The sequence below is a fragment of the Vanacampus margaritifer genome, chromosome 2, assembly GCF_051991255.1.
Source record: "Vanacampus margaritifer isolate UIUO_Vmar chromosome 2, RoL_Vmar_1.0, whole genome shotgun sequence".
Classification (NCBI taxonomy): Eukaryota; Metazoa; Chordata; class Actinopteri; order Syngnathiformes; family Syngnathidae; genus Vanacampus; species Vanacampus margaritifer.
Window position 1 is genome coordinate 384,403 of NC_135433.1, and position 139,257 is coordinate 523,659.

At 45.8% G+C, this 139,257-nt stretch overlaps 10 protein-coding genes and 3 long non-coding RNA genes across 29 annotated transcripts in view; 5 read left to right on the plus strand and 8 right to left on the minus strand.

Moving 5' to 3' along the window:
• smg7 (SMG7 nonsense mediated mRNA decay factor) overlaps positions 1–8,657 on the minus strand; it is a 19,343-nt gene extending 10,686 nt beyond the window's left edge. For both annotated transcript variants that reach the window (XM_077555483.1, XM_077555481.1), the window contains exons 1-11: positions 8,498–8,657; positions 7,904–7,935; positions 6,770–6,887; positions 6,549–6,681; positions 5,545–5,752; positions 5,393–5,464; positions 4,216–4,366; positions 3,460–3,595; positions 3,231–3,372; positions 161–326; positions 10–80 (exon numbers count right to left, since the gene is read on the minus strand). In XM_077555483.1, the coding sequence (XP_077411609.1) occupies positions 10–80; positions 161–326; positions 3,231–3,372; positions 3,460–3,595; positions 4,216–4,366; positions 5,393–5,464; positions 5,545–5,752; positions 6,549–6,681; positions 6,770–6,887; positions 7,904–7,935; positions 8,498–8,523 (1,255 nt within the window). In that variant the 5' untranslated portion in view covers positions 8,524–8,657. The remainder of the gene's footprint in view (positions 1–9; positions 81–160; positions 327–3,230; positions 3,373–3,459; positions 3,596–4,215; positions 4,367–5,392; positions 5,465–5,544; positions 5,753–6,548; positions 6,682–6,769; positions 6,888–7,903; positions 7,936–8,497) is intronic.
• Positions 8,658–11,778: 3,121 nt separating this feature from the next.
• On the plus strand, positions 11,779–24,178 carry nmnat2 (nicotinamide nucleotide adenylyltransferase 2). The gene is made up of 11 exons (XM_077555893.1): positions 11,779–11,984; positions 13,653–13,741; positions 15,192–15,259; positions 15,365–15,443; positions 16,767–16,893; positions 16,966–17,046; positions 17,113–17,157; positions 17,291–17,367; positions 19,858–19,959; positions 20,031–20,098; positions 20,989–24,178. Exons 1-11 carry the CDS (start codon positions 11,792–11,794, stop codon positions 21,089–21,091), a joined length of 1,032 nt encoding a protein of 343 aa, XP_077412019.1. The 5' UTR covers positions 11,779–11,791; the 3' UTR covers positions 21,092–24,178.
• A 299-nt stretch (positions 24,179–24,477) lies between these two features.
• Positions 24,478–42,986, minus strand: lamc2 (laminin, gamma 2). The gene is made up of 21 exons (XM_077555892.1): positions 42,859–42,986; positions 40,759–40,932; positions 39,424–39,541; positions 38,708–38,823; positions 38,520–38,651; positions 38,244–38,433; positions 35,843–35,955; positions 35,379–35,759; positions 34,355–34,588; positions 34,089–34,228; positions 33,858–34,014; positions 33,588–33,793; positions 32,132–32,211; positions 31,929–32,066; positions 31,704–31,848; positions 31,049–31,198; positions 30,462–30,576; positions 30,182–30,378; positions 29,526–29,675; positions 29,367–29,466; positions 24,478–27,481 (listed from the first exon to the last, which is right to left on the minus strand). Exons 1-21 carry the CDS (start codon positions 42,914–42,916, stop codon positions 27,228–27,230), a joined length of 3,348 nt encoding a protein of 1,115 aa, XP_077412018.1. The 5' UTR covers positions 42,917–42,986; the 3' UTR covers positions 24,478–27,227.
• LOC144042860 (uncharacterized) lies at positions 27,383–39,673 on the plus strand. Its single transcript, XR_013290995.1, has 3 exons — positions 27,383–27,527; positions 27,632–27,732; positions 31,076–39,673. It is a non-coding gene; the product is annotated as an uncharacterized LOC144042860 (long non-coding RNA).
• A 3,308-nt stretch (positions 42,987–46,294) lies between the features above and the next one.
• On the minus strand, positions 46,295–48,464 carry LOC144043909 (uncharacterized). Its single transcript, XR_013291174.1, has 3 exons — positions 47,969–48,464; positions 46,797–46,850; positions 46,295–46,554 (listed from the first exon to the last, which is right to left on the minus strand). It is a non-coding gene; the product is annotated as an uncharacterized LOC144043909 (long non-coding RNA).
• Positions 48,465–50,595: 2,131 nt separating this feature from the next.
• Positions 50,596–71,003, plus strand: LOC144044306 (dynein axonemal heavy chain 17-like). Of its 3 annotated transcripts, none has more exons than XM_077558634.1 (21): positions 50,596–51,571; positions 51,646–51,821; positions 53,428–53,614; positions 54,323–54,422; positions 54,482–54,567; positions 54,663–54,788; positions 55,586–55,786; positions 56,606–56,692; positions 58,289–58,453; positions 60,050–60,414; positions 61,787–61,973; positions 62,362–62,508; positions 62,577–62,682; positions 63,419–63,522; positions 63,589–63,708; positions 63,860–64,006; positions 64,838–65,011; positions 65,115–65,351; positions 66,454–66,623; positions 67,313–67,451; positions 69,557–71,003. In XM_077558634.1, exons 1-21 carry the CDS (start codon positions 51,230–51,232, stop codon positions 69,560–69,562), a joined length of 3,372 nt encoding a protein of 1,123 aa, XP_077414760.1. In that variant the 5' UTR covers positions 50,596–51,229; the 3' UTR covers positions 69,563–71,003. The 3 variants fall into 3 exon arrangements, with proteins under 3 accessions (XP_077414760.1, XP_077414759.1, XP_077414761.1); XM_077558633.1 differs by having other exon boundaries at positions 69,815–71,003; XM_077558635.1 differs by having other exon boundaries at positions 55,586–55,732; positions 69,815–71,003.
• On the minus strand, positions 69,767–74,258 carry tmub1 (transmembrane and ubiquitin-like domain containing 1). 2 transcript variants are annotated; one of them, XM_077558636.1, is made up of 3 exons: positions 74,128–74,258; positions 72,393–72,740; positions 69,767–70,264 (listed from the first exon to the last, which is right to left on the minus strand). In XM_077558636.1, the coding sequence occupies exons 2-3, from the start codon at positions 72,701–72,703 to the stop codon at positions 69,907–69,909; spliced, it is 669 nt and encodes a 222-aa protein (XP_077414762.1). In that variant the 5' UTR covers positions 72,704–72,740; positions 74,128–74,258; the 3' UTR covers positions 69,767–69,906. The 2 variants fall into 2 exon arrangements, with proteins under 2 accessions (XP_077414762.1, XP_077414763.1); XM_077558637.1 differs by lacking the exon at positions 74,128–74,258 and adding an exon at positions 73,823–74,072.
• A 755-nt stretch (positions 74,259–75,013) lies between these two features.
• Positions 75,014–84,566, minus strand: LOC144044752 (CYFIP-related Rac1 interactor B-like). The gene is made up of 11 exons (XM_077559352.1): positions 84,403–84,566; positions 79,959–80,048; positions 79,770–79,891; positions 77,979–78,084; positions 76,993–77,129; positions 76,826–76,903; positions 76,644–76,760; positions 76,022–76,101; positions 75,803–75,929; positions 75,662–75,732; positions 75,014–75,586 (listed from the first exon to the last, which is right to left on the minus strand). Exons 2-11 carry the CDS (start codon positions 80,029–80,031, stop codon positions 75,517–75,519), a joined length of 981 nt encoding a protein of 326 aa, XP_077415478.1. The 5' UTR covers positions 80,032–80,048; positions 84,403–84,566; the 3' UTR covers positions 75,014–75,516.
• LOC144044753 (uncharacterized) lies at positions 84,179–85,071 on the plus strand. Its single transcript, XR_013291346.1, has 2 exons — positions 84,179–84,690; positions 84,786–85,071. It is a non-coding gene; the product is annotated as an uncharacterized LOC144044753 (long non-coding RNA).
• Positions 85,072–87,528: 2,457 nt separating this feature from the next.
• adhfe1 (alcohol dehydrogenase iron containing 1) lies at positions 87,529–95,111 on the minus strand. Of its 7 annotated transcripts, XM_077558176.1 has the most exons (14): positions 94,673–95,100; positions 94,315–94,352; positions 93,535–93,575; positions 93,406–93,459; positions 91,948–92,102; positions 91,689–91,885; positions 91,542–91,619; positions 90,578–90,683; positions 90,358–90,510; positions 90,175–90,273; positions 90,033–90,111; positions 89,249–89,345; positions 87,898–88,055; positions 87,529–87,827 (listed from the first exon to the last, which is right to left on the minus strand). In XM_077558176.1, the coding sequence occupies exons 1-14, from the start codon at positions 94,726–94,728 to the stop codon at positions 87,744–87,746; spliced, it is 1,395 nt and encodes a 464-aa protein (XP_077414302.1). In that variant the 5' UTR covers positions 94,729–95,100; the 3' UTR covers positions 87,529–87,743. The 7 variants fall into 7 exon arrangements, with proteins under 7 accessions (XP_077414302.1, XP_077414308.1, XP_077414306.1 ...); XM_077558182.1 differs by lacking the exon at positions 94,315–94,352; XM_077558180.1 differs by lacking the exon at positions 94,315–94,352 and having other exon boundaries at positions 93,535–93,696; positions 94,673–95,099.
• A 1,526-nt stretch (positions 95,112–96,637) lies between these two features.
• Positions 96,638–110,051, minus strand: LOC144044035 (uncharacterized). The gene is made up of 4 exons (XM_077558216.1): positions 109,928–110,051; positions 101,291–104,571; positions 99,461–99,565; positions 96,638–98,632 (listed from the first exon to the last, which is right to left on the minus strand). Exons 2-4 carry the CDS (start codon positions 104,535–104,537, stop codon positions 98,622–98,624), a joined length of 3,363 nt encoding a protein of 1,120 aa, XP_077414342.1. The 5' UTR covers positions 104,538–104,571; positions 109,928–110,051; the 3' UTR covers positions 96,638–98,621.
• Positions 110,052–115,395: 5,344 nt separating this feature from the next.
• Positions 115,396–139,257, plus strand: part of LOC144043451 (uncharacterized) — a 24,794-nt gene continuing 932 nt past the window's right edge. The window contains exons 1-9 of one of the 7 annotated variants that reach the window (XR_013291108.1): positions 115,415–115,547; positions 118,028–118,134; positions 120,216–120,449; positions 125,104–125,325; positions 125,401–125,482; positions 125,588–126,600; positions 130,151–130,284; positions 135,770–136,044; positions 136,163–139,257. The exon at positions 136,163–139,257 is cut by the window's right edge and continues 932 nt beyond it. Coding sequence is in view for 4 of the 7 variants with exons in the window: in XM_077557102.1 (XP_077413228.1) it covers positions 118,035–118,134; positions 120,216–120,449; positions 130,151–130,284; positions 135,770–136,040; positions 136,163–136,350 (927 nt within the window). In the remaining 3 variants the exon portion in view is untranslated. Of the gene's footprint in view, positions 115,548–118,027; positions 118,135–120,215; positions 120,450–125,103; positions 125,326–125,400; positions 125,483–125,587; positions 126,601–130,150; positions 132,410–135,769; positions 136,045–136,162 lie in introns of all 7 variants that reach the window. The other 6 variants (XR_013291109.1, XM_077557102.1, XR_013291110.1 and 3 more) reach the window with 6 other exon arrangements.
• Positions 130,045–139,257, minus strand: part of basp1 (brain abundant, membrane attached signal protein 1) — a 14,770-nt gene continuing 5,557 nt past the window's right edge. The window contains exon 2 of the mRNA XM_077557106.1: positions 130,045–132,374. Coding sequence (XP_077413232.1) covers positions 131,842–132,342 — 501 coding nt within the window. The 5' untranslated portion in view covers positions 132,343–132,374 and the 3' untranslated portion in view covers positions 130,045–131,841. The remainder of the gene's footprint in view (positions 132,375–139,257) is intronic.

A 139,257-nucleotide genomic window follows, 5' to 3' on the forward strand; every position in this document is an offset into this window, starting at 1 on the left:
AACGGGTACCTGAGGATGTGGACACGTGCTGGTCTTTGGGCTGGAAGCTGTTGAGGATGGACACCAGCCAGGGCCAGACGCTGACGGGCAGAACCACATGTGACGGCAAGTGAGAGCCGGTGGTCGGCGTGGAAGGCAAAAGGCGCCAGCGGGGACTTACTGCTGCCGCTGGTCCACGGCGGCCTCGTGGAACACGCCGGGCTTCAGACGGAGCCAGTCCAGAGAAACTTTGATGGCCGGCAGGGGACACTCTCCCGCCGCCGTCTCCTCCTCGTCACGGTTCTTGTTGAGTAGAACCTGGCTGCACATGAGGCCCAGGAAGGACACTGGCAAGACAAGACAAAGCCACGAAGCAGTGACACGCGGAACCAACAATGAAATGTTTCCACTCCGTGGAAGAAGATTCATCATTGAGCCACATGTTGCAGCAGCCAGTACGGCGGGGTTGGCATTTACAAGCTTCTGCTTCAGGCTCGTCCTTTTTGGCCTCTCATACAGAACATTGGGTGTAAATCCGGAATGTCCAAATGAGCTAAAACAGACGTAGTGAGTGCATTTGTGAGCATTTTGGGACAAGATCAATATCACGCTATATGTACTTTACTTTCAAGGCCATTTGGAGTTTCTTAAGCATCTTGTGTTGCTTTTCAAAGCAGGAAGTCAAAACAAGTTTTGCAAATATAGGGACTGTGTGGTAAACATGATATTCTGATGAATAAGAATGGAGAAGACTAATCCAACCGTTTTCAGTACTGTAAGGAGGCCACTGAAATAAATTCATGTCAAAGTGCCTTGCGAACGTCACATGACGCAAACCCAGATTAGAGGCCAGTTATTTTAATCTTGTTTTTTTATTTTATATATATATAGAAAGGAAATGATAACTGGTTCAATAGAGTTTATGAAATCTCAAAATTAACATTTCTGTGCAAACTATACATTTTTGTGTCTAACGCGGTAAACCACACACACACACACAAACAGACAGAGAGAGTGAGAGCGCTTTTTAATTTTCAGTTATATTTATTTTTTGTATTTAATTTTTGAGAGAGAGAGAGGTTTTTATTTTCATTTTATATTTATTTTTTGTATTAAAATTTTTAATTCGATTTTTTATTTCCAATTTCCCCCTACTTTTAGTCATTTATTTAATTCAAATTTTGTCCGTTTTGGTCCTCCGTATCCACCGATATGTGGACACCATATATATATATATATATATATATATATATATATATATATATATATATATATATATATATATATATATATATATATATATATATATATATATATATATATATATATAGTAATTTTTTCAGGAAACACAAAAAAAATGACTTATTTGCATAATGAGGAGATGATTTAGTCCAAAAAATTTTGGGCAAAAAAGGGGCGCAGAATGGAACTTTTTTTGCTTACATGGTCGACATCCACGTCAAGCCAAGTGACATGACGAAGCCGGTCAGTCTGGCTTTTTTTAAATTTTTTGAAGTTACTGTGATTCAAGGCGGGAACCCATCCGATATGATCAAGCACCTTGCTAACGGGTGTTATGCCAAAGTCCCCAGCGGGAGCACGCACGCATTGAGTAGAAGCCACGGGACAGCACAAAAGGTTTTGTAACAAGAGAAAAATGTTTACTGCCGTTCCTCGCATTCTGCAGTGGACTCGCGGGACACAGTAGGAAATCTCAGACGCATAGAAAAAGATGAGACAACTGACAGAGCGACAGGGTGAGACACTTCCCTTAAAAATAAGTCGACTGCAAATTATTTGCTTCCCAGTTTGTAGTATTTGATTACGCATGCGACTCGTTGGGAGTACGACCCGACCGATAAGCATTTTTTTGAGTCCGATACTGATTTTTGGCAGGGAAAACCCCCCCACAGATTACCGATTAATCAGCCGATTATTTAACAAATATATATATATAATGCATAAAAGTGACTCTTTTAAACATCCATAAGAAGTATTTTTAACTAATGGGTGCTCTTATTATTTATTTCTTAAATGTTGTGTTTGTGTAAGCTTTCAATGTCGGTTTTAAAGATGAAGCACTTTATTGGAGCGGTCTTCCAATTTTGTCGTATTTATTTATTGTTTACAATGACAAAGTTGTTGCTAACTTCCGGTTAGCATTTGAATGGGATCCTCCCTTCACGTTTAGCATTAGCGCAAGGCTAGCAGTGTTTTAAAAACGAAGCATGTTTTGTATTTGATGAATTTTTAACGTTGTGTGTTTAGTTTTACAGTGAATTCAAACTCAGATGTCATTAAACAGCTTAAAGCACGCTTGGTGGGCAACAGAATATCCAGAATAACATACGCTACACACTTGCTAGTTGCTAATGCTACCCGAGCAAAATGGTGGATTCAGGGTCACAGCATCGGAAACTTTGGTTTTCTTCGATAACGTTTAGGTTTTAATGGCAGATTAATGGGTTATTTGGCCCAATTGGCCGATTGTTTTGGCAGATTAATCGGCAGCCGATTAATCAGTTGGGCCCTAGTTGGGAGCGAAAGGGAGAAGAGCGACGAGCACACAAGCAACGTTATGTTGCGTGATGGGAGTGCCACTGTATTGCCAATATTTAAAACGGATGACATCAAATGCAGTCAAATGCACGACTTCAAGAATATGCCGTGCAATATGAAACCTCATACTGTATATACTTACATAAACATGTATACATCCTAATATTTTGAATTAATAAAATGTATTTTTTTGGGGGGGGTTGCTGCTTTTGCTAATGTTTTGGATTTTTGTCAAGGACGAGGTACCGTTTCAGTACCGGTGTCGAGCTATTTTATGCAGGTATAGTAGCGAAGTCAAAATGTTGCTATCGTGACAACACTGGTTTGGCGGCAGCTTCAGTTGGCCGTCGGGGGGTGTTGCTACATGTCAGCTGAATTCTTAAATGTTATTCCACAAACACAGTAGTCACCAGAGTGCCACGGTTAGACAAGTCGGGGCACAAGAAAATGTTTGATTTGACTTTGGCTTTAAAAATGACAGCTGTCATATAAATACAGGATTCTATTGTGGTAAATCTTGACTCAGTAAAGTTGTGGAAAATGCATGTCAGCAAGATTTTATCAATGGACACCAATAGCCAAGCCCATTTGTACAAAAAAAAACAAAAACAAAACCTCCAGACTCCTGACAAAGTGGAATCAATGTCCAAATGGCCAAAAGGGCCAGCCCCCGGCGCGGGTTGGGTTCTTACTGAAAAGTCCGAGTAGCTGGAACCAGCTGACCGCCTGCTGGCCATCGGCCGCCATCTCTCGCAGGTGATGCAGCTCGAACAGGTTGATGACCGTCAGGTGGACCAGCTGCTGCGAGCTGAAGGCCTTCTGCATGATCAGCCTCTGCACGCACACACGTCGGCATCCGCGCTAGCATCAAGGCGGACGGCGGAGGTGTTGGGGGCGGGTTAGGGCGGACCGGGCGCCTACCTGGAATTGCTCCTCCAGACGTTCCCTCAGAGCATCCAGCTGCTCCACACTCTTGCTCAGGTACACGTGTCCGTGGAACTTGATGAAGGCCTTGATGAAGTCCGGCACGCTCCACTTGCCTCTCGACTCCTCGCGGCTGCGCAGACATGTCCTGGCTTTTATGGAGCAGCATTTGCCTCCCAAGTAAAAAAAAAAATCCTGAGCCTGAACTTTTTGGGGGGAGCGGTGGTGCAGTGTCCAGCGTGCCGATTGGTTGTTGGACTGACATCAAGCCATTAATTACTATTGGATTTGTGGCCGTGGCTGGACTGGCCATTTGGGAAACTCCTGACATTCCCGATGGCCAGTCCGCCCCAAATGTCAGCTCTTCTCTTTCATGATCCATTTCCATCTGTTGTGTGTTTATCTGTAGAGCTCAGTTCATTGGGTAATTTTACCGATTTTGAGCACTTTTTATTTCAAACAAATCTCAAAGTGCTAATAAAATAATCGCATATGACATCGCAATTTTTTTGGGGGGGAAATCGCAATTAGATCATTTTCCATAATCGATCATCCCTAGTCAGGACTAACCTATGCTAAAGCTGGTCTAAAGGTTGCCTCCCATTCTTAGAATCGGAACAAGCTTTCCTCCAATTATTTTGGCTCAATTTTCTTGATTAGGAAAAGGGAAGTCGATTTATTAAAAATAAACCTACAAAAAACAGAACGCGAAGTGGCCCAAAGTGATTTCCGAGCTCTGAAAGTGGCGCTTACCTCTCCAGCGCCTTGGACAGCGCCTTCTGCAGGTTGGTGGAGGCTGCGGGGAAGGGGAACTTGACGGCAATGCTGCGGCAGTAGTAGAAGATGGTGGTCAAGTGGTCTCCTTTGGAGGACGCCAGGATAGCCAGCTGGTTGTACGGCTGACCTGAATTACACAACAATCAACAGCATAATAATACCTTGGATCTCTTATCATTGGATGCTACCACTGGAAGCTAATGCTGGTCTTCCTTAGCTCTGATGTAGTGGCAATATTGGAAACTATCAACTGAAATTGTGTTGGAAGTTAACTTAAGCAGCTCACGATGGCCAACTTTGGCTTTGGAATGACATGCAACAGTAAAGGTAATGTTGAAGCTAAATCATGGGTTAAAAAAAAATATAGATTTATTTGACTGAAACGTTTTGATTCTTAAAATGACTGAGGTCAAATTTGGCAGTGCAATGAGGCGCACACCGATTCTTTTGAAATAATATAGTACATGACAAATATATATATAGCTTGTCCAATTGGGGAGATTTTTAAACACAAAATATAAAGGCATTAAAGTAATCAGTGGGTGTCAAAAACAAGGGGGTGATTAAAAAAATATATATATTATGCAGTATTTAATATTTAAATGCATCAATTTGATGCATTTTGATTTAAAAAAAACTCGAGCAAAATTAAAAGAAAGTATCAATGAATAATAAAGTATCAATCAATAAATGGTCATATTATGCTATGGGTTGGGAGGGTTACTTTTAAAATGTATCCTGAGTTTCTAGTTTAAAAAAATAAATAAAGTCGTTTCTATAATAGTATACCATAATAGTAAAGTAACGCAAGTAATATTTATGACTTTTGGATTAGTCTAATTCCAAATATGCTTACGAGGACAAACTAAAACTAAGCAGCACAACAATACAGTGGACCGCTGCTATTTGCATTACGCCTCATGCACCGCACACTGTGTGAATTGCAGTATGTTCGGACATCGCTCTGTGTCCGTACCGCAGTCGGTGTGAACATCAACATTGCATAATAAAGTGCTGCCGGAAAGCCTGCATTGGTATTTTTATGCTTTGCTTTGTATGTAGCAATGTTTTTTAAATGAAGCGAGGCAGCAAAATACACAGCAATGTTGCAAACGGAGACAAGATGGCCGCTACGATGAAGCATCGGACTCACCATTGGATGGGACCAGCTGGGCGGCGTGCCGGTAGTAGGACTCGGCCTGGCTAGTCTGGTTGCGGTAGCGCGCTGAAAGCAGCAAAAGATGAGAGAACGTCAGACGTCATCTCCATCTGCACCGTTAGCCCCGTGTGGCTCCTCCTCCTCACCGATGTCGCCCAGGTGCACCAGGCAGTGCTGGCAGATGTACGAGCACGAGCTGGGCTGCGGTGTCACAATGCCGCCGCCGCCGCCGCCGCCGCCGCCGCCGCCGCCGCCGCCGCCGCCACTCTTTCTGTTGCTGATGATGCCCAGCCGCGAAGATTTGACGCGACACGGCAGGTCAACGTTAAAGACGCTGCACAGCTCCTGTAACAGCTACACATGGCCGGCATGTCATGTGACACACCAAAGCACACGCCTACCGGACGCAGTTCAACATTGCAATCAAACTGTTTACATGACACTTGTGCAGATTGACAAAAGGGAAAACCCACCACTGTTAATCCTATTCAGATTTTTTTTTCTGACTGAGGTATTTATATGGAGCATTTTCATTCCGTTTGGATTCATTGTAATCAGATTACATTCAGCTCCAAATGTCAAATATGTCCATTTACAATGCAGAAACACAACTGTGCAACATGAAACGGAATTGTACAGCTGTGTTCCTAAAATCTTAATGGCCATATTTGACATTTTGAGTAGAATGTTCTAATTTAATAGGCAGACGTGTTTTGTAAAGAATATGAAGATGTTCTAATTCTTTTTTTAAAGAATGAAAGAAATATCAATGTGCAATTTAAGGCACATAGTCTTCCTTTAAACATGAAGAGTGAATGACAAACGTTAACAATAAGCTAACCCAAAACGAGCTAAAAACGAAGAAGAAAGAAATCAAAGCCACAGCTGTTGGACAACTTTAAAAGTACCCGGCTGGGCACTCACCGCTAGCAACTAGCTGCTAGCAACTAGCTGCTAGCAACTAGCTGCTAACGCAGGAGGCTAGTGCTGAATCACACTGCTTGATAAAAAATGGCAAATGCATTTGTTTCTTTAGTGTTGCTGTTGACAAGCAGACTCGCAGCAACAAGTGGAGATGTGGCTTTAAGTGTAAAAAAGTTGCCGATTGTTTGAACATGTTGAGCCATCGCGACACTTGGCCACAGCTCACCTGAGTGTAGAAGCCACTGGCCGCCTCCAGGAACAAGGACAGGTTGGCCTGAACCTCGCTGCGGTTGGGGTTGGCCCGATTCTTGGCCTGGCTCTGCAAGGTAGTGATCTGGTTCTTGAAGGCGTGGTTCCAGCTGCAAGGGGGACGACAGACGACACGCCAGTTGCGGTCACAAGCGTCCGAGGAACGTCATGAGCCGGAGGGGAGCGGACGCCACTTACAGGTCCTGCTCCACCTTCTTGTCCAAGGCGTACTCCAGGTCCGTGACCAGCATCTTCTGGTACAAGTCCTGCAGGGCCTGGCGGGACGTCCACACCTCAGCCGCCGCCAGCTTGGAGTCTGCGCCGTGCAAACACACGCATGGCAATTAAAGTGCGACGCTGCAGTTACCATGGCAATAAGCAAGATGAGGAACTTTGACATCACTTCATTTTTTTTTTTTTAACACATTATCATTCCTCTTCTGATCATTTTATTTCAACATGAAATAGTGATCCCAGACCTGCGCGTTGTTTTTCTGTACGCTAGCCCAGTGGTTGTCAACCGCGGTCCTCGAGTACCCCTATCCAGCCTGTTTTCCATGTCTCCCACAGCCAACACAGGTGTCAAACGATCAGCTAATCAGCAAGCTCTGCATGAAGCCTGATAACGATCCTCAGGTGTGTTGGCTGAGGGAGACTGGATAGGGGTACTCAAGGACCGGGGTTGAGAACCAGTGCACTAGGCCATGTGCATGATAAATGAAAGTAGAACTTCCACCATTTTAAATTCTCACTTTTATTTAAAGTTATTCACTGTGACCACAAGTGCACTTCACAATGAAAGGCCACTATTCGGCCGAGGATCTTCTGACCGCTTGATTCCAAGCGTGATGATGCGGAACATTTTAACATCGCATCTTCTTAGAAGACCTTCCACCAAATCATCACATTCATAAGGTTTTGTTGCATTAAAAATGGAAATACAATCATTCATCCAAGAACAGTGTGTTCCGTCGCCATGGCAACGGGTTGCGGTTTCACACCAAGTCACTACGAGCGTGATTATGTGGAACTTTTCATCATTTGGTCAATCACATCTTATTTACGCGTGACATATCTTTGTGATTATAATGGCCCTTATTTGTCCTCTGTGTTCCGTTACCGCAGTAACCACACGTTTTAGCAAATCATGAACATGATGACCGCGTGCCACTTTATCATATCATAATTGCATAGCTATCATTAGAAAACACACTACAATACACGCCTTCTTTGCCCTCGAGCAATGCATCCTGTTGCCATGGAAACGGAACTTTTCATCAGTTCATGGAGCAGCTGTCGGTCAAAGAATGAAGTTTTGTTGTAGATGCTCACCTGTCATGTCCGCCTTCAGGGCCTCTGCCTGTCTGCTCGTCAACACAACAGAGAGCAACTGGTTAGTCAACAACACGTTTCATCCTCCGCACTGACGTCAGCAGCTAAACGTCATTAGAATATCGTCGTGACGCAAAAGTCTCCGGCAGCGACCGTACTGCCTGAAGTTGCCGCACAACAACCACCCTCTGTGTTAACAATATCAAAAGCGCACACTCGTGACGTCACACAACCTTGTCCAACAACGCCAGTGTTAGCGAGAGAAAAAAAGAAGAAGCTAAAGCTACGTAGCAACATGGAAAAGTGACGACTACGTGTGGCAGGGGGGAAAACGAGTTCTATTTCGCTGATAAACATTCTCAAGTTAAAGTCAAGGTGACGTCTGAAGGCACGATGCTAGTATATTCGCAAAAGTGGCTTTGTCCGCGTAGTCTGGCGACATCGACTGTTTGTTGATGTTCGAAGCTAGCTCGCCGCCGCTAGCTTTAGCCTTAGCACGCCACGAAAACAGCAGCGAGCGTCGCCTTCACGGGTCGCTTCTTGCCGCTGGTCGTGTCGTGTGTGACGGCGTGGGAGGCCGCGGGCACAACCTACCGTAGAAAGTGAGCGCAGAGGCTCATCGTGACGGCTCGCCCGCGTTCACGCTACGACGAGCTCACGGCGGGCTAACTGCGAGAAAGCCGCCACCGCCGCCATATTGTTGCTTCCTGTCGGCCTGCCTGCACGCGGGTCAGGGCGGGGTGGGTATTAGCGTGGCAGCTTCGGCCATTTTCGGAAGTATTCGGCTCAGCACGAAAGAACGATCAGACCCCAAACGACAACGTTTGATACTTTGATCGTTTCGCTTGGATTGCTACATAATATTAATATTTTTTATTTGTAATGCACGTTATATTTAAACAATCTCAAAGTGCTTAAGACAGTGGTTGTTTTTTATTGAACATATAAACATAAAGAAAACACAAAACACATTACAAGTTTAAAACATAAGTTGAAATAAAAAGAACAAACAATAAGAAGAAGAAAGAAGAGTTTATGTGTTCAAAAAGGGTAGGAAGATGTTAAAAACGTATCTAGTCCTACCCCTTATTTGTTTTATGTTGATAAAATGACAAGGTTAATGTATTTCAACAAGAGGAAATGTATAAACCTAGTCATATATACAAGTGCACTTTAACATATGCACATTTGCCAGCAACATATGTACATGAAATTCATATAGCATAATACATTTGTAAATCATATCCTCATACTCACAATTTCCATTACACTCATGCTGATACATCCGAATAAATGACAGCATGTATACAATTGAACAGCTCGTGACTGATTAAGTCGCTTTGGAATTTTGCTTTAAAACTATATTTTAAATTCACCAAGTGACTGACATCTTTTCAGGTCAGTTCCAAAATCATTTCACAAATGAGCACCTTTGCTTAATATTTGTTCTTGTTTTCATTTTTTTGTAGACACCGCTTTTGTTTTAAGGACTCTCTCTCATTTCAAACAGCTTCTGAGGACTGCGGCAGAGGAGATTGTCGTGTACTTGATACATTATTTGTGCTATTTTAAACTCAACTAAGTCAGAGGTGGGCATCGAGGGCCGGAGTCCTGCAGGTTTTGCATGTTGCCCTTCTCCAACACAGCTGATATATGATCAGCTCATCAGCAAGCTCTGCATAAGCCTGATAACGATCCTGTTGATTGGAATCAGCTTGTGTTGGAAGTGAGAAACCTACAAAACCTGCAGGACTCCAGCCCTCGAGGACCGAGATTGCCCACCTCTGAACTAAGTGGTCAAACGTCATTTTATTGGATTGAAAGTCCGGTCCTCGAGGGTGCGGGTCCTGCATGTTTTAGAGGTTTCCCATGTTCAACACAGCTGATTCATGTTTAAGCTCATCAGCAGGACCTGCTCATTATCCTGATCATTGAATCAGGTGCGTTAGAGTAGAGAAACCTGGAAAACCTCCAGGACCGGATCTTGACACGTGTCTTAAGCTTGTTTGAAAACGTCAATAGGCTGTCGGGGAGAGCATTTCCCAGCCTGGGGGCCACCGAGGAGAAGTTCCGATCGCCCGCAGTGCGCAGATTGCTTCACTTTTGGGGGCTTGAAGGAGGTTTGAGGATGTAGAGCGGAGGGTTTGTGAGGAGGTCTTAGGTATGAGGAGTTCTTTGAGGGATTGTGGGGCATGAACTGAAGGGCGAAGAAGAGGGAAAGCTCGTATTCAATTCCGAGGGACACCGGGAGCCGATGCCGTGATTTCGGGGTGGGGGTGATGTGGTCAACTGTGCGCATCCCCATCAGGATCCTGACAGCCAAGTTCTGGACAGGGCTGGAATGGTACAAAAAAAAATCAGCCCTGGCATGTTGACCCTGCCCTCGTGCCTAACATGTAGTTCTGCCACTGATGTTTATTGATGATGTTTATTTTCTATCTATATTCAAAATGGATTAACAGACTCGTCTCTCTAAATTGTGGGCCAGTCTCTTGGAGTAAAATGTAGGAAAATAACAATGAAAAAGTATTGCATGGGCCCAAAAGAGGGCGGCCCACCGGGCATCTGCCCTGCATGCCAGACGGCCAGTCCAGCCCTGGTTCTGGATGTGTTGCAGTTTCTGGATGTTCTTACCAGGAGTCCCGATGAGGAGTGCCTTGCAATAGTCTGGCCTCGAGGAGACGAAGGCGAGGACGAGCTTCTCTGCACCTGCTGGCCCGGGTGCGACCGAGTTTGGCAATGTTTCTGAGATGGTAAAATGAAGTTTTACACAGCTGTTGAATATGTGTGTCAAATGTGAGCTGAGGGTCCTTTTTCAACTCCTACACCCTAAAAACAGATTGGTCCAATTTACCGAAGGGAAAAAAAAGGTTCCATTTGACCAATCTAGCTGCTAGTTACAGTATGTGTCCGACAAGATCTTTTGGTTAAAACAACCACTCTAGAATGGTCGGTGTTTTCAACCGATCTATTTTGGTGATTGGGCCAAGCCATACAAATTGGATCTTGGTCCATCTGTGTTAGAGGCTGACAAAAAGTACCACCCTAACCCTAACCCTACTTTTATACTGTCTTGCCCGCCAACACCCCCGCGGGGGTGGCTCAGCCTCGCCCGTGTGAAAATGTTTGACCCGATGGTCTTAACTCCTTTCAACTGGTCAATTGCGCCAGAGTGCAGATAGGAAGGAAGACGCCGAGCCAGGACAGGTCACAGCGACACAACCATCTTTTCCATAAGAGGCCTAATCCAACACTTTCAATGATTATCATTTGTACAACATTCCAATAAAGTCACAATCATCCTATCATTGTTGAACTACTTTTCAAAGAGCAGGCTGAGGGCACCACGTTGGTGACCCTCATGAGATTCAATTCCGCCCTTCAACAGTTTTGACTCAGCATCAAACCGTTCCAAAAATTGCCACAATTGCAAAATTTCACTGAAAAGGAAATTTCCCACGTGATTGGCTGGCAACCCGTTCAGGGTGTACCCGCCGACTGCCCAAAGCCAGCTTGAAGAGGCTCCAGTGACCCCCCGCGACCCTTGTGAGGACAAGCGTTTAAAAAAAACGGATGGAAACCTCTTCATTGGTTGACACATGGGGGCTGCATTTGTCGCATTTTGCGCTCTTGTCAATAAGTCGCCACCCACTTGGGTTTGTTCTGTTCTGAACCTCTGCAAATTTTGACGACGTGTAAAAAAAAAAAAAGTAGCTGCGTGAGTCGTGACCCACTTGAAATAAAAATACAAATCCACTTTCACACGTAGCCTAATTCAGCCTAGGAATTATTTTAAAAATCCAATTTTTTGTTTGGAATGAATAAAGCAAAGCAAATCTTAAGCATTCACGCACGTGACCGCCGTACGTGCGTGTGTGTGTCGAAGGCATGACGTCACTTCCCCCAGCATCCTGCCGCAGACTGGGCGACCTCGCCTTTCGCTCCTCGTCGTCTTGCTCTAGAAACGGAACCGCGCACCAGAACCGGGTCGGAGCCATGCCAGAAACCAGCAAGAGTCACGTGATCCTGCTGTCGTGCGGCAGCTTCAATCCCATCACCAAGGGACACATCCATATGTTCGGTAAGGGCTTGCGAGGTGCGTGGGAATGGCACGTGTGGTGACGTCATGGCGATGGCCTTCGCCTCGCGTTCTGTTGGGCTCAGCCGCGCGCGATCGTCGCTGTCCAGCAGTCTGGTGCTGAATTCTCGGGGTTTGCTCGCGTCGTTCGTGCAGGCCTTTAACAACAACAACAACAACAACAACAACAGCAGCCCCCCCCCCCCCCCACGTCCCCGTCCCCACCCCTCCCCAAACCAACCCAACCCCACCTGCGATGTGACGCAGCCCGCAAAATCATCTTCACATTTTGACAACACGATCGCCATCTCAAGTCGGCAAGTTTTGATTGAATTGAACTATAGCAGTTTTTGGCTAACTTGAAAACACAAATTAGCTGACGTTTCATCACTTATTTGACTTCTTTTCTTTGAGCCCTAGAGTTGACATTGTAAATGATCATTTGTTCTCAGTTTCCCATCTGCTTGAAATAAATGAATACTAATTGATGTTGGATTCTAAACCTATGTCGGCAAGCTGACCAAGCGGTTAACGTGTCTGCCTCCGAGTCCAGAGGTTGTGAGATGGAATCCGGCCCTGTGGTCTTCCTGGCTGGAGGTTGCAGGTTCTCTACCTTCCTGCGTGGCTTTTCTCCGGGTACTCCAGTTTCCTCCCACATTGCCAAAAATATGCATGTTGTGTTCATTGAACACTGAATTGTCCCGACATTGTCTGTGTGTGGCCTGCGATTGGCCGGCAACCGAGAAAACCAGCTTTATTTGGAAGTGTTACCGCCACCAATATGGTGTGCGCTAAATAAGTGGATACCCGAGGCATAAAAAATGCATGGGTTGTTTTTTTAATTTGCGATGTAGTAATCATCTTCATATTCCGATGCTGCCTTCATGTGGTGTCGAAATGATGGTAAATACCACAAGTCGAGTAGAAAATGGCACTTGAACGCCCCCTCGTGTGGTATTTTCTACCGGACAACTCAGAAAGGATTTGGTTACCCGAGTTGAGAGAACTTTTCAAGTTTCAACATGGCGGAGAGCGCCGGAGGATTTGTGAATGGCAAGAAATATTCAAACTTTTAAGGGCGTTAACGTCCGCTAGCACGGCAGGTTGTTTTAGAATCCACAGAAATGACGTAGCATCCACCCTTTTGCTACAAAATGAACAGAACTCGGTCGTAATTCGGAGTTTGCGAGTGCGAAGGTCCATCGTTCCCACGGCACGCGGAGGCGGGGTCAGTCCCTGTCGCTCTTCTTGCCACTCGAGTTCCTCCAGTCTGGTCACATGACATAAACGATACTTACATGTTGTGCTAGGCTAATACCTAGCTCAACTAGCAGTTGGAAAAGCTCAAAGGAAGCAGCATGTGACTCGTTATTTGTTACCGCCCACCGCTGTGATTGGCAGGCCGGCACGTGCGCCACAAAGGGGTCGTGCGAGCGACCCACGAGAAACCAAATCAAATCGATAAATACGCGTTAAATAGAGCGCTCCGGTATCGATCCGATACTCACCTTAGTATCAATTCTATTGCTACTTGGACAGTCCTGAACGAAGGCGCCCCCTGGAGTTTTGTTGAGTCACTGCGATGGAGACGCAGCATGTCAGAGAGCGGTTCAAGTCCACGCCATTTGCTCCCGCGTGCAACTTTCTTCCTCTGTTTGTGTGTGCGTGCAGAAAAGGCAAGGGAGCACCTGCACAAGAGCGGCCGCTTCATCGTGATCGGCGGGATCATTTCGCCCGTGCACGACTCCTACGGCAAAGCTGTGAGTTGGATTCTACGCTCTCGGGGACAAAAAGGGGGACTGACTGCGAGGGTCCATTTTTTTTCTCCATTTTTTTGCCTTGCACCCTGCAGCCTTCACAATTAAAGCCCTCACTCGCGCCTGCAACCTGCGGCTCTGGAGGCTCGTGTGCTTCTTTTTGTCAGTCCCTCTTGAGTGGGGACATTTTTTTCTTTAACAGAAACCAATATTTTTGGGGCAAATATTTCTTCTTGTTTTTTAGATAAACTATTCTTCAAATGAATGATTGATTTAGATTTAAAAAACCAATCACTAAAGTAGTACTAAGAAACTTTTCATACCTCTTCTGATGAAACATTGACTTTCAGCTCGCTTCATAAAAGCGTTGCCACTAAACATTTTTCAGGAGGTTGGACAGAACACACAAAAAAGGACAAATGTGCTGACTGCTTGATGGCAAACGTCACTTGCGCTTTTCCGCATCCGTCTCAAAGGCGGAAGTCAGTTTGGATGTCGATGCACGATTACTGCTTTCCTGGCAGGAGCTGCAAAACAATTGAAAAGGTTTTGTCTGAGGAGACAAACAAGAAAAAGGGAGGCTACCCGGATAAAAGGACAATCAAGGATCAACATTGGCCCGCCTTACATTCGCTGGCGTGAGCGCCAAAAAATACGCAATGCGCTTGTCCTCGTAGGAAATGTGGTCTTCCTTCACACATAACATTAACGTTCCTTAGTGTTGCTTTAAATACAGAAAAAAATGTCCAAACTTTTGAGCGGTCAGAAAGAAAGACACAAAAGGTAAATGAAAAAGTTTGAAAGTGTCTAAAAAGTGACCATAAAATGTCCCAAAAAGCAGAAAATGACCATCAAAAATGTCAGAATTGGATGAAAAAGGCAGAAATGAAAATGTCATAAAAATGGCCACAAAAGGGCCCAGTGTCAGAAAATTGCTAGCACCCCCCAAAAGGCGCAACAAATGTCAAGAAATAGACATAAAATGACCATACAAGGAAGAAGAGAGGCAGAAAATGGCCATAATATGTCCATAAAAGTGCTAAAAAGGTCAGAAATTTGACAAAAAAGCACAAGAATGTAAAAATTGCAAGGTGCTGTAAGTAACTGTTTATGCATAGAAAAGGTAGCATTTTGTTTGTTTTGCGTGTAAGGGGACAAACAAGTTGTCGGCTTGGTTTGAAAAGAGAGCACTGTTGTTTGGAGGCTTTTTTTTTTTTCTTCCAACCAGCTGAAAAATGTTTTTTGTTTTTTTAAACAACAAAATTGTTGTTTGAGTACTTCTGTATTTTTTGACCACTCTTCCGTGCATGACATCAGGCAATTCTGAACTTTTTCCATCCCAAGGTTGTCTACTGTCATCAAATGTCTTTTTGTTAGGACGGATGACCGTCTACCGTTGACCAAAAAAAAAAAAAATGAGCACATCGCATTGTTGTAAATCTGCCTCCGCCAGGGCTTGGTGTCCAGCAGGCATCGTCTGACCATGTGTCAGCTGGCCGTGCAGTCGTCCGATTGGATCAGGTGAGTCACGCGTCGTCGCCGTCGTCGCCGTCGCCGCCATCGTCGCCGTCGTCGCCGTCGCCGCCATCGTCGCCGCCTGCTCTCAAGTCTTTGCTGTGGTCGCAGGGTGGACCCCTGGGAATGTTACCAGGACACCTGGCAGACCACCTGCAGCGTCCTGGAGCACCACCGAGACCTGATGAAGGTGACGTGGAATTTGCTGCACTTTCACATTCCGGGCAAGCGGGCACGGACGAGGGTCTCGGACCGATACTCGGACCGATACTCGGACCGATACTCGGCCCTATTTGTGGTTTTTCAACCCATCGGTAGTTTGGTGATGCGAAGCAAGTTCCAAATGATTTCAGTCTGGATTTCAGCACTTTGTCAAGTCGTCAGGCACATTCATGTGAATAACGACGCCTGCGAGATCTCACGGCTGCTTTTGGTCATCATAAAGAAGTCGTCATCGTTCCAAAATAAAACTGAAATCAAATAGGAATCAACTTCTGCTCCACAGATTGGAACCGTGGGCGGGACTTACTGGCATTGTGGTCAATCGGTTACTACTTTGGTCAAGTTGTTTGCTTTGCCATATTGACCCTTGTCTTATTTTGAAAGCAATGCTTTTCATTTGAAGGACGGCGCCGTATTTCCGCTTCCTGTTTCCCATCCTCCGTTCATCATTCCGCTCGCAGCGTTCAGACATCCCAAACGCTTGACTTCAACTAAGACTTGCATTCTCTCTCAATCCTAAATAACCAGTTGAGAGTTTGAATCCTCAACACGACTACTTTGTCTCAATTGGTCGTCATGAGTGAACACGTGCGGAGTTCCACAAGGCTCCGTCCTTGCGCCACTTTTGTTGCTCAGATTCTGGAGCAGCATAACATCTGGTATCGATATTGATGCAGATGACTCGCAACGTTTCAGGGCCTGTTTAGATGTTTAAAAAAAAATATATAATAATCAAAATATTCTATCAAAAAAACCTTATGTTTAGACGGTGATGATATTTTTTGTCGGCTTGATTATTATTACTATTATTATAATGAAATATCTTTCGTCAGGAAAAAAAAGTATATTTCTATCTGTTTTCGTTTTGCAGCAATTAGCATTCGAATAGAACAAAGTTTGATCAATATTAACATTCCTGGTGAAAACACGGACAAAAAGAGCTTGTTTTGCAACATGACTCTGGCTGATCTCTTATACTCTACTGCCACCGGCTGGCAAGCACGGACTCTTTGGCGCGTGACCGGCGGCTCTCGGTTAATGGCCCCTCCCCCGCACAGACCTCGTTAGCGCTTGACTTCCTCCAGATAGGAAGTCTGATGGTCTTCTCGTACCCATCGCCGGATCTCAAGAATGCAATTGGCGGTAGCGATGATGGCCGCAATGACGTCAAGACACCGCCTGGCATTTAGTGCTCACGGTCCTCGCTCACCTGCGGATGAATCCAATCGTGAATGCAATGAATTGTTGTCGATGATTTGATTTGTCTTGGAATGCGTTTTTGTGCCGGCAGAGAGTGACGGGCTGCATTTTGTCCAACGTCAACACGCCGTCGTCCACTCCCGTCCTCGGTCAGCCGCAGACACAGGCTCCGCCCATTTACCACAACCACAACAACCTCAACCACAAGCCCACTTCCGGTAAGCTTGATGTGAGGATGATGATGATGATGATGACGACGATGATGACGATGATGAGTTTGTGGGCTGCAGTGAAACTTTGGGGGAAGCTGAGTGAGAGTTTGGGCAAAGTTTGCTGCGTGCGTCCTCACATGGAACGTTTCGCCTTCATCGGTGAGTCCAGACGCAGCATCGCCATCTCACGCATGCGTTCCAAAACTTTGATCTTCCTCCCGTTAGATGAAAACGCCAACTTGGGGCCCGCCATGACGTACGAGGAGATCGGTGAGTGGCAAGCGCGTCCGTCCGCTTCCTGTGTGTGTGTGTGTGTGTGTGTGTGTGTGTGCGCGCATCCGCTAAAAGATGCGCTTTACTGAAGATGTCTCTTTCCTCCCTCCTCACCGTCTGTGTTGTGTAGAGTTGCGCATCTTGCTCCTGTGTGGAAGTGACCTCCTGGAGTCCTTCTGCATCCCTGGCCTGTGGAAGGACAGTGATGTAAGCCTCACCCGGAACCGCCCCTTCCCACCTCACCCGTCCTGTCCGTCTTGTCCTCCTTGGCCCAGCAAGCGCCGGCCGCCAAATGAGTCCCAAACAGTCTAAGGCAGGGGTGTTGAAGTCGGGTCAAGCTCCTACCTATCCAGCCTGTTTTCCATCTTTCCCTCCACTGACACACCTGATTCATGATCAGGCTTCTGCAAAGCTTGCTGACCAGCCGCTCATTAGATTCAGCTGTGCTGCAGGAGGGAAACATGGAAAACGGGCTGGATAGGGGCTCTCCAGGACCCGACTTGGCCACCCCTGGTCCAAACACACAGCAAGCGGCTCACAAATGATGAAAACAAACACACAAAGAAAAAACATTCATAGAACAATTGTCAGAAATGTCTCACAAAGGACTGGAAAAGACTCCAAATGGAATTGAATAAATGAGGACAAAATGTACGAAAGCGTGGAACTGCCGAGGTAAGCATTTTGACTGGCCACGACCTTCAAATGTACGACGGCGTATTAGGGCCTCATATCATTTTTGTTTTTATCTTAGGAGGCGGGGGGGGTCATATTCAGGAGGAAAAAAACTCTTAACTCTTTGACTGCCAACCGTTTTCAGAAAAGGGATGCCGTGGGTGCCAGCCGATTTAAGCATTTTTGACTGATCTTTCAAGGTCCACAGAAAATTATGTGTTTGGACTATGGAAACACACATACTACCAAATGAAAGATTGGACTCTCATCTTTCATCAGAAAAAAAGTTTGTTTCTACCTTATTCCGTTTTTCAGTAATCAACAATAGAAAATGGTTAGTTTCACCTCTGTTTTGAAAAAAAACGTCTTTTAACGTCTTTGGCACTCCTCCATAGGATTTTACTAAACGTTATTTAACGTTTTTGGCAGTCAAAGAGTTAAAGTTACGAGAAAAAAAACTTCTAAAGTGGCAAATTTGCAATTAAAAAACTCACAAATTTAGGAGAAAAAAAAAGACAAATTTGCAATATTATAAAGTGGAAAATTTACGCGAAAAAAAAAATGCTTATGAAATAAGATAAAAACAATAAATGAAGCAAAATTGCCATTTCGCTTCCAGGTCGGAACTGGGAAAAACCAACTCGGATTTATCCGACTTCCGACCATCCTCGAATGCAGCTTAATTGTCGGGTAGCAAATGACGACGACAACAATCAGACGCGAGCATACTTGAGGGAAATGCAAGCGAATGACGGAGAAGAGCAGACTCGACATATCGCCAACGTGAGCGTTTGGCAAAACGAGGCATCGCCGTCGCTGGCCGTACTCGACGCTTCGCAGTGCGAATGCTTAACATCGGAGAACGTCACCATCTCCTTCTTTAAAAAAACGAAAAGTATCGGCACAAACATCCGAGTGTGTTACGTGCATTTCTCGCCAGAGTTTTTTTCTTGCAAATTTGCCACTTTCTAATGTGACAAATTTGCGAGTCTATTTCTCGTAAATTTGTGACTTTTTTCCCCCCTCTGAATATTACCCTTGCTTGTAAAAATATGGATATATTTATAGGCAGCTCTAATACGCCATCGTATGAATGTACTTGTAGGCTAAATGCTAGAAACATATTGATTTAGACCGTTGCATTATGAAAAAAATGCCAAACCGCAGACATAATGAATCATAAGTTATGAACAAACAAACACATTTTTGGAATATATTACTATAATGTGTTCCAAATGTTTTTAAAAAATTGTTTTTTGTTGTTCTGTTTTGTTTTTGTTGCCCTCACTTGCGCAAGTGAGACCCCGCGGCATGTGGCTAACATGTGCTATATTTGTAGCATTTAGCCAAACGTATTTGTGAGTACGTTTGAAAACGTTTAAATATGCTTCAATGTATTTGTGAGTCAAACATTGGCACTTCCATGAAAAACAAGACAAAACTGGTTTGAAAATTGAGTTCAAGAGCTTACACCAAAAAGAAGAAGAAAAAAGCAACTCAAAAGCATTTGAAATGAATTGCAATTGATGTAAAATGTCTTAAAATAAACAAACAAGCCAAAATAGCTCCTGGTGAGAACAAAATCGACTGAAAAGCAATTGGGTCAAACTTTGGGAGTGATTGAAAGTCGTCATGAATGACTGAAAACGAAGTCGAATTTCAAAAACTTGAAAAGGCCTGAAAGGCCGCAAAAGAACTTTTGAAAAGGACGGAGGCGGGCCCGCGATTGAACTTGAACGCGGGCCCGCGATTGAACTTGAACGCGGACCCCCAAGGCCGTCGTCGTCATCAGTCGGACCCGTCACGTGGTTTGAAGTCGTGCTTCCGTCATCACTGCATTCAATTTGGGCTCCAATCAGGAACGACTCACCGTTGGATTCATTTACAAAGAAAATACAAAAAGTATTCAAGCGGAAACGGGAGGCCATCAGTAAGCGGACTCTCGGGCCTCCCTTTGGTACTGACGGACCGGAAACTCACAGCAGCTCTCGAACCTTCCTGTGGAATTTGTCTTCTTTGCAGATGGAGGTGATCGTGGGCGACTTCGGCATGGTGGTGGTCCCTCGCGACGGCGCCGACACGGAACGGATCATGAAGCAGTCGTCGGTGCTGCGCAAACACAAGGTTGTGGCCGTCTTTCTTTTGGGGAAGTTTTTTTCCCACCCGCGGCCTTACTTTCCTCCGCTTGCTCTCAGGACAACATTGTGGTGGTCAAGGACGACGGCAAACATCCGATGGCGCAGGTCAGCTCCACCAAGAGCAGGTGAGACGCCCGCGCGGACGGACGCAAAGATTGGCAAACGTGGTCACCGAACCGAGTTTGTCCGCTTTTCAAAAGTTGAGCCAAGTCAGCCGTAACGCTGAACAACAGCAACAAGTGTTGTGTCGCTCATGTTAGTAAATTGTAAAGCCAACTAGTTATGTTCTTCCTTTGCCAGTAGATGTCACCCTTGCCATAGTTACATGTGTGTTGACATATTTGATTTTGTCAAACAGCGCTGCCTGCTGGCGAAGCAATGTAAGCAGCAGCTCGATTATCCAAAGCCTGTTTAGTAAACGCAGTCGCAGCACGGGAAGTCCAAAGACCAGCGATTTCCTCTCTCAACATTGGTTTTCATTTCGGAGCCTTGGCAGAGCAAAATCAGGAAGTCAGAATGCTGTGACATATTTGTCTTGGTGATTATTTGTCGTTTCTAAATGGCCAACTTTCTTTAAAACGGTAGCGCGTTGCAATTAGCCGTTAGCTGCTAACTTATGCTAAAGTCAGAGTTAGCCTACATGTGCTACGCATATGTTAAATACTGTAATGTTATTTTTTTATGCTAGGAGCACTTTTGTTTTATTTTGATCTGTAAGTTGCAGTTTCACCCCAAAAATATGAAAGAAAAAGTAAAGACCAAAGACTACAACAAGCACGTGTCTTTTATTGCTGGAACTCTTTCAAATGTTTAGCTCGCTGCCTAGATTACGTCCTCGACACGAACCGAGGGCGGAACAACAACAAATGGAATACAAAAAAGAAAGAGAGAAAAAAAAAAAAGATTTTTTGATGTACTGTCATCCAAATCTGAAACGTGAGATGAATTGCCGACATTGAAATGTGAGGAGGAGGAAGTGACGTGTCCTTGTGGTGTTTTTTTTGCTTGTTTTCAGACTGGCGCTGCAGCACGGCGACGGCCACGTTGTGGACTACCTGAGCCAGCCCGTCATCGACTACGTCCTCAACACGCAGCTCTACATCAACGCCTCGGGATAGACGTCAGCCGCCTCCACGATACGCACGCGCCGCAGCCAAAAAACAGCGCTGGCAAAAAGAAAACATTTGTTGGTGCCATTTCGACACGCTGGAATTGGTGATGACATACTTCAACTTTTTTTCTGGATTCCTTCATGCCAGCTTTCCGATGGCTTTTGTTTTCTGTCACAAATGCAAGAAATAAGAAATAGCAAAGTTGAAGCAAAGTTCACCAGCTTAATGCTAACATAAAATGCAAAAGGCACTAGTAGAAATTAGCATTGACGTTATGGCCATGCCAAAGCTTCAAAACAAGGGCCACTTTAAGTCCGGGCGGGTCATCCGGGTCGGGTCATCGCAATCCGCAAAAGTTGAAGTAGAACTTTCGTGTTCAAGATGTTTCACCTTCAGTTAGAAATGTTTTGCTGCGACTACGCTAGGCCCGTTAGCGCTTTCACACGAAAAGTGGTCAAGATATGTGAATTGAAGGCAATGAACTTGAAAGCGGCGGCTGGGGCCTCTTTCAAGTTCATTGCCCTCAATTCACTTTTTGTTCTTTCTCTTCTCGGCACCTAAAGGAGCAAGACGAGCAATGCAAACTCGCGCATTGTCCAAAAGAAAGGTGCTTACGGGTCATAGTTAGCCCCAAGGACAACATGACAACACTAAAACTACTGATGGGACTCTGAAACAATACAAACACATTTATCACATTTATTTATTGAATTCAACGTAACCCTCCTGTTATGTTGTGGGTCAAAATGACCCACATTCAAGTTAAAGACCAGTTATTTGCTATGAAACTTGGCACCAACAGAGAGTAAGAAATGTTTTTGCCATTTTGCCATATTTGCGATGAATCCCGTGAATGGACTGGAACAATGTTTCCCGCCATGCTTTTGGAACCGTGAGCATAGCCAGAATCAAATGGACCCAGTGGAAAGTTGAAAAACTACAAATTAGTATTAGCTTTTGTAACATTAAATATAGCCTGGTCAAACTGAACCCACAGAAAGTTAAATAACTGCAAATGGAATATTTCACGATGAAACTTCATTTGAAATATTTGTAACGAAAGCGATTCATAATGTTGGTCAGGATGTGTTTTTTGACATCAAACATAGCGTGAGTCAAATGAACCCGGCCGGGACCGTCATTGCTGTTCCTGAGAAAAACAACCTAACAGGAGGGGTCACAAGATACACATTTTGAATGCCGTTTTTTTGGTGTCCAAAATGTCAAAAAAGGTCATTTTAATAGGGTGGTATTTTTGCTGATATTTGTCACAGCATCCAAATTTCATGTGGGCCCTGCACGCCGACGTTGCACGCCGACGTTGCGCGCCGACGTTGCGCGCCGACGTTGCGCGCCGACGTTGCGCGCCGACGTTGCGCGCCGACGTTGCGCGCCGACGTTGCGCGCCGACGTTGCACGCCGACGTTGCACTTATGCAAAACGGAGCAGCAAGCAAAACGTTCGACAAAACTCGCATTCATCTTGGCGTCCACACTGAATCTGAATATAGGACCGGAAAGCCCATACGCGGCCGTGCAAGCCGTTGAAGCGACACGGCGGCCATCTTGCTCCTCCCATCTCCTGAGCAGACAGACTACTGTATAAAATATACAGTACAGTAGATATATATACATATATATATATATATATATACACATCTTGAGGCAGTTAGTATAAGGGCGGGGTGGTCACTATTTTTTAACAAGTAAAAAAAAAAATGATGTGCTGCTTTAAAGACCCCCTTTTTCTTTTGTCGCTCAATTCCTAAATTAGACCCCAATCTTAGATTTGGCAGAGGCATCTTTTGTTGAGTTAGTTATAATTCTTTAATAAATTTAAAAAAAAATACAAGTTTCCTCCTGTAAACATCATTAAGCATACATTTTATACATGTATTTAAGGCAAGTTGTCTAAAATCATCTTGTTTATGTTTAACAAATTTAAAAGATGATAAATCATGCTGTTTCTACTAAGTACAGTCTCAAATGTTCTCCAATTTGGATACTGTCAATGTATCGGATGGTATGCCAAGAAAGGTTTCTTGGGAGGAGCAATATGGCGGCCTCGCAACTTCAAAAGTCTTCTATCCACTCAAACGCTGTACTGAGATCAGTGGGCATCTGCTTTTTTTTGCTCAGCTCAGTGCTGGCTGCCATGTGGCACAAGGCGGTACTGCATTGAGCACAAGCTGGCTGGACATGACATGATCTTGCCCGTTGACTGTAAAGAAGCCATGAAAATGTCTAACATAGGGGGGGGCCGCCCGCCAAGATTGCACGGCGACTTCACGCGTGTGTGATGAGGGGGTTGGGTCACTTTGGCTTCACTTCCTGTTTTTCATCCAGTCAGTCGTTGCATGCAACCACAGCTGCTTCGGAACTGCAGTGTGGACCCACGTTAGCCACCGCTAGCCGCTAGCCGCTAGCCGCTAGCATGAGACGATGTGCGCTAACAGCTCCCCCCGCTGGACGACAGCAGAAATCGTTCCAGTTGATCCTTACTGGAGACGTGTCGTGCTTCTACTTTAGTTTGACAACAATCAGTTGACAGCGTATTTCTTGTCAAATGCTTTTGCTTTCTATCCGCGTCCCGCCCCACATACTGCTCCACCAATTGGAAGCCCCGTTTTCATTGCCATGGCAACCTGGACGGGTAACAACATCGGGTGAGCTAACCTGCCGTCTAACCCAGGGGTGCCCAAGTCCGGTCCTCGAGCAGCCCTCGGTGTTTCCCTCCTCCAACACGCCCCAATCAAATGATCAGCTCGTTGCCAAAGCTTGCTGACGAGCTGATCATTTGATTGGGGCGTGTTGGAGGAGGGGAAACATGGAAACGAAGCTGGACTGGAGGAGCGGACTTGGGCACCCCTGGTTTAGCACATGAAAACATCTGCTCCACTGTCCATAATCAACCAACCTGGAGGAATTTGGAACCCACTAGCAGCGAATTAACGGATGTTTTTTCCCCCGATTGTGAATTGTGTGACTGCTTGTCGGTGTCGGTGTTGACGGGTCAGCATGTTGACTCGTGCTCTGCTTGTGCTCGTGATGCGCATGAATCCGATGGATTGATTAAAATTCTGCACAAAACAAACCTCTGCCGCCTTTTATTCAATTCCACACAATTGATGAGAAGAGGAAGGAGAAAAATGGGAAACGTGCGTGTGGCATCCCTTGAAAACTTTGGGGTTAACAAACTGTTGCTCATTTGTTTATTTTGCTTTCGATGGTTTTCTGGTCGGCTGCCGTCAATTTGCTTACTAGCGGCAGACATGCAAAGTAACAAAGTACTCCTGTACTTGAGTAGTTTTTTCCAGTACTTTGTGCTTCATCCTTTATTTTATCAGTCTGAACTTTTGACTTTATTTTCAAAACGGGGCCATCCTTGAAATGTTTGAAGTACAAATTTATTGAACAACTTTTTTTGCGTTTTTGGCACCAACAGAGATTTAAAAAAAACAACAACGAAACACTTGAGATATTTGCAAGGAGCAGCATTCAAGCAAACTGACCCAGCATTCACATCAATAGACTATAGAAGAAGAAAAAGGTTATTTAACATATGTGAATGAAAAGGGTTAATATTAGGACAATGTTGATTGTGTTGGTTTTGCAATGTTAAACATACCGCACGAATGCTATTTTTAGACCGCAAGGTCACATGACTTCAGCAGCTTGAACCGGAAGGAGGTCAAAAGTGAAGCCGGCTCGTTGACGAGCAATGCGAAAGTAGTGCTTGTTTTCTTCTGGTTGATCTTCGGGGGGCTAAAACGGAGTAAACGCAGCTTCCAGAGTCCCGACGAGCGTCCGCAGATGAAGGACGGATTCTGATGGATTCTGATGGATTCTGATGGGTTCTGATGGGTTCTGATGGATTCTGATGGATTCTGATGGGTTCTGATGGATTCTGATGGATTCTGATGGATTCTGATGGATTCTTGATTCCTTTCCCGGGATCAACTTGTGCGGACGTCCAAAAAGATTTTGTTGAACGGCGGCCAAGTGAAGACGTTGCTTGGCCTTCACGTGGAGTCAACGTTTTGCTGGGGGTTCGCCACGCACGCTCCTGTCACAATCCCAATCCCGGACCAGCGGCCACCGGCGTCACCAAGAGAGGTAAGGAAGCCATTTTTGACCCTTTTTGTTAGTTTGGCCCGACCGCGACTGCCGGACGATAATGAATGAGGAGGGAAAAGCTCAAATGGCAACATTTGTGCCTTTGGTGCAGCTGTGACATGTTTGAAAATGTATCTGTAGCCTTTTGTGAATTAAAACAGCTTTATAAGCGACAAGGATGTCATCATTAAAAGAATTCAGGAATAGCGAGTGTTGTTGTTTGTGGCCAAGAATTTCCCAGTAGAATTGCGATCGCTACACACACAAGAAAAAAACAATCAAAATGTCCCCTTAACGACTGTCAAAGACGCAAGACAAGCAAATATGGCAGAAGGTGCGAAAGGAAGGATGGAAAGTGGAGAACGTCCGTGTCAGTTGCGGACGACGACGTTTTGAGGGGGAGGAAGAAAAAAAACAACTTGACTTCTGGATCAAGTGGTCGACTTTTCACGTCTTTTTCAGCCCTCAACACTCTGAACATGAGTATATTCTTCGACGTCTGCCGGTGGATTTGGCACCAGAGACATCTTTGCTAGACTGTTTACATCCGTTTAGCCGGAGTTTAGCGTTTGAGCCCCTCGCTAGACTCATGAATATTCATGAAGTGTGGTGACGTCATATCTTGCGGTAGCCCATAGTAAGCTACAACAATGCATTATAGTTTTGTTCTTTTTTAGCTATGAAACATCTCATCGACATACGATTAAAATGGTTCACTTGGACATCTTCTAAATATTAAATGCGTTTTATGCTTTTGGAACACTAAACATAGTCCGGATCAAATGAACCCATTTGAAAAGGAGTCCTTTTTTACTTTATCAAAAGACAATTAAAATGGTTCATTTTGATATATTTGCATGGAAAAGCGTTCATCGTGAGCTGTACTTAATTATCAGGGCGCTTTTGGCAGGTCAAAGTTTAAAAGAAAGATGACACATTTCATGACAAAAATGCTTCATTTGAAATATTTGCAATGAAAGCAGTTCATAATAATTATTGGGATGCGTTTTTATCATTCAATATAGTCAGGGTGCAATTGGCACATGATTGCTCTTCCTGAGAATCCAACCCAACGGGAGGGTTCAAGTGCCCTCACCCCGTTTGGCAATTGGGGCAGCCGGCTCACTCCCGCTACTTGCTCCTCGGCGCATTTCACGCCGCCAACGTTCGTGTCGTGACGCACTCGCACCGCCTACCATCTTTGACTACTTCTATTTCCTTTCTTGTGCGTATTTTCAATGAAAACGAATGAACGCTCGCCACTTTTTGTTTCCCTGCTCGCAAGGAATTGAGGGCAGCCATCTTACGTTGCCACTTTTCCTGACAACTTTTATTCTTTTTTTCTGAAAGCACTGTTATCAGGTACGTGTTTGACGTTTGGATCCCCGTATGGAGTCATGACAGCCTGGCAAAGAACCAAATTGACTGTTTGGAGCCAACGTTCAGACTCGATGACCTCAATATGGGGAATTGTGAATGACAGAGTTTAGGTTTAGCTTCTTCCTTTTTCCAGACGGGCTTTTTGCTTTGATTTCGTTGTTGATGACTCAGACAACATGATGCAGACTAATCTCAGGGATAAAATATGAGTAGTCTTTTCTTACTTTGAAACTTCTGGCAGACTTATTGCGACAACCGTATGTCCGACACGGTGGAATTTTGGCCCTAAAGGCAGAAAACAACATGAAAACGTCAATGTATGCAATTTCGTGGCAACGTAAGATGGCCGCCGGTGAAGGGCGAGAAAAAGTCTGTTTTTAAGCCTTTAATGAAAGCAACCCATGATCTGCTATTGGCGAGCTTTCCTTTTTTTTTGGCTAGCTTTCCAATAAGGTCAGCTTTTTATTTTTGCTAGTTTTGCCGCTTAAATTGGCAAACAATTCAAATCAGTCCCAAAGCTCAAATGGCTGCCAATGAATGAGAATAACAGCAACAACAAATATCATTGAGCATGTATTTGACAGCGACGATGCATGTGCGTGCGTGTGCGTGTGCGTGCGTGTGAGTGAGGAACGTCATGTGGCGTGTCAAGCCTTCTCGATGGCGGGACTGTTGAAGCATCCGCCGGGCACCGTCTTCAAGATGTCCTCCAGGTTGGCAATATCCCACAAGATGGCGTCGATGTCCCCGTCCAAGACGCTCAGCCGGCGGCGTTGCGCCGCCTCGCGCTCAGCCGCGTCCCTCAGCTGAGGCGCCAGACGTGCCTCCACGTCCCGGCGGGCCTCCGCCACCGAGTCCTCCAGCTCCTGAAGGCGGCGCGGGTCAAACGCGCCCGGTTGGCCTGCGGGGAACGACAACAAGGTCAAGAGGACGCGGCTCTTCTCAAAGTGGGTTCGCCGCACCCCCGGCCGGGGAAACCCTGGCTTGTAGACATTGTCGTCCCGCAGAGACACGGACGCTAACGCCTTTTCTCGATGTCTCCCTCCACCAGCGCATCATTTGTTGACGATGATCGTTATCGGACCTTGCCGATGAGCCGATTGGCAGGACGCTGGCTCTGGAGGAGACGTCATCTTCATGAACACTTTTCAGGTTTTTCCCGCAACGTCGATATAAGTCATTCACTGTTTCTCTTCGGCTAGCAGCCATGTTGGATTTTTACTCCGTCTCGGCAAAAATAAAAAAAAAGACTTCAATGGGTTGCTTTTCAGAAGTCATGTCCGCCCTTCGCTCATTGGTTGATTCCACTGTCTGTTAGCTCAGGTTTGCCCCGCCCAAAGAAATGCGACTGATCGGACGCTTGACCAGACCGGCTCTAAAGCGAAGCCGGCAGCGAGTCCGGATTTCCAGGCTAAGCGCGGACCGGCCGCCTGGGAACGCGACCGCCTGGGAACGCGACCGCCTGGGAACGCGACCGCCTGGGAACGCGAGCGCCTGGGAACGCGAGCGCCTGGGAACGCGAGCGCCTGGGAACGCGACCGCCTGGGAACGCGAGCGCCTGGGAACGCGAGCGCCTGGGAACGCGAGCGCCTGGGAACGCGAGCGCCTGGGAACGCGAGCGCCTGGGAACGCGAGCGCCTGGGAACGCGAGCGCCTGGGAACGCGAGCGCCTGGGAACGCGAGCGCCTGGGAACGCGAGCGCCTGGGAACGCGACCGCCTGGGAACGCGACCGCCTGGGAACGCGACCGCCTGGGAACGCGAGCGCCTGGGAACGCGAGCGCCTGGGAACGCGAGCGCCTGGGAACGCGACCGCCTGGGAACGCGACCCTCAGCCGACGGGGTGCGCAAATCGGGGACGTTGAAAGCGGAGCCGTGTTGTTGTGCGCCCGCTAAATGGGCCGTGTGGAAATAAAAGAGCTGTGAACGATGCTGCATTTTGCACCGTACCCGAGCGGAAATAAGCGCTGTTGTTGAACGGCTGCGATGATTTAAAAACCACGGTTAATCGTAAAACTGCTTCCATGTTGCAGCCCTAACCCAGACTAGAGACTTTCGAGGCCGAGACAAAACCAAAGAAAAACGCCTTTGACTCTGAGACGAGAGCCTTAAAAAGTTGTCTTGAGACCGGTCTCTCGGTCCACATTCCTGCTAAAACCGGACGGAAGAAGCAAACTGCACAACTGTGACGTGAGGCGCCACATATGGACTGACTCCTCCCTCAACCAACTCTGGGCCAATTAAAAGCTCTGATGTTTGTGATTCTTCCAACCAAGTGGAGAAAAATCGAACAAAAGGTCGATAAAACGCATCATATTATGAGAAGTGACAAAATCCATTTCTCTTCTGCAGTGTTTTCACTCTGTTAATACTTGGGCGGGCCAACCAAGTCAGCTGGCTGCCACCCAAGAATTTTTTGTAAGAAAATTGAATGCAAATATATACATATATATATATATAAATATATATATATCCATTTTCCTAACCGCTTGTCCTCACAAGGGTCGCGGGGGTTGCTGGAGCCTATCCCAGCTGGCTTCGGGCAGTAGGCGGGGTACACCCTCAACTGGTTATATATAAAAAAAGAGAACAAAAAACGTCGATTTCAAATCTGTGGGAAACATTGGTCCTTGTTCTCTTTCTTAGTTTTTACTTTCAAAAAGATTTCCCTTGAAAACGGGCAACTTTCGAATCGCTAATTCAGATTCATTTGCATGAGTGGATTAAGAGGGGCCGCCTGGAAAACAAGTTTGAGAAGCAGTTGAGGTTGATTGCGCGCGTTCCTTACCGATGTTCGCTAGCCCGTCGGCGACGTCTCGCAGCATCCGTCCCACAGCGTCTCTAGCCTGTTGGGCGTTCCTCAGGGCGGCGGCGGCGGCGGCACCGGTCTGCGGGTCAAAGGCGTCGTCACTTTGCTGCGGTCACCTTCCCGCCGGTTGCGGCTCACCTGCGCGGCATCCGCTTCCAGGTTCCTGGCGTCGTCCAGCTGGCGGACCACGTCCGCGCCGACGTCGCCCGCCAGCTCCTGCAGTTCCTTGGCAGCGTCGTTAAATTTGCTGACATCGGTTCCGAGAGGCGGCGTGGACCCGATCGCTCCCTGGCAAGCAAAACGTTTTTGGTCACTCGGTGCGACGTTTGTGGCTCTCTTTTCGTGATCGTCATTTGGCAGACGAGCGCAGGACACGGGATCCGACTGCGGGTCTTCAATCGCAGCCAATGAAAAGGGCTCCTTTCAATGGTGTGTGTGAAATGCGAGTCCTGACGTGCTGCCATGTGGCCACTTTGGGCCGCACCGGCGGTCCACGTGCAGTGAGCAGGTTTTGCGCATCTGCAAAATATCTGAAGTGTCTGCTGACCTGCTTAGCTTAGTTTGGCTTAGTTGATCTTAACTTAGCTGAAAGTGGTCTTAGCTGAAAGGTGCAGTGAGCCGGCATTAGCGCCGCTGCACATTTGCACCGTCGACATAAATAGAAGCTGAGGACCGAACACTTTTTTGTTAGAAATTAGAGACAACTTCCTGGAAGCACAGGTGAAATCTTCAACCTTAGATCAGCACCCTTGCTAGTCATCAATCAAGGCTAGCACTTGATGCTATGTTGGCACCTCCAGTTCCGGGATCAGGCTCTCCAGCTGGTTGATGGACGCCATGGCCCCGTCCGAGTCGGCCGAAACGGCGTCCAGCAGGGCCCGTGTGTCCGCGTTCTTGTTGGCGGCCTGCTGAATGGTCACGTTGATGACAGGAAGTCGCTTGATGGCGGCATCCGCCTGCGCTTGGCTGTTCATGATCTGCTGGTCGAAGCCTGAGGACGGTGAGGACAGGTAAGACGGGCAGGACGGGCAGGACGGAGGCGGCTTGTTGCCATTTGCTTGACTTCCTGTTGACCTCTCAAAGTAGTGAGGGCGGAGTCCAGCTTGTTGGTGTTGCTGTTGATGCGCTGCAGCGCCCCCTTGGTGTCGGCATGGGCGGCGTCCACTCGGCCTGTCAGCATGTCTATGTCCTGCGGGAGTCGCATCACACTCACAATTAGTTGATCAGTCAGAGGGCAGGACAGGACAAGCGTTGCATCCAGGAAGTGCTGCACTCTGTGAGGAAGAAACGCAACCAGTAGCAAATAGGACGGGACAGAACAGGACAGTTGTTCAAGATGGGCAGTGCTGTAAGAAAAGGAAGCAACAAATAGCCTAAAGACAGGATGGGACAGCAGAGAACAGGACAAGGATTCTGTGCCTCCCGTGGGGAAGCGATGCAATGAGTAGTTAATAGGACAGGACAGAAATGAATGAAACAGGACTGGTGAGTGTCAACCAGGACAGGGTTTGTAGCCCCCCCTATGAGAAAGAGACGCAATGAGGGTTACAGGACGGCACAGGACAGACTTGATGGAAAATGAACCTGATGAAATTGAGGCCCGTCAGCTGATGTTGCCAAAATTCAGAGGACAACATCAATTCCCACAATGCTTCCCTAACCTGCATGTGATTCCTGCCTTGCTCCAGCAGGTCCCGGGCAGCCACCATGTCCCGTCCTACATCGTCCCGCAACGCCGTGAAGCCCGCCACGTTCCCGTCCACCGTCTTCCTCAGGAGGTCCAGTTTGGCCGTCATGGCGTCCTTGTCCCCCTGAGTGCAATTGGGAGGCCAAAGACGCGTTAGGATGCGCAGGAGACGTTTCATCCGAGCACCAAACATTTTGGAACACCCGCCTCAGAACCCGACCCACACGGGTCCCCGCGCGGCGTTCAAAGCTGAGCCCTGTCTTGTTGTGCGCTCGCTAAATGGGCCGTGTGGAAACCGAAGTGCTACGAACTATGCCGCATTTTGCGCCGCATTTTGCGCCACATTTTGCGCCGCATTTTGCGCCGCATTTTGCGCCGCATTTTGCGCCGCATTTTGCGCCGCATTTTGCGCCGCATGTGAGTTTAAGCGGACGGACTGTTGTGAGCGGAAATAACTTGATTTGTTGTTGACCGGCTGCGGTAATTCAATTCCTGATGTTTAATCGTAAAACCGGTTAATAGCTGCACCCCTAATGGCGGGACGGCGTATTAGCGTCATATCTTCCAAGCCGCGCGTCCTCGGTCGGGGAAAGGACAAACTGGTGCTGAAAAGCATCGGACCGACTGACCGTCAGGGCGGGCAGGACGTCTTTGTCCATCCTGTTGATGTCGTCCAGCATGCCGTTGGCCTTGTTGCTCTCTTCCTTGGCCTCGTCGGCCACGCGGACGGCCTGGTTCTCCAAAGCCTTGACCTGCGGCGCCATCCTGTCGTACCTGAGGAGGGAGCGCACGCGCACACAGTCAAAACCAGAGCGGGACGTTGCCAACTGCTCAAGAATGAAAAAGTAACTTACGCCGTTTTCACTCCTCCGATCAGATCTTTGACATTGTTCCCGTTGCTGAGAAGATTCCGGACCAGTGCCAGACTTTTCTCCGAGTCGCTCAGAGCCTCGTTGGCGCTCCGCTCCACCGCCACCGCCTTGGTCTGATGTCTGACAGATCCAGACTTGAATATCGGAGCAGTTTTTTGGACTGGATGAGTGTCTGGTGAACGCACTTATCAGCCAAGTTTGTCGCAGCCTGCGCCATCGAGGAGAGAAGGTTCGGAACCGCAGGCGCATCTCCCGCCGGAAACTCCTGACGGCAACAACAAAACTACGTAAGATTGGCATAACGTGAAAACCGTCAAGCCAGAATTGTCACGCCGTGCCTGCATCCAGTCACGTGACACCTGAAGCCAGTCACCCCAAACTCGAATCCAGTCCGGTACATGAGAAGCCAGTCCCCTAATGTGCACCCCAAAAGCTTTTGTCGTACCATCAAATGATGTCATTTCATTTCCTTGATTTGAAGTGTGTATACTTAAGCATTAAACAAATTAAACATAATAAATATTTGGACTTGAAAATAAGTCATCAAGCAAGCAGGCAAAATGAGTTTCCTCCACAGGCTCTCGCTTCGAGATGCTCGCTCATCCGGGAGGCACTCGGAGTCAAGCCGCTGCTCCTCCACGTTGAGAGGAGCCGGCTGAGGTGGCTCGGGCATCTGCTTCAGATACTTCCTGGATGCCCTGGAGAGGTTTCATGTCCCTCCGACCCAGGACCCACTGGAGAGACTATGCCTCCCGGCTGGCCTGGGAACGAACGCCTGGGGATGCCGCCGGAGGAGCTGGACGAAGTAGCTGGGGAGAGGGAGGAGCTGGACGAAGTAGCTGGGGAGAGGGAGGTCTGGGCGATGAAGTATCTAGAGAGAGGGAGGTCTGGGCGACGAAGTAGCTGGGGAGAGGGAGGTCTGGGTGACGAAGTAGCTGGGGAGAGGGAGGTCTGGGCGACGAAGTAGCTGGGGAGAGGGAGGTCTGGGCGACGAAGTATCTAGAGAGAGGGAGGTCTGGGCGACGAAGTAGCTGGGGAGAAGGAGGTCTGGGTGACGAAGTAGCTGGGGAGAGGGAGGTCTGGGTGACGAAGCAGCTGGGGAGAGGGAGGTCTGGGCGACGAAGTATCTAGAGAGAGGGAGGTCTGGGCGACGAAGTAGCTGGGGAGAGGGAGGTCTGGGTGACGAAGTAGCTGGGGAGAGGGAGGTCTGGGCGACGAAGTATCTAGAGAGAGGGAGGTCTGGGCGACGAAGTAGCTGGGGAGAGGGAGGTCTGGGCTTCCCTGCTCAAACTAAAGCGGCAGCGAATGGATGGATGGGAAATATGTCAAATGAATGAAAAAAAGATGATATCAAAATAAATAAAGCCGCCTTTGTTATATATCTTACTTATCTCTTATCTTAACCCTTAACCTCTTCCCACCAAAAACAAACTGAAGGTCCTTTCATTTAATAATTCCCCTTTAAATGGGAATTTAACTTGAAATATGAGGAAGAAAAGAGTCAACACAAATAATATTCAGACCCAACACCCGTAAAGGTGCACGTGTGGTCCTGGTTGGGAAACGCGGCCCTTCACACTTCACCGAGTCATTTTGAGCATGTGTGTCAGTGGAAATGTGACAACGAGCGCAAGGTCTTACCGCTGACCGGAGACCCGTCTTGGCCTCGTCCAGTTTGCGTTTCATGTCCTCCATTAAAGTCTGAAGCTGCTCGGCTTTGCTCACGTAGGTCCGTTGCCGTCGTTTGATGTCACCGGTGGCGTCGGCCACGTTCTGGACGTCCTGTTCCTGGGCCAGATGAGTACGGCTCATGGATTTCAGACTGTCCTGCAGACGCTTGTCCAGGTCTGTAGGACATCGCAGGCGGTTTTAGACCAGAACAACTTTTGCAGAGAAGTGAGGACGTCGCACCTGCCAGCTGTCCGACGTCGCTCTCCAGGTCGCCCGCCAGCACCTCGACGGCGCTCAGCGCAGCCTTCATGTTGCCCTCGTTGCCGGTGTTGAGTCCGCCACCCATCTGAGAGTTCTGCACTTCCAACTGCTGAAATTTGACAGCCAACTCCTCCATCTGCAAGTCACACGTTGAGAAAAGGATGACAAAGATGGCCGGCAGGACGCGATTGCTCCGAGGCCACCTCTCACCTTGGCTTTGGCGCCGTTGAAACAGGCGGGACACTCGCGCGACATCTGACACTTGAGACCCTCGGAGCCCGGTCTGCAGCGGCAGCGACCGTTGTCGTCACACTGCGCCGACTCGGAGCCCCGAAGATCGCAGTCACACGCTGCGCCGCCCAAAAGCAGTAAACGGTCACATCGGCGCACGTATGCCACGAAGGTGTCATGCGTACGTCACCAACATGCCGTCAACGCGTTACCGCCGGCATGCCGGCTGCGTTCAGGTGACTTACGTCTGCAGGCGTCGTCCGGACTGCGGTGATGAAAGTTGGGCAAGCATACGTCACAGTGGCGACCCATCGTGTTGTTGGCACACTTGAGACATTCGCCGCTGCGTTGATCGCAGCTTCCCGCCACGCTGACGTCGATGTGGCCGTTGCACTGGCACGGACGGCACGGCTGCCACCCTCCAGCGCCCCCTCCTGGTGAGCCATAAAAACCTTCCTGGCATTCGTCACAGCGAAGGCCTGAGGGTGCGACGACGACAAACACACGTTCAGTACAGGCCAAAAGTTTGAAAAGTCTCCCAAAGACGTACTTATGTTTTTTTTTTTTTTTTTTTTTTTTTATGCTAGCACATACAGAAGGCTTTGATGCAGCCTCTCAACTGTAAAGAACGGTTGAAAAAAATGGTCGTTATTACAAAAACGGCGGGTGGCAGCAGAGCAAAAGAGATCAACCAGGGCCATGTTGAAAAAAAGCTCATTACTCACAGTTCTGAGCAGATTTGTGAATGATGGTAAAACTTAGCTATATTATTCTAATGGTACAAAACGGAAACAGATGATGAAAGAAGAGACTGAAATCTTTCTTTTGGTAGGTTCCATGTTTTGATAGCAATATTCTGTGGGCCTTGCAAAATGAGTCAAAATCCAGTAAAACAGCCAGCAGTGAACGGGATTGCTTCCGTGAAAATGGCTGCCAGTGAATGAGTTAAAAAAGGTGAAACAATTGAAAACATGTTTTATACTTCTTGAAAATAGTCACTCTTTGCTCTGATGATTTTTTTGGGCATTCCCTGGATGTCACCTGACACGCTTTCCCAGCAGTATCGAGGGCGTTCCCACCCAGAGGTGAGAATGCCAAGAGTGTGCAAATGGTGGTTGTTTTCAAGAAACTGCAATCTCAAACACCTTTTCAGGTATTTCCTTTTTTCCGCGGACGAAATCATCACTGGGGAAGTCAGGAGACCATCGCATCACATCCCGTAATGTCTCCATCGTGTCCCATAAACGATTATGTTTGGTTGCGACCCACCTGTGGTTCCAGGTGGGCAGATGCGACACTGCGGCCGCGTCGACCCTGAAACCAGCGCGCACGGCACTCCCTCGGGGCAGGGACACGGGACGCAACGCCGATTCCAGAAGTCCCAGTAGGATCCGTCCGAGCAGGTCTGCGTCTCGTCCGCGGGGTAGCAGTCGCCCGTCTGCGGGTCGCAGTCGCCCCCCCTGCAGCTGCAGGGCTCGCATGGGCTGAACGCACCTTCTGTGGCTCTCCGCCGTCTGAAACCCGCTGAGCATCGCTGGCAGAAGTTGCCCTCGTACCCGGGTGGACAGACGCAGGTCCGCACCCAGGAGGCCGGGGCGCCGTCCCCTCGCCTCGCCGACACCAAATTGACGTTGTCCAGGTATCCTCGTCCTGGAGACAAGCCAGAGTTGAAAGGTGGACCGCCCCATCCAGGACGCGGGGCTCGGGGCTCGGGGCTCGGGCTCGGGGCTCACCTCTGTCTCCGAAGGTGGCTCGTATCTTGATGGTGCTCAGGTTCTGGAGGAGAGTCTGGAACTGGAAAGGGGTGAGCTGAGGGCGCCACCTGCTGCCGGGCTGCTCGTCCAGTCTGTTGTCACGCGAGAGAGACCAGAACACAACATCACGCCATCGCCCGAGGACCAGTTCTTCAGGATGACACTTTTGCCTTTCAGCACATTTGATGTCACACTCAAGACATTTGATGTCACACTCAAGACATTTGATGCCAAATGGATTTTCTGGTCTTGCCCAAAGACCCCTCAAGAGTTGGAGCTGGGATTCGAACCGCTGACCGTTCCGTCATTGGGCAACCAACTGAGCTACCTGTCGGAACTCCAAATTGTTGGATCTTGGGGTGCCTGCCCATAAATGAAGTTGGAAATCAACATCAATTCTTTCTGAAAAAAGTCAAGAGCGAGACAAACTCGTCCGCAGCTGGCGGACTGAAAGTCTCGGCTTCCTTGCTAACGCTGCACCCCCGTTTTGCCAAAATGCTGTCCATTCATTGTATTAGCTTCCTTGACCCCAAAAACTGTACACTTTGACGCCAGATGTGTCATTATTGCTATGACACAAGCAAAGATAACAGTCGGCAACCTTCTTTTTTTTCTTTTTTTTTTTGTACAAAGTGTGATCTCAATTTTGGCATAACTTGATTTCTATGAATCGAAGTTACTCGTGGGCCAAAGAGGGCGTGAATTCAAGTCCAAATGCAACTTTTGGCAACTCTTATGTGAATGCATGAGTTGTCATTTCAAAGCCGCCAACGTCGAGGAGTGCCGCCAGTCATGATCTAACCACGCCAGCGCCGCACATTCCGGCTTTGTTTCTACTTGTTGGACCGCCTGGAATGCTCCTGCTTTCTCCCTGAACAGGCTTTTACCTGCTACGGAGGACCAAAAATGCAAAAAAAAAGTTTTTATTAATATAGAAAAGAGAAAAAATCTTTCAAAAATTAAATACAAAAAATATATTAGATGGAAATAAAAACAACAAAGTGTATATAAATATGGCCCGGTCAAAACGTTCTAAATCGATTTTATGTTGCTGGGACAATTGCTGAAAACCGGGTACGCGCTCCCTGTTCGCCACCTCGCCAGTGACAAGGAAGGAAAAAACATGGTGGCCATATGCAATTTGCATGCAGTAATCCCAGCACTCTCGAATCGAAGAAGCTTTTTCCAAACCGACGTGTTTCTGGCTCATTAAGTTGCAATTTTTCCCATCTTTAGCTCGGTGTCAACATTTGTTTCTAAGGAATGTAAGCTCTCCTTCCTGTGCGGGTTCAAAAAGAGTGAACGAAATGGAGAAAAACGTCTTTTAACGTTGACGTGTGTTGCGTCTGCGGCAGCAATCGACGTCAGAGTGCGGAAAGAACAAAAATTCTTTTGAAAAATCTCACTTCAACTCGTCACCGTGGCCACAATCTTTGCTCACTAAACATCAAATTCTCACATTTTGTAGTCGCGAGGGTTTTCTTTCCGACAAACCCGCTATTGTTTAGCAAAGGTGTCATTTAGTACCTTTGATTTCACTTCAAGCGAGGAGAAGTCGCACTTTTCCGGCCATTCAACCCCATGTTATTTTGGCCGCCTTTTTCTCTTTTCTTTTTTTTAAGTCACAAGTTTTCAACCTGCTCTAATCCGGTCATTTTTCATCCGATATAAAAAATGAGAACATGCTGGCGTTCCCCAAACCCTTGCCGTTCTAATTACTGCAATCTACAGTATATCTTGAACCGTTACGTCGTGAGAGCCTTTTGTTCGAGGTGTGCGCTTTCTCATACAACTCAGTTGAAGCACAAAGTGTGTGCGTGAATGTTGATGTTTGTTAAAGCGACACTAAAGAGCAATACACGCTGACTGCGCAACGGCCGGGTCATACCAAATACTATCAAAATGGGACCCATTGCCGCCCTGCTTGACACTCATTATCAAGCATTACCGGTTGGAATTGGGGGGTTACATCACCAAATGATTCCTGAGCGCGGCTCCTGCTGCTGCTCACCGCTCCCTCAGGGAATGGGTCAAATGCAGAGAACCAATTTGGCCCCACTTAGGTGGGTGTGACAATCGGTGGTACTTTCAAGCTGGACCCGATACACGACTTCCCCCACTCTCTCCAGGGTCTTGCAGGGACCCACCCAATCGCTGTCCAGCTTCGAGCAATGTGGCGCCCCTAGAGGTTGCTGAGGAAATTACAACTCTACATTTCTCGTTTGCCATTAAGGCAACCTAAATAAACGCTAGTTTTTTTTAATTATATTTTTATAAATCCTTTTTTGTTTTCCCTTACAAAATTTTTCTGTCCATTTTTACTTTCTCTTCTCTTTCTTTCTTTTGGCATCTCCATACCTGCGACAGCCGCAATTCTGACCTGAAGGTGTAGTTGATTTTCTCTCCGCAGCGAACGATCGAGCGCAGGTCGCCGAGCGAGGCCGAGACCCGATGACCGGCACCTTCCAGAATGACGTCGTTGACGGACGGGTGCCGAATGCCGCGGTCCAGACGCAGCGAGAAGGACAAGTTGTGGCCGTAACTCAGCACCTTGTTGCCCAGGTAAGGAGCTGCAAGAAAGACAAACTTGCTGCAGGGACAGGAAGTGGCAGGAAGTGCAAGGGGCGGGTCCGAGAAGGTGGGGTTCTGTCGGCACCTGGCGCATGCAGGTAAACCGGCAGACTGTTTGTGGAGATGACCTCTATGTCCTCATACTTGGGGGACCAGCGGGCGTGGACGTCCGGCGAGGCGAGGCCGTGAGAGGTCGCCGCCTTCCAACCGTCGGGACCTGCCGAGCAGACGCGTCAGTGGCCTTTTGGGCGGGTTCAAACTCGCAACGCCTACCGTGCTGGAAGGCGGACGAGATGTTGTGGACGCTGTACTCCGACTGAGGAGAACATTGGCTGCTGTGACCGTAACAGAAACACAACGCGTTCCCAGAATCCTGTCGGGGTCGCCGCCTGCAAAGAAGCAAGAAGACGGCAAAAAAACGACACCAGTTTTTTTAAATGAGTTTTCAGGGGGGTTCGGTTACTTTCGATTTGTTTCAGTTCTTTGGGGAAAAAATGCTTAGTTTTTAGGTCCAGAAAGTCCAAACCCTGCCACAGTTTGACTTTAGCCATTGATGCTAAGGCTAGCTCTCTAGCAGGTAAACGAGCGCCAGGGAGCTAGCTACCTAGCTAGCACCTGGGGTTGAAAAAAGAAAAGTTCGAAGAATGTTTGCCTTGAAGTGTTGCTTACAATTGTCATTTTCAGCTTCTTCTAAGCAACACTAAAAGCCGTTTACTCTTTAATGTGAGTGTTTTGGGCTAATTTTAAGATTTAAATTCCTTGATTTTATTATTATTTTAAGATTATTATAGATCTACATATATGTCTTATTTCAAGAAATCCAAGTCAGTAAAATGATCATAATTTCACTTGTTTCTAGTAAATTGACACTAAAGACAAGTTTATTTGATGAAATATGAAGGAGAGTTTTTTTTTTTTTTTTGCCGTGAATTCTGAACGACGGCGGTCTTTGTTGGATTTTGGTCCCGATGTCATGTTTTGGTCTTCACCTCGGTGGACATCCTTGCGGTCCGATTGGTCCGTGGGGGCAGAGGTCACACTTTGCTCCTCCCACTCCTTCTCTGCAGGCGCAGTGCCCCCTGCTGTCACACTTGCTGCTCACAGAACCTGGAGGAGCACCAGGGGGCTCATTTATCATCATCATCATCATCATCATCATCATCATCATCATCATCTGATTGAGAGTGTGTCTAAGTACAAAAACGAAATAAAAAGTTGTGCGTTGCTCACTGGCACGCTCGCGCACGTCCAGCCTCATTTGCGCCTCCTACTGACCATCTCTAGTAACAGCAATCCTTTTTTAAAGCTCACATTCCACCAGGGGGCGCACATTTGCGAGTGCTTTGTTCATGTTCACAAACGTTCGTCAGACGTTTGTTAGGCCTTCTCATGTTTGTTTGTTTTGTCGCAAGGACATTTTTAATACTTGAACGAACCTCCAAGAGAAATCAACATTCACTACCTTGGCAAACGTTCCCAAATCATGGCAAGGAGTTGCGGAGAAAGTCGGAGAAAGTCTCAGGACCGACGCGGAGATGAAAGGTTTGACCACACGGCCAAAAAATAAAGTCTCCAGTTTTACATTCATTGGGGAAAATTGCGTTTATTTAAAGGTGTCATTGATTCAAAAATAATTCCTGTGCAAAATGTTCACACAGCAATAACGTGTACTGATTTGAAATTTTAATTTAAATTTAAATCAACTTAATATTCATAATTAGCGAAATGACAACGTTTACATGCAGTCAATATTCGGGTTAAGGTCAGAATTCCGCTTTGTGAAACAATCGAGGCAACACGTTTACATGCGTGGCGGAAAGTGTTGCTCCCGTTCACATGCTCCTTTTGTGCCGGCTCGGAATAACCCGTTCGGACCGCCACTTACTATACTATGACTTACTATACGTTCAATAAAAGCCATATTTATGTCACTCACGACGCTAAATCAAGTCGTCTGATTTCCTCCAGAAGTGCGCTTCAGAAGTGGCTACAACTTAACAGTGTGTCAGAACGCTTGCAACCACACTGCCCCCAAGTGGCTGAATCGTGTACAACAAGAACAGCGCTCCCAATAAAGGCAGACACAAACAAAGGCAAGACAGTGTCAAATAATTGAAATAAAATCCATTTTGTGACATTCAAAATGGATTCTGAATCGTACTAAATGAGAATCACGATTGTCATGAGAATGGATTTTTGGGCCCACCCCTAGTGGAGCGCTTAGTTTGACTTTTGGACCGACGCGATGAATGGAAGACTCCCGAATCTCTCGCCGCGTGGTGGATAGGGAAGGATTCCCACCGGAGCGCCAATGTTGCCCTCACCTGCGAGGTGGCAGCCGCACGGCACGCAACCCAGAGTCGCCCCCCGCTGGTAGAATCCATTTTTGCAGCGCTCGCACTGCCGACCTTCGCTGTTTCCCGAGCAGTCGGCGCAGCGAAGACCCCGCGCGTCGCGCACGCACACGCTCGAGCGACCGTTGCACTCGCAGCGCAGCTCTGCAAAAGACAACAAAACAAACACATCGTTGGCAAACACGACATTGTCTGGCGACCGCTCCATTTCTTGCTTGTCAATCAATTTGTCAGTCGATTGGCAACAGCCACTGCCTGCCTAAACATACCAAGGTTATTATATTTAGGCAATTTTCATTTGACGTACTTTTTATTTGGCTTTGAGATTTTGCTTTTTCAATCGAGTTAGTTGGAATTCGTTTTTAGGGCGGTTCTGTTCGTTTTTTTTAGCTTTATTTGTTTAAAAAAAAAATTGTTTCAGTTTGTTTCAGTACTTTTTCATTTTTTTTCATGTGTATTACTTGTGCCAGAGGTCAAAAGCCTTCCACAGTTTGGCTTTAGCCATTGATGCTAGCTAGCTAGCTCCTTAGCATGTAAACGAGCACCATGTGACTGAGCCAGGGAGCTAGCCGGCTAGCCAGCTAGCGCCTGGGGTTCAAGCCAAATTGTGTCTTTCTGGACCTGGATTTGCCACATCTGCTTGTGCGCAATATTTGAAAAGTTACTCCTTTCTTAGCTAGCGTTGCATTTTGTTGTGGTCTCGGCGCGACGTCGTCTGAAGGTGCTTTTCTATTGGCTGCTGCTCGATGACGTCACTTGCGTGTGACGCTTTCCAACGTCCTTTTTCCGGTCAAATAAACCGACTTCAAAACACTTTTCAAATCCTCCGCAAAGGCTCACGCATGAAATGAATGACCAAAGACCAAAACAAAGGACTTTTTTTGCTCTTATAGTTAGTTTTAGTTGACTTTGTAAACATCAAATGTAGTTTCAGTTAGTTTTCGTTTTTTTTAAAAGCGTTTAAGTTTTATTTTGTTAACAAAATTGCTTTTTGAATGTTGCTTTTCGTTAATTAAAAGAACCTTGCCGGCAACTCGTCCATTCTTTGCGGCTCTGCGCCCAATCCTTGCAGAGCAGCCCCTCGTTTGTCCGCAGGTGCGTTGACATTAACTGGCTATTTTCCACACTTTCGATTGGTCAGTAAAACTTGCACACAGGTGAGGACCGAGCAAATGACATGGCCAAGGTGTCAGAGGTCAGATGTCATCATGACACGCCGATGGCGTTGACCTGCGGACGGCCGTGTTGTAATCCCTTCAATGACCACACGGTTTGATCTGAAAACGCCTTTTGCGGCTCCTCCCGCTTTTTGTGTGACTTCTTTGCTGACATCAACGCGACTTTTCTTCTTCAACTTGGATTTCCCGCGCTGGCTTGTGCTGCCTTGTTGACCTCCTTCGGTTATTTTCAACATTTTAACGCCACGCTTATTTTCAATGACTTTTTCCCGTTTTTCCCATCAATAGCTTCCAGGTCATGTGACCTATCGATCCCAAATCAAGAGTGGCAGACTTTTTTGTCACACGGTCGCTAGTTTGACTTTTCTTGTGCTCTTCCGACCGGGACCAGACGGACTCCGCCCACTTCCACTTTCTTCTCCTCTGCATCCTTCGACATTCCTCCTCAACGATGCTTGTATTTTTGTACTTTTGCGTTTTCTTTGTCCTTCCTGTAGCGCTCGGGTTCGACCTTTTCTGCCGCCAACTTTGGACTTCTTTCCACACTCTCAACTACTCGAGTACTTCAACCGCGATTGGTCGCGTAGCGCCAGGCTACTTGATGTACTTTCACGCCACTTTCAATTTGTCCTCCAACTTTTGTACTTTGTCCTTCAACGTACTCAACTACTTTTCTACCTTTGCTCTTTGAGTGACGTTTTCGACTCGTCCACTTCTTCTTTTCAACACTCAACTACTCGTCTACTTTTGGAATGTCTTTTCCAAAATGCACACACCAAAGTGAAGTCAACAACAAAGACGTCGCCTTGGAGAAAACAAGCCCAGTGAGTCCAAAGGTCAAAGGTAAAGTTGTAATCGGTGTCACGCGAACAGGAGCCCTAAAGCGACTTACCGATGGTCGCCGTGACGACGCCAAGCACAAAGAACGGAACGCAGAACCAAGTCCTCATGTCGACTTCTTCGCACCGCTGCTCCTTCCGATCTTCTTCCAACTCGCGCACACTCTGCTTTTAAATGCTGTGTGTGTGTGTGTGTGTGTGCGTGTGTGCGTGTCTACACTGCGGCGTGTCAGGACTCGCCGACCATACTGACACACACACACGTACGCGTGCGCTGGCATGAGTGTGTGCTGGGTGTTGTTCTAGAGTTTTACAACAACTCACCAACATGATGAGCACAAGATGTGACCATCGGCAACACTCGAACCTTCCAAGTGTTCCCGTGCTGGCGTTCACAAGGAAAAATGTCTCTGGTTTGTCAAGAACAATTGGATCCAACTGCTTGTTTTAAAAGCAGCTTGTAAAAGGTCGCGGGACGTCTCATTTGGATATGCCATTGAAGCTCATGCACGCAGGCAGATTTGCCTGCAGGGGGCGATGGCGCGAGCTCAACTCTTATTGGCTCCCTCGAGCAGGACCTGCCAGAGACAATATGGCCGACTGCAAGGCACGTGGACGTCCGAATAGCAAACGGACGAGCGCAACTTTTGTGTGCCGAAACCTGTTAATCCGCAACGAGAATTGATGGCGGGACGAGTGGCTTCAGAACTCGGGTGTCGAACGTTCCCGTTTGGACGCAACTCGGGGGTTTGCGAGAACCAGAAATCCTGTTGTGAGGAGAGCTCGCAAGCGGCGCTTTTGGGAGAAGAAGAAGAAGAAGCTGAAATGTGATGCAGGCCCAACAATATTTAGCAAGCGCGGCGAGTGACCGCGGACATCGTTGGAGTCGCCGGATAAGAAAAAGGTATGGAAAAAGCAGTGGTTATTTTTCTGAGACTGCTAACAGGTTATTTTGCCGTATGGGGAGTGAAAAAAGATGTTGTTGCGTCCGTGCCGTGTGACGGGACATACGGTATGTCTGTGTTTATCCAACATTGAACTGGCCTTGTGTCCATGCTAGGTGTACATGCTAGCTGTATGTGCTACGTGCATATGCTACGTGTCGATGCTAGTTGTATGCTAAGTGGCAAGGAGTCGAGGACGGCGTGCCACGCTAGCGCCAATCCACAAAGTACGTTACGCCACATTAACGTTCTTGAACGTAACGTACTTTGTGGATCGGAGCCGCTGTAGGACACCGTCCTCGGCCAACGGAGCTCTTCCAGCCCATCTGGAAGCCAAAGGGCCAACGCCGAGTAAAGCGCGGCGTGACGTCGTTTGTTCAGGATGGCTTCGTTTACACGTTCATCTCGCCAGGCTGGGAAACGCATCTGGATTCAGCAACGCACAGCGCGCTTCGTTAGCCAGCTCCTAATTGTTGTGTGAATAAACAAGTGAAGGGAACCCGAGGAGCTTTTATTTTGCAACTTTGCGCACGGCAAACCGGATAAATGTGATTTCCTGAAAAGCGGGATCACCGGGACAAGCAGGACTAACGCGAAGAACGGGACAAGCAGCGCAAATGCCGGCAAGTTGATCAACAGGATCGATATGAAGAAAGATCAGGACAAGCAAGACAAACGGGAGAATTTCTTCAGATGAGCTGACAGGAAGTGACACGCGCAACTCATCAAAGTCAACTTGACGTTCTCAGCGCAACACTGTGTGTGCGTGTGTGTGTGAGTGCGTGTGTGTGTGTGCGTGTGTGTGTGTGCGCGTGTGCGTGTACTTGTACATAGGACATTGTGAGGACCAAAATACGTCTTTAAGCAACAGATTGAGGACATTTTTGTGCAGTGAGGACATTTTGGCCGGTCCTCACAACTCAAGACCTCTTTTTGAGGGTCAAGACTTGGTTATAGAGTTTGGGTTTGAATTGGGTTACGGTTGAGATTAGGGAAAGGAATGGGGGTCGGCAATCATTTTTCATGGTTGGGGTTAGGAAATGCATTATGTCGATGGGTGTCCTCACAATGATAGAAGTACAAATATGTGTGTGCGTGAGTGAAGGGTCTGACACACACACACACACACGCCCTGATACACACACAGACACTTACTCACGTTTAGTCATGCTTACACGCACACAAATTGTGCGTTCCTGCAAGTCTTAACAACTCGCTCACACCCAATCTTGTTGTCATGGCAACGCCCCACCCCGAGCACGCATGGAGCTCACAAGTTGGATTGCGAATATCGATCGTCATTGTTACAAAGAGACAACAAAAGGTTGTTGCGAGCTTCCATACAGCAGAGTTGCTCAAGTGCAAAATCACACAAAATAAAGACATAAAATAAGACAGGGTCAAGATTGGACACAGTTTAGGACAGAAGGTGGCTTTCCAGACACCTATTTTTATTCAAATTCGAAAAGAATTGCGAAAAAGAAACGAAATGGAAACGGCAGAAATGTGAAAAAAGGCCCAAAATTCACGTCAAAGTTTTGACGCTTGGAGGGGCTGGTTTTGGAAGCGTATGGAAAAAAAGAACATTTGGGGTTTTGCCCATAAGCGACTACAAGACCGGATATATGTGGCACGTTTGAATTGTTTAAAAAAAACAACTTTTTATTGGGACAGAAGTTTTGGAGAGGCAGGCAGGCAGGCAGCTACTCTTGAGCGCTTTTATTCCACTGAAGGCGACTCACGGTACTGCAGCTGCGAATTGTGCACAAACGAGGAGTTGGCTTTCTTCTTGAGCAGCAGGGCCGGAGTGCCATGCCCGGGTCGGGGGGGAGATCCTGCCCCAAGTGGAGGACTTCAAGTATCTTGGGGTCTCGTTGACGAGCGAGGACGGGACGGACGGAGCGGGAGATGGACAGACGGATCGCTGCGGCGTCTGCAGTCACGCCCACTCGGCATCGCTCCGTCGTAGTGAAGGCGGAGCAAAGCGCTCCATTTCCCGTTGAGGTGGCTCGGGCATCTGGTTCGGACGCCTCCCCGGAGAGTGGCTGGGCGCGGGGAAGTCTGGGCTTCCCTGCTAAAGCTGCTGCCCCCGCGACCCCACCCCGGATAAGCGCTAGATGACGGATGGACTCATTTTGCCACTTGCTGTCGACTAAAGATGACATCACACGTGCTCACAAAGTAGCAAGCAATCATGGCTCACCTGTTTTCTGGGTTTGGTCCGGAAAGAAAATAAATATGATGAAAATGATAGCAAGATTGACAACGATATTAGAAATGATCTTGTGAGGTGTGAATTTCTTGGATGAGACGACAGCTCCAGGTTCGAGGTCATGAAAATGAACGCACTCACAACCGCTTTTTTCTTTTCTATTTTTTGATGTGAAGATGTAAGTTGGATTTCGACTGATATTTGCATTATTCATCTACATTGAAGATTCCAAAAAAGGTCAACGTCCAAAATTCGATCTGTACGTGCTTGTGTTGTCACAATTGATTAGGCAGCAAATGTTTATGTTTGACACTCCAAAGAAAAGACTCAAAGTGCTTCACAGACAAATTTTAATCCATAAGACTAAACTAAACAAAAGCTAAAAAGCGGATGCGTCCAAGCATATGTTGACAATCATCCACTTTTTCATTTGTGAAGTTTGCTAGGTAGAAGGAAAACTTTGCAATTATTATGAGTGTACACATTGAACCGTGAGCTTTATTTTCAAGGTGAGAGGACGCAAGTTGAGCGCGTGGATCGCAGGCCGCTGGAAGGAGGACACGCCCTCGGCGACCGCCGTCCACCAGGAAGCGCTGCAAAACAAGACAAAGGTTCAGCCGGCTGGCCACGCCCCCGCTGACATCACACAAGCTTCCAGCCAAACGACGACGTGATGCGGATCAGACAAACGCTTCGGTCGGGTTTTTGTCATCGCTTTTGTTCCCGCCCTGAGAACAAACTGCTGCGGGCGGGAGTCGGCAGCTACAATTCGGCCTTTTGTTCGCATCATCTCCGCTTGTCGCCATTGACCCCGCCCCTTGGCCGGCTCACCCACCGTCATGTCGGATCCCGCCACGATGGCGCCCCTTCGCCAGGCTTGCGTTCGTGCCTGCGGGACAACACGTCAAAGTCAGTCGGAAGCTCAGGGCGGGATTTTTTCTCTCTCACCGCAAATGTGACGTGTTGGCGGATCAGAGCACGCTTCAGACCGGTGACGTCACGCAGCCTCCCCCACATGTGAACAGACTGCTGGGGGCGGGGCTTCAGACGGCCTTTTGCTTCATCACTTCCGCAAACAACTTCAGGATGCGTTCAACGCAAATGACTGATTGTTCTCCAAAGAATATTGGATCCAAGTAGGCCACGGGTCGGTGTTGTGATGTCATCAATTATTAACAACTGGTCTGTCACTTATTTTTCTTTACTGTCGATGACGCCATCAAATATTCCAGTGACTCCTCTGGTAATTGCCTCTGCGACAACGCAGAATTGGACTCTGGTAGTTTGAGTCACACGAGTGCATTCAACATCATTTCAGCAAATGTGTTTTTTTTTTCTCCCCAGGAGTTGACATCAAACTGGTAGTAGCACTAATCACTAGCCAAGAGTTGCTGAGGCCTGCCTGGTCCATTAGAAATCCCTCATCACCATCTGAGGTTTTGACACTTTTCAAACACTACGCATGCCTTATATCAAATGTTCTCATTTCCATCACTTTAATCAGCACAACGTGTGTAGAAGTGAAGTGCGGTACCAAAAAAGTGCGGAGGGCGCAGAAGGGAGCAGAACGTTCTTCTTTTTTCCCTTCCTGGAGAACCTGACAACTTCTTATATCTTGACGCCACCTACAGGCCGCTTGAGGAACAGCAGGCGGCCCACGGTAGAATCAGGAACGTTGATTCATTTTGCAAAAAGCCGTTATTTTGTTATGGAACCGCCCTTATTCGGTTGCTTTTAATAAAAGCTAAATTGACAAGCGGTTTATCCTACTTTTCAAGACGCATTGTAACGAAAATGCCTCATCGCTATAATGTGCTTCCCAACACAGCGCTTCTTCTTACATTGGCTAACATTTTTTTGTATTCTTTAATAATGATGCATTCATTTGCGACTCGGCATTAACAAAAAGTTCGTGTGGCAATAACCACGAAGCGATTTGATGATGGTGAAAGTTCCCGATAGTCTTGAAGGCAGCACAAGGCCACAAAGAGCAAAGCAAACTTTTACCTGCTTATCGTCAAACAAGCAACGAGCGAGGGATCGAACGCTGGAGCTTCTTCGCTTGAAGGAAAGTCCAACCAACTGCTGCTTCTTCTTCTTCTTCTTCTTCTTCTTCTTCCTCCCAAAACGTGTTCACTTGAACCACTTCTTGTCTCATTTGGCCAAACTCGACGACGTTTGCTGCAATCTAGCTAGCAAGCAGCTAGCTAGCCCGGTTAGCTTCCGTTCCGGTCACGAACAATCAAGCCTCATCATCAACTCAACCGAAGCCATCGAACATCAAATTGAAAGTGAAACGCAGCGGGCGGACGTACGCGCGCTCACGCACCAGGTTGGTTCTTCTTCGTCTTTGAGCGTTCCACAACTGAAGCAACATCACCGCCGTCAAAAGTGCTTGTCTGTGAGCAAGTCATGCTTCGCGCCAGTAGCCCACGTGACAACATCCTTCTTCTCGTCCTTGCTGGACGTTTGTGAAGGTGACAACGTGATCGCCAGCGCCCCCTCTGGACGAGGCCTGCTTGCAACAGGACTTGGGATGAGTAAAGCCCCGGATGCAGAGCGCATTCCGAGACGTGGCTCATCAGAATCCCGCCAATACTCGAAACCTCGTAATAAAGGTTTGAATCTGCGATTTTTTTTTTGTATGACTGACACATTTTTTTTGAGTCTCCCAAAATATTTTTGAATGACTGAAAAAATCTTTGATAAAACTTTTAAAATAAAATGAAAAAGCTTAAAAAAAAAACTACACACATTTTTAAAGTATGACTTTACAGTGTTTCACCTAAAAATGATCAGAGGTTCAAAACGGTCACATGCTGAATTTCAAAAAAGGCATTTGGCATTGTTCTCCCTGAGCAACAATTTGTTTCCCGTTTTTGAAACCTCTAAACAATTAACGTTCTCAAAACTTTGAAAACAATATTTGCAAAGCTGAAAACTGGGTTCGAATCTTCAAACAACATTAAATCATTCAAACAGCCAATATTTTTTCCTCATTGTTTCACCCACAAACTTTCAGAGCTTCAAAACGGTCACAAGCTGAGTTTCAAAAAAGGCATTTGGCATTGTTCTCCCTCGGCAACAATTTGTTGAAACCTGTAAATGGTGATCATTTTTAAAACTTGAAGTCTGAAAATGTTTTCCAATGTTATTTTGAAACTGCAATTCATAGTCCCATTCAATTACACAAGAGCGGTCGGTGCTCATATGGAGATACATTTGTGTCTTTATTTTCAATCAAACAAAAAAGGCATTTGCAATAAAATAAAATAAAAACATTTCAATCAAACAAAAAAGTGATTTAAAAAATATATATATATATATTTGCAAACAAAAAACAAATTGCAAACAAAATTCATGGACTTGTATTTCAAAAAAAACCTTTCACAAGCAAGTTTTTAGGTTTTGTTTGCAACTCCTGACTTTTGTTTGCGAATCTCTCCCACCCTTGCTGTACAAGAAGCTTGTATTGGTGGCAAAAGTGTCCACAAGCAGAGGTCATTTGCATGCGAGCGTCAGAGCATTATATAGCTGATTGTCTGTACAAAAAAAATCGAAAATCGTTTTAGCCATATTTGAGATTGTTCCAGATGTTGTATAGTATATGCATGTCAATGATTGTAACCTTAAAAAAATGTCTCTAACATCCTCTTGCTTCTTTTAAATGTAGTGTGGAAGCGCTATGAAGAGACCTTGTGGGCGGAGCCTGTCAGTACTCAAGTGTCCTCCATGGATCGGAGGAACATGGCTTGGTCAAAAGCACGTTGACATTTCAAGTACTTTAAAACAAGTTCTCCCATCGCAAACAAGCTCTGGTAGGACGCCGCCATTTTGTCGACATCTCGACGTAGCAGGCACACATTGGACGTGGCCTGGCGATTCCGATACCGGAACTTTTTACACCACGCTTGTTTGAATGTGCAAAAGGTGTATTCCACCCCAGTGGATCCAAATCAATTGCATTCACATTTTGTGGTTTTATTCTGAAGGTGTTCATGTGAAACATTTTCATTCCGTTTGGGCGTTCAGTTTCATTTTAGTCGGCGGAATACGTGGCGCCGTGATATCCTGGCTAATGAAGTCATTTACAGAAAGGTTTAGATGAAGAATTCCATTATTCCTATAAATATATATAAATATATATTTATATATATATATAATATCTAAATATATATATATAAATTAGATATTATATATATAAATATATTATATATATATATATATATAAAAAATATATATATATATATATATATACAAAATATTATATATATATATATATATATACAAAATATTATATATATATATATAAAAAATATATATAAATAAATAATCAAGACGTACATATATGTATATGTACGTCTTGTTTATTTATTTATATATATTTGCATTTATATATATATATTTTTTAAAATATATTTACGAAGAAAACCAGTAACAATCCAACAACAATGAATTTGCCATAATATTAAATATTGTTTTGTTTTTCTTGCTATCACACTGTTGAACAGTGTGGAATTGTTTTGAAGTGTAATTAAAATTCCATTAAACCCAAGTTTCAATTAAGGTCAAAATTGAAACAGACTAATCTTCCATTTTGAGTTAATATTTTTTATATCTGACTGTCTGTCAGTGTCTTACTAGTCATGCACGTGAATGGTCGCTTGGTGTGCCCATTTGGGGCGTCACCAGCACTCCTTTTTTTTGTCTCAATAAGCCAGTGGCACATTTGAACAACGCTGGACGTGAAGCCACGAATATTTGCAGCCCAGAGGGCATCAAGAGGGCATCAAGAGGGCATCAAGAGGTCATCAAGAGGGCATCAAGAGGGCATCAAGAGGTCATCAAGAGGGCATCAAGAGGGCATCAAGAGGGCATCAAGTGAATCCCGACACAGCTTTATGTTGTCGCTCTTTTGTGTTTGATACTTGTATTGATACAGAGGCATCCGTAATTATTGGCACACAAATAAATATAAATACAATTGTATAGATAAAAATGCCCGCACCAATAAATACGACGGCCTACGAGCAAATTGCAAAGCCAAAAATTGGACAAGATGAAGAAAATGATTTTGCGTTCCTGTTGAATTTCAAGCAAAGGAAACGACAAACAAGCGTGATGATGACATCACAGCCGTGAGTCGATGACGGCGCTCTGTGTGACAAAGAAGTTGAATGAGACGATGCCGGCGTTGTCACGTCCTCCCTCCGCCGTCCGAGGACGGCGACGGAGAAGCCAGCCGAGGTGAGCCAGCGAGCGTGAAAAATGGAAGCCAGCGACGATCGCTTGGAGTCGCTGAAGCCTCTGCTGACGCAAAGTCTGCTCCTGGACGAGGACAAGTGGCACGACTTTGTCAACGCCAAGAAGCACCTGAGCCACCTGAACAGCTTCTTCAACACCAGGGACATGGTCAACCTGTACGTGTGGCTCAACGCCGACGGCAGCGCCGGCAGCAGCCTGAACTTCCTGGACGGCTGCCGCAAGGTGGTGTGCTTGGCCAAAACGCACAAAGACATGGTGAGCACCGACAACATGGCCGCCCTGCTGCTGATGGAGGAGGTCCACGCCGACAACCTGTTCACCTTCATCTCGGCGCTCACGCAAGAGGTCAGCGAGCCCGCCGGCGCCGTTCTCGCCCGCTCGCTCGAACGCCCGCTCGAACGCCGTCTTTGTCCCCGCAGGTCATCTGCCCGTTGCTTAGCAACCCGGCCAACGAGGGCGGCTGGGCTCCGGGCGCGGCCGAGGAGATGCTCAACTTGATGGAGAGGCTGAAGAACCAAGCGCTCGCCATGAAGGCCCTGAAGGAAGGCTGGACTTTCCTGCCGCTCCCCAAACGTCTCCAGGACGACCAGGACAGGTCAGGACGACTCGTGCACCTCCAAACAATCTCAATCATCTTGATTGGCCAAGTGTACCAAACGGAATTTCTCTCCGTCCGTTTGAGCCACACTCGGATTTAGGGGCATCGATTCGGCGATATGTCGCGATATTGCAGTGCACAATTCTGCTATCAATTGGATTTGTGGCCAATCCAGGTCCAAACCTCCATTTTTCTGTTCAAAATGTCAGGTTGATTTCCATTTGTGCAGTTCTAGCACCCTCTGGTGGATAGTTTTTTAGTGCAGGTTTATTTTCACAAGGCATGTTTTGGCCCTTTTAGCTTTAAAATCCACACTAATGGTCAGATGAAGGGGAACGTAATATTTATAATATTTTGATGATAGTTTTCATTGCTATCATTTTCACAAAAGCACAATATTGTGTGTTTGTGTTTTTATTTTTATTTTTTTTTAGCTCTTTTTTTTTTTACACTATTGTGAAACTTTTTCTGTATCGCCAACCTCCCCACAATATCATGATATTGTATCGTGATGCTTGGATATCATTACATCGCTACTGATGAGTATTTTCTAAATTTGAGTAAAAAATTCATTAAAAAAAATCACAATAAGTGACTTATAGATTTGTATGGCGATTAATTGGTATTGTTATGGAATCGCCAGGCACTCGGCAATTCGCACCTCTGCTCGGATTACAGGAACAAGCAAAAAGCAACATTTAGGGCCAAGTATATAAGGGCCGGGGGGGGGGGGGGGGTCGCTATCTGGAATGCTGAGCGAGGAAGTTGAGGAAGTGGAATTGAACTGCAACCAAGCTTGCATTTAAGTTGCCACATTCGTTGGCTTTCCGTCCACACGTTTATTCCAATTGTCAAGAAATGTGAAAATAACGCTAGAAATTCCAAAAAGGGCCCAAAATTCGCCCCCCAAAAGTTTTTGGGCTTGGTGGATTTTGAAGCATATAAAAAAAAAAGGAAAATGCGAATTTTGGCGATGGAAAGAGCTTTTGCGAATAAACGCTGGCGAGAGCGGAAACACGCATCGCATGTTTTGACGTCGTACGTTTGTAGTCACGAAGCAATGCCGGACGATAAAGTAAGGAATGTCGCAAAAGAACAACAAATGCAAACGGGAATTAGTCGCATGTCCCGTTTGCGCAGTTTTAGTCCATTTGCTTAATACATTTGAAACAATTGGATGGAAACCCGACTAGCGGCTGGCGACGCTCAAAGCCGACGGAGAAGCCCCTCCTCTTCGACGCTCAAAGACATCCAACAAACAAACACGAGACGCGCCTGATATTTCACATTCAGGCTAACCTAGCGTTAGCGTCAGTCATCAACAAAACGTGCGTCCGGCAGCGTCAGACCGGGAAAGTCCACCTGTGGCAAAAAAACACCAAAAAAGCCGGCGTGTCGAAATGACACGACATCATTTGTGAAAAGGCCAGCAGAGGCGTGTGCGCCTCCGTCATCAAACGGAATGAATCTGAAACGCTCCTTCCATATTTTTGGGGCGGAGAAAATTCTCGCAAGATGGCGGCCGTTTGTCACGTGGCCACTGAATCCCGCCTGGTGTCACGCGATCTCCTCTCAAGATGAGCCGTTGTCGTTTGCGGGACAGGAAGTCGTGCGACGTGAAGCTGCTGCACGCCTGCGAGACGGTCATCATCGAGTGGGCGGAGCTGGTGTCGGAATTCCTGCAGCAGAACCCGGCCCAGCCGCTGCTGGAAGGACTCAAGCCGCCGCCTTCCGAAGAGTTTGACTTCTGGAGCAACAGACTCCGAAACCTGCAGCTCGTCCTACAGCAGGTGACCGACCGACCGACCGACCGACCGACCGGTGATGTCATGACACCCACGTCATACATTGCATGCTAACGCTACATCATCACGCTAACATGCTAGCATTACACGTCACAAAAAGTTGAGGGAGCTGCCATGAGTCAGGTTTCCATCCAATTGTTTTGAATTTATTGAGCCAATTTACTTCAAATGCACAAAACGGGCTTGCGACCCGTTTCCATTTGTGGTCCTTTTGCGAATATTGAGAGGGAACTCCGCCGCTGTAGGTGGCGCTACACACCATAAAGATGTGATCCAGCAGTAATTTCAAAGAAGACCAGGAAGCGACGGCGCCGTGCGATGACGTCGTATGAGTTTGCTTTTGTCATATTTGATCAACCGGAGCCTTTCTTTGATGTTTCCCATCCGATGAAGCATTTATATTCGCTTCATTCCCAAAAGATTTATGTTTGGCCCAAACATAGCTTACTTTCCAAACGACCTTCTTTTAACTTCCTATTTCAAGTTAACGGGCAATTTCCATTCTGCCGCCGGCGTGTCCATACTTGTATTGTAATGAATTTTGTGAGTCATCACGTCCAGCTTCTTCCTGTTGACGACGATCGTTGACGTAAGACCGCCGGATGTTTGTGTTGATGCTTTATGATCGGCGTGTGCACGTCCGTTGCCATGACGCGGTCCTGACGCGCTAACGCGACGCTTCACCCGCTTCAGATGACGAGCGACAGCACCCAGCAGGTGTCGTCGCTGCTGGAGTCGGCCCAGGGTGCGTACCGCGCCACCTTGAAAGACATCCACGCACACGCCGTGAAAGGTAAGACGTACGCAGCGGCGAAGGAGAAGGCGTGGAGCTAGTAACCTTTGACCTCTCAGGACTGGCGGAGGCCCAGGACGCCAACAACAACCTTGCGCCTCTGCAGCACGAAGTGGAGGAACTGGAGCGGCTGGATTACCCGCAGGTGAGACCCGGCGACGACGACGACGATGATGATGATGATGATGATGATGATGATGATGATGATGATGATGACGCCGGAGCGCCTGTGACGGGCAGCTGAGGGACAACATGGCCGCCGTGATGGAGAAGGTGCATCAGGTGTGGATCGGCTCGCACTTCCACTGCAAGCCGTGCTGGATCGTGGTCCTCCTGCAGGAGATCTGCAACCTCTTCATCGAGCGGGTACGAGCCCACGACGAACCGCGCCCCGCCCTCAGCGGCTCCCATCATGCATTGCGGTGACAGAATAAAAAAACAAAAACTTACTTTTAGCACACAAGCAATCAGACGAGTTATTGTACAAGGAGAGATTTTGCGAGCGCGACCTTTGACCCCGTTGCAGTTGAACACCTGCCGGTTTGCACGCTGACTTTTCTCAGCTGAAATATCCGCAAGTGGACGTTCCGCCGATGTGGGTGAGATGCCGCCGACTTCAGCGCCGTTTCTGGCCGCGTTCCAACACTTCCTCAGCTATCTGAAACGCTCGGGACACTGAGACAGACGCACGACACACTGGCAGCCTCGCACCCGCGGACGGGAACGCGCGAGCAAAGGGCACAAAAGCGCAAGTCCTGGGACGCGGCCCAAACGTCGCAAACCGCAAACGCAAACAAAGCTGAGCGGTGAAAAGACACAAGTCGGAAGTCCCGCCTCCTGTGGCATGTCGTCCATTGGCTTAAGGTCGGTCAATGACGGACGTCCATTTTGTTGCGCAATCGACAAATGATGGGTTGATGGTTTGCCTTGAAATGTTGACGACTGACGATGACGGACGCTCAAAATTCATTGACACGCCCACCTCGGGAAATAACTGGACATTGATGGATTGATTAAACATGAGATATATCTATCTATATATATATATATATATATATATACACACACACACACACATATATATATGTTGTTGTATATATATGTTTGCGTTTGTGCGTGCTGAAGCGCTGACAGCGTTCTTGTTGTGTTTGCCGGCCTTGCAGAGCCGGACCTTCCTGCACAGACAGGAAGTGATGCGCGGCCTGCTTTCGGATCCTGCTCAGGTCCTGGATGACGTCCGAGTGGTGACCTTGACCTTGCAGACTCTCAAGGACAAATACATCCATCACAGGATGCTGCTGGAACAGGAGGTGCGCACGCCCACGAGATTCACTGACCTTGAAGGTCATGCCAGAGATGCCCTGGTACGTGGGCAAGGAGAGCCACAATTGCCGTTTGTTGGATGGACAAAGCGACCAAATGAAGCACGATCACAAAAAACGAGCACAATAATATACAGGAACAAAATGAAAAATTCATTACAAATTGATACGTTTCTATAACTAACGATAATTACTGCAAAAATGTGCTTGGTTGGCATTTTTAGCCATGAGTTGAATCCAAAATTTTCAAAGGTTTTGATTGTTTTTGTTATTAGCGCACGGCCGCTAGCCACAAGCTCAAAGGAAGGCCCCGCCCACCCAACGGTGGTCTCGGAGTTGTGCTGGCGTGGAAGCCACGACTGGCGCCAGCCAATTAAAAGGCGCCACTAGATGGCGTCTTGCGTGTTTGGAGTCGCGCGCAGCCACAAACGACTGTTGGGGTGGCGTGAAAGATTTTCAATATTTTCAACAATGAAAGTTGTTGTGTTTAATGGTCATCACTTGATTAATATGTTTTGCTTGTTAAATACATTTTCATTTTGCACCATCAATTTGTTTGAATTTCAAATCGACTTGCTGCAATTCCAATTGCAATTCAGCTTCCTGTTTGTCAATTCCAATGAAGGTGTTGAAATCGAAGTTAGGGCTCATTCTCAATTCAATTCTGATTTTTGAAGCTGACAAAAAAACAAAGTGGGCGCCTGCAAATGAGGCCTTTTTGCTTCTTTTGCTGTTCGGAGTGAGTTTTGTCCCCAAATGTTATTTTCTTGTCCAAGCAAAAGAGAAAAAGGTGGTTGTTGCGGGTGGTTGTTGCGGGTTGCCGTGGCGACGCCAGCGCTGACGCGTGCTTTTTGTGTGCAGGATGGTGGCGTGCACAGGTGGGAGTTCCCGTCTCATCTGGTCTTCTCTCGCTTGGACGACTTCCTCATTCGCCTGCAAAGCATCCAGGCAAGCGTACAATCAACTTTGGCAACAAATAGCGAGCACGACACTAAACGTCAGGGCCCGACCGATTAATTGGCCGCCCATTATAATCGGCCGATTATTGGCCTTCAAACATCCACCAAAACAATCGGCCAATTGACCCATTATTTTCAACATAAAACGTTATCATCGAAGAAAACCAAAGTTTCCAACGCTATGAAAGTACCCTGAATGCACCATTTTTCTTGCGTAGCATTAGCGACTAGCAAGTGTGTAGCGTATGTCATTCTTCTTATTCTGTTGTCCCAAAGTGTCCTTTCAGCTGTTTAATGACGTCCCAGTTGGAGTTAACTGTAAAACTAAACACACGACGGTAAGAATGACAGCCGCTGTCTATATAAATACAAAACATGCTGGGTTTTTAAAACATTGCTAGGCTAGAGCTAATGCTAAAAGTGAAGGGAAGGTCCCATTGAAATGCTAATCGTAAGTTAGCATCAACTTCGGGAGTGTTTTTCCTACAAATAACCAATATTCACATTTCACACAAATGCACACAATTTTATGCATTAAATACATTTTTTTTTTTTAAATCTGCAGATTAATCGGCAATGGGTATTTTCTTCTGCCCAAAATCAGTATTAGCATCGGCCTCAAAAAATGCATATCAGTCGGGCCCTACAAAACGCGCATGCTTACAACAAAATGAAAACTTAAAAAGTAGCAAAGCCGCCGCGAAAGCTCACTTGAAACACTCAACTTGAAAAAGTCCAAAGTAGAGATGTCAAAATGAGTGCGGTGATTTTAGGGCTGCCACAAAAGATTATTTTGCTAGTCGACTAATCACCAACAGTAGTCGTGATTAGATATCATCGCTGTTCTGTGAAAAACATCGATGTCCGTTTTTTTCTCACGTTTTTGGGACGTCTGCATTCATTTTCATCTCATAAACATCAAAATGTCAAAACAGACAAAAACAGACGTATTTTCCAGAGGACGGCGACGATATGTAAAGAGCAGCCAGCATTTTGCACCAACAAGCAGCTGCTCTTTTTTTCATTTTTTTCCAACCATCATAAGTTTACATTTCAAATTCTTCAAAAAGTACATGCGAGTGAATAATGAAGACAATTAAGATGATAGTACATTCAACTTTGAATATGATGATGACACTCTGGCTTTAGATATTTTTTGCTATAGAGTATTTTAAAATGCAATCAAAAAGTATGCAAAGTAGAACTCCTCTTCTGAAACTATAATATTTCACTCATCTTGGGAACGGAGCCTTTTTTTTAAATGTAGGTCTCGAAGGTAGTGAAATCCGATGAGTAAAATACGCTGTGCTTAACAACTCAAAGCAATACTTTGAAAAAGATTCCGTTTTACTTCCCCTTAAATGACTTTATCAATGACTAAAAGATGCAGCCATATTTCTGTTTGTTTTTTCCACTTTTACAATATAACAACTTAGTAAAAATTGTATTGTATATTTAGAACAGATCAAAATTTTGCAATGAATCTTCAGTCATGTGATGAATTCCGATGAAATATCGTAACGGCCTGCGAGACGCCCGAAAAGGAATGTTGAAATTAAGCGTGGCGCGACTTGTCCCCGATCAGGAAGTGTACCGCGTGCGTCTTCAGTTCCAGCTGGAACAGGTGGTGGTGGCCGGCGGGCGCGGTCGGATGTGGACGGGCGCCGTGCAGGGCGTGTGCCAAGACTTCCTGAGCCAGCTGCAAATCCTCGCCGACTGCAAGAGCGATGCCAGCGAGCCCGCAGATCAGGTGAGCGCCGATCAGGTGAGCGCCAGGCCGGACGGACGGACGGACGGACGGGCGGGCGGACGGCCGCGCCCGTCGCTGACCGGGGTTATTATAGTTTGGGAATTTTCATTTGACTTGGTTTTAATTTCGTATTGAGTTTTTGTTTTTTCAATTTAGTTCGTTTTAATTCGTTTACAGGGCGGTTCTGTTCATTTTTATGAGTTTTATTTAAACAATGCTTAGTTTAAATTAGTTTCAGTATTCGTTTTTGTTTAAAACAAAAAAAACTCGATGTGCGCAGAGGTGGCAAATCCGGTCCAGAAAGTCAAAAGCCTGCCACAGTTTGGCTTTAGCCCCTGATGCTAGCTAGCTAGCTAGCTAGCTCCCTAGCAGGTCACCGAGCGCCACGGGATTCAGGAGGAGCATCGTGGTTTTCGTCCCGGCCGTGCAACAGTGGACCAGCTCGACACCCTCGACAGGGTCCTCCAGGGTGCGTGGGAGTCCGCCCAAACAGTTTACATGTGTTTGGTGGATTTGGAGAAGGCGTTTGACCGTGTCCCTCGCGGAGTCCTGTGGGGGGTGCTTCGGGAGTACGGGGTACCGGGCCCCCTGATACGGGCTGTTCGGTCCCTGTACGACCGCTGTCAGTTTGGTCCGCATTGCCGGCAGTTAAGTCGGATTCGTTCCCAGTAAGGGTTGGACTCCGCCAAGGCTACTCTTAGTCACCGATTCTGTTCCTAACTTTGATGGACAGAATTTCTAGGCGCAGGCAAAGCGTTGAGGGGGTCCGGTTTGGTGGCCTCAAGATTGCATCTCTGCTTTTTGCAGATGATGCGGTCCTGTCGGCTTCATCAAGTCGTGATCTTTAACTCTCACTATAGCGCTTCGCAGCCGAGTGTGAAGCGGTTGGGATGAAACTCCGCCCCTCCAAATCCGAGACCATGGTCCTCAGTCGGAAAAGGGTGGAGTGCCCTCTCCGGGTCGGGGACGAGATCTTGCCCCAAGTGGAGGAGTATGTTGGGGTCTCGTTCACGAGTGAGGGCAGGATGGAGCGGGAGATCGACAGGCGGATCGCTGCAGCGTCTGCAGTGATGCGGACGCTGCAGCGATCCGTTGTGGCGGAGAAGGAGCCGAGCCGGAAGGCAAAGCTCTCGATTTACCGCTCGATCTACGTTCGTACCCTCACCTACGGTCACGAGCTGCGGGTCGTGACCGAAAGAACAAGATCCCGGATACAAGCGGCCGAAATGCGTTTCCTCCGCAGGGTGTCCGGGCTCTCCCTGAGAGAGAGGGTGAGAAGCTCGGTCATCCGGGAGGGACTCAGCATCGAGGTGCTACTCCTCCGCGTTGAGAGGAACCAGTTGAGGTGGCTCGGGCAGCTGCTTGGGACGCCTCCCTGGAGAGGTCTTCCGGGCATGTCCCACCGGCGGGAGGCCCCGGGCACCACCCAGGAGAGATGTCTGTCTCTCGGCTGGCCTGGGAACGCCTGGTTGAAGTGGCTGGGGAGAGGCGAGTCTGGGCTTCCCTGCTGAAGCTGCCGCCCCCGCGACCCGAGCCCGGATAAGCGCTAGATGACGGATGGAAGCTTGGCGCTGACTCCGCCCCCTCTTTTGTCAGAGCTTCGCGCAGCAGGCGTCTTGCTTCCAGGAGCACGTGTCGCACCTGGAGGCCCGGCTGGTGTCCATCCTGCGAGGGACGCTGGACGAGTGCCACCTGCCGTCGGCCGCCGTCAAGGTGGTGAGCATGTTCGGACCGGTGCTGCAGCGGCCCGCCATCCGCGACCAGCTGCGTCCTCAGCTGTCCAAGCTGGTGGCCATGGTCCTGCGGGAACTGGACCAGGTGCAGGCGCTGGTCAAGAGCAAGGGCAAGAAGGACGTGGCGTCCAAGTTCACCGTCTCGCCCGCCGCCACCCTCAGGTGGACCAAGCAACTCGTCCTCAGGGCTCACAACGTCCTGCACAACTTCCAGACCGTCCAGCATCTGTAAGCGCGCGCACGCACGCACGCACGCGCACGCACACACGCACACGCACGCACACACTGTTCCCAAAAGGGAGTTTGGCGTTTGAGTCGCTCGCATCTTCTGCTTCTGGTCCTTCGTCCTTTGCTTAGAGGGACCGTGTGTAGAATTTAATGCCATCTAGCGGTGAACTAATAGAATGCAACAAAGCGAAGTTCAAATTTCAAATGTGGGGATTTCCCGGGGCTGTATCTCCGGATCCCTAAGTCGTACCGGGGACATTCTGGCAACCCTGGATTGGTCTCAACGAGACCAATCCGACGGCGTCCGGCCCGTCATTGTTTGGCCGATGTCATGCCTCCGGCTTGGCCTGCTCCAGGTCTTTTTCTTCAAGTATGTTCCGCGAAGTCCGGGTATACTTTTTCGATTTTTACTGGGCTGCCAGCGAATGAGTTATTGAATAAACATTTTAAAAAAAAAATCTCAAATTCCACACACTGTCCCTTTAAGCCATGAAGGCCGGCCGGGAGCGCATGACCGCCTTTTTGCCCCGAGATCCGGGAGCGCTCGAACCCTCGTCGTCTCTCTTTAAAGCCGGGAGAGCGGATACCTCGTTTTGTTTTGTTTTGTTTGCTCGTTTTTGACATTTTTAAATAACTCATAAATTGTATTTCTTCCAAAAGGAACTTGCGTAATTATAGTGTTTTATTACATATTTTTTTTATTTGTTTTGTTTTTACATTTAAACGTCTTGTTTTGTACCCAAAAAATAAATGATCATCCTACTGCACACACCAACCTTAAGTCTTTGCCAACATAAATAAATAAATATGATTTAGTGCCCTTAAAGTTAAAGCGTTAACTCGTTGATTAATCACAAACAATTTTATAACATGAATCATATCTTAACACAGATTCATTTTGACTGCAGATGATCCTTTAGCTGACGCTGGATTGGAAGCTTGTGTTTGAGCAATAAACATAACGACATGCGTTCAAGTCAAACATTTAATAAATGTGTATGACATTCAGAATATTTGTTCATATCAAAATATTGGGGTCATTTTTGATCCATTTTAAATGATGCAAGTAATTACCTGATAGAAAAAGTGCAGTGGACAAAAACAAAAGTGGACGACGTCCTCATAACGTTAAATGTTGAAAGAATGAACACGTAACAGGTGCTCTAATTGTTGATAAAACATTTCTATTCATATTATTATTATATTAATAATATAATCAAATCAAATATTATATTAATAATATATAACAATTAATATTTTGGGGGGGCATTATATGCGCTGGCGATCCCCTGCAAATATGATGATGATGATGATGATGATGATGATGATGATGATGACGATGATGACGATGATTTGCGGCGTGCGTGTGAAGGTGCGTGGAGTCGTGCGAGGCGGTGCGTCAGAAGTTCCAGAGGATCGCCGACATGCTGCTGGACATCCGAAGCTCCGTTCGCCAGGAGTGGAGCCGGCAGCTGGACCAAGACGCCGCCGCCGTCCTCCAGATTGCGCTCATCCAGCAGCAGGAGCAAGGCATGCTGGGAATTCCCTGCGGACAGAAGGTCTCACGCACGCACGTCACGTCACGTCACGTCAACTACGCCAGCACAACATGACAAAAGGAAGCCTTTCTTAATTAGCCTCATTATTCACCTTCTCAATTTTCAAAATGTGTGTGTGTGTGTGTAAGGTCTTGTTTGCCCACCCGTCCATGTGGAACCATTTTGTTGGGCCCCACAACTTCACACCTCAAGACTTGGTTTTAGAGTTTAGCTTTGAATTGGGTTATGGTTGAGGCTAGGGTGAGGAATCGGGGTAGGCAATCATTTTTGATGGTCGGGGTTGGGGGGAGGGGCTAGCAAATGCATTATGTCAATGGGATGGCCCCACAAAGATAGTAAAACAAACGTGTGTGTGTGTGTGTGTGTGTGTGTGCGCATGCGTGTCCAGCTGGAGGCGCTGCTGAGCGACATCAAGCAAGCCAGTTGGGAGAAGGATCTGGAGCTCCGCCCCCAGACTGCCGAAATTATGCGCTGCGGACGTGACGTGGCCAAAAGTTACCTGAGCCTCATCAACATCGTGTCCTCCTTCAACCAGGTACGCGGACGCGGGCGCGCGCGCGCACACGCCCAAAGGTTTTGTGACCGGGCTTGGCGGCCTTCCAGGTGGTGGGCGGAGCTCTGCCGGTGGAGCTTCCGCTGATCCAGGACGAGCTGGAGGAGCAGAGGCGGAGCCTGTTGGAGCTGCAGAACAGCACCTGGACCAGTCCAGGTGACGACGGAGGTCACGTGACGCTCACACGCGCTCGTCAGGACTTCCCAAAACATTTTGATGATGATTAATTATGGATTTTTAAAAAAATGTTTGACATTTCTTGTTCAAACAAGAAAACAAGTTGCTGAGTAAGTAAGTTTTCAAAGCGTTTCTGCTTCAGTTCAATTGTTGCGCTGCGCCTTCTGGTATGTGTCTTGACCACCAGGGGGCAGTAGACAGCTTGGTAGTAATGCGTTTTAGCTTGCTTGTGTTCAGACAACTTTTGGGAGGGGGGGCGGTGGAGGGGGGGGCACAGAGAAGTGGTCTTCGTTAGCTGACAGTTTTAGCTCAAGTCAAACAAAACAAAAAGTCTGAAGTCAAGAAACGTCAACCTTACCAATAAGTCAAAGATGTGCGCAACACGGGAGATGTCAACGTTTCTCTTCTCCAGCGAGCTCTTCAGAATCCTGTTAGCAATCCTAATTACTGGATGCAGGTGTGTTGGAGGAGGGAAACCGGGAAAACATGCAGCCCTCGAGACCTATGCTTTAGATCAGGGGTGTCAAACTCGGCTATTTGGCACATTACGCTTCTGCTTGAAATGACAAGAAGTTGCCTGACGGGGGCGCCGCTGGAAAGCGAGTTTGGAAAAGGAGCGATTGCGGCTGCCGACGCTCGACCAATCATCATCGCCGACTTTGGGTGACGCTTTTCGGGAGCTCTTCAGTCCACTCAATGGAAAATGTTCCTTCAGATGTCCACCAGCTGATGGAGCAGAAGAGGCGGAGCTTGACGGCCTTCTTCACCTCGGTCAACGAAGCGCGGGCCAACATGGCCGCCATGTGCACCGTCACGCAGGTGGGTGGGCGTGGCGCACACGTGCGGCCGTCGAGCTTTTCCTGGTAACACTGGCCCCGCCCCCAGGGCTGGGCCGCGCTTCCGCTGATCAGTCGCTCGGGGGACTTCCTGGAGAAGAGCGAGGCCACGGAAGAGAGCTACACGTGCGTGCGGGAGGGCGCCGACCGGGTCATGCGGCTAACAAAGGTAAGGAAGGCGTGCGGGAGGACGGCAGGCTGCTCAAAACGCTGACCCGCTCGGAGAGTCCAGATGTGCTTTCGTCCAATCACGGAGCCGCCGCGCCTCGCAGGTGGAGGCGGCCGATGGCGAGCGCGCTGAATTGTTTTTGTGTCCTCAGGAGAACTCGCTCCTGTACGGCGTGAAGGACGATTCGGCGCCCGAGTGGTTGTCGTACCTCAACCACGTGGACGAGCTGGTGCAGGACGGCATCCTCCAAATGCTGCTGCACTCGCTCAGCTTCCTGTCGCAGAACATGTCGCCGGCGGTGAGCGCGCGCGCACGCCGCTTTCGGGCACAACGTTTCAAACGTGGGCTTATTTGGGCACGTTCCATGCAGGGGCGGATCTTTTATGAAATTAGAGATATTAACATAATAATAATAATAATAAATAATATTTAAAAAAATACAAAAAGAATAATTATTACTAATAAATACTAATATTAACTTACGCTATTATATATATTTCAAATGAAATATATGACTTCGATGCCGGATCGGTCGAGGCTAGGGTTAACAACGGACCGCCATCGGTGCTGCTGAGCGACGGTGCCGGTGGAAGGAAGGTGGACATAAAGTTCGAAGTTTGGGAGCAGGGTTCGAGTTGTTCTAGATAAGAAGAGAAATGGAGTGGAGTTATCGGGAAGGAGTTTTGTTAGGAAGGTCCTGGAGGAAGCAGAAGGTCGGCGGTCCAATCCCCGCATCGGACCGCCGACCTTCTGCTTCTTGAACGAGCGTCTCTGCGCCTCGAACCGCGGCCGCCAATCGCATTTATTGCATGCGGCTTTTTCAAGATCGATGAGAGAAGACGAGCGTTGAAAATGTTGACGCACTCGTGTCATCGTAACAAAACAAAGATTTTTGTGACTCCCGTCCAGCAAACACGAGGTTCGAGGAATCCAAAAGCGCCACAAAGCCGGACGTGTCAATGTTTGTCTCCACAAAAGTTCACACTTAGAAATGAAGCCCCTGGAAGAAAAAAAATGACGTCAGTTCTGGAATCAGCATAAAAATCAAACTTTTTCCTCCCCAGCGAATCGGAGTCTCAAAATGTGTCAAGCCGCAGCTCTCTTTTGCCGTGTGTGTGCGTGCGCGCAGAGCTTCGGTGGTGCGTTGCTGCAGGTGTCGCTGCAGCTGCAGCCAACGGGAAGCGTCTTCGATCCGTCCCTGACCACCGACCTGACCGACGTCCTCAAGTCCTTCATCGCCGACATCCACGCGGCCGCCAGTCTGCCGCCGAGGATCTCCACCAGCCAGGAAGGCAACTACCAGGTGAGCCGTCGGCAACCATCGGCAACCATCGGCAACGATGGGCAACCATCGGCAACGATCGGCAACGAGCCACACAGACGTGCCCTCCTTCGCCACGGCACAGGAGGCGCTGCGGGACAACGCCGATCTGGTGGCGCTGGAACAGGAAGTGATGCAACACCTGCAGGACGTCAACGAGGAGGCGGAGCTTCTGAAGGCCGACCTGGACCGCTTCTCGCCGCTGTGGCAGAGTCACAAACGCGGCGTCATGCAAGAATTCCTCGCGTATGGCAGAAGGCTGAAGGAGGGCGAGGAGGAGGTGGACGAGTGCCCGCCCACGCTCGCCGACTTTCAAAGAGAGGTGAACGCCTGCCGCCGCACTTCCTCTTTGAGAGCAGCTTCACTTCCTGTTTCCTTCCTTCTGGAGATGGACTTCACTTCCTGTTTGAAACACACCGCACTTCCTGTTAATTTCACATTCTGTTCTTCAAAATGACCCGGACATGGAAAGTCGCCTCCTAACGGTAGTGAGCAATGAAGCCACCGGCGGCCATCTTGCGTTGCCAGTCAAGCTTATTTTAGATAACGAAAACGAATGAAATTACTCAAACGAACAATTTCCTTCACAAAATAAAATAAAAAACGAAAATGCTTTTTTAAAAAACTCAACTTAAACTCCATTTCACGTTGACAAATCTAAAACTAAGTATAATTTGACCCAAAATGTCTTTTGTATTCATCTTTGGCAATTGAATACGCGAGCCTTCATTTGGATATTAACCGCAATAAAGAAAATGTGTCACATGGAAGTGATGTCATCTCTCAGCAGCCAATAGAAAAGCATCTTCAGATGACGCCACAATTTTGCGTGCTGGACTTTTGGCTCCAATGGCTCGGCTCGCCTCGCCTGCTTTTTCATTGAAATCAAGCAAGGAATGCGCGACCTTTTTCATTTGGTCCTCGTGTTGATTAAATGTTGCACACAAACAAGTAAGCATTTTTTCAAATGAAAACAATTAGTGAAACTAAAGCTAAACTAAAACAAAGCATTTTTGAAATAAGTCAAACTCATCAAAAATAACAGAACCGCCCTCGAAACAAAACCCAAAATGAAATATAAGCGAACCTTCCAAAACGCTAATAACGCTTTGCTAAGTGTGCTAACTTGAACGCCAGGATTTTTCTTCTGTGTTTTCACCTCGTTTTCGATTTCCACGGCCAAAATGTCGGCACGTGCAACTTGCACATTTGCATTCAATGCAATTCCAAGTTCTCTTTTCCAAGTTTTATTTCCGAATTTGAATTTGAATTCATTTATTATGAAGTCGCCAGTAAGAGCGGCAATGCAAGATGGCTGCCGTCGGTCTTACAGCCACTGTAAGCACTTCCTGTTTGAGGTACCTGACTTCCTGTTTTCCCATGCACACTTCCTGTTTGCAAGTCTTGCGTCTTTTGTTTGTCAGATCAACGCGCTTCAAAAGCAGCTGCTGGAGGTCAACGAGCTGGAGGACTTCGACCTGGTCAACGGCTGGCTGCAGGTTGACCTCCAACCTTTCAAAGACGGGCTGCGCCTCTTCATCAACAACTGGATCAGCTTGTACACGCAGCACCTGCTCAAGATGGTGCGGCACAGGTAAACGTCCGGGTCCCGCACGGAACCAAACGACATCGGCTTCCCACGATGGATTTTTTGCTGGTTCGCGTTTTTCTCTCCATTTTTCCCCAAATCAGCAAAACAAAAACGTTCCCAAAGGGACGTCGTATCATCTTTTTTTTTCTCATCAAGAGGCAAATCTTTATTGGCAATTACAATTAAAATAATGAAATAACTTTTGTAAACGTCAAAACAAAAAAGAGCGGCCCGTCTTTGTTTGTCTGCCGTTGGACGTCGTCATTATGACTCCAAAAATGTGCTTCATGTTGAAAATCAAGCAGCTCCAAATATGAAAAGAAAACGGCAATGTCAAACATGATACGTTAATGCCATCTAGTGACTGAACATGATCCCCATACGGTACGGCAGGCTTTAGGCGAGGGCCGGAGTCGTGCAGGTTTTTGATGTTTCTGTCCTCCAACACACCTGCTTCTAACCATTCGGAGCGTTGTCAGGCTTCTGCACAGCTTGGAAATTAATTTGCCGCGTTTGGAGGATGAGAAGTTGCCAAACGTCAACGGCTCCTTGCGAACGTTTCCAAGGCAGAAAGCAAACGATTTTGACGTTTTGTCAGCTTCTTTCTCCTGTCAAAATATGCAAATGAGGAAAGAACGTTGTGAGGCAAATTGAACATTGAGCTTGCGCTGACTCGCTGACTCGTTGCTCAGCATGTCTCGGCGCAACTTTGACGACGAGGAGGAGGAAGGCGATAAGTCCTCGGGGGGGCGTGGCTTCCCGCTGACGGAGACCATCATGCTGCTGGAAACGGTCAACGTGGAAGTGCCGGAAATCACCACGCTGCTGCAGGTGGGATGACGACATCAGCGCTCTGTTGGGAATGCGAGCGGCGAGCGGCGAGCGGCGAGCGGCGAGCACACTCTTCATTCCAAACGCTTTCAAATCGACTCCACCGCAGGCCACACAAAAAGTCTACACACCCCTCCAAGTGCCGGAAAAATGGCCACTATGCATTTGACCTATGACCTGAAAAGAGGCCAATATTATGAATACGGTAGCGACCAAATGAACTCGCCTCTCGTATCCGGATCAATTCGCTGCCGTCCATCTATTGAACGGCGCCCGCTGACGGTAGACGGCAACACCGTCGTGAGTGCGTTGACGCCACCGCCATATTGGATGAGGCAAAGTGAAGCTATTTGTAAAGCTGCACTGATCTGAATATTGGACCGGACAAGCCGTTGAAGTCACATGGCAGCCATGTTGCTCCTCCCGTCTCCTGAACCCTAACCGCTAGAAACGATACGTACAGATCAGACATCTACAGCTCGTAGGCAGTTAGTATCGGGGCAGATACAAAGCCGGCCCCGGGTCGGGCCTTTTATTTGCAAATGGCCGACACCGCGGTCCAAGCTCTCAAGTCCGAACCAAACAGGGTGAAGCTGCTTTTAGCCGCTCTGCTTCGTCCCCTGAACGCAAGCGACGTCCTGATGATCTTAAACGTGTCTCGACTGGAGACACTTTCAAGTCACGCTTGAAAAATTCTCTTACTGTTTGATTTTGTTATTTTTCATTTCAAGCAATGGTTCTTTGACCTGCCGTTTTCCGTGAAGCATTTTGGCTTGCCTGCGCTTTCTTGTGAGGCCTCGGAGAACGGCTGAACTCATTTGAAATGGTGGCCGGCGTGTGAAAAGTGTGAAAAGTCAACCTCCCCACTTAACGGGGTGCGCGCATTATCTTGAGGTTTGGTTTTGTTTCTTTAAAAAAAAAAAAAAATTTAAATTTAAAATTAAAGATTAAATGTGGAACAAGTTTCAGTTTGATTTCGCTTTGGGGGGGAAACCTGGCATTTGGTCAGACAGGGGTGTGTAGACTTTTAATAGTAAAGGTCAGCTCAAAATCCTTCCGTAGTGATTGATTGCATTTGGAATCATTGAAACTCCTGACATCGGAATCACTCGATCCGCATTTTCATATAGTGGACTTGATGTCTGCTAAAAACAACAAAAACTCCCCCCACCCCCCAAAAAACAAAAACAAAACGTGTTGTCAACCGCACTCCTTGCGAGTCGTCGTTAAATAGCGGATGACGCAGCCGCGTTGCTCGGGTGTCGTCATCCGGACGGGACGTTGCCGGCAGTCAGTCGGCCGTGCGGGTGAGTAGCGGATTACATTGTTTTGTTGCTTTTTTTTTTTTGCTTTGTTTTGAATTTTCTGCTTTTTATTTTCAGTTTTGTTGCTGAAAATAGGGTTAGGGTTAGCCAATTTTCTGTTTTTATTTTTTTCTGCTTTGTTTTTCAATTTCTGCTTTATTTTTTATTTAGTTGCTTTTTTGTGCTTTTTTTATTTTGTGCTTTTTTTATTTTCTGTTTTGTTGCTTTTTAAATTTATTTCTGCTTTGTTTTTAAATTTCTGATTTTTTTTATTTTCTGTTTTGCTTTTTCTTCAATTTTCTGCTGTTTTTAATTTTCAGATTTTTTATTTAGTTTTGCTTTTATTTTTAAATTTCTACTTTATTTTTTATTTTGTTTTGTTGCTTTTTTAATTTTCTGTTTTTTTCTGTTTTGCTTTTTTCTGCTTTGTTTTTAATTTTCTTTATTTTGTTTAGCTTTTTTTCTGTTTTTCAATTTCTGCTTTATTTTTTATTTTGTTTTGCTTTTTTAAATTTATTTATGCTTTGTTTTTAATTGTCTGCTTTTTCATGTTCTGTTTTTAATTTTCTGCTTTTTTATTTAGTTTAGCTTTTTTTCAATTTTCTGCTTTATTTTTTTGTGCTTTTTTCCTGCCTTGTTTTTAATTTTCAGCTTTTTTTTAAAATTTAATTTTCAGCTTTTTTTTCCTCCTGTTTTGTTGCTTCTTTCTTTTTCTTTGCAGTTTTGTGTCGCTTTTGCTGAGTGGCCGTGGGTGCGAATGTGCTGCCTGTTGACGTGCATCCGTGTTGTGATGTGTTTCAGAGCTGATGGCGACGCCGCGAGATGACTTAAAGAGCAGGTCACATGATCGCCGCTGCTGCTTTTAAAGGCACATGACTCTAGTGGCATTACTCTTCAAAGGACTTGCATATTACCCACAATGCACCTCACGGTCATCGTCGGCGACGTCATCAGCTTCTAATAACAAAACAAACCCAAAAAAAAACGAAACAAAAAGCAAGCAAGAGCGCGTAGAATTGAAATGAATGATTTAATGGGCTTTCTTTCGTCAACATCCAGACCGGCGGCCATCTGGTGGCGGAAGCGCGAACCCAAGAGGCACAAAGGAGATGATGATGATGATGATGATGATGAGGATGGCCGGCGACAGTCTAGTGGCGGTAGACGCCGAAGGCCAGCAGGCTGACGAAGACGGTGACGCCCAGCAGCGAGGCCGACACCGGCGCCGTGAACAGGTGGCGGTACTGGATCTGGCAGTACCACAGCACGGCCAGCATCAGCACCAGCAGCGGCACCAGCAGGCCGCCCGCGTTGAGCGCCGCCCGCACGCGCTCGCCGCCCCCGGGCGGCGGCGGCGGCGTGGGGCCGGCGTCGGCGCGCTGCGACACGTGGCAGTGCAGCACGCCGTTGTGCGGCAGGCGCAGCGCCTCCAGCGTGGCGCCGTCGTCCTGCAGCAGCTGACCCTGGTAGATGAGACGCACGCGCTGCTCCTGGCCCGAAAAGTAGGTCCTGCGGAGGAGGGGCAAAGGGCGCACCGTCAGTGGGCACGCGCTCGCTCGCTCGCTCGCTTCAATTCTGCCGCGCCGCCTTGCAAATGCGGACAAAGTCAAAAGACGTTCGCGCTTGCCAAAAGCACCAGGGACCGTTTTGGATTTCTCACATTTTTATGTATTTAAAAAAAAACAAAAAAAAAAACAATTGCTGGTAGCTGGAAGGGATTTATTTATTTATTTTTAAATTAGATTTGTGCTTTTATTTTTTTATATAGAAACATTCTTCGATCACCATATATGGCATTTCAGACCACATTTTATAAAATAAAAAAAAAGTCTGGCAACGAGCATGGACAACGCTCACGCTAGCCAAATGCGCCGGCGACCATTTTGGATTTCTTATCACATTTACTTGATTTTTGTATGTATTCATTTTTAAATGTTGTGATTAGATTTTTATTTTGAAACATTCTTTGATGCCATTTGAGACCACATTTTCACTTATTAAAAAAAAAAAAAGGTTTCTTCTGACGTGACGTGTCACAAATGAGAAACGCATGCAGTTGTGCTGCAGTTCAAAATGTAAAGAGGCGGAGCTGTTGTGTTTTTGCATTAAAAATGATGTACAAATTGGGTGAAAAAAAAACAAAACAAGGTCAGCTCTACTTGTAATGTCATTTTGACAAATTTTTGACTGTGCATATCTCAAAAGTGGAATCATACGACTGATATAAAATGTCTGCGGATGTCATTCACGGAAGGTTGTGTGCAGTTTCACTTTCCGTCGACAGGTGGCAGTAGTGATTGAAAAGAGTTTTTTTCCCTGCATTTAGTAGCTTGAATGAATCCAAAGGAGCCGGACGAGCAACGGCCTTTTTTTTTTTGATCAATCACAAATAGTTCTCCTTACAGGTTCACTTGAACTTCTTCTCTTCAATATATGTTGAATGTTGCCGGCAACCGCCCCCGACTGATGTACGGCACGTCACAACAATCCATGCAAAACATTTCCCGCAATATAACGTCCCTCCCTCATTGAATTGGTTAGCATAGCTACGTCTTTTCCTGGTTAATCCCGCCTCGTAATCTCTTGGGGAGAATTTCGATCCTTGTAACTGAGACGTGCTTCTGCGCCGCCACGGAGGCCGTCGGGACCAACTTGGGAGCGAAAGCGCAATGCGTTGATGTGCAGCATGAGCCAGCCGAAGCGCGTTGCTAAGCTAGCAAAACTGATCTGGTCTCGACGAGGGCGATAGAAACGCAATATTCAATATCTGGCATCCATTTTGCCGATTTAGCGCGCGAGTGCATTTTGATGACGTCATTATACGGCGCATGTAAGATTGTTGATGACATCATCGTATCTGCCTCAAAAATGACTCACAAGTGCTTCATGAAGCTTCGTTTTCCATCACTATTTGCAACGATTTCAGTCTCGTTGTGTTCTAGAAAACTGACGACAGCGACGCTACGCATATTTACATTTATTATATAAAAAAACATCAACTTTCCAACGGTTAAAAGGGTCCAAATCAGCGCTTGCCCCGTTCGACTCGAGGTTTTCAATGACAAGTGACTGCCTACCCATAATGCACTCTGCTTATTTCAATGAGCCGAAAGGGCTACTTAGCAAGCTTGAAAAAAATTGATGAAAAGTTCATTAACAATGACGGGTTTGTTATTTGAATGAAGTTCTTCAAAGTAGTAGTATTGGTTATTTGCATGTTCCCACCTCGTGTTCTATGAATGTTCTGCGTTCTGTCACTTGTGGGTTTTTTTTTAGGCTTTTTGCGGGAAGTGACAAATGACGAAACACGTTAGGAAGAAAAAAAAAGTATGCGTTCCGTTTGCAGGAGCACGACGGCATAACGTCCTCTTAAAACAGAACGTGGATCTTGTTGGCCTTAATTCACGAATACCTGAAATATTTGTATTGATCTCGATTGTTCATAACAATTTGTTGGTCGTGCCGTCCTTATTTGCATGCACAAAAAGTGCTTGATTGGCTTTTGCGGCGTCCCGTTTGATGACCATTGCCGTGCGTGAGCAGACTGCCACCTAATGGCAACCGTGTGAAACGCATGCTCTTGCTGTGGCGACCGTCCCTTCCGTTTGCCGCCGAAGTCCGCGAGCGCCGTCGTTACCTCTTGATGTAGCCGACGGTGTCCTGAGCTTTGACGCGCGCCGTCCGCTCCGTGTCGTTGAGGAACTTGAGTCTGAGCACCATGTTCCTCTCAGAGTCTTCATCATCCGCCCCCGCCGCCGGCCCGCCCTTGTCATCGGCGAGGGGCGGGCCGGCGGGCGGGTCCGGGGGGGAGGCGGTCTGAGGGGAGGGCTCGCGGTGCGGCGACTCCGAGGTGCGGGTGGAGGCCCAGGCCAGCAGCAGCACGGTCGCCGCCGTCAGCGCGGCCAGCAGGAGCGTCACCTCGTCGCCGACGCCCTCGATCAACGTCATCGCCGCCGCCGCCGCCCAGCAGCCAATCGCACGCCACCTGAACGGGGAGCGCAACATCCGCTTACAGATGACAAGTCGGCATTTTTCCAAAACATGTTGCTAATGGCGTTCTCGTTGGCCCGCGTCACGTTTTGCTGGAAACGCAGCTTTATAATCGAGCGCATTTTCAAACAAACGGCAGAATATTTGATAGATTAACAAATGCCATGTTGACTTTCAATCAATAAATTCTTTGCTTTGAATTCTTCTTCGTCCGTCACTGTCCATCTATTTTTGGAATGTGTTGTCCTTGAGTGCACTTGCTGGCACTAAAAGCTTTTTAGAATTCACGATCTTATCGATTATTCCATCAATTACACAACGCAAATAATTGATAAACATTTTGTGCGTCATGCGTTGTTGACATGCCTTGCGTAACCGGAATATTGCTAAAATTCCAGTTTTGAGGTTAGGATTATTGACTAGTCACTGATTGCGTTTTTCTTGACAATAATATGTTGTTCTGATAAATATTACGTTTGTGGAAGACGAGTTATAAAGCAAATTCCACCTCCTTTTTTTTTTTTAAATCCATCTCAGCGGGCGGCCATTTTGCCACTTTTGTTGCTCAGGTAATAAGCCAATCACGGCTCATCTTAAGAAAACAGGTGCGCCGTGATTGTCTGTGTCGTCATCTTCAGTCGACAGCAAGTCAAGTCATCTTTATTTTTCGAGCGCCACAGCTGTCACAAAGCGCTTTACAGAAAAGATGAAGAGCAATACAATGGCAAAATGTATTTTTCAAAGTGTTAATAATGGAAGTTATCCAGTTGATTCTCGACAAAACATGAACTTTTATTGCTGAAAATGTCTAAATGAGTCATGTTTCCTTTAAAACAAGCTAGTGGGTCCACAGCCAAACGAAATCGATGAAAAGCGACATTTGTTTTGTCCCTAAACGGAAGCGACAGCTCAATTCTCGCCAACGATGACGAGCGTCAGTGATTGTCGCCTTTTTGCTATTGACGGTCGGACTCGGAGCAGTCAAGTGGCTTTCTTGGCCCACCGCGGCAACACAAACCCGGACGCCAAAAGTCCACGCAGGCCCCCGCACCCGTAAAAGAAGTGTCAGCGGCAGACCTCGGACTGGGAAGCGCAGACTCGAGTTTGGCTCCGCAAGCTTGACTCGCTCGCTCGCTGGCTCATCTCGTTTGAAGCCTTTCAACTTTGCAAGCGAGCCAGCTTGGTCGGCTGTCCGTGACGTCACGATCACGAAGAGCTGAAATGAGCGACAAGCTACATGCTAACCGCTAGCCGCGTCGCCCAGCGGGCCGGAAGTGAAGCAAAGTCAACCGCGCGACGTTATAAAGCGGCTCTTCCCTCTCAACTCCAAGTTTAAACTCGCTTTTTGTTCGGGTGCGCGCAAGAACTAAGTACGAACTTACTGTTCAGCTTACAAACGTCATGTCAGGTGTTAGCCTTGAAGCTAATCGGCTTCTCAAATCACACGCAACGCTTCCGACTTATCTTCTTCTATGGTTTTGCCGGGCGGCGTCCCTTACTGCCCTGCTATAACCGATAGGCCAAGACTTTTGAAGTCGCGAGGCCGCCATATTGCTCCTCCTAAGAAACGTTTCATTTTAGATCTCTACTTATTTTTAATGAATTTCTTTCAACACAAATTAGCATTTTTTGCTCAATAGCTTCCAGGTCATGTGACCTATTTATTTAAAATCAGTGCCTCATCGTAGTGGCATGTTTGATAGATGATAAACACCTCTTATTTTTTTCATTTTAGATCACTTATTTTTTATGAAAAAATGTTCAACAAAAATTTGCATTTTTGCTCAATAGCTTCCAGGTACTGCTGGATGATGCACATTTATTTATTATTATTATTATTATTATTATATATATTAGATCTCCACTTATTTTTAATCTTTTTTTTTCAACACAAATTAGCATTTTTCCTCAATAGTTTCCAGGTTATGTGACCTATTGACCCAAAATTAGTGCTGCATCATAGTGGCATGTCGGCTGCACGTTGCACACTTCTTTCTTCTTAATTTCAACCTTTCTCTCATTTTTAATGAACTTAATACTGTACATATCAACGTCTTAGCTCAATACCAGGTCATGGAAGCTATTTACCCCAAAAGAGTGCACTGTCGTATCGTGAGGTTTGGATATCGTCACATCCCTATTAGAAATGGGGATTCTTTTTGAGGGATTACTATCACTGTTTGGAACATAGTTGGCAAGCTGATCGGCCCGATTTCTCTTGAACAAAGAAAAAGTTTGGAGCTACTCAGTCCGACAAAAACTCAATCGTTGTAAACAAGATATAAAAACTTTATTCAGCTAAAACATAAGCGCAACATAACGAAAAATTGATGAGTCGTGGACCGTGACTGCCGTTGGCCCGCGTCTTTGCTGCTAGCCTGGGCTAACGTTAGCTTTCCAGCTGAAGTCCACCCGCGCCAGTCGCACTGACTTGTGGGTAAAGATGGCGGCAGGAGAGGTAGGAACAATTCAGACCAAAGAAGAAGAAATCTTCAGCTGTCCTAGCAATTAAAAGCTAAAAGCCCCCCCCAAAAATATAATAATAAAAATCCAGATTAGGGCCAGTAAAGAGAGAAAAACAAAGTTTGGCAGGATTCTAACTTTATTTTCAGAATTCTGACTTCAAAGTGAGAATTCTGGGACTAAAGTCAGAATCCTGCCAAACTTTTTTTTCTCTCTTCACTGTCCCTAATCGTCTTCCGTAAAAAAAGCCTGAAATGCTCAGTAGTGGTGATGAAAGGCGGAGGACGAGCAGCAGGGGGCGCCGCGGTTCAGTTGATGCTCAGCATGTTCCTGATGTGTTTGGGCGTGGCCTCGTCGTTCAGGTGCTTGGTGGTGTACCTGTGGGGGTCACAGTTGAACATGTTGGCCAATGGCGAGGCGGCGGGCGTCCCGTCGAGTGGCCAAATGCAAAACCTGAGCGCGTCCAGGAGACCTTCCACGCTGGACGCCGGCTGCTCCCGAAGCACCCGAATGCATCCTTTCATCTGCGCAGGGCAAACATTAGCTTGAGCTTCTTCCCGATTCCCGCCAGCCAGCGAGCGAGCGAGGCCTTACGTCGATGTTGGAGGTCTTGACGAAGGCTCCGGCCGGGTGCACGTGGTCGTAGAGGATGATGACGCCCACCATCACGCGTAGACAAAACAGCAACGTCTCCTCGCTGGCAAAACGACTTCTGTACTCGCTACACGCACACACATTTGCGGGCAAATTGAGCATTTGGTTGAGGCGGCGGCGGCGGCGGCGGCGATGTTGCGTGGAGGTGGCGGCCCTCACGGAGTTTCCAGCATGACTTTGCAGACGCCGGCCATCGTGCTCAGACAGTCGGTGGTGTTGTCGACGGGAACCTCGGGGTTCTGCAGCGCCCCCCACAGGACAACATGGGAATCAAGTGTGCACGGACGTGCCAGAGCCATTTTAGGCTACTGGTGTGCTTTTTGTGCACAAGCAAATAGATTGATCAAAGTAACTTAAGGTGATATCCGAAAAGTAACTATAGTCTGATTACTTGCTTAGCGGAAATAGTAACTGTGTGTCGCCATCACTGCTCGTGCGCGTTCGACAACAGTTCCAAATAGGTGTGTTATCATTTGCACGATAAAATGTAGACTGAAGGAAAACTGGATCAAATTGGATTAAAAGTCAAATACAAGCTGAGATGAGTAAATGATGACTACAAAAATGAAATGAATGGCAATTTTCTATTTGTCTCATTTCACATTTCCAGCTCTTAATCTTAAAACGGCCACAAGAGGCCAGCTGACACTAGTATCGGCCGTCGTCACCTAGTATATATTATATATATAATTTTCTTCATATTTCTTGGTAATCTATTGTGATATATTGGATAAGAAATGTATACGTATGTATGACGTATGTAAGTAGTGTCGATACTGACGTCGGCGACAAACTTGATGGTGGCGTCGCTGAGCGTCTTCAGCATGGGCGTGGCGGTGGCGTAGAACAGAGACATGCGATTGGCCAGCTCGTTGTTGACCTCGGCGTCCGCGTCGCCCTGAAGGACGAGCGCACTTGAAGGTCTCGCAAACCGTGACCACGTTGCGCGCGTGCGCTTCTTACCGCGAGGTTGTTGATGCGCATGCGGCTGATGGTGCGGCGGTAGTAACTGAAGTCATTCTGGATGGCCGGGATGGTCATCTGCAACGCCCACAACGTGTCAAGGAGGCGCTGACGGACACAAAAAGCAAACCACAGGACGGACGGACGGACGGACGGCGGCGGGCGACCTTGAGCTCGTCGAATCTGAGCGTGAAGTGCAGGATGAGCGCAAACTGCCTGGCCAGCGCCTGCTTGTTCTCCAGCTGCTGAGTGGGCGGGGCCTCGGGCCCGGTCAGGACGTCCAGCAGGCAGCGCAGACTCCGCTCTGATTGGAGGACAACACGCGCTCACAAACATTCACCAGCAAAGCAACGGAGCCGTTTGTATCAGTCAATGAATGAATGAATGAATGACAGCCCCTGAGATGAACGAGTGAATTCACAAGCAAGCTCGTGAATGACTGAGTGAGCGGCGATGAATCAACTGCTGGATGTGAATGAATAAACGGATGACGTCATGAACGAGTGGTCATCGAAAGCAGAGAAAAAGAGCGAACTCGAGCCCGTTCGATCAAAAAGAGGTCATTGAAGCTGTCGGTCCGTTGCCGTAGCAACGGGTTCCGTCACTGTGACGCGCAGCCGCAGTGGACGTCACGTACGGCACTTCATGTTGCACAACAACAAGCGCTCTTGGCCGGAAAAGTTTGCTCAAATGGAGATTTGGATTCGGAAACGATAAACAAGCAAGTCCGTTTGCTCTTCAAGTCTCCACAAAGTGGATGTCGCAATCAAGAGGGCGTGTGTCCCCTTTGGGTGACCCCAAAAGGTCAAATGTTGCCCCCCCCCCCCCCAACATTGAAGTTGCCCATCCCTCAATTAGAGAATGGATGAATGAATTTCGGAGTGAATGGATGCGGATGAATTGGTGAATAAATCAGCTCATGCATGAATTCATAAGTAGATGAATGGATGATGACTTTCTGAATGAGTGAGTGAGCAAATGCATATGAATTGAGTGAGTGAATGGATGGATGAATTGGTGGGCAGGAGTGAATGAATGAATTCCTGTACTAATGAGTAAGGAGATGAGGAAGTGAATGGATACAAATGGGCCAATCCACAGATGAGCGCGTGAATGAATGAATTGCATTCGAGCGAGCGAGCGGAAGCGTTACCGAGCTGATGGGAGAACTCGTAGAAGCGCTTGAGTTTGGTGACGAGGGGAAGAACGGCAGACCACGCCCTCTCCTGAACGCCCTCCTCGCTCGGACTCTGGATGGCCTGCACGCGCACGCACGCACAAATGAGGGATGCGCACGCACACACACACAGCAAGCTCGTTTTAGTTTACGAAAACTAACCAAAAAACGAAAACTCCAAAAACAATTTAGCTAACAAAATGAAATAAAAAACGAAAATACTTTTAAAAAATAAAATAAAATAAAACTAACTGAAACTACATTTTATGTTTACAAAAGTAGCTAAAACTAGAAAATGCAATTTTCTGTAGAAATTGCGTGTGAAGGATGTAAAGCTGAATGAAAACCTGTGGAATGATTTGGAATGATATTCAATGACCTGGAATGAGCTTGAAGTGGTTTGAATTCATCCAGAACTCTCAAAGCAGTTGAAGGAAGACAAATAAAGAAGAAAAATAAAAAACGACAGTAGCAAGAAACAAACAAACAAAAAACAAGGAAGGAAAGAAGAAAACAAGTAAGCAAAGAAGTAAGGAGCATAGAATCCAATAGTAGTACTAGTTAGTTATTGTAGTAGTACTTGTATTAGTACTAGTCATTTTAGTAGTACTTGAAGTAAAAGTAGTAGTATTTGTAGTACTTGTAGTAAGCAAATTAGTAGTAGTAGTTGTACTTGTAGTATTTGTAGTAGTAGTAGTAATAGTAGTTGTAGAATCCTGGGCATATCTAATCAATTAGCCAAGATGGCCGCCGCCCTTGAGAATCCTGGGTGTACCTAATCAATTGGCCAAAAGGCCGCCGCCAACCCCAGGGGCGTGTGGGGGGTTGGTGGTGGATGTATAATGCTAAGGCAACTGAAATAATGCTAATGCTAGGCTAATAGCCAGGAAGTAACTACTACTGGGTACATCCTGGGGTTATTGTGATGTCACATATCATGTGTTATGCTAAGCTAATAGCCAAAAAGTGGCTAATGACCCCTACTGGGTATATCCTGGGCTCATTGTGATGTCACAAATCACGTGTTAGCTTAGCATTAGCTTAGCATGCTAAGACGCCTGGGCGTAATTAATTGGCCAAGATGGCCGCCGCCCCCGGTGGGCGGGGCTGCGAGAATCCTGGGTGTAGCTAGCGTGAATAGTTGGAATATTCCAGCCTTCGCACAATTATAGCAAAAATGTCCTTCATTTTACTATTTGCTAATTCATTGAATGCACCTTCCGGGATGATTTTAAATGTGTTATTTTGCTACTAACCGGAATAAGGACATTTGAAAGTGTCACACAGAAGTGACGTCATCAAGCAGCAGCCAATAGAAAAGCCCCTTGAGATGACGTCGCTCCGAAGCCGCAACCAAATGCAACGCTAGCTAAGAAATGAGTTACTTTTCTCATTTGACCTGAAAGTCAAAACCCGGCCACAGTTTGGCTTTAGCCATTGATGCTAGCTAGCTAGCTAGCTGCTATGGTGCTCTTTTACCTGCTAGCATCAATGGCTAAAGCCAAACTGCGGCCGGGTTTCGACTTTCTGGACCTGGATCTGCCATCTCTCTGCACAAGTAATACACATGAAATAAATAAATGAATAAAAATGAAAACTAATACTGAAACTAACTCAACTAAAAACTAGGCATTTTTTCAAATAACTTGAACTAATACAAACTAACAGAACCAGCCTGAAAACGAATTAAAATGAAGTCAATAAAAAAAAAAGTAAAATGAAAATTCCCCAAACTATAATAACTCGAATAACATCGACGTCGCATACCAGTCGGATCTCCTCTCCGGCTCCCGTGTAGGCCTGCAGCTCGTCCAGGATGACCTGAGCCTCCGTCAGCACCTTGTTCACCTTCTCCCAAACCTCCTTCTCGGACCAGGACGCCTCCGCATCTGCGCATGCGCACGTTTGAGTGTGTGCGCGCAGGAGTATGCGCGTTTGCGTGTGTGCGCGTCTCACTCTCAAAGTCCAAGAAGAAGTTGCCGGCGTTGTTGTCGATGTCTCGGCTCAGCACTCGGATCAAGTTCCCCATTCTGGCGCCCACAAAACCTTTCAAAGCAGGCGACGCAAACGTGAGCTGGCGACATTCGTGCAAACTGCAATTCTTCCATCATCATCGACTTCCAATCAACTCAATATACATATATATTAGGGCTGTGAATTGCCTCGTACCCGGCCATTCGATTCGTATCACGATTCATAGGTCACGATTCGATTAATCCTGATACAAATCTATAAATCGATTATTGAGATTTTTTTTTGCGATTCGAAAATTGCCCATTGTAATATCGCCAAATCACTTTTTTTTAACACCCCTAATGCACACATACATATATATATGTGTGTGTGTGCGTGTGTGTGTATTTTCTAGGTAGACTGACAAAATAAAAGTGAAAAATAGGAAGCGCCACATGTTCTGTGTGTGTTTTGAAAAGCAAGCCGGACCAAACGCGGGTTTTCCAGCAAGACGTAGCAGACGAGTCGAAGGCGTTTCAGCGAGGCGAGTGCAAAAGAGTGAAAGCGGAAGTGATGACGCGTGAGCTAAATTTGAATGAGGGGAAGTGAAGCTCGCTGATGTGGGCCAGGTGATTGTTTGCTCCTTTCTTCCTTTCTTCCTTTCTTTCTTCCTTTCTTTCTTTCTTCCTTTCTTTCTTTCTTTCTTTCTTTCTTTGTTGTGCACCAATTCACATTGCAGCAGCTTTCGGCACCGCCATTACAGACCGACCCAGCGTTTTGTTTTCAGGGTCGAGACTAACAGAATTTTTTGATGTACATTTCCAACAGATATCAAATTTGCCTGTTGCCCCTAATTTTTAATCATCTTTTTTGTTTTTTAATGAATTTATGGCAGTGAATGAGTTAATAATCTAGAAGACAAAACTTCATTTCACTATTGAGCACATTTTCAACAATTCCATTTTTTAAATGAGAAATGAATGAATTTGATTGATTGCCCATCCCTACTGTGATGTCATTTTCAGCCGACAGCGAGTGACAAAATGGCCGCCCCGGAGATGAACAAAATCAGATGGATTTGAGGTGCAAAATCAATCAGAATGACGTTTGTACACTAAAGGTGCCTCACACAACATATTATTGACAAGAAATATAGATTCATACATCCATTTTCTTAAGCACTTTATCTTCACAAGGGTCGCGGGGTGCTGGAGCCTATCCCAGCACATATAGAACTATGGCTGCATCTTTTAGCCATTGATACAGCAATAATAAGTAAATTAATCATACTGTAATAATTGATCAAATTGAGTTCAAATAAAAAAATATGTACTGAACTGTAAACAAGAAGTGTGATATTGATTTGTGGTGGTCATTTTTCTGCCACTAGATGGCATAGTTGCATTTTATTCTGATGGCCTTTGTTTTTTGCCTCACCGCTCTTATATTTACGCTGTATATACATATTATTTGGACCCGTTTGTCTCTATACACAGTATGTTTTCGTTTGATGGCGTATTTCGTTTGAGTTTGCACGAGGCCGTCCTCTTTTTGTGACGCGCTTTGTGACTTCTGTCTGTGAAAAGCGCTACAGAAAACGTCCTTACTTTCAAAATCATTTGTTCAACAAATCCCCCCCCCCCCATACGCTGCATTGCAAGGCAAAATATGGGCGGCGACGTGGATGAAAACCTTTGGCCAAACAGAAAGCAGCGTATTGATGGCCAGGAGGGGGGGGGGGGGACGTATAGTGACTGCACACTCAATTATGGATTCTCTATTTAGAGTGGGACCAAATCATATTTACACTTGGAAGAGAGTAAAAAAAAAAAAAGAAGTCACTCAAGGGTTAAGGAAGCTTCAGTTTGGGAATCGGCCGGCCGCAGTAGCACCTGAGCCACTTCTACTGTTTGCTTAGTTCCAAGATGTTTTTGGATTCCAGCAGGATCTGCTTGGCTCAGGGAGTCGATGGGCTAAAGGTCGAGAGTTTGTTACTCAACCCTTGAGGGACTTGTACTTCTTTATTTGTCACTTCTTTATTTTATTCTCTTCTGAATGTAAATATTACTCTAAAGCTGAGTCCATTTGTCCCCACGCTAATTTTGTTAGCAGCACCTCTGCTGTTGTGACAAAACATCTCATCCTTTTTGGCTTGCGGTGCTCACAGAACGCCGAAGGGACGATCCATTTTGGGGGCACCGACTACTTGTAGGACATCGAAATGTGATTTGGATTTGATTTTTGCTATTTTGGGAGCAATATGAGCTTTTGCAGAGGATGTTGTGCAAAATCCTCAAAGTTACTTTTGGCAAAAGTGAATGCCCATGAGCCAAAGCAGGGGTGCTCAAGTTGGGTCCTGGCCTGTTTTCCATGTGTTTCTCCACTAGCGCACCTGATTGATGATCAGGCTTCTGCAAAGCTTGCTGATGAGCTGCTTGTTAGATTCAGCTGTGCTGCAGGAGGGAAACGTGGAAAACAGGCGGCATAGGGATCCTCCAGGACCCAACTCGAGCACCCCTGAGCCAAAGCAATTGAGAAGGATCTTTGCACTTATTTTGATGCGTTGTGACTGCAATTCTCCCAATACAGGCTTTCCAAATAAGGGCCGCTCATTAATCACACGCTAGAAAATGTGTGGACATTTGAACAAACCCAAAATGAACACTCATTTTGACACCCCTAGGATGGATGAGAACAAATTGAAGTATGAAAATGATGGCGCCATCTTGACCAGTCACGTCATCGCTGTGATGTCACGCGTGCTGTCAGGTGACACGTGCACCAAATCACACTCTGAAAATATTTGAAGATTTCGCATTTATTTGATGGCCAGATGTGGTCGCAACGTCGCCCGGCAACGTCGCCCGGCAACGTCGCCCGGCAACGTCGCCCGGCAACGTCGCCCGGCAACGTCGCCCGGCAACGTCGCCCGGCAACGTCGCCCGGCAACGTCGCCCGGCAACGGCTTACGACGTCTGTCAAATCCAAAATATTGGGGAGGATCATTCACATCATTTTGAAGCGCACATCAGTTTTGGTGACAATGGATCACGGTTCTGACACTTGAAGTGAAGCTGATGTTTGTTCTCTAGGAGGAAATCCTAAAATCCCAAATATTGTGACTTTTGTCGGAATATTTAGCGAGTGTGATCTGGGCACGAGTGGAGATGCGCGCATGAATTCCAGCGAGGACGGACGACCATTTGGGATGTGGCGCCCTTTTGGACGCCGGCTGCGTTGGCCGGCCGTTGATGCTCTTTTTGGACACTCGCACTCTTCCTGTTTCGACGCACTGCCTCGCTCGGCGCCTCAGCCAATGACGGGCCTTTAAAGAGTTTGCAGTGGTGAGTTTCTTGAAGATGGAAAATGATGTTTCATGTGGTTGTGCGTGCTTTACACACTCTGGAGTTTGCCAGAAAAAGGCTGAATGCTCATGCATCAAATACTCGCTGTTTGTTTTGATATTTTCAGAGACTGAAGTTGACATGACGAGAGATGTCCGTGTGAATTTTGGCGGCCGTTTTTGTGTCGCAAAGTGCTGTTACGCTTTTGTCCATTTGCAGTAAATGTCCAAATGTAGTGATTTCCCATATTGTACATTTTGTTGCGCATGCAGTTTGCTTGTCTTCTCTTTGGTTTGACGCCTGGAGGAAGGTCAACATTGCAAATGGCCGCCGTATCTGGTGAAAGATTAAATAACCATTTCTTGCGATTGCCGTCATACGATCATGACAAGACGGCGCAAACGCGCGCACGCCGTCATTCGAAGCAGACGTGAACGATAAAACCACAAAAACATCGCGCCAACGTGATCTACTCTTTTAATCATCAGAAACTTTTTTAAATCCCACTATGGGGAAAGGTGCTATTTTTGTGCATATTTTTAGGCCATTTTATAAAATATTATGACACAAAACACTCAAACTCATGCTTTCTTTAACATAGTTTTTGATGACTATTATTATGATCATTTCTTACGACTGCAGCCTTCAGGATGCAAAATGTGGTCAAGACCATAACGAGCAATCCCTGATTTGTGGACCGCTCAGAATATTCGGAAGGTTTTTGTATTTTTCACGAACACAAACATGCCCGCACCGAACCGAAGCCAAGCGCCGGCACCACCCGCCACCCAGAGTCCAGAAGAACATTCGGTACGTGAGCCTGCTGAGGTTTGTGAGGCGCTGCTGTCCCTAATGAAGTGGCCGCCGACTTGTATGCTGCTCGGCTGCAACCGGAAGTGTTCGCCCGCGTCAACAAATCAGAACTTTTGGAGCACAAACTGCGACGACGACTTCACTCGGAAGTTAAATTGTCGAGCCTCGATAGGACCTGGCGAATTTACCCACCCAGACCCAGGCCCGCACAGAAACAGAACCTGAATCTGAACCTGAACCAGAACCAGACCCAGAACCAGACCACCACCCCACCCCATCACGGTGCTCACCTTCGCCAGCCGGTGCGGGTTCGACGGGTTGCCTTTGGCGGGTCCAGGTGAACCTACATGCCGACAACCCGGAAGTGGCCCACTCGGTGCTGCGTTCACTATAAAAGGAAACGTTTCCTGAGCGAGCGACCAATCGGCGGACGCGAAAGACCCGCGACGTCAGCGGAACGCGAAAGTCTCATCAAGGTCATCAGAAAGCAACACGACGAAAGGAACTTGAACGCAACGCGACGGGAAAGTCGACGTAGCATCATGGACCCCCGCAAACAACCACAACTAGCAGGAAAAGTACTTCTACTTAACTTTGTATCCCTTTACTTTGCTCAAACAATCCCGAAACGTTTTTGAAATAATAATAGTAATCATCATCATCATCTCCACAGTAACCGTTAGTGAGAACTGACGAGTGCTGCAGTAATCGCTCTGCTTCCCCCTGCTGGACGAAAACAAGAACTACACTTGATGGGTGTGACAATCGCCGTGGCGTGAAGTGAAGCCACCGTCGGCCATCTTGCATTGCCACTCGCTAAACCCGCCTAACTTGAATACAGCAGCATTTTGTGTGTGCTTTTAAAAAATATGTTTGCTGGTGCAATGCCTGCCTTTTTTAATACTGCTCGTATGCCATTGAATTGCCCATCGGGGACAAATAAAGAGTTTTGAATGGAATTGAACAGTGATTTCCCCGCGGCGTTTTCACGTTATTTTCTGTCTCTCCGGCCAAAATGCCGGCGTGTGTTGTTGGACTAAAAAGAGAGAAGCGCTACGTGCACACTTCATTGGCAAGAATGCGATTATTAAAGGGATAGTTGGGGGTTTTGGACATGAATCTGTATGGCATCCTCACCTAAAGTGGGCGTGCAATCAGCACTGACTTAACAGCCGACAGCGTCCACTGACCCGGTCCGGTTTTGGACGAGACGAAAGTAGTCCGGCAAGTTGGCTGGGGTCACTGAAATAAAGCGTTTTTCTTCTAAAAACAATTTGTGTTCAATTGTGAATTAAATAAATAATAATCCTAATAATAAATAAATTTGCATCACAAAACTGCACATTAGAGAAAAAAAAGTCAGACCCCATCACCACCGGGCTCTATTTTTCTGTTCGTATCATTGCGCGGCGCACTGCATCAGCTGACAGACGCGCACAAACCAAGTTGTTTGGAAGTGTTTACCTGACGCGAGAGAGCTAAAGGAGAGCGAGAGCCATTAGTATATAACGTTGCGATTGTATAAACATTATAAGCTTGTATAACTAAGGTGTGTTGCGTATTCCTGTGTTTCACATTCTTTTTAGTATTCTTGTGTCCGAGTATTTGTGAACGCATCATCCATACTTTGTTGGTAACGTCACGTGTGCCAATTCGGCTTGCGAGTAAAGTTTCTTGTGTTCGCCGTTGGCTGCGGCCAACAGCAGGGTTAGGCTGCGTGCATGTAAATGAGGAAATAATGAAACAAGTCCGAAATAAACATGACGTCGTCGAACATGAAATTGCGAGGAGCCAGCAGGTGAAGCCAACGTCTTGAACGTCATCTATTTTTCTCCATCCGTGGTTGTAACGGATTCAGCCATGACCACTGATATATCACTGGATGGGCTCTACCAGAGCCGGCCTCTGGTATCTGTTATCGGCTATCCAGCAATATATTGATCTGTGGTCATGACCCACCCTCCGCTCCATCTATCTTGCCGGCTTGCACTCGCTGTCTTATTGGTTAATTAAAGACATGATGACTGATGCGCCAATCAGAGAATGGTTTGGGCGGGTCATGCCTAACGGTGTAGATGCCGCCGACTTCCGGGTTTTACACATCAGCGCATCAGATTTCTGGCCATAGCTGGCCGAGTTCCAACACTCGCACCTCTAACCGGGCGTCTCAACTCTGGAATGCGTCTGGCAACTGAAAGTCATTTCTAAATCACTCATTGTGTGAATCTACTGGCAGCAATATGACTGACTGTACTGTACAGAGGAGGATTTTGCAGTTAAACTGTGCCTTTAAGTTAGCCTAACGTTATGAAATGTAATGTTATCCTAACGTTAGCAACTTAAAGGGATCTAATTAGACCTAAACTAGCTGGATTAGGATCATGTAGGGAACCCGCTTAATTGTTTCCGTAATTGTATAATTAACCCAGTTTGCAAAATACTTTTATGCTAGACTGTAATGTTTGATGAATAAAACTGTAAAATGCCCAGACCAGAGATGATCTCAGTCTATGAAGCCCCCCCCCCTCTTATTTTTAGGTCTAAATAACTTAAGGCAAGTTATTGTATAGCCTACTGTATTATATAGTACAGTTAGTATTTAGCCCTAACTTACATGATGTATCTTAATTTTATATCAGATAACATATTATTCATGTTTGACTCATAATAAATACATTTGACATTACAAACTGCTCTTAATTCATTCACGATAATTGTATTATTGTGCGTAGTTACAAATGATGGCGTTTTCTTACATGTCACTGTTTTTAAAACAGGGCGCTTTTCTAGAAGCAAAAAAAAAAGAAGAGATTGACGGATTGCCACCTTATTGTGGTCAGGGGGGGTTGTTTGCCTCAGTGACCTTCAGAGCTGTACCAGCAGAATCTTAGTCTTCAAGTTGGACAGGTCTGAAGGTAGAAGCCCGACGATGTGCAATCCGCTTCTCTACGTTGGCTGGACACATTAGCTAACAGCCCAATTCTATCAAAAAACAGTGTTACTTTAAGCACAGGGAGAAAAAAATGTTCTGGCGCATGATGCGTACATATCATGCCCCCCCCCCCCCCACACACATTTCTGAAGGCCCCCTCACATAAGCCTGCCTATTAGTTTACAAAACGCACGACACTACGGCAGCCGAAAAGTCATAACTCACAACGATGAAGCGTTGTTTTAAAACCAAGATCGAAGCGATTAAACACGTTAGACACTCGTCTCAAAATCTCACGAGACAAAAAAAACTCACCAAAATGACGTGCACTTATGGCGCCAGTTACAGTGGTGACGTTTTCATGATTTTATCGATGAATGGACATCAAACAGACTTGACTTGTTTACATGTTGATTGCTTTCTTTATGATTCTGTTTGTCAAACATTACTCTTCTGATGAAAAGATTTGGAATGAGGACGTTGCTAATGATTCAACGTCAATCTTTATTTCTCCCTCATTGTCTCATTTCACTTCAAAAGGCACTTAAAGATTTGATGGGAAAAGTCCAAACTTGCTCTTAATAAAAAGACCGCTGAGCCAGAAAAAAATAAATCACTGCCAGCGTAGTCACTCTCTGTGGCTTACGTTGACTTTGGCGCCCTCTAGTGGCTGGCAAAGGGAGCGCATGGGACGGTCAGTCAGTAGAGCTTCATGGAGTCCTGAAAGAGACGCGTCAAGTCGTCCTCAGTGTGCGAGCGTGGAGACAGTTTGGTCACGCGCTCCTGAAAGATTAGCACAACAAAATGTTGCAACGTTGGTCGCCACAAGGAAGGAGATGAGTGAGCGTCCCACCTGCGGGACGGTCCCCCGAACCAGCGCCGGCACGTCGTCCTTGCAGTATCCCACGGCGGCGAGGCCGTCCTCCACCTTGAGCTCAAACAGGAAGCCACGCAAAGTGTCGGCCAGCACGGCGCCCGCGTCCGCTCGCTTGACAGCGCTCACGTCGGCGCCTTGGGGCGACACGCACACGCACGCTTTCAGCGAGTCCCGTGTTGCGAGCAGATGCCATCGGGCTGCCAGATTGTCTCGGGGTCGCCTGCAGATGATGTCACGCTACGGGATTGGCTAGAAATTGGCGCTTTACAATTGTTCAATAAAGTTATATGGAGAAAAAAAATCACGGTTGACGTCAAAACGTTGGAAAGAAAATATCAAAGATGTCATTTAAATAACAAAATGTATGGACTCAAATTGTAAAAACGTAAATAAACCTAAGAATATAAAAGCAAGATACTTTAAGATTGAAAAAAAAATAATAATAATAGACTGAAGCGCCTTCGCGTTTGCCGATGACGTCAGTACAGCAGCACTAACAAAGTTGGCTTCGGTTTGGTTTCTTTTTTAGCTGTTCACAATCACAATAACAAAAACAGTCTTAATGATAAAAGGAACACATTAACAATTTAAACTGACAATATTTGTCACATCTCTTATTATGTCACCTGCGTATTTATCATCTATTCAATATATCTTGCTTTTATATTCTTAGGTTTATTTACGTTTTTACAATGTCAGTTTGTACATTTTGTTATTGAAATCTTTAATATTGTCTTTCCAATGTTTTGATTTTTTTTTTAAACACATGATGGAGCATCGAAAATGACAAACACTCAAGCCTTAGTCAAGCGGGGCGGAGCTAACGAAACGGTTTGAGGAAGAGGCGCAAGTGCAGTACTACAAGTCCCCAGCAGATGGCACATCCCTGGACAGTTGAGGTTAATATTTGGCTTTCGGTCAGTTTTTCATTTTTGTTGTTCAGCAATGTGTTCAAAACATACTGTAATGGTTTTGTGGTAGGGTTAGCTTTAACGACAAAGAAAGAAAGAAAGAAAAGGCGCTTCCAAGTTGAAAATCTGAAAAAGAAAACTAATAGTGAAACCAACTAAAACTAATACAAACTAACAGAACCACCCTGAAAACTAAATTTAAATTTAAAAACAAAACTCAAAATGAAATTAAAATGAACTAAAATGAAAATTCCAAAACTATAATAACCCTGGGGCGGAGTCAAACGTTTGACCCGACGATGAGGCACGCCTCGAACAGCGCTCTGCATCCAGGGCTACTCGGCCGGTGTCGGTACCAGATGTGAATGGGCTACAAGTCCGGCAGACACCAACGAGGCTGTCTGATTGGCACGTACCGAGAATTTCAGCGGCCTCCAGGTGGCGCTCCGGACACATGGGAGCCGTAAAGCTGAACACGGCCGGCGCCGTCAGAACCACCGACAGGCCGTGAGGCTGATGCGCGCGCACACACACACACACACACACACACACACACACACACACACACACACACACACACACACACACACACACACACAATGTTTGTTTTACTATCTTTGTGGGGCCATGTCATTAACATAATGCATTTCCTAGCCCCTCCCCTCAACCCCAACCATCAAAAATGGTTGCCTACCCCCATTCCTTACCCTGACCTCAACCATAACCCAATTCAAACCTAAACTCTCAAACCAAGTCTCGGCCCTCAAAAAGAGGTTTAAAGTTGTGGGGCCCTCCAAAATGGCCTCACAAGGACAAGTGGGCCCCACAAGTCTGTGAAATCCCGAAATGTTGGCGCCACTTTGTAACAAAAACAAGACCACACACACACGTTTGTTTTACTGTCTTTGTGGAGCCATCTCGTTAACATAATGCATTTCCTAGCCCCTCCCCCCAACCCCAACCATCAAAAATGGTTGCATACCCCTATTCCTTACCCTGACCTCAACCATAACCCAATTCAAACCTAAACTCTCAAACCAAGTCTCGGCCCTCAAAAAGAAGTCTAAAGTTGTGGGGCCCTCCAAAATGGCCTCAGAAAGTCTGTGAAATCCCGAAATGTTGGCGCCACTTTGTAACAAAAACAAGATCACACACACGTGACATGCGAGGGCACGCTCCCATTTGTATGCTGCCACTCACCACTAGGGGGTGTTCCACGTCGTATCCGTCAGCTTTGTGCGTCTTGACGTTGCCAGCAATGGGATAGGACATCCCGTGGCTGGAACAGGACACGGCAATGGGTGAGTGCACAACAACGGGAAAAGCAGCACACGCTCCTCACCAAAGATGGACGCCGGCGTTTCCGAAGCCGATGCCGGCAAACACGCTGGCCAGGTGCATGGCGGAGCGGGCTTCCGCGTCCTCCGGGTCGGCCACCGCACTGCCGCCGAGGAAAAGGGAGATAGAGAAAGCAGCGGCCATTTTAGTTGACCGCATGACCTACTTGGCGGCCATCTTGTCTTACCGTTTCATGTAGGCGGCGACCTGTCGGAGGGCGTGGCGCGCCCACACGTCGCTGATGGGGTTGCTGCCCTGGTAGGCGGGTCTGCTGAGGGGGTCGGGGGGGCAGGGGGCGCGCTGGTGGTACGGCAGGGCGGTGTACGACTCCAAGGCGTGGCTGCCAAAGGAAAGTGTGGTCAGAGCGCCGGCTGGCACGCGGCGTCGGAGGGCGGCCGGCTGCTTACCAGAGGACGTCGAAGCCGCTGTTGGCGGCGACCCTGCTGGGCATGCTCAGCGTGTGCCGGGGGTCCACCACGCCCAGGGTGGGGCGCAGGGCTCGGCTGGCGATGCCTCCGTGCGTGAAAAAAAAAATTTCTATGCCTTCAAATGTCCGCCGACATGTTTGCATTCGCGCCTTCGAGCAACACGACACTGAAAAGTCCTCGAGCGTCATTGATGAGGCGTCCGATTGGCCAAGTTGGAGCAGTCAGAAAAAAACTTTGGTTTTTAAGAAATAGCCAAAATTTTCCAGTCAGAAATAAACGCTAGATGTTTGTATAGACGTGAAATCCGTCTCAATCAACACTGCTGGGAACAAAGCGTAATGTTGAACTGGGAATTTGGGGTGACAAATTGTGGGAAAAGTGTGAACTTTTGGAACGAGAAAAATGCAAGCCTTGTGGGCGGGATTTTGTAGAATATGTTGAAATTGGAATGGTGACAATCGGTGCAAAAATGTGGAAGGAGTAGCACGTCATTAATCAAATGAGATGCCACAAAATCCCAAACAACTTTCCTTGAAATATTTTCCCAGCGCGACTTGTGCAGACGTGCGCGGGAATTTCGCGGAGGAAGATTTCGCAGGATGCCGGCTGGCAGCCCGGCTGCGTTCGCCGGCCACTCACGCTCCAAATGGCAACTTTTTTTTCCTTTTCCTTCTGTAAGGAAGGAAGGACCCGAACCCTGAGACGGTTTGGTTGTGCCATCTCAATTCTGGCAATACTTGACAACGTCATCCGCCATTTTGAGAGCAAAATGGAGCAGGAAGTGATGACGTGACATTGACGACGTGATTAGCCAAGATGGCGCCGCGCAGGCCAGATCTTCACAATTAATCGGCTCCAACTTGTTTTACGGGAATCGGACTTTTCGGCATGGTCACGTCATGTCAAGCCATCCCAAGTGGGCGGGGCAACGAGCCCTCCTTACCCGTTTTGGCCTTCAGAGGCTCGTAGTCAAAGATGGCCACGCCTGTCGTCTCGCTGCCGGTGCCGGCGGTCGTCGGGACTGGTGGAGGCAACGGGTTCCAAGTTAGCGGCGTCCGGCTGGCCGCCACGGCGACGGCTCGCCACTGACCTGCAATGAGCGGCTTCAAGGCGCCGGTGACGGCCTTCCCTTTGCCGATGGGAGCGTTGACAAAATCCAGGAAGTCTGCGTCGGGGTGACACGAGTACAGATTGGCCGCCTTGCACGTGTCAATCACGGAGCCCCCGCCCACCGCCACAAACGCATCAAAGGCGCCCGCCTTGGCAAAGGCGATGGCGTCTTTGAAGCTGTGAAAAGGACGAGAGCAAGGTGACCAATCGGCAGCGCGGGTTTTGCGGCCGCGTCTCACCTGCCGTCGGTGGGCTCCACGCGAACGCCGTCGTAGGTTTTGTACGGCACGCCGCTCTTGGCCACGGACTCCAGCACCGCCTTGACGGGCGGGAGGCGGGACAAGTTGCTGTCGGTCATCACGCACACGTTGCGAGCGCCCAAGTTGCGCAGGTCCTGAAAGGCCAGACACTTCCTGAAAAGTCCACTAGGGGGCAATGATGCTCAACTTTGGCCAGAACAGTTGATAGGGAGGGTTTGGCCAAACATGGCGTGCATATGTCATGTGACCGGCAGTTGACTAATCACAGCTCACCTGCTGGTCACATGACAATACGGACGCCATGTTGTTACCCAGCCGAAACCAAGTTGCTCAAACTCTCTTTATCAGCATCTCTGACATTGGCTGCCATTTTCAGGCAAGACAATAACACACCGTTGCCACTAGGCCGCACAAGTGAGCAACACGTGCAACAAAAGCAACCACAAGCTAACAAATTGTCAGGTCAAACTTTGATGACCCATGGAAGGCTGGTCAAAATGTTCCAAGATGGCCACCCACCCTCCTCCGCCTTTTACTAACCAACAAGCGCACGACTACTGAAGGTTTTGGAATCTGAAAGAAATAATTGAGAGACCAGACTCTCAAGACTCTTCAGCCCCCCCCCCCCCCCCCCCACCCCCACCCTCGCTTCACACAGCAGGCGGCCCACCCGCAGCCGAAGTAAACAATGTCGTCGGCTCGAGAGCCATGAATTCACACCGACTGCGGAGCGGTTTCGGTACGGCGTCCGTACGGACCGCAATTCATACATTGTCATGAAATTAAAGCATGCTCTTAAATGAGAAGCTGTGTCGAAACTTTATTTATTTTTTGAAATCTGTTTCCATTTTCACTTTTTTGTTTGTTGTCATTTTTGGCCCTACATAAAGCACAATGTGCGTTTTCCAGCCAGATTTACAAAGACTGGCCATGAATGTCAAGTTTGACCTTTTGCAGTATTAATAGTGAAATATGTTAGTCAAAAAAGAGGCTTTCGTTTGGATTCTATATGTAAGAATAGATTTATGCTAAGCTTAAGATTAGACCATTTATGTTCAGTGCTTTTTTTGGATCCAAAAAAAGCCTATTTTGGTGAAGTGAAAAAGCTTGCCTGTGTTTGACTTTGGAATCAAAAAGATGAGATCCCGAGATGTTGTGGTTTTGTTGCTAACCTTTCGCAACGAAACCAGGCGTCCCTTTTCCATAAATGAGAAGAAACGAGACGCGCGAGCGCCGGCTGAGTTTCCTGGCTAATCTTTTGCCGCGTGTCGCAGCCTGCTGACGTCAAAATCACCTTCGCTTCAATTCTTCATTCTGCAGTTTTTATTCAAATGCATTTAGTTGAAAACTGTCAAGTTTTTCTTTGTCTTTGAAACGGTGGAGAAATTGTAAAGTGGAAATGTAAGCTGAAAAATCAATGTATGCATTGATTGTTACCATGCCGATTTCCCCGCTGACTCCTTCTCCGTATCGGATGTTGGAACTCGCCATCTGCAACCACAAGCAGGAGTGACTTTTTTCGCTCTTTTTTTTCAAGCTGAATTTGCGTGATTTTGAGCACGTCACCTCAAAGGCGTAGTCCGTCTTGCGTTCGCTGCACGGCGCCGCTGCACACAAACCAACGACATTTGACCTTTACAAAAGCAATGGCAGCAAAGTTTCCAGTGATGGAATGCGTGAGGCTTTGGGCTTGATTTCAAACGGATCCACTTCCTAAATTTGTGCCGCCTGGAAGTGACATCATCTGTAAGCAGCCAATAAAAAAGCGCCACCAAATGACGTCGGTCCGAGGTGGCGGTTTGTTGGCACGCAGAGGCGCGCATCGTCATTGACTGAAATGGATGATTGATGGAAGTGCCCACCTTTCGACTTTGAGCGAACGCTTGATAATGCGAAGCCTCACAAAAATATGCGGATCAAGAAGGAGCGTGCGCACCCACCGCCGTCAATAGAAGTCATCCCGCTTCGCTCGGTGCTTTCAAGGCTTCGCATGATCACGTATTCGCTGAAGCGCACGCCAAAAGGTGGGCACTTCCATCAATCATCAATTCCAGTCAATGACGATGCCCACCTCTGCTGGCCATCATCGATCGTCAATGGATTGCCGTCAATATTTCGGCGCCGAGAACGTGCTTGAAATGTGGACGTGCGACGCCGTCGGAATCGAGACAAATCGACATGGCGGCGCCGGCCGTCTCATGAACAAGTCGGTGAGTCCAACTCTTAATTTTTCTCTTTTGTAACACACCCTGGCAATGATCATTTCAAAAGTTCAGTCATTGATTCAGGATCAATACGTGAGAGAAAGTCACTCACTCAAGACAATCAATAAATACACAGGCTTACCTTGATGGAAAGTGTTGGAGTGAGCAGGACACCTGCACCTGCACGCACGCACGCACGCGCAACATGATGACGCACATGTTGCCATAGAGACGTCAATCAATCACTAGCAACTGACAAGCAACGCTGAATGCTGCATGCTTTTAAAAAGTCGTCCAGTTTTGCAGCGCGTTTCCATGGTGACAGTAGACGCAGGCGCACATGTTGTATGTGATCGATATTTGAACCTTAATGAGTTGACTACTTGAAATGACGTGAAGGTCACGCGAGGTCAAAAGTGGTCAGAAAAACGAGTATAAACGTCACGCGTCGTTGGCGTCGCCCGCTCGCCTTCGTACGTTTAAGTTTGCTTCGTACTTACGCGGCGCGCTCGAGTTGCACCAGCAGACGAACCACTCGATCCCGTGTCACCGCCATCTTTCTTTTCAACGCCGGACCAAACGTCCTCCCCGCTGACGTCACTAACACCTTTTCAAAGTAAAAGGAAGGAACAGCCCTTCTGCATTTCAAATCAAATAGAAGACCTTCGATTTAAAATACGACATTAAGTTGCAATAATTCACTGACATAGATGACAAATGCACCAGATGGCGCTGTTGAGGTCTTCTTTATAGCTAATAATTGATCAAATGTTATTTTATCAAGAATAATAATATTCAAATAAATACTAGGGCTGCCAAGACTAGTCGACTAGTCACGACGACGTCGACGGTCAAGTCGTTTATATATGTATTTATTTATTTATTTGATCAAAAACTCTCTCGTCTCGCACTTTTGGATGGCACGTCTGTGACGGCATGTGCGTAGTAGTGATCATCCGGGTCATCCGCGATGGACACAAATGCATTATGGGTAGTGGAGTGTCACGGCTAACCCGCGTTAGCAACAGAACCTGAAACTTCAGGCGCATTTGACCCAAAATACGAGGTCAACCTCCCTTTTAATTTCATGGCACCAAAGCAGCATTTTAAAAGGAAGGATGTTGTGGCTGATGACTATAATAGCATTTCTGGCTTTCATTATTTACTACACATAAATGTATACCTTAACCTGAATAGTAAGCTCAATAATAAATCAATAACTTGATAATAATGGATCAGATTGAAATTCAAGTCCTTTTTTGGACACACTTGCCAGGAGTGAATACATTCTTGGTGCGCTCGCACCTTCACACTCTGGTGGCGGTGAAGCTGCTTAAGTCGCCGCAGCTGCTGATGTGCGCCGGCGGCCCTTCGACCACCACCGAACATCGGCACTGTTAACATTTTACTGTTTCAATTGATATGTTTCGATTTTAGTTACAGCTGTGTTAACTCAGTAAAGCTTGATGAGTGTACTAATGTGATGAAAACGTTTAAAGATTCTGTCTTCCTCTTATCTGGGAAAAGAATGTGTTAAAAGGTTTCCTGTGATTTATCTGAGGATGTGTGTTTAAGTGCTGTCAGAGTTTCTGCTCATCAAGGACAGATCTGGTTCCACATCACTGAGCCAGAATCTGGGAGTGAACTAAAATATGACGTTGTCAGTCTTATCTGCTTCTCTCTCGTCTCCCTTCTATTGAGCACAGGACTGAGGGATTAAGGGGGGGGGGGGGCTATCCTGTAGGAGGCTTGTAATATTTTTTCTAAATTGTATAAGAATGCTGTGAATCCGCTGTCAAGATACACACTGAGAGAAATCACTGATTGAGTGAACTTGGCCTGTGTCTCAGAAATTTCTCAAATAAAACCTTGGAAGGAAAAACTCTTCACCGATCTCAACTCTGATTCTGAAAACACGCAGAAAACAAAGACCGTTTTGGTGTGAGTGCCACCAGAGGCAATGGGCGCCAAGTGCCTTGCCCAATGACACGACGGCACACGACTTGGGGGAGAGCGGGGATCCAGGACGGCCTTCTGGCGTCTCTCCAACCGGAGCCGCGGCCTCAACAAGGAAATGACAAGCAAGAACGTGTCCATTTCTTCATGTATTTTCTCAATTTTGCCCCAAACCGGTCGACGTCAGTGAAGTTGACGAGACAAAAGCAACTCGGCGCTCTGATGGCTCCGAATCCCAGATGCGAAGATCCTAACTTTGTGTGTTCCTGTCCTTGTTTTTGTGCTTGTTTTTCTCCGTGTACTGAAGACATTTAACATTTTCAATTTATAGTTTTACTCTTTTTGAATTTACTTATAAAGCATCTAGATGTTGAAGGGTGTCGTTATTAATCCATACTTTTGCGTGTCCAATAAACCAACTGGTGAGATGAGAAATGAACAGAGTTTCCTGCGCAGGATAATTCTTAGAGGAGATCTCCTGTTACACCATTGAATCAAACTCCGACAGGTTTTGATCAACAATGCACCCCCTTCTTTCGAAGGGCCAGCCTTTTATTACAATTCAGTCTCCAAGCAGAATATCTCTCCCTTCATGAATGAGCAAATGTGTTATACAGTTGAAGGACATGTCAAACAATAGAACTCTTAGTGCAGTTGCAGCTGTATTCGTCTCTAGCCAAAATATGTATATTTTCAAGGCACTTTTCGTATTCTTCTCCATAACAAAATCTCACTTACAATTTGACCCAAAAGCACCAATGACCGTGACTAATGGAAAAGCAAAGCAAGTTCTGTTCAAGACCACAATGTACGTGTACAAATAAAAACAAGAAATTCTGGACCAATCAGTGTATAGCAAAATCAAGGGCTAAAATATGTTTTCGCACAAAGTGATGAGAAGGAACTTTTTTAGACAAAACATGGTCCCAGCTTTAAACCCAGAGCATACGAGGTCAACATCATGTGCCCTGCTCAGGACACAAGACACTTTGACAAACTTAAAATGAAGAATTAAAATGTTCATGATCAGTAACAATAATTGATATATGAAAATAGGTATTAAAATGTTATAATATCCTTCAATGTGAAATAATCATAAGTGTTTAAGGGAATACAGTGGGATGGTGATTTTGTGGGCTCTTGTTGGTCCTCTCGCCCTCGGATTCATTCGGATGGGGGTGTCCATGATGTTGTCGGAGTCTCTTGTCATTGGAGACTAAAAGTCTGGGCTCAGATCCTGATTGCATCTGTTCCCCCAGTCAAGAAAGGGGAACTGTATGTAAATGTCTTTACTAACAACATTACACCTTTGTTCAACCTGGAGTCGACATGTCTGTATGTAAATGTCTGTTTAGGATCAACATTACACCTTTGTTCAATCTAGGAGTCGACATGTCTGTCCTGGCCTGTTCAATCAAGGGCCGGGAGGAGGATCCTTTTATCTTTTGGTTATAAATGAGTATATGTTTTGTAGTGTGCACACACTTGGGGCCCCACGTCGCATTCAGGTGTGGGTGTCCTGACTGTGTCTTTAGAAGCTTCTAAATAAATTTTGCAAACAAAACTTCATCAGATCTCGGATACAATTATTTGGAACACGCAAAGATTACACTTAATATAGTAATCAAATAATACCTTCAGTACCTGTTCTTGTTTATGTCCCTCTCCCTGTTCCTGTTCTTGTTCTTTCTCCTGTTGCTTTTCTGGTTCCGGTTCTTGATGTCATTTCACGTCAACGGTGCTCAAAGAGTGACTGTGATTTTGTCAACTCGAATCCCTTTGACACAATTATTGACATGCTGATAACTGTTGGAAAACGATCCTTATGTTTTCCGCGTGTTCGTATTTTCAGAATCAGATTGGAGATCGGTGAATCAGGTTCCCTTCGAAGGATTTTGTTTTACAGAAATTTCTGGACATCACAGACCGAGACGGCCAAACGCCGTGGCTTTTCCTCCTGTGTGTGTGGCTCCTCCCACTTGCAATCGCCATTAGACTCCCAACATTCCAAAAAGTCCCTCCCTCTTGCTCTTCCTGCCTCTGCGGCCCCCCAAGTCCCCTCCCTCTCCATCTCAAACTGTCACTGATGCTTGATTGATATGTAAACAGAGCAAGCAGACGTCCCGGCTTCCCTCCGACAGCTGGTTGATTACGTGAGATAAGAGGCAGGAAGAATCTTCAAACGTTTGGTCACTTATTACACTCATCGATCTTTGCTGAGTAAAAGTTAAAACAGTTTGAATTCAATTGAAACAGAAGATTCTCTTCATAACCAACAAGAGCGGAAACAAAAGCCGCAGTGCAATGGAAGAATACATGAGGTGGAAAAATTCCAAGATTGATGAAAAATGGACTTTAATTCAAAGAAAATAATCTCTGTACATACAAGAGAAAAACTTCCAACATGCTCTAGAGGAGGAAGGTCAGCATTTGTTTGATTTTGTTGTCTTCACAGGACCAAATTTTTTTTTGCCAAATGCTGCTCGGACGGCGTCAAATTGAGCCTGCGGACAAAACAAAAACAAATTGTGATGACGATGGCAAGTTAAATACGCGAAGCTTGAAAACAAATGTGATGTCATACATGTCCGTCCTCGTGTATCCCAAACAAAAATCTAAATTGACATATGAATATATTCAAATTCTACACTTTCAAATGATATCTGTAGTGATAATTGAGCTTCTCTCTCACCTCAACCGCCCACGCTTCACCTCACACATACTTCCAAGAGTGAAACGTTTGATGAAAGGAGAACAACAACAAAAATAGAGGGTGACGGAGGGTGACTACGTGGACGTTTTTGAGAAAAACGGCTTTCAAGTTTTGCTACTTGCATCTTTCAAATGTCCAGTGCAAGCAAGGAAAAAGAAATGAAGCTGAAATGTCAATTCCAATCGCGGGTGAGGCCATCGTCCGACATTTGAACCCTTGAAAAGTTTTGCAAAAATCAGCCTCAACTTTGAAGATCACATTCAGCTTACAATTCATCTTTCGAGGCATCAGCCAAAATTTGCTTCTTTTATTGTTAGTCCTTGTGGAATTTCCTTCTTTAAATGAGGTCACAATTCCGCAGTGGCAAATTTGAATTCATCATTTTATGTCAATTAAAATGTTGTTTTATTTATGTCATTTAAAAGATTATCTGCCGGGCCGATTATCGGTCCGTCCCGAATATTTTCATACATTTCAACTACAATTTTAACTTTTGTGCAGCTGGGAAATGAAAATTGAGACCTCAAGGAGGCCATTTTGGGAGAAATGTTGCTCAATATGCGACTTGTTACTTTACGACATGTGGACCAATTTGCCGGAGCGGGTCACAAATCGTTACCCGCTGCGATGGTGGCCGCGGTTGTTGTTCCAGTCAACGTTCCCATGGCATACAAGCGAAGGCGGTGGTCCCACGGCGGTCTTTCGCTCGGCCGGTGAAGTTTGTCTAGCGGCAAAAAGAAAGACGATATTAGAACATCAGGAGGAGGCCGAAGATGCATTTGTTAAGTTTGCATTTTGGTAAATGGACTGCTTTTTAGATAGCGCTTTGATCGACACCAAACGGCGCCCAAAGTGCTTTACAATGCCTCACATTCACACACACACACAAATGGGCACTGCCAGGTCCACTGGGAGCAAATCGGGTTCAGTGTCTTGCTCAAGGACACTTGGACACGGTCACCAGGGGTGAGGATCGAACCCACCACCTTAGGGATGTGGAAACAACCACTGAGCCATGACGGCCATTTTCTGCTCTGCCAGTTTGAAACAATGTTGTGTTTTTGAGTCAATCTCAAATATGAAATATGTTGCGTATTTACTAGCAAAAATCTTTCCGTGTGTGGGAAAGCAAACGTCTCTCAAGCGATTTGAATCCACGCCGTCCCACGGACCGAATGGAGCCAATCAAGGTAGCCATCTTGCTGGCCGACATGGAGGGGGCACTAAATAAAACACAAGGTGTCGTACCCGGCAACTATCGGCGTCTGCTCGTCTTGGTGTTTGTCAGATCACGAGCAGGCGTGGGAGAGTTCTGGATTCCAGACGGGTTATGCGTGTTGAGATTGTCCGAGCAACCATAAGACAACCAAAATGACCATTTTTTTAAAATGTTGGGTCTGTATTAAAAAACAAATCCTTTATATGGGTGCACCAGGCCTTAGACTTGAACCACAGAACTTGGCACGTCTCACCTGTTTCTTCTTTTTCCAAGGTAGTGCAACATTTGTTACAGGAACTTTTTTTTTTGTTGCCAACTGGTCAAACATGAACATCATTTGAGTAAACGATACACAAAGTGGTTTGGGAGCAGTAAATGTGCTCGTACGTCGAACTAGCACAAGTGTAGATACTGTTGACATTTTACTGTTTCAATTTCATTATAACTGTTTTGATTTGAGTTCTAGCTGTTTAGATTTAGACAGAACTGCTTTAACTCACTCGGTAAAGCTTGATGAGTGTACGAATGTGACGAAACGTTTGAAGATTCTTCCTTCCTCTTATCTGGGAAGAGAATGTGTTCAAAAGGTTTCCTGTGTTTGATCTGTGGATGTGTGAATTTCTGCTCATCAGGTCTAAAGGACCTTGTCTGGTTCCACATCAATGGACCAGTATCTGGGTTTGAACTAAATGTGCATTGGATGATATGCTGTAAAAGTGTAAAAAGTCTTATCTGCTTCCTTCTGTCGTCATGTGTATTGAACTCAGGACTGGAGGAAAGGGGGGGGGGGGCTTAAAGAAGTGGGGGCTGTTTCCTGTGAGGGGAGCGGAGGAGGCTTTGTAATACTTTTTCAAGATAGTCTAAGAATGCTGTGAGTCCGCTGTGAGGACACACACTGAGGGAAAGCACACTGATTGAGTGTATCTTGGCTGTCAGAAATTTCTGAAATAAATCCTTCGAAGGAAACCTGATTCACCGATCTCAACTCTGATTCTGAAAACAACATTACGAACACGCGGAAAACATAAGGATCGTTTTCCAACAATACTGAGAGCAAAGTAACTAACGTATGTATAAAAATGAGTTGCGCCAGAGCAAGACCGAATGACTTGACCGAGTAAAAAAAAAAAAGTAAGCTGTGACTTGCTGGAAACATGATCGTGAACTTCCTTCGGACCGACCTCCATGTTTTATTGTGGGCGCCGGCTTTGAACGTTTCCGTCAACTTACCGCAATGATAGTGATTGGCGGTCTTCAGCAGAACATCAGCAGCTTGTTTGAGGGCCCCGGCATCCTTCTTGGGTCCGTCCGGTCTGGACTTTCTTTTGTTTAGGGTCAACGACATTCTGCCGTTGTCTTTCCTGAAGATCAAGGTGGGCAAAGGCGTCTCTTTTCTGGCCAAGTCCACATAAGACTTCTTGTGAAAGGTGACTTTGGGTTTGCCGTCTATCCGGGTCGGAGGTCGACGCCACTCTCGGTAGATCTTCTGCTTGATGGAACTTCTGCCTTTGGGCCTGACGCTGACGATCTGCGGCGCGTGATGGGCCAGAGCGTAGTCGCGGTTCCGTCGGGCCGAGCCGAAGAGCTCCAGCTTCACGGGTAGCTCGCGCTTTGCCCGCGCAGCTTCTTTGCTAATCGATGGTTGGCTCCCATCCTTGCGGACGCGCTTGATTTTCTTCAGGCAGGGAATGCTGATGCTGAACTGCTTGCTTTTCTTGTACGTTTTCTTCGGGGCCTGGAAACATTTGTTGGCAAGACAGAGCGGCTTCTGCTCTTGGTATACTTTAGAAGAGATCACTTCCACATGCCGCCGACTATCCTGTAATGTCCACATTTCAGGTGGAGGAGAAACTTTGGATGGGAAAATTAAGACTTTTGCCATCTCTTGGACATATTTCTGTTGTGAGACAATTGCCGTCTCTTGGCTGTCATCTTTTTGGCTCGCCTTTCCCGTCTCGTGATCAACCTGTTGGGCAACATTTGAAATCACTCGCTCATCTTCTTGGGCAACCTTTATCGACCGTGGGTCATCTTTTTGGGATACATTAGCCAACTCTCTGTAATCTTCTTCTGGTCTGGAGACATTTGCCATCGCTTGGTCCTCTTCCCGTTGGATAACATTTTCCGACTCTTGGTCATCTGGTGCGGCGCAATTTCCCATCGCTTGATCATCCTTTTGCTGCGTCCGTGGAGAAGCATCCTCGGATCGATTGGAATCCACGGAGTTGTTGTCTACATCCATGCTGAGGAAGGAGTCAATATCTGTCCACCTGATTCCCTCGGCTGTGTCTTGATTTTTGAGAAAAACGGAACCAGACTGGATATCATTGCAGTGTTCAAAGAAAGACTCCAAGTCTGTGCCAAACGGGTCCATCTTCTCTGGTTTGTGGTGACCTTTGTCGACGCTAGTTTCAGTCTCCGCGCAGCCTTTCGGGTTCTTGGTAGGAGCTGCTTCTGTGCGATGTAGACTGTCGTGGATGGCTTTGGCCTGGTCTAGGGGCAGAACTTTAATGACGAACGAGTACACGTCAACTGGATCTTCAGTGGGAGGCACAAATGCAACAGAGTCCAACTCTGGCCCTTGTGCATGTTGCAGTTTTTCTTCTCTTTCTTTCTGTTCTTGTGGCTCTTCTTCCAAGGAGGTGGTTTTGGTCTCTGGTGAAGGAGCCTCGGCTGCCACGCGTGCAGAGGGCGGATGCGGTCCTGGAAGTCGTGTGTGATGCAGTAAGTTCCTCTCCAAGCCAAACTCTTTATCGATGTCATCAAGCTGCGGGTTGATGTTCCGCCAGAATGACGAGTACGGCGCTTCGGAGTAGACCTCGCCATCTTGAAGCACCTGAAGGTCGCTGAGGTTCAAGTCGCACATGGCTTCTGACAGCACCGCAGAGTCCAGACTCAAGTGCTCATTGCAAAATGTCAAAGCCTCGATTTGGTCCTTTTCGTACAAACCTGCCCTGATCGTGTCCGGCAGTTTTGTTGTATCTTTCCAGAACATGGAGATGACATTTTCCCAATTAAACAGGACTGAAGACGTGGGAGACTTCATCTGGGCTTGATTCCTGACAAGTACCGCTAAGTCTTCTTGAGTCCACTTTCGCGTTGAGAGAGACTTGAGTTGAACAGTGACCGGTCTCTCACTTTGGTCCACTTCTCGGCTTTCGGGCTCTTCTGGCTGGAAAGATTGAGAAACATTGTGTTGCTGCTGTTTCCAAACCGGACTTGCTGTCTGATCCCTTGAACCACCTGCGCGTGGGTCCTTGTGGCCAGCGCAACTCTGAGCAGAAGGACCACGTGCAGATGCCAGAAGCTGGCCGGTGAGCTCTGGACTTCCCTCCGCCACAGGTGGCGTGATGGCGACCGTTGGCTGAGCTGAACAACTCGTTGATGAGGGGGCGGTGGAGACGGGTTCGAGTGCTTCAAGATTTTGTGGCGTCGGAATATCTTCTGTTGGCGTCTGGTGCTGGGAGCGGCTTCTGTTGTCCGGATTGCTTAGATGCGTCGACTCTCCGGCAACATGTGCTGCTTCCGGAATTGTGGCGCAGACGGTCCGAAGTTGTTCCGCTGCCCACGCGGTGTGAAGTGATGAATACGGAGAGTGTTGAGTGATTGGCTTCCTGTTTGACATCCTCTCTAGCATCAGAACTTGCGTACTCGTTGGCGCCCTCTGTGGCATTCTTGTTTGTGTCATCTCTGGGATCCTAATTTGCGTCCTCGCCGGCGTCATCTCTGGGATCCTAATTTGCGTCCTCGCCGGCGTCATCTCTGGGATCCTAATTTGCGTCCTCGCCGGCGTCATCTCTGGGATCCTAATTTGCGTCCTCGCCGGCGTCATCTCTGGGATCCTTGCTTGTGCCTTTGCTTGCGTCAATATTGATTGTGCGATAAGTCCTGGAATCTGCCATTGTGTTTCTTGAACAACTGGTCTGGCTTGAAACTCCAAAGCGTTCTGCAATGTGGACCTCGTGTCTGGTTGTTGCAAACGAGTCTGATTGGTGTCGGCATCAGGAATACTCCGCCCGCTTATTGTGATGTGGTTTTGTGAATATGGTGGTGGTGACTTCTGGTAGAGTCTCCTCGTGCACTCGTGGTGCTCAGGTACAACAGCGTGGCCGTGAAGCGCTCCTGATGGCCGCCACGCCGCAGAGGTTGGGTTGTGGTAGGCCGCAATGTCGTTCTGAGTGCAGGTGGAGGCTCCCGTGTTCCACGCAGACCATTTCTGGCCCATGTTGTAATTACAAACTGTTGAGGAGACGGACTGATGTCCATAGTTTCCACCTTGCGGAACAGCGGAGAAGCTGGCCTGAGAGACACGCGACACATTCTGGTAGCAGATGCCGTCTTGACCGGGAAATGAGGTTGGCCAATTGGTACCAGCACCTGTCTGGTACTGGGACAGGTTCTTTACGCTGGGATGGTTCCACATTCCGTCTGCTGAGGCCTCCCACCAGGGCGCGCCCATCTGCGCACATGCCTGCATCGTGTCCTCCGCTGAGCTGAATGGAGGACGGTCCCTGAAAGAGGTCCAAACAGGCGACACAATCAGTCAGGATAGGAACATTCCATCATTTCATCTTCTTCTGATCAACGATTTTGGGTTTCTGACGACACAACTGAGCACCCGTCAAAAGGTCCAAAACACGCAAACACGACATCATTTTATTCTTTTCCATCTTCTTCCTCAGTTTTTCTTTTTTTCTCTCAAGGTGGACACTTTGGAGGGCCCATCAGAGGTCCAAACGTGGCAAACTATCTAGAGTGTGACTGTTGTGAATTGTACATTCATGTTTACTTTGTCATCAAACTCATGAATGACGTACAACAGGTGTGAGGTGAAGTGACAAACACGAGGTTTCAAATCTCGAGAGAAACGAAGAACATGAAGTTAAATAACGCCATCTTGAAAGTCATCACAACAAGCGGCTGATGGCATTTGGATGAAATGGAATTAAAGTCAAATCATTTTGGTGACGTTGCCGTGAGAAGCCACGGAATGTCGGTGAAGATGTGAGGAAAGAGGAAGTCTTGGTGACCACGTAAGACGTCAACGCCGTCCTGAGGAACACCCACATGAAGGCGGAGCCACAAGTCATGGCAACATCTTGACAAGAGTGACCTTTTCATGGAGATCAGAAGCCATTTGCAAAACTGGCTTTTGGGAAGTCTTGCTTGGTCTTCACAGCACGACGAGACTCAGGAAGGCAGCATCTTGACCATGTTTAGCGGCGCCACTGCTCGTCACATGCGACAACGGGACCCGGCGGTCAGGCAAAAAGTCGAGTCTGACGGTAGCCGTCCACCAAAAAGACTTCTCAAAGACAACAACAAGGACGTCTGTAGCAAGGAGGGACTTGAAGCGTCAAGTCCGGCTGGATCGGAAAAAATGTCCTCACATACGGCGTCGTCAAGCTTTGCTAACATTTGACCACGTCGAGGAGGGGGCTGGCTTATCAGTAGACAAGGGGGTCCCCTGTCCTGTCCTCAGTTTGGGCTCTGGAGTAAAAATCAGCTGAATTGGTTTTGGTGTCAAATTCTCTCAGAGTTAAGAAAGAATTCATTTGGACGTATCTGCGATCAGAACCATTAATAAGAAGTTAAAACAATGTTTATTGTGTTGGTTTTGGAATACAAATTGACCCATAGTTTAATAATGAGGGTTTTGGGTTTTTTTGCGCTATGAAACATCTCATCGACATCAAATTTAAATTGGTCAAATGCGACATTTGTTTGTTGATTTGAAAAAATATAAATAGTGAAGGTTTATAATCATTTAAGGTCCGTGTGAACGCCGCGGGTGCAAGCTCTGAAACCTTGACTTGAATTCTGTTTCTATCTGCTTCAGGAGTTGAGATATCAATTATTTGGAATCATTTCCAAGAGAACTTCCGCTTTTCGGGGGTGACTCGGGTTTTAGAGGCACGTTTGCCAGGCGCTTTAGGCCTTAACGGGTTAAAGCGGTCACAAGGAAACACGTGGACGACTCCGAGGAAGGAAGTCGAAGGTCGCTTCGTCCCAAAAAGGACAAGCAAACGTAGAAGACAAAACGCTGAGAAGCAAACTCAGAAGAACATCAGCCAGCGTTCCAAAATCCGCCAAAAAGAGGGAGGGGTCAAAAATGTGGCGAGGGAGGGCTGATGGTCCAAGAAGCCATTCATGCCAAAAGTGGGAACGCTGTCCTCTCCAAACAGAAAAAATTGTCTGCTGGGGCCTCCGAAGATGTCCGTCCGTCACTCCACAGGAAGTGACACCCAAAACACCAGCAGCTGTTTTGCCACAAGACCACTGATTGACTCGTTTGATTCATGGACGACCTAAACTGCCATACAAGAAATTCATGAATAAATACGGGGGAAAATACAAAGCGATATGAAACAAATAGGACCGCCAGTTTTTAGCAAAGTGAACCGTCATACGTGATGCCATCTTCGGTCCACGGCAAGTAGCAAAATGTCTTTTGAAACTTATTCATTATACATGAAAAGTAACAGTTAGCACAAGAATGTGGACAAAATATGATCTTCTTACTGCTGAAAATGCTTCAATGAATCATATGTCCCTTTAACAGTGCGGGTTGAACACGTTTGAACTGGTTTTCATCCCAATTCAAACAAGTGGAAATTTGTGGTGGGATAGAAGAAGTCCGCTTTTCATTTGTCAACGACGTACGTAATGCGTCGTTCATCACCAGCGAACCAAAATGCAAAAGGACCGCATTGAAGGCGGATCAAAACCACATTGTTTACATTACGTCTCTAAAAATCATACAAAGGATTTTTTTTACCTTTACATAAAATATTCTTTAAATTAATGATTCATTTAAATAGTCCAAAAATGTCAGAATCCAAATTTTTGTCAGAAAAAGAGATGAAAACGGAAGAAAAAAGGAAGAAGAAAAGTAGAAAATGAGCCTAAAATGTCAATGAATTTGCCCAAAATGTGAAAGAATTGAACCCAAAAAGCAGAAAGAAAAACGTTCTAAAAGTAACCATAAAGTGTCCAAAAACAAATGAAGAAATCCCCCAAATGATCAGAAGTCAGAAAATTGAGAGCAAAAAAGGCAGAAAAAAAGTCCAAAATTGTCATAAAATGTCCAAAAATGGAAGAAAGACAGAAAATGACCACAAAAGATCCATAAAATTTGACAGCAAGGCAAAAAAAGTCATGACGATAAATAAATAAAAACGGAAGACAAAAGTTAGAAGAAAATGAATCTCAATCGCTACATTTTTTTTTTTTTTATGGCGCAGCTCAGTTTCCTTCATCACAATCTGAAAAAAGCTTTGCGGCCACACCCACTTTTTGGTGGTTCATTTGGCCTAAAATGGCTCCTTTATGGATCTTTTGCTAGGAAAGCTCGCTGACCCGTTCTAGTAGACCAACCAGGACTTGTATAGGACTGGCCTGTCAATAGGACCTTCACGGCTGAAGCCAGAGGGCAGCCATTTTACGTTGCTGCTGAAAACACTAGTGTATATTATCTTACTCACACGGGTTCGGTTCACATTTCACAGCGTTTTTAAAAAAAAAATTATATTACTAATGGGCTTTACTTTCACTTGATTGGCTGCGACAACCTGATGCAGACCAAATCTTTGAGTAGCACCCGTACATAAATTGAAAAGTCTTTTTCTTAGCAATGAAATATGCATGCAGCGCTTTTCCCAGATTAGAGTTTTTTTAGTACAACTGCTTGTCATACACGGTGGAATTGTCGCCGCAGAAGCAGAAAGCAACGTTAAAAAAAAACAAAATCCTGGCAGCAAAATGAATGTATTCAAGTTAGTGATTGGCACTGTAAGATGGCCGCCGGTGGCTTCACTTCTCCCAATGGCGAATACGTGGCATTGACATTCATATGAAATCCCGAGGGATGAATTTAGGGAAGACTGAAGACGATCCCGTCCACAGTCCAGCGCGAGGTCCAAACAAAACATCAAATCTAAAAGATTTGGCTTTTTGTCACGTCAGCAGTAGAAGCGCAACTCGATTGCCGGTTGCGACTATTTCTTTTGTCTTTTCTCAAACTCTAAAAACACTTGCTGGTGTCAGCCAAAGCAAAGACAAAACATCGGAGACAAAAGATGATTAAATGTGAGCGAGGGAACCTTTTCACGGCAGCTGGCAGAGCCGCGACCTTCAAGTCATGTTGTTCATAAAAAAAAAAGGCAGCCGGCTGTGAAAAAGATTCACTTGACAAAACAGCAACACTTCCTTGGTGGTTCGCAGCTTTCAGAATTTCAATTTCAAAAAGAAAGCTAGAAAACAATCAATCCATCAGATATCCCAATTTGGGCAGGATTCCGCAGAACCTCGGCAATTGTTAACTTGGGGACACAAAAGGAGCCCAGGAAGGCCCGGGGGTCGCCCCAACCGGACCGGCACCAAACATGCCGGTTGGCTCGGGCCTGAGCGACTTCATCCGCATGCGCTCAATAACGCTTTCAGAAGCGCAACATTGGCAACATTTTGCTTTTGAAAGTTGTTTTGTTTTTTTATCCCCCAAAAAAAGACCCCCGGATTTGCCCTTTTTTAACATAAAAATAAACCATTGGCATTCCGTAACTCTTTGAACAATGCTTTGAAAGTTGCTTGTTAGCTTCAAATGTTAGCGTGCTAACTTCATTTTGAAATCAAAATAAAAACAACTGTGACAGCCTCATTTGTTGTGGAGAAAAGTGAAATATCAGGAACTAAGGAAGGCTGCCACAAAAAAAGAAAAAGAAAAAAAAGTATCTTGCGTTTGTGTTACTACTTGCGCATTTTTCCAAGAAGACATTTTCTAGTGTTATTTTTGAACGTCTTTCTCAAAGTCGTACATCAAACGCAACTCAGTGACTCGTGAGGAATGAAAGTTGTCGATGCCGCAATCGTAAAAGAGACAAAAGGAAGATCTTGTTTGTTGATCACCGAATAAAATCCAGATTTCAAATCTTGCGTGGATGAAAAATCGCTTTCGGGTTTGAAGTTGCGCATTTTTACAAACTCTGTCACGTGCCGTCAACATGGAACGTTTAACGTACAGTAGATCGGAATTCAAAGCAATACCTCATTAATATGACTAGAAATGATAAGAAACGGAAGAAAACCTAATCCTATTTTTAAAAGTATGAACGTTAACCCCGCATGAATTCAAATGATTTTGGTTAGTGCAAAATAAATAAATAATGAATGTTGCAACTGCAAGTCACTTGCAGGGATTTTTTGAAGAGAATCAAAGCAGTCATGAAATGCAGAAAATGTTGCATTTTACATTTGAACCCGCGTGACGTTTCTTCTTTGTGATCTCATCGTCATCATCAAAGACGACGACTGTGACCTCATAGAGGACTTCAAAATGTCTCCCGCTGTGCGACGCACGTTTGCATTTTCAGTGGCCTTGATCTAAAGCAGGGGTGGCCAACCCTGGTCCTCGAGAGCCACAATCCAGCCTGTTTTCCACGTTTCTCTCCCCTAACACACCTGATTCATGATCAGGATCGTTGTCAGACTTCTGGAAAGCTTGCCGATGAGCTGATCATTAGATTCAGCTGCGCTGAAGGAGGGAGACATGAAAAACTGGCTGAATAGCGGCTCTCGAGGACCGAACTTGGCCACCCCTGATCTAAAGTTTACAAGTCCAGATTGTCTGCAAGAAGTCCGGAGCAGCACACAGAAATTCGACTTGAAGTTCTCACGGCAAACATAACAGCTGCGCGTATTTGAGGGTAAAAGGAAGCTTTCACAAGACTTGCCCCGCATTTTGCTTCTCGTGCATTTTCAAGATCGCCTTCTGTTATTTGTCGACGTTCAAGTTAACGCGACGGCATCAAGGACAAATAAAACAACAACTGCGTCGCAGGCCAAGCAAACCGCACGTGCACGCGCACTTACGCGACAACCAAAGCGTCCTCTTCTGCTCGCTTTTCTTTTCTTGTCCTTCGCCGTCCGCCAAAAGAAGAAACTTGGCCGGTAAACTTTCAAGAAGACGAGAGCCGCGGTGACGTCACACGGCGGGGGCGTGGCCAGGCGTTGACCTGTGCTGGTCAAAGTGAAAACGCAACAAAACAAGCGACTCAACTCAATGAAAGGAAAAAGCTCAACTTGTAAAATGCACCAAACGAGCCGACGCAGCACTTGAAGAAGCATTTGCACATTTCGTGGCGACTCTGAAGATTTCATTTGCGATGTTTATATTGAAGATGTTACCAGGATGCTCAACAATTCAACACAAAACAAAAGCAAATGTAATAAAATATATACACTTGCTAATTTATATGCCCCTAATAATGATGATCCGGCCTTTTTCCATGAATTTTTCTCTCAGCTGTTTGATTTAGCAGCTGAAGACATTTAATATTTTCAATTTGATGTTTTACTGTTTTTGAGTTTACTTATAGGCATATCAATGTGATATAATCATGAGTGTTTAATAGAATACAGTGGAATAATGATTTTGTGAACTTTATTTTATCCTCTCACCCTCAAAGCTATTGAAGATAGGAATGTGCATGATGTTATTTAGAGCCTTTTGGCATTGGAGTCTAAAAGTCTGGGGTTCGGTCCTAATTGCATTTTTCCCCCAGTCAAGAAGGGGAACTGTATGTAAATGTCTGTTTACGAATAAGATTACACCTTTGTCTAACCTGGAATCAACATGTCTGTATGTAAACGTCTGCTTACTATCAACCTTACACCTTTGTTCAATCTAAGAGATGACATGTCTGCCCTTAGTTCAATCAAGAGCCGGGAGGAGGAACCTTTTATCTTTTGAGTAGAAATGAGTCGATGTTCTGTAAATTGTCGCACACTTGGGATCATCACGTTGCATTCTGATGTGATGTCCTGACTGTGTCTTTAGAGGCCTCGAAATAAATTCTTGCAAGAAAACTTCTTCATCAGATCCTGAATACAATTATTTTGGACACGCAAAGATTACACTTAATATAGTAATCAAAATATTCCTTCACAGCGAACTCTACTATTATTATTGGAGGAGACTTTAACACAGTCTTAAATCCATTAATTGACCGTTCTAATAATACAACATGCAGACGATTACAATCTACTAAAGTAAACGGGGAATATATGGATGACTTTGGCCTCGTCGACAGCTGGAGACTTAAAAACCCAAATAAGAAGGAATTTACCTTCTTTTTCAAGAATTGATTATTTTCTTACAAATAACTCTATTGCTGATAAAACTGTTACAAAAATACATGCTATTATTATTAGCGACCACGCACCAGTCTCTCTTTCCCTACAAGTTGATTATACCTTTAAACCACCACCGACATGGCGGTTTAACGTCTCACTGCTAAACGACGCAGAGTTTGACAAAATTATAAGAAAAGAATGGGCAGACTTTTTGGAAATAAATGACTCTCCAGACCTATTGCCATCTCTTCTCTGGGGAACTGGGAAAGCAGTAATTAGAGGTAAAATTATATCATATTCATCTTATAAAAAGAAACAGGATCAAAAATTTGAAAATCACTTGGAGGATAAAATTAAACAACTGACGGATGAGTACGCAATAAACCCAAATAACCAAATATGGACTGACTTACAAAATACAAAAATACAGTTAGACGATATGCTAACTAAAAAGACAGAATTTATAATACAACAATTGAGATATAACAACTTTGAATATAATAACAAATCAGGTAAATTTCTTGCAAACCAACTTCAACGCAATCGGGAAAAGTCTCTTATAACAGCTATCAAAGGGACAACTGGTGAATGCACACAATCACCAGAAGAAATTAATCACATTTTTTATAACTATTATCGTAACCTATACTCAGAAACTAACAAGCCTAACCCTGAGCATATTGAGGCATTCCTCAGTAGCTTAAATATACCTCAGTTAACTACTGAATATAAAGACATGTTAGATGCGCCACTTACTATAAACGAGTTGTACAGTGCTCTAGATATTATGCCTAATGGCAAAGCACCTGGCCCGGATGGTTATCCGGCTATATTTTTTAAGCACTTCTGGTTAATGCTTGCTCCACTATTCTTAAGAGTAGTAACAGAAATTAAAACTAATGGTTACATACGCCCACACATGAATACAGCAGCAATTAAACTTTTATTAAAGCCAGAAAAAGACCCCACCCATCCATCAAGTTACCGTCCGATTTCACTAATTAACACTGATATTAAAATGATCACTAAGGCTTTCACATCTAGACTAGAAACAGTAATCTCGACAATTATTCATAGCGACCAAACAGGCTTTATTAAAGATCGTCACTCTACTAATTATATTAGGAGGCTCTTTAACCTTATTAGCATGTCACAGCGGCATGATAAGAAGGCAGTTATTATATCGTTGGATGCAGAAAAAGCTTTCGACAAAGTTAACTGGTCCTTCCTCTTTGCTGTTTTAAATCAATTTGGCTTTGGGAAATCATTTATCCACTGGGTGTCAGTATTATATGATTCTCCCAAAGCGACAGTTACTACTAACGGGATTATATCTCAGAGCTTTATTTTACAGAGAGTGTCAGGTTCAGATGTAGACATTTATCAAATAAAGAGAGAAGAAGCATCTGGTTCCAAATTTATTACTCATGAGGAAGAGAAAACTGCAGCCTTAGTTTGATCGGTACAGAGTCTCTCTTGCTTCATCATTCAAATAGTCCCCTTATATGTATTAATCGGGGCATCTGATTACATGACAGAAAGAGAAAAACAACTCTTATCTCACTTCACACTCTCTAAGTGCGGCATGCAAGTCCAGGGGGCCTGGCGTTCACGTGCGTCACGTCTTCTTATCAGTTGTCCTCACTCGGCAGCTGAGTCGTCCACTTGCAACTTCACCAAATACAATAACACTCCTTTGCAATACATAACAATCCTAAACAGAAATTAGCACACTATTATGTTGACTTCTTCTATACTTACACTTCAATGTATTTATGTTATCACTGCAATGTGTTTCCCAAGAGGCAATTCACTTCAACACGGCAAATGTATAATAATCCTCCAAAATAATTCTTACAGAGAGGCACAAGACAGGGATGCCCACCATCCCCTTTATTATTTGCAATATTTATTGAGCCACTTGCATTAGCCATACGCCAGGAAAGAAGGATTCAAGGAATTCACTGTGGGGTAACAGAACATAAAATTCATCTATATGCCGATGACATCTTACTTTATTTAGAAAAGCTGGCGATTTTGTTAGGGGAAGTATTTAACTTAATAACTAAATTCTCACAGTTGTCAGATTATTCTATTAACTGGACAAAATCAACACTTCTACCTATTACAGAAAATTCATGGAACCCTGCAAGCCAGGACCCACACTACTCATTTCCTAGAGGTCATTTAAAATACTTAGGCATAAAAATCTCACCTAAATTAACTGATTGAATTCATTTAAAATTTTCTCCACTTCTGGATAACATTTATAGTGACTTGGAGCGCTGGAATAATATTCCTATTTCTCTAATAGGACGAATAGCCACCATTAAAATGAAAGTTTTACCCAAAATAAACAATTTTTTCTCAATGATTCCATTTAAACCGACGGCTAAATGGTTCCAGTTGTTGGACTCAGCCGTTAAAATTTTTTACTGGAATAAAAAAAAAGCATAGATTAGTCTATCTACTCTTCAGAAAAGTAAATCCAAAGGTGGTCTAGAGGCACCAAATTTTATGTACGACTATATAGCTAAGCAGCTACAATATATCGTTCTATGGGCACAACCCAACAGAGACACGAACTGTTGACTGGAACTAGAACAGAAGGATTGTAATAACCTCAGATTTACTCTTTATTACAACATCGATTAAGCGTCATAATTGTTTTAAAAACCCAATGATTTCCGCCACCGTGACTGCCTGGTGGAAGGCACTAGAATTGACAAAAGCCCAAGTGGAGCCCTGTGGACTTTCTCCCCTATGGCATAACCCTGACTTTCAACTTAACAACCAACCGTTTTCCAAAAGGAATTACACATCTCCACCATCTCTTCTCAGATAATATGTTTATATCATATACATCCTTGCTCCAAAAATACAAAATCACAAACGGATTTTTTTTACATTATCTACAAGTTAAAAATATGATAAAGAAAAAAATTCCAACACTTCGGGGTACGCTCCAACCGCCAGTTTTAGCTAAAGATATTAACAAGCTTTCAAAAATATATAAGCTACTTTCATATATGGATAAAATGTCTTTACCCATCTCGAAATGGGAGACAGACTTCGGAATCTGACTTTTGGATTCAAGTTTGTGAAAAGGCATTTAAAATGATAAAACACACAAATTTACAACTTATCCAATATAAAATTATTCCCAGAACATACATTACTCAATATATGATGAAGAAAATGGGACTCTCAGACTCCGACATTTGTCTCCAATGCTTACAAAACACTACAGACACTTATGTTCATGCTTTATGGTTATGTACTCCGGTTATGTATTTGTGGACTAAAGTCTTAGAAAAACTTTCCGCCATTTTGGACTGTAGGATACCTTTATGTCCAAACTTGTGTTTGCTAGGTGACCTAACAACAACTGACTTACCACATAAACAATTTCAATCTACACTTGTAGCCCTTACTATCGCTAAAAAAACAATTCTTGCAAACTCTGAATATCGACCAATGGTCTAACCTCCTCATAAATCACATTTTAATGGAAAAAATATCTGCCTCAAATAAAAAGCAAATATCAAAATTTATAGAAACATGGTCTACGTATATAGAATTTTTTAACCTAATTCCGGTTACTTAATTCTGTCTGTTAGCGAGAGTCACCACATCGTGATAACTTACATTGATGTTTCTGCATTTGGCAATTTATTATTATATTATATTATTAGTATGGGATTTTTTTTTAATGGGCTTTAGGTGAACTGATGAATACACACGCTCGCACGCACGCACACACACACGCACATACACATACTCACCCACATACAATATACTGTATATGTATATATATATATATGTGTATATGTATATATATGTATATATATTTAAAAAAAAAAAAGAGAAAAAAAACATTTTTTTTTTTTTTTTTTTTTAAAAGGAGAGCAATGATGATGTCAAATCGAAAGAACAATACTGAGCTCTCCTGGAGAAGAAAAAAAAAAGAATTAGTTAAAATGATTTTTTGACGTTGTTAACATTTCATTTTATATTTGACCTGTTTAGAATTTAGTTCTAGTTGTGTATATGTACATATAGCTATGTTAACTTAATATAGCTTGATGAGTAATGCTTGTTTGTTGAAATGAGAACGTTAATAAGAGTCTTTTATTTATCTAAGAAATCTAGTTTCTGTTCGTCAGAAATCCATTTTCCATTCCATTCATCAAGGACGAGCTCGACATGGGAGGAAGTCACTTGATTTTTTTCAAATAAAAGCTCTGATACGACGGCGCATTCACATTCGCTAGGATTTCTGGCCGTGAAGGACCACGGATTTCCAAGAGCATGCTTCCAGTCATCGCCATTTTGGGCTTCTGCTGGAATTGTGCAGGTGAGAACGACGAAGGCATTTTAACTGTGGTGCCTGAATCTAAAATCGATGAAAGTTTAACATTTTGAATGGAATTATAGAAATGATTCAACTTTTCGAGCATATTCCAATTTTTTGAAAAGGGTCCGAACATGCGATAACATTCAGACGATAATTCATTGTTCTGTTCTTTTATTAAATTGCAAACGTGCTGTTACATTGACAATAATATAACTTTTATTTTGAAAAGTGGCCGGATTCTGTCTGTTACCTCCGTCTCACTTGACGCACTTCAAGGCCGCTACACCACACGTCACATGATACTGATTCACTGCTGCTGTGATTAGCGAGTATTTTCATGCACTTTGTTTTTGTGTTGTGTCTTATTTTGAAGCTATGTTTAAAGGCTACCCTAGCGACCAGAGTGTGTTGCATGACTAGTTTGGTGATGGTGTTCATAGCATCTCCATCGTGCTCTGACAGTGGCAAAGGACAGCCATGTGCAATTTGTGGATAATGCAGTGATATGACAAGAGTTGTGGCTGGTCATGTTTCAGTCGAGTCACTGCACCCTTTTCTCGGCCCATCGTGGATGGTGCCCCGTCAGTAGTGAGAGAGACAACATTTTTTGCACTTATTCCCCTCTGTGTCAGCATTTCCTTCATGGCTAAATAGATGTCCTCTCCTCTTGTGTGTGTTTTCAAAGCTGTGATGCCTAAAATGTCACTCAATAGTGACCTCTGCTGTACATCTAAAATCATTGCAGATAAACAAAATGAAAATAAGATGGTAAAACGTGCATGCTGTCAACCTTAATATTAGCTTATGAATTTATATTTATAAAATAAATGTAATACATTTTATTTATTCACTTGCTAGTCTTTTACTTAAAATATGATCTCATCTTTGTATAATTTCAGTTGGTCCATTTGCTTGTTAAGTTGTTTATTAGATGCTCATATGAGTTGGCTTGTAAAATATAGCAAATTTGTATGTAATAAAATAATATTAATATAATAAATAATAAAAGTTCAAATGTTTAACTTCTGTATGGGATTTTGTTAAAAGTTTTAAGCCATATGTAATAACACACTAAAAACAGATTCTGTCATACATTTTTATTGAGAAACCAAAGTTTTTGAAGTGTGATTGCTCCCTGCCTTAGAGAACACTCGTGCTGTCGTGTGCCGAGTGAGCGTCGCCTTCACGAGGAGAGCGTGAGAAAAAAAACAAGATTTTTTTTGCCAATGTGTGTTAATGTCGTTTGTTTGGTCGTATCGTCAGCCGTAGATAGCGGCCGTTAGCCGTAGACGTTGTCATGGAAACGCTGGAAAGGAGACGGAATCCATCACACCAGAGTGTGCCTGTCCCGGCGGTCTGGGGCGGGGGCCGGCCGTGCGTGCGTGCGTGCGTGCGTGCGTGCGTGCGTCCGAGTTTGTGTGAAAGCAACGCCCTTCAAACAAACTATCCACGATGTCGTTGGGATACAACATGGCGTCACTTCTTTGTTTGAAGCGTCCCGGCCCCTCCCCCACCTGCTCCAGAGACTGTAGCCCCCGGGGGCCCGCCAAGGCAGGTCGGAAGAGGCGGAGCCAAGGCGGCGTTGTTGTTGTGAGTCGTCATTGGTGTGTCCGTGCCATGTGCTTTGTTTTGCGAGGACGCGTTGGGGTCTTCCTGGTGTTCCGCTCCGCCGCCGCCATCTTTAACTGCCAAACGCATCAAATGCGCCAGGGGGCGGAGCCCAAGCTTCCGCTTAACGGCGACCAAAAAAAACCCACAAAAAAGCACAAGTTGGTTTCTTCTTCTGGTTCTGTGATGCGAGCTGACTCCTCCCACTATGGAGGAAGCACAAGAAGAGCCTGCAGGGGGCGCACCGCTCACTTCTTGCTCTGCCGTTGGTGGTGCCTCTTTTCTTTTCTCTCTTTTGAGTTGAGGTCACATGACTGGTGGCAGCCAATTAGCATATCTCGTGGTCAAGGCCCCCCAACCCGAACCCCCAGAGTAGGTACCTCGAGTGCCTTCTTCGATTTGTCTCGACTTGCACTGTGATGCGTGGACCCGCACCTTCACCTCATTGGCCGCTCAGTGTTTTGCTGCCTTAAATGTTTTCGTTTTTTAAATTTTTTTATTTACCTGACCAACTCGCTCATTGAGGGGTCAAAGGTTGCCAAGTCTGCCAGGCAGTCGTGATGACGGAATCCAGGTGGTGATGCACTTTTTCATTTGAGCAGTATTAGAACAAAATGGGTGACACCCCCCCCCCCCCCTCCAAAAAACGCATGCCTTCTTATGCAAATTTTCTACACAAGTTAATTATGCATTCCTGTTTGCGTGTTGTTTTTTTTTTGCATTTGGATTTTTGGGGGCGGTGATGGGCACACGACAGCACGCTGCAAGCAGTCACACACACACTCCAACGCGAGGCCTATTCATTGCTACTTGCAGGTTTTATTAATTCTTTTTCTGTCTCCCTCCACCACCCTCTGCATAACTCCGAAAAGTATCACGATGCGGTGTCCCAGGTGTTCCTATGATGATTTGGAGAAGAAAGACAAGTTCTGCAGAGAGTGTGGCATCAACTTATCGGTCCAGTCTGCCAACAGCCAAGGTGAAAGAGGTTTTATAATTGTAAAATGGCCTCTTAGGGTAAAATAACCCTAACCCTAACCCATAGGATTTGTATGTCAATTGACAGGTTTAATTCAGTAGCTTGTTAATGAAGTGCTGACCCCATGAATGAAAATACAGTCAACACGTTGTCCTTATAGCCTTTATCTCCTATCTTAATAATATTAAAAATAATGATGATAATAATAATACAGTACTGTTGACAAGACAAGGTCTTCAGTAAAAATAAAAAATAAATAATTCGCCACACCATTGACAAGAAGACCACTTTGTAAAACATCTAATATTTGGATCAAACTTAAAGCCACCTTATATCTAGAACTACTCCCACCACTCAGTACTTCGAAAAATATTTTAAAATCAACCATAAAGCAACAATGAAAGTTTTTAACTTGATGCCTTATTTACTGTCTTTTTGTATTGCTGGATGAAATAACAACGCAACCTCGTTTTCAGACGCCACACTGTCACCATCTGCTGGACAGTTTGAGAAATGCAAAGTCAGCCGATAATTAGCGGCAATTTGAAACCAATTTGACGTCATACAGGTAAACCCGATAATCAAGAAATCCGCCGATAATGTCGTCTTGACAGAAGACGCATCATGGCGACGTGGCAGTCGTCAGTGTAGGCTTTCTTTACTGCGCCTCCACAAAATGTTACCCTGGCAGTTTTCTGTTGCATTTTTCAAACATGACTGTTCTGTTTTGGTTACTGGTTATCTTTGAAGCAGAGATATCCAAAAAAATTCAGCTTCATAGCGCTTTACACAATGTTTCGATGTTCATGTTACACTTACAGCATGACTTGAAAGTATATTTGTATTCAAGTTAATTTTGCAAACAATTATGTGCTTAATCATCAGTTATCAGCATCTGCACTTTCTAAATTATTGGTTTATTGGTATCGGTTGAAAATAGCATGATCGTGCATCCCTAATTTCTACAACTGAAAATCATGAATCTGGTTTCACTAATATTTATAAATAGACAGTATGTTGGCGTTCAACCACTTCCTAATATTCTTAAACTCTTTCTCTATTACTTGTAATACATTATACATATTTTTACCCGGCATAAAATAAAGTGGTGTCATATGCAAACAAAAACCATTTAAACAATTTCAAAATAGTTGTAACATCATTTACATACAGGAGAAAAAGTACTGGCCCCAGAATTGATCCCTGGGGCACCCCACAAGCTACATAACTGTTTTGAATGTACACTATGGGCTCTTTGCACAAATCCACTACTTCAGAGGTGGGCAATCTCGGTCCTCGAGGGCCGGAGTCCTGCAGGTTTTTGAGGTTTCTCACTTCCAACACAAGCTGATTCCAATCAACAGGATCGTTATCAGGTTTATTTAGAGCTTGCTGATGAGCTGATCATATATCAGCTGTGTTGGAGAAGGGCAACACGCAAAACCTGCAGGACTCCGGCCCTCGATGCTCACCTCTGCACTACTTCCTGAACTCAATGCCACTCCTACAGTTCCTGTCTTTCATGATTGGACAAACTGATGGTTACTGAGGTCAGGCACACCTGGATTAAAAGTTTCACTGTCTTCTTTCTTAATATCTATACCTTTATTGCGAAGAAATGATGTAACCTGTTGCCCTACAAATGACATCATGTCACCATCTAGAGCAGGGGTGGCCAAGTTGGGTCCTCGAAAACCGCTATCCAGCCAGTTTTTCATGTCTCCCTCCTTCAGCGCAGCTGAATCTAATGATCAGCTCATCAGCAAGCTTTGCAGAAGCCTGACAACGATCCTGATCATGAACCAGGTGTGTTGGTGGAGAGAAACATGGAAAACAGGCAGGCTGGATAGTGGCTCTCGAGGACCCAACTTGGCCACCCCTGATCTAGAGCCTCGCCCCGTGTTGAAGCACATCCACGCTGCTCACGCTCTCCCAGGCTGCTTCTGTCATCCATGAAGCTGCCTTTGACAAAACCAACATGACAAATTGGCAATAAGTTATTAGAAGAACACATCAATAAAATCTTCACCCCTTTCCTTTGCCACATGACAAATGTGTGTTTGTCTTCTTGTGTCCTGCAGACTTTGGTGAGAAATATCTTCGTCCTGAGGAACAGGTGGTGAAGTCTCCTCTTGTGAAACAGGAGGAAGAAGAGCCCATTTGTGTCAAAGAGGAGGTTGAGGATGATGTCACCAAGTCACCACTGACCTTTGCCCCTTTTAAGAGTAACGATGAAGTCATGGGTGAGAGTGAGGAGGACAGAGGGGCGGAGCCTCCAAGCAGCAGCTCAACTCTGCAACACATGGAGACAGAAGGTGATGCAAACCACTGGCGACCACCGCAAGCACAAAATAATGACATAAGGTCTAAAGATAGGCCCATAGATTTTTTTCAGGGTCGATAACGATGGTTAGTTGGGTGATAACCGATATTTGAAGCTGATATTCATTTTCAGTAAGAAAAAAAAAAAAGGGGGGGGGGGGGCTCAAAATGGAGTTTGAAAGCGCACACAACACACCTTTTTCCTGCTCAGATTGGGGCAAAATTTTCTCTCAAAAGTCAACTTTAGCAATGAACAAAAGAACACACACTGGTGAAAAACCTTTCCATAGATCAAAGTGATCCATGTGTGGGGTTGAGTCGCCAAAATATATATATATTTTTTTTTTTTTGAACGGGCCAGTCCGAGTACAAACACACCTTCCTCCTCTCCTTCAATAATATAAGGAATGCTTTACACTGCATATATAATACAGGTTATTACTAGTATAATAATGGTATACAGTATTTTTTACTGTACATGGATTTTGATTTTCAACGTTGTGAATGCTGCAAATGCATCTGTGTGTTCATACATAACACATAATACCTTCAAATAAGAGATCTGATTACATGCATTTGCAGAAAAATTATGGGCAAATATCATTACCCCCCCCCCCCCCCCCCCCCAAAAAAAACCAAACAACAAAGAATTTGTTTATCATAATTAGACAACTTTATGGGGACTCTGCTCACATCAAAATCACATTTCAGCACAAAATCCAAACAACCAATCATTTTAAACAAAGATCTAGGGATGTGGTACCACATAGAATTGGGCTGTGACAAACAAGACTTAATCCAATTCACTCTAAATATACCAATCATCGATTGAAATTATGGAGCTTTCACACCATCCTTGTCATATTCCTTAACTAGCTGGGTTCTTTTAATATAATGCGTTTTATTCCTCCATAAAAACTGAAAAATAACGCTATTGGCTTTATTCATATTTCTTGAGGATATACAGGAACTAAACATGTTTCTTAATCGTCCAAATGGAGTTTGAAGATTTATTTATTTTTACTCTCTATATGGATATAGAATTAAACGTGTTATTTTAGATTTTTATTTTTTAATAATGTATTTCGTTACATGAGATTTGTCCAAATGTGGTTGCCGTAGAGTTCACGTGACGGTGACAGAAACTACTACTACTAGTAGTATTAGTCCATTCCAGGCTGCATTCACATCGCCGCACACGCTTATTTACATAATTCATCCTGAATTCGTACTGAACGGACTTAAACATCGACACTGTGCCTCCGTCACTTCTTTATTGAAGTCAAACATAATTGCTACATTTCGTGTCTGATTAAATCGTATCAGACAGTGCTCGTCGAAATCTCTCGGCCCTGTTTATGTTAGCCTAGCTTATCTTAGCTTGCTAGCCGCCAAAAAGGATGCGGCCGTCAAATGTGTGCGTAAAGTGTCGTGACGTCGTGTGAAAATGTGCGCAAGAACGAAAGTCAAGTACGAAGAGGAGCTTTGTGGAACACAAGAGGAGAACGAGCGACAACGTCAACTACTGGACGCTGTTTACAAGCAGCCTCGAGTTGTGTTGAACAGAGCGGGCTTGCCACTTGTTTAATTCATACTTTTCAACAATATGTCCGTATTTATTTTTGAAAGGAATCTTCATCCGGGCACTTTGTTACGTACAATTACAGTTTTTCCTCAGTCGCCATGGACTATATGCACAAATCAGTTCCGTTTTTTAGCGGCTATTTGGGAGTTAGCGTGCGGGGTGAACGGTTAGGAAATATTGATAAAAGTAGGCAATTAGGGAGTGCATGTGCGTTCCGATACGTGTCTGTGCGTGTAAGCCATATTATAGTTGGTGCAGAATGTGATGGCAAACACTCCAAGTGTAAGTCACTCATTGTCTGTTTCGCTACTTTCTACCACAGAAAAAAACAGTATGGTGAAGACTGCAGCGGCATTTGCGGCACACAAAAATAACGCAACACCCACAAAAAGCAAAGGAGAGAAGACAGCCGCGTTGATCAGACATTCATTTCTCAGTTGGCCAGCAGCTACGTTGAGGATACACTTTTTGTTTTAGAGCTTTAAAACAAAGATAAGTGAAAAATTTGAAAATTTTAGTTATGTTTCTTTGGGGGGGAAACTTATTTACTATAGTCAATTTTAATGAGATATTTGTTTTCATTGAACTGTATAAGACAGAATGTTGAGCTTGGGGCCACCATGCACCTTCTGCCAGAATTTAAAAACAAAGTTGTCTATTTTCTAAGATCTAAAACCCCTTTAATCATAAAATCGGTTGAATAAACATGTGCTTAAAGGCATTTAAGCAGTCAAGTGCTGGAGTTTTTGTTATAAAAAAAAATTGACCGCAACTTTTTTTCCTGCAAATGTATGTCGGCTTCAAATATCGGCCTCCCTGACTACCGATAATCGGTCCCAGTATCGGCTCTGAAAAAAAGCATATGGGTCTGTCTACTGCTTTTCAACTTCATTAATGTGATCGATAGTAAGAAGCACTTGGGTATTTTAGGAGAGGGAGGCATTAATATGACATCCATCATGTGCAATATAAATTCTTCTACACATTTTTCTTTTTTAATACAAAAATTTGATGTTTTGCAAGAATTTTTGCAGAATCTGCAATTGAAGGCAGATGACGTGAAAATGCAGCGCACATGTCCCAAATCAAAAGGAACCTCTGAAGGCTGCATTTGAAGACCAATGACCACTTTGAAAAGCATTTGAAGGCCCATGACGGAAAGGTAGCCCAAATTGCAGGATATTTCAAAGGCTGCACTTGAAGGCCAATGACGAGTCAAAGGCACCTTCAGTTAGTGATGGCAGTGCGACACTGAAGCTTTGATACAAGCTTCAAACCCTGAACTACAATTCCATAGAACCACTGCTTCAAAGCTTCTTTTGGTGCGGAAAAAATCACGTGACATATGACGATCGAAGCAGTGACTGATTCGTTGCCGGAATGAATCACATGCCTGGTTCGCGGTCCAATCACGTGATTCTCGATTCTGACAGGTGACAGGTTGAAACAGTTTTGAATTTGAGCGTCAACCCTTTATGACCGCTTTAAACAATATACGATTCGTGGGTTGTCGGTGCTGTTGAATTGTCATTGCCTTGCGTTGTTACATTTGGTCATTCATGGAGCCAGCCAGGAAGAGAGGTCGTTCTGAAATGTGGGAACACTTCAATCTGATCACTCCTGATAAGGTAGGTGTGCTGGCTGTTTAAAGTTATGTACAGTATATAGATCAGTATCAGAAAAAAACTTTAATCATCCCCGGAGGACAATTATTTATTGATTTATTTTTTCGAAGGGCATTTTTTTTTTCGAGACGCAAATTAAATAAAAAACGTTTTGACTTGGACGGGAATTGAACCCGATTTACCCGAGTGGCAGGCGATAATTTTACCACTGAACAACCAATGTTTGCTTGTAAAGCTTATGTAAATAGGCTTTACGTTTTTTACTTTCTTCAATTGATTTGACCTCAGTCAGGTGCATGTGTAGAAACAGTATATGTAATATGATGCCCGCCAGCATCGTCGGTCCCGTGCGAGCGAGTTTTCTCTAAATGTGGAGAAGTTGTGAGCAGAACAAGAAACCGGCTCAATCCAAAAACAGTGGAAAAAACAATGTACCTCAATAAAAATATTTTAGAGTGTCCCCCATGGGCCCCTGTCAGTTACACAAGCACACCCAACCTATGCTATATTTTACCAGCACTTTCCCCTCAATAACAAAATACACACATTCATCAGTCTTTATTTGTCAATAGAACCTGCTATTCGGTCCTAGTGGGAGTCCATCAAAGAATTTTCAAAGCAAAGATGCTTTAAATTCACTGCAGCCTTGCAGTTTACCAGTAGAGGTCGCTGTAACTGAAGCTTGGAGTAATGAAGCTATTTTCAAAACAATTGGCTCAAGTGGTTCAGTGCTTCACAAAAGCTTCATTTGCCCATCACTACCTTCAGTGCCCTACATCAGAAGCGTGATGACGACGTTGATAAAATTGGTAAAAGCTCCCCTCAAATGTGGCCTCTGAAGGCAATAGTAAGATACAAATCCAAAGCTCCTTCAAATTTGTCCTTTCAAGGCAACATTTGAAGACTAATAGACACTTCACGGCTAAAAGTAGTGATGTGCTTCTCGGCTCGAATCCCTGAAGCGTGTGCCGACTAATGTAGATGAGTGGTTCATGAACGGCGAGTCGATGCGCGTATTGATGACGTACGTGGTGACGTTTGAAGCCCCGCGAAGCCGACGTACCACGTGACTGATTGAGGAAATGATTCGCTAGGTTTGAGTGCAGTTCGAAATAAAAGCGGCAAAGAAACGCTTCATCAGTACCATGTGAAAGAGTTTTTTCAAAAGCAGGTGAAATTCTCTGCAAAAAAGGAAACCGCCTGAGTCCAAAAACTTTGGGGAAAATATTGTTTTTGAATAAAAATGAATAAGCACTTTCTTTTACCTCCTTATTTCACATTTTCACTTGTTGCATAAGCACAAACATAGACAAAGTAACACAGAACAATTCATGTTAAAACACTCTTCAAATATATATTTCTTTGTATTCAGAGCATGATTTACACCCCGCCATTTGATTGCATGTTATACATTTTTCTGTCCACATGATGGCGTAGTCGAGGAAATGAATCATCTTGAAGCCATTTTGTCACGCATCCGCGTCACCCTTTGCGTGCGTGTCTGCGCGCATTTGTGCACGTTTGCGTGTGCGTCACTCAGGACGACTTTCCCGAAGTTCTCCAGTGGACGAGGACGCCGTCGCTTCCTGTCGTCTCGTCTTCCCTTCCCGACCTGCTAGGAGACTCCGCCCCTAGCCACGTCCTTCGCTGCCCTTGCCGGTAGGTCCGCCTACCTGTCAATCAAAACCCACCGCAGGAAGTGTAAACCATGGATGTGCGTGTGTGCGTGTTCAGACAAGAGCGTGGACGCGGAAACACGCCAACAAGAGCCGCAAGTGGACAACAACATCGTCTTCATCAAAATCTTCATCCTGCTGTGAGAACACACATGCAACATTTACTATTACCTGTTGGTTAACATGCAACATGATTTCCATGACATGTGAAGCCCCGCCCACAATAAACACGTGCGTGTGCGCAGCGTGCTGGCGTTGGTGTTGTCGTCATGTTATCTGGCCTTCCGAGTGCGTCGCTTGGAGCAACAACTCGGCTTCCTCACGCACAGGCACGCACGCACGCACGCACGATGCAGTCGTCATGGTAACAAAACATTCCAGAAAGGTGTGCGACGCCCATTTGCCGTGCTGGCTGACCAATCACACGGCCGCCGGAGAGGCCTGGTCGCCATGGCAACGACACACTTGTCAACTACACCGAGTTGCTGAAACAGGAGGATACAAAGACGCTAAGGAGTTGCCGTGGCAACCGCACCTCACGATGACATCATCAGGAAGTGGCTTCCCAGTCTGAGCACTCGGAGGCGCCGGCAGCCGTCACCTGATTACATTGTAATCCCATTACGCTGCAGTCACTCTGCAGCCAGAGGTCAAAGGTCAAGGTTACATTCAAGTGCCAGTGAATATAACGTAAAGGTCCCCGCCTTTTTATTTAACGTGCTCACTATATCTTCATCAATCAGTTCCACACGGCGAGTCACTGTCCTGCGTGATAGACTGATTTTTTCAAACTTGCCTTTGGTCTCCGGACACAAGAGACTTGCTGTCTCTACCATGCATTCTTTCAAAAACTCGCCTTCGCCAATTTGAACGCCAGCAAAAAAACTGCCCGTCGCCATGACAACCGCCTCCTTTCCCAGCCGCCGCGTGGGTGACGTGCCGCGCCCGTCGGAACCAGCAGGTGGCGCCACTCGCTCCTTTTCTCCTCCTCCTCTCCAAGAACGTTCAAAGCTAAAAAGAGGAAGGACAGATTGAAGGAAGGAGGGAGGGAGGGACAGACGGACAGAGGGAAGAGGGAAGAGTGGAAGGAAAGACGGACAGAGGGAAGAGCGGAAGGAAAGACGGACAGAGGGAAGAGCGGAAGGAAAGACGGACAGAAGACGGCGTCTTCTTGCAGTGCTTGAACTTATGAAATGGACTCTTTGAGTAAACTTTGTTTAGCACAAGGAAGGACAAAATGAAGGAAGCTAAGAATAGAGTAAGGAATAAAGGACGCTCCAGTTATGCTATGGGTCAAAATGAGCCACTTTCAAGTTAAAGAAGAAATGTTACCTTTGCGTTATCAAATTTGGCACCAACAGAAATATTTAAAAAAAGGTTTTGAGATATTTACAAGGGACAGTGAGCAGATCCCGGATCAAATGAACCAAACATCAACAGACTATTTAATTTCCATGTATGTGCCATGAAAACGTTTAACAATAAGCTATAACAATGTTTATTCCGGGTCAAATTGACCCATAGTATAATAGCAACATCTCATTGACAAACAATTCAATTGGTTGACTTTGACATTTTCAAGAATTGTTAAATGTTTATCAGAATGCTATTGGAACTGGGTCAAATGGACTCATTTCCAGAGGTGGCAAATCCGGTCCACAAAGTCAAAACCCTGCCACAGTTTGGCTTTAGCTCCTGATGCTAGCTAGCTAGCTAGCAGGTAAACAAGCACCGGAGGCTAAAGCCAAACTGTGGCAGGTTTTTTCCTTTTTTGACACCTCTACCCATTTTTTTGTGATTTGCTTTTGACGAGAGTTTAGCTTTGACATCTTTTCCTTGTGTGTGTCGTTATGTTATTGTGCACACCTGTGCTGGTCAAGCGGGCCCCTCCTTCAGCCACTTGTCTTGTCCAGGTGGATTTCCGTTTTCAGGTTTCTTTCCATCCTTGTAGCTTCATTGTTTGTTTGCTTGTCGGCCGTCCTTGGCCAAGTCAAGTCAAATCTTCCGAGTGTTTGTTTGTTTGTCGCTTTTTATATGTTTTGGACTTGAGCTCATTGAGTTATTTGGATCATTCCAAAGTGCCTTATTTTCTTTCGTTTGACTTTTTGTAATGGAATACTTTTTGAGTACACATCGGCATCGCCTCCCTGCTTCCCTGCACTCGGGTGCTCATCCTTGACATCCTGTGACAGTAAGTAGGCCTAATTCCCCCCCGCTGATACGAAATGATATGCAGGACCGAGGACCGCAAAAAAAAAAAACACATTCTGAGTGAGTTCTTGCACTTAATGTCAGTTTGCTGTTCGGCAGTTTTGTGCCATTGAGTCGGAAAAAAATGAATGAATGAAAAACTCTCAGGAAACCCAGGAAAGTTTTGAAAAAGTTTTCAATTCACTGCAGTCTTACTTTTCACCAGGAGAGGGCGCTCTAGTGAAGCGCTCAGCCCAATTTCCCAGCATTTCGTCACAAAAGCTTCATGTGCTTATCACTAGCAAAAAGTGACTTCAGGAAATGTCAGCGAGTCAACGCAGATGGTGACCAAACTAGCCACTTGTGCTTGCGACCAATCACGATGCGGGAGGAGCATGGGCGGATTTCCTCTTCCTGTCCATGACCACGTCTCACTTTCACACCGCGCATGTGCTCGTGCATGTGCTCGCGCATTTACGTTGACTTGCCCCTGGAGACAAGCGGCCTACATTTCCATTCCCGCCATCAAACGTCGTCTTCTTCCGCAAAGCCGCCATCGTCGGGCCAAGGGCTTGCAGCCTGTTGCTAGGCAACAAGCCCCGGAGCCCCACCGGCTGCAGCGGATCGGTCGCCAGCAAAGCGCTTTGACGGGGGCAGACGCGACCGGTGGAAATTGTGGAGGCCGACGGGCGCCTTCGTTGAGGAAGAAGCAAAGCCGAGAGGCAGGAAGGACAGAGAAAGAAAGAAGCAAAGGATGAAGGAAGGCCGGTGGGGAAAATGGAAAGAAGGAAAGAACTGAGGTAGGATATGACAGAAGGAAGAAAATAATGCAGCATGGAAGGAAGGCCAAAAAGAAAGACGGAGAGAAGAAAGGAAGGAAAGAACAACAGACAGAAGGATGAGATAAAGACAAAGGAGAGATATGGGAAGGAAGAAGAAGGGATGAAGGAAGGGCAGAGGAAGCAGCATGGAAGGAAAGTTGGAGAGAAGGAAAGAACAGTGGGAAGAAGAATGAGAGATGGAAAGAAGAATGGAGGATGGAAGGATACAGTAGAAGGAAGAAAATAAAGCAGCATGGAAGGAAGGAAGAAAAGCCAAATTGAAAGAAAGAAAGAAAGAGGGAGGAAGGATGGATGGATGGAAGACAAAGAAGGAAAGAGAGGAAGGATGGGAAAAAAGGAAGGACAAAGAATGAGAGAAAGAATCAGAAAGGAAGGAAGGCAAGGAGGAATAGTTGGAGAGAAGGAAAGAACAGAGGGAAGAAGGGAGGAGGAATGAGAGACAGAAAGAAGAATGGAGGACGCAAGGATAGAAGGAAGAAAAGAAAGTAGCATGGAAGGAAAGAAAGAAAGCCAAATTGAAAGAAAGAAGGGGGGAAGGAAGGATGGAAGAAAGAAAGAGGAACAAGAGGAAGAATGGAAAAAAGGAAGGACAAAGAATGTAATGAAATTAGGAATGAGGAAGGAAAGCCAGAGGGAAAGATTGAGCCATAAGGAAGGCAGGACAGAAAGATAAAAGTAAGGAAGAAAAGAAGCACGAGACGACAGGACGTGACAGGGTTCGTTTTCCCTCCTTCCGCACGCAAGCTCCTCCTACCGCCTCCACACCTTACCTCCATCCAATTATCCTTCCTTCCCGTCTACGCCTGTTACTAGGCGAGAGTGGGTGCCGCCGTTGCCTAGCAACCAATGATGAATCATGATGCAGGAAGCCAGCGAGCCAATGGCGCAGTTTGGCCTTGCTGTGGGGGCGGAGTTATAGGTTTGTCCAACATCAATGCTGACGCCACCTAACAATGCGAGTGGTGCTAATAATGCTATCAGAACTATAATGCTAGTTAGTGCTAACAACAATTCTAGCCACGCTAACAGTGCTGACAATGCTAGTGGCGCTAAATGTGCTAACAAGGCTATCAGTCTTAACTAGTTTTGCTAAATGTGCTAACAATGCTAATGTTGCTAACAATGCCGTCATTCTTGCAATGCTAACAATTCATCAGTGCTAATTCTGCATTCCAAGAAAGTGGGAAGGGGAAGTTTTTTATCGTTACTTTATTTGACATTGTTTCACGTAACACGAGCTGATTTGGAATGACTGCGTTAACCAGAACAACAAATCAAATCGGCCATCTTTGTTGTTTACATTTGCCCCAAACCTTTTGAGGTCTAAAATGGGACAATCTGAGTGGGATGACTCCAACTTCCCACCTTCCACGAATGCAGCATTACAACACTAGCATGCTATCAGTGCTAACAATGCTATCAGTGCTAACAACACTAGCGGCGCTATCAATGGTATCAGCCCTAACAATGATTTCAATGCTGACAATTCTACCGATGCTAACAATGTTAGCGGCGCTAACAATGCTAGCAACACTAACAAAGCTATCAGCGTCACTAGCAGCGGTATCTGTGTGCGACTGTTGACAATACGTTGGAAACGCCCACCGTCGGCGTCCCGCGTGAATGGACGAGCTGCGTTGTTACGGAAAACACAAAACGACCACAAAAAGTCAATTTGGAACTTCTTTTTTATTACGACTGTTCCACCATTTCAACAAGTAAACATACAACTTTGAAACGTCAATTTCTTTGTCTTCTGTGTTTTTCGGGGACCAGGAGCCAGCAGCGCCGCCTGCTGGGATGAAGACACGCGGTTGCCACGGAAACGCACACGCCAGCTTTTCCCCGCCGGACCCAAAAGACGGGACCGGCACGCGCGTGTGAAGGAAGGCCAGAACCCGCGACCACACGTACGTCGCCACCGCACATCGTAATTGACGTGGTGAAAAGTTCGAGGACACTTTGTCATTCAGGAGCAAGACGACGTGTCCTCAAACGTTGAGCTCCACACGCGTGCACGTGCACGTGCCCGACCTGCACGTGCACGTGCACGCGGGGCTCGTAGGCGATGAACGCGTGACGGATGACGGGTTGCATCAGAACAGTTGCCATAGAAACAAGCTTTTTTCCTCCTTATCATTTGGCATCCAAAACTTTGAGACGTCCCAGTTCTGACGTCTGCTCTCTTCTTTGTTGAACAGAACCATATCAGAATTCATTCCGAACCAAATTAGTCGCATGCAGACCAGTATTAGAGCAGTACCAAAAAACTACAGTAGTGCCAGACCAGGGTCAAGATTGAACCAGACATCTTCCACACTAGTCCCGCACTAGAACCTGACCAGAACTACACCCAGACCAGTACCAGATCAGTACCAATTTACATCCATACTTATCCAGGTCAGGTCCAGTCAAGAACCAGATTAGGACCAGACCAGAGTTAGTCAAGTACTAGACTGCTATTAAACTGGAACCTTATCAGGACCAGACCAGTCAAATCAAAACCAATTTAGAGCAAGACCAGAACTAGACTAGAAACTGACCAGTACAAAATTAGAACCAGACCAGTCGAGTACGAGAGTAGACCCAGACTGGACTAACAGACCGAAATTAATTTAGAACCAGATTCTTCACATGCAGACCAGGACTGGACTAGCGCCAATTGGCTAACTACCAAATTAGAACCAAACTATTACCAGACAAGGACCAATTCAGAACCAGACTACTTCCAAATGAATCCAAAATTGGCACCAACTAGGAGCCTGACCGGAACTAGACTGGAATTAGACTAGACCAGGTTTGACCAATCTGGGTCCTTGAGGGCTGGAGTCCTGCAGGTTTCAGATGTTTCTGTCTTCCAACACACCTGATTTGAAAGATCAGATCGTTATCAGCCTTCTGTAGAGTTTGCTGATGAAAGAAATCAGGTGTGTTGGAGGACGACAACATGTAAAACCTGCAGGACTCTGGCTCTTGAGGACCAGGATTAGGGAGGCATGGACTAGACCCAAACCAGAACTAGATTACACCCAGGTCAGGACCATATCAGACCCAATTTAGAACCTGGTCCAGGATTGTAACCTGACTCCAACCAGGCCAGAATCGGATTGTGATCAGATTCGAGTTACGTGGACTACTAAAGATCAGGTTCCAAACCAGCGTAGAAATGTTAGAAAACAATTTGTTCCGTTTGTTAGAATTTTTTTTTTTTTTAGTACAAAATCTTTATTTAGGAAATCTATTTTGGAGCTATTTGAAGAAAGTTTTTGTGAGGGGGGCGTGGCCAAGGTGATCATGTGACAACGTGAGATGACGTGCGGGCAGCTGGCGAAGTTCATCAGAAGAATATTCATCATAATTTGCGTCGGGGGGCTCCGGTGTTGCTCCGGCAGTTTTGTCGGTGGTCATTCTTGATTCTGGTTGTTATTGTCCAAAGTGGGCGTGGCTTTCCCGTGGATGCGCACCAATCAATCTTGAGCAACGACGCTTTGATCCTTATTTGGTGCCTCGGGGGCATCTTTGGGCGGGGCTTCAGTGGCCGCCGTCGAGTTGGGGGTCTCCTTAGGGGTCTCCTTAGGGGTGTCGCCGGCTTTGGGCGCCGCCTCAGCTTTGGGGGCCTCAGTCTTTTTGGCGTCGGCCTCATCTTTGACGGCGGCCTCCTTGGGGGCGGCGGCGGCCTCCTTGGGGGCGGCGGCGGCCTCCTTGGGGGCGGTGGCGGTCTCCTGGGCCTTGGCGGGTTGGCCGTCCGTTTTGGGCTCAGCGTTTGCCTCTTTTTCCGGCTCCTTTGCGGTGGGCGTCACTTCCTTGGCGGGCGCCGCATCGTTGGCGGCGCCGCTCTCGTCTTTGATGCCCTTGGCCGGCGGGTTGTCGTCAGGAGCGGAACCCTCCGCCGCCTTGGTGTCCGGCTCTTTGGCCTTGTCGTCGTTGACGTTGTAGCCCTTCTTCTTCTTGCTCAGTTTGCCTCCCATGGCGGACGGACGGACGGACGGAGCTCGGGCGTCTGCGCGCACAACGACAAATGGACAACGTGATTGGGTGCGTGTTGCTAGGAGACGTGTGTCATGTGGATGTAACATCATGTTGTGTAGAAATCAAGTTTGTTTCCGTTTGACAACCGTGGGACGGCGAGGTGGCGGTCGTGTCATGTGACGTCAACGTAACATGTAACAGACATGACGACGTGTAATGTCAGACCTGTAACAAACTTGACAATGACATCATTGCAACGTGTGTGACAGTCGGGCGACACAAACCTAGCATGTAATAAACCTAAGCATCCTGTAACATGGAGTCAACATGTAACAAACGTGACATCAAACAAACATGACAGGCGGGTGACAATCGTCTGATGTCATAAATATGACACCAAAGCTGACAAACGTCACGTAACAAGCCAGACTTAAATGTCGGAGGGAACAGACATGATCGTCAAGCCGTATGACAGTCGTGACCTTAACATGACATCGCAAACATGCCAGTCACGCCACAAAAACATGTAACATTTATGGTGATCTAAACATACAATTATGTGACACAAATGGAACATGTGACGAACATGGCAATCACATGAAAAACCTGCCGCACAAATGCAAAACGCGCGGGCCGTACCGGTCAGGAGGCCGCGGCGCCGTCGCACGCCGACACACAATGGCCGCCTGTGTGTGTGCACGTGTGTGTGATTGTGTGTGTGTGTGCACGCTAACTGACAACATCCAGTGGGGGGGGGGGCAGTCAGGGACATCTTTTGCCATAACACTGCATAACTTGACTCAAACATTGTCACACACCACGGAAAAAAGTAGGAACCACTCTCATGCACGACTGAAAATCTCTCACACTGTAAAAGGGCTCTCACACGTCATATGTACAAAACTCTCATACTCTACCAAAAGGTTCCAACACGTCAAAAACGGATTTCTTCAGGTACCTTCAGATTAGGCATTTTGTGAGAACACACCTTGATCGTTTTGAAAATGCGATGACCGATAAGCCCAGTCCGTGTCGGTCTCAAAAAGTCGTGCCGTTTCTTTTCTATCCAATCATTTGAATATGGGAGGCAAAAAGAAGGACCGGCAGAACTAATTAGGAACGATAATAACAGAAGAGATTTGGGATAAGAAATCAGTTAACGATTGTTGACTCAACGCTCAACATTGCTTGATTCCATTGAAAATCCTTCTCAGACTCGAACTCCATCCAATTTTTGCCAAAAGTGTGAAAAATGCAGCCCAGCAAGGCTTGCTTTGCATTTTGAGCCAAAAAGGAGGAATTTTTGAAAGGAAAAGGTTCGAACACTCCCGGAACACTCACACGTTACAACAAGGCTCTCACATGCACGAATGAAAGTCATCACAAAACGACTCTTGCACATTACTGGAACACTCTCACACATTACTAAAGGGCTCTCACACGCACACTAATGAAAGGCACCACAAAAAGACTCTTGCAAAACTGTGGCCGGGTTTTGACTTTCTGGACCAGGATTTGCCACACAAGTGCGTGCACAAGTAATACACTTTTTTTTTTTTTAATAATAATAAAAAAGCAAAAACTAATACTGAAACTAACTAAAACTAAGCATTTTTTTAAATAACTAAAGATTGGAATTTTCAATTTTGTTTTTATTTCAGTTTGAGTTTTTTATTATTATTAGTTTTCAGGGTGGTTCTGTTAGTTTTAGCTATTTAAAAAAAAATGCTTAGTTAGTTTCAGTATTAGGTGTTTTTTTTTTAATGTGTATGACTTGCGCACAGAGGAGGCAAATCCTGGTCCAGAAAGTAAAATCCTGCCACAGTTTGGCTCGAACTACTGAAATTGACTTCAGATCACATTTCAAATCATCCCCAAATGATGCATTCAATGAATTACCAAAGAGTAAAAAGAACATTTCTGCTATAATTAGTTGGTTTTGTAAACATGAAATGTAGTTTCAATGAGTTTTGTTTTTTAAAAAGCATTTTCATTTTGTGTTTTATTTCGTTAACGAAATTGTTTTCTTGAATTTTCGTTTTCGATTTTGTTAACTAGACGCACACACACACGATGGCGCCATCCCCCGCCCGGCAACACGGAGCCAGCAGATTTCATTGGCTGCTGCTCACCTGACGATTTATTCAATCTGTATTCTGGTTGGTCGGGTCGTTCATTGGGCTGTGTGCTCCCATCTTGGCCACCAGGGGGCAGTATAGTTGAGTCACGCAGACAAAAGAAGAAGATTGTCTGTGTTGGCGTTAGCCGTTTCTCAATTGTCCTTTCTTGCGTCCTTGTGTAACGTCACGAGTAAAGTCGCAAGCCAAGTCGCGTTCCAATCGAAAGTAGGAATATGAAGAACGAGAACTTGGCCGGCAAATGATCCCAAGATGCGTTTCGCGCTGCCATCAAAATTCACCAACATCAGAGCGGATCATTGCAAGTACTATAAGATGACGGTTGTCGGCAGGATCACGAGACGACGCTCTCCATTCTTCATGTTGACAAACGCTTTTATCATCTTCTCGCCTTTTTTTCTTCCAATCTTCAACAAATATGAAAATGAAACCCAATGGAAACGCTAGATACGGGACCTAAAAGCGCCTCCTACATACCAATTGTTAGCATGTGAATGGGCTTTTCCGTTGTGTTAGCATTCAGCTAACTAACCCCCTGATGAACTCATTCACCTTCAGCCATTTTCACTTTGTGTTCTATTGCTTTAAAAACACGGAAGCTACCAAAAGAAAGATTCGACTCTCTTCTTTCATCAGGAAAAAAAAAGTATATTTGTATCAGCAATTAGCATTAGAATAAAGCTCAATTCCACAAATGTGTTGAAAACCGTGGAGAAAAGGGCTTGTTGCAACATGGCCCTGGTTGATCTCTTATACTCTGCTGCCACCTGCTGGCCGTTATTCTTCAAGCGTCCCTCCTCAGTTCAAAGGCTGCATCAAAATCTTTTGTATGCTTTAGCATTAAAAAAAAAAAACATTAAAAAACGTCTTTGGGGCCATGGTCATATTTCAAATGGAACGTTTTTGGGAGCAAAAGAGTTCATTGACGGCCGGGCCGCCCTCAAACAGAGATGCACATAATTGCATGAAAATAATCCAGCGCAATGTGATGTCATTGGTGGGCCGGTGGTTAGCAAGGTTAGCATAGTTAGCATTGTGACAACGTTGTGGTGTCAGCTGTGTTTGCGTGTGACAATCGCATAAGGCGTCTTTTGTTCTTTTCTTGTTCTTTGCTCCGAGCGCACACACCGATAACAATAACGCGCGGGAACAACAAACACGGCAAGAACGCGTGATTCAAAAGTTCTTTTGCTTTGAATTGAATTCCAAATCCGTTTTCCGTGCAAATATTTGTGGTCCTGCGTTGTGATCGATGTCATCGATGGGATTCTTGCTCGTGTGTTTTTAGGCAATCAAACCTCAAGTCCGATGTGTTGGGACACGTCTAATTCCTGCTCCAGCGTTCCCATACCAAATCTGGGACACGTCTCATTTTTTTTGTCGGACTGCCACTCCTGTGGGATCGCTCTCGTTCCTGTTGCAAGGTTTTCTGGCTGCATTAAGGATCAGTCTAGTTCCTGCTCCAGTGTTCTGTTGCCTCAGATGGGATCGGTCCAATGTTCTGTCGCAACATAATCGATGTCATGGTTCTGATGGCCGTTTCTGGGTCTTCTTTGGACGTATGTATGTGATTTTTTTTAATTTTTTTTTTTGTGTTCTATGGCAACATCTACGATTGGTCTCGTTCCGTCTCTTGTGTTCTCTTGCAACATATGGAACCCGTCTAATTCCCGTTCCAAAGACGAGGCACGTGTCCACCGAGGACATCCTGGTCTTCCTGCCGTCTCGCTCCCGAGGGATCCATCTTGTGGATCAATGACGCCGGCGTTGGCTTCTGATCCCTTCGCCGTCCTCGCCGCCATCTGTCAGCCTTCCGCCGGCGCGGATGCCGGCAATCGATACGCCGGCAAGACTTGCGACGTGGAATGAAGACGAGAGATGAGTAACGCCGGGAAATGTTCACAATGATAATTGTTTGGCTACGGAAAATCGACTGCTGGCGCCATCATTCTACTTCCTGTTTTGAGATTTGAGGCTGCCGGTTTGTGGTTTTTGGCGGACGCTTCTTGATTCGTGTTACTGCAAAGATAAAATCGCTTGAGGAAACTCTTCTTCACATTAGACATTCTTTTGACACATGAAAAAGAAAATGTCTTTGCTTGTCCCGTTTTGCATAGTAAACAATGCAATTATTTACAATAAGTATATGGCAAATTATTTTGTGAGAAACAAATAAATACATTTCAAAAAATCTATAAAACAAAGCAAAACGTGGTCAAAATTGTTTATCTGACTAATATTTCATTTGATGATTTAGAATGAATCATTTTAATGAGACCATTTGAGTGTGGTAGCGTAATTAGCATTATGGCTAACTTATGAATAATGAACCAATTTTATAATACAAATAATTCGAATTGGAAAATCTACACGCCAAGTCAGGCCAACTTCAAAACAAAGTAGGATGCATCTTCCGTCAACACCAGGTCGCGCGCATTATGACATCACAAATATGCGACCTAGCATAGGAGAGGGGAGGGGCGGAGGAGTTGGGCACAACCGCAACAGATGGACCAACGTGGCATGTCCATGATTATGGGCGGATTTCTTTATGATCTGGTTTATCAGTTTGACGTCAAATTGGTCGCTAATTGTCGCCCACCGATATTATTGTGCGTTCTTAATTCAAAGTGAAGTCAGTCGTCACGATTGCGTCCGCTAACTTCAAAATAAGTCCTTGCCTTCCGTGGACACTTTGACTTGTTTTGACGTGATTTTGTTAAGTTAACCTCGTCTTGCATGGAGGCCCGACAGCTGATGTGCTGTTAGCTTAACGAGCTAATTGGCCGCCAGTTGGCCAAAAGGCGGAGAACTGCCGACTTCGGTGCTCTGGCGCTCATTTTCTTTTTTTTCACCTACAATGAAATCATCCAGTCAGCGTTTTTCTTTCTCTATGTATTTATTTTAGAGGCCTCAAAATGAGTGTTTTGATTTGGAGTTCATTTAAAAAAGTTCCTTGAACGCACTTAATGAGCGTTCCTTACTTGGAAAGTCCGTCGTGGGGGAATTCCAGTCGCAACGCAGCGGACGCGTCCACGTTATTATTGATCAACTCCAGTGTAAGGTTGACTTTTAAAGGTGTCGTTGCCGCGGCAACGCTTACCTGCTCAACCTTTTACATTCTGACAGTCACGTCAAAGGAGCTTTCCACAAAAATACAATTCAATCCATTGGTTTGTCAAAATGACGATAGCCTTCAAAACCAATTTCTACAGAAATGAAAGCTGAAAGCTAAACTGAACGCTTTTGAATTCAATTGAAAGATAAATGATGTGAAAATGACAAAGTATTCATTTGAGTTGAAAGATAAATGAATAAAAAGAACACTTGAGGCCTGAATTTGTGAAGCAAGTTTAAATTTATATGGAAAAGTGGAATGAATGAAATATCCCCAAAATGCAACAACAACAAACAAAAAACACTCAATAGCGCCACCTAGGCATGCAGTACCATCCATTCATAAATAAATAAAAATCACAACAACTTATATTAATTTTCTTCTTTCTTTGCTGATATGAAGCAAACGGATTATTTGCTCTAAGACGTGCGCACACTCGTGGATGACGACGAGGCACGCAAAAGAGGCAATGTCAGCCCGAAGGCCCAGGCCATATTTGCATTTTTTGCGCCCATCCTCGTCATTTCTCCGCATGACTTACATTCACGCACACCCAACAATGAGGCACTCTAAAGCAGCCGCACAATCTTTTTTTTTTTTCACTCTCCTGCATTTTCTCATACACTCATGGCTGACAACGATGCACTCTAAAATGGCCACCCCAGCCTGAAGCCCCTCTCTACAAGCTGGCCGTCATGTTGTACTTGAATTCCAAAAATGTTGACTTCACTCTTCGGCTTTTTCACTGTGCACGCACTCACAAGCCACAACGAGGCACTCTAAACTGCAAATCGATGTCCACAATTCAGACTCGCGTTGAACGTGTTTTCATCTCTTATCTTCACACATGTCTCTGAATATACCATTTTTTCACTTTCATTTCATTTTTGCTTTTGAAAACGAGCGCCTCTCTTTTGGCGGCCATGTTTTTATGGTAAGCAGAAAGTAAACAGGCGCTGTGTTGGGCTGTGGGGTCGTTTTTAAAAGACAAAAAACTTCCTGGCAAATAAAGCCGCCCGGCCCGATGTGGAACCTGCCGGGTGAGAAACGCGTTCCTTCCCATTGTTCCCTTTTGTTAAATGGCGAACAATCATTTTGCTTTTCTGCAAGCGAGTGAGCAGTCGCACGCTTCTCAATGAGGACGACGCGACAGATGGCGCTCACAGCGAGAGGCGGCGCTGTTGCGTCGGCGCTTTTGCGTCGGCGCTTTTGCGTCGGCGCTTTTGCGTCGGCGCTTTAGCGTCGCGCTGTTGCGTCGGCGCTTTAGCGTCGCGCTGTTGCGTCGGCGCCAGACCTCCTGCAAGGCGGGACAAAAGCCTGATGGCGCTTCCAGTTCTCCAGCTAGACTGAAGAATGTTTTTTCATTTTTTTTATTTATGTCAGACTTGTCGGCTTGTATTGATCAGGGTTATTTTAGTTGACGAAAACGAAGGAAAAAAACAAAACTAAAATTCAAAAAGAACATTTTGTTAACGAAATCAAATCAAAACGAGAATGCTTTTCAAAAAACAAAAATCGGATCGGATCACGGATTTGAGTCACGGATCAGATCTTTTTTCGGATCAGCAAAAAAAAAAAAAAAAGGTCAATAGTACTTTGTCTTCATTTATTTTGTAAAGCGCTTTTAGCATTAAATTTAAAAAAATCGATTCAAAATA

Bases quoted from the DNA above. Each gene is read 5' to 3' on its own strand.
- lamc2 (XM_077555892.1), bottom strand. From the start codon at position 42,916: ATGAGGACTTGGTTCTGCGTTCCGTTCTTTGTGCTTGGCGTCGTCACG. The intron at 40,933-42,858 runs GTAAGTCGCTTT...TGTCTTTTGCAG, and splicing joins CGTCGTCACGGCGACCATCG to AGCTGCGCTGCGAGTGCAAC. The intron at 38,652-38,707 runs GTAGGCGTTGCG...TCTGCTCGGCAG, and splicing joins CTCGTCCGCCTTCCAGCACG to GTCCCGACGGTTGGAAGGCG.
- tmub1 (XM_077558636.1), bottom strand. From the start codon at position 72,703: ATGACGTTGATCGAGGGCGTCGGCGACGAGGTGACGCTCCTGCTGGCC. The intron at 70,265-72,392 runs GTAACGACGGCG...CCTCCTCCGCAG, and splicing joins ACCGTCGGCTACATCAAGAG to GACCTACTTTTCGGGCCAGG.
- adhfe1 (XM_077558176.1), bottom strand. From the start codon at position 94,728: ATGGCGGTGACACGGGATCGAGTGGTTCGTCTGCTGGTGCAACTCGAG. The intron at 93,460-93,534 runs GTGACGTGCTCA...TTGTGGTTGCAG, and splicing joins AGACGGACTACGCCTTTGAG to ATGGCGAGTTCCAACATCCG. The intron at 88,056-89,248 runs GTACGTGCCAAT...TGTCGCCCCAAG, and splicing joins GGAGGCCGCTGAAATTCTCG to GCGCCGACGTGAGCGCTGTC.
- LOC144044752 (XM_077559352.1), bottom strand. From the start codon at position 80,031: ATGGGGAACTTGATCCGAGTGCTGAGCCGAGACATCGACAACAACGCC. The intron at 79,892-79,958 runs GTGAGACGCGCA...GCGCATGCGCAG, and splicing joins CTTCTTCTTGGACTTTGAGA to ATGCGGAGGCGTCCTGGTCC. The intron at 75,587-75,661 runs GTTTTGCATTTG...TGACCCCCACAG, and splicing joins GGTCTCCTGGACGCGCTCAG to GTACACCACCAAGCACCTGA.
- LOC144044035 (XM_077558216.1), bottom strand. From the start codon at position 104,537: ATGCAGGCATGTGCGCAGATGGGCGCGCCCTGGTGGGAGGCCTCAGCA. The intron at 99,566-101,290 runs GTAAGTTGACGG...TTTTGCCGCTAG, and splicing joins CGCCAATCACTATCATTGCG to ACAAACTTCACCGGCCGAGC.
- LOC144044306 (XM_077558633.1), top strand. From the start codon at position 51,230: ATGGAAGCCAGCGACGATCGCTTGGAGTCGCTGAAGCCTCTGCTGACG. The intron at 61,974-62,361 runs GTCTCACGCACG...ATGCGTGTCCAG, and splicing joins GAATTCCCTGCGGACAGAAG to CTGGAGGCGCTGCTGAGCGA. The intron at 64,007-64,837 runs GTGAGCGCGCGC...GCGTGCGCGCAG, and splicing joins CGCAGAACATGTCGCCGGCG to AGCTTCGGTGGTGCGTTGCT.
- nmnat2 (XM_077555893.1), top strand. From the start codon at position 11,792: ATGACGTCACTTCCCCCAGCATCCTGCCGCAGACTGGGCGACCTCGCC. The intron at 16,894-16,965 runs GTAAGCTTGATG...TGTGGGCTGCAG, and splicing joins CAACCACAAGCCCACTTCCG to TGAAACTTTGGGGGAAGCTG. The intron at 17,368-19,857 runs GTAAGCCTCACC...TCTTCTTTGCAG, and splicing joins GCCTGTGGAAGGACAGTGAT to ATGGAGGTGATCGTGGGCGA.